Source organism: Acomys russatus, chromosome 15 (genome assembly GCF_903995435.1).
Source record: "Acomys russatus chromosome 15, mAcoRus1.1, whole genome shotgun sequence".
NCBI lineage: Eukaryota > Metazoa > Chordata > Mammalia > Rodentia > Muridae > Acomys > Acomys russatus.
The window spans coordinates 23,412,386-23,556,564 of NC_067151.1; the positions used below are offsets into that span (position 1 = coordinate 23,412,386).

General features: G+C 36.3%; 1 protein-coding gene across 3 annotated transcripts; it reads left to right on the plus strand.

Moving 5' to 3' along the window:
- The first annotated feature begins 54,215 nt into the window (after positions 1-54,215).
- Pcdh10 (protocadherin 10) lies at positions 54,216-111,180 on the plus strand. Of its 3 annotated transcripts, none has more exons than XM_051157108.1 (5): positions 54,216-57,592; positions 59,252-59,310; positions 59,836-59,942; positions 68,924-69,229; positions 110,743-111,180. In XM_051157108.1, the coding sequence occupies exons 1-5, from the start codon at positions 54,968-54,970 to the stop codon at positions 110,811-110,813; spliced, it is 3,168 nt and encodes a 1,055-aa protein (XP_051013065.1). In that variant the 5' UTR covers positions 54,216-54,967; the 3' UTR covers positions 110,814-111,180. The 3 variants fall into 3 exon arrangements, with proteins under 3 accessions (XP_051013065.1, XP_051013067.1, XP_051013066.1); XM_051157110.1 differs by lacking the exon at positions 110,743-111,180 and adding an exon at positions 94,542-96,371; XM_051157109.1 differs by lacking the exon at positions 110,743-111,180 and adding an exon at positions 75,797-76,152.
- The last annotated feature ends 32,999 nt before the right edge of the window (positions 111,181-144,179 follow it).

Genomic DNA, 144,179 nt, shown 5'->3' on the forward strand with positions numbered 1-144,179 from the left:
TTTCCTCATATAACTGTAGAATTATCCACTACCCTAAGTTTGCTGATTCTGGAGTAAATACATGTTGAATGTGTCTATATTGTTGTCTTCTATGAGCTAATGTAAATATTTGAACATTCTTCTTTAATATTGAGTGATGAAGTAACATTGATTTCTTTAAATAATTCCTTCTTGATTATGCCATAAAATTGTCTTTGTACATTGGCATACTTTCAGTGTTTTAAAAGCACAATCATGGATAATAATGGTTATGTTGTAAATATGTAGTGTGAAGCCCTACCATCAATATTTTCATTTATACTGAATAATTCATCATGTGTATTTCTAGCCCTTACAAATGATATTTTGGAAGCACACAATTGATCAAGCTTATGATCAGCTCAGGAGTATGCTCAATAGTTTTCTCCTTATTAACAAAATGAGTCGCACTTTCACTTCCCTGGCCTTTAAGTGAAAAGCTGAATGAAACATCATCTGCTAAAGGATTCAAAAGGTATAAGGAAGAAAAATATAGGAAGGAGTGCTTTCATGACAAGTGTTCAGGAATAAGAAAATACTACTTGAAAAATAAGAGCATGATGATAAAAAGATGTTTTAAATATCTTTATTTATCTAGGACCTCAGGGTTTCATTAAATATAAACATTTTTAAATAAAATTTAAAACAAATGGTTACCTATCTTTAATATTTGCGAATTTTAAAGTGTATGAAAATCCAGAATTTAATACTGAACAGACGCAGAAGGAATTTAATTTCATGACATTAAAATATAAACACCAAGTCAGTTTTTTCTTGTTACCAATATAAACTATTGGTTTAATACATTAGTGAAACTAGAAGTTAAAATGGCTGCACTATTTTTGGCCACCTGTCCCAAAAATAAGTGCTCTGTTTCTCTTTCTCTTGAGTGTAGGCTAGACCCACAACTTTCTTTGTCAACACAATACACAGATTTGTCATAGTCCAATGGCTGAATAAGGCTGTCCTGTGCAAAGAATGTTTGCAATTAGTATCTACAAGAATATTTAAAACCAAACAGAGAAGCCATCTTTGGATGCCTAAATTGCTTGAGTTGACAGTATCATCTATGAATCCAGTCAATAAAACAAGCCATTAACTAGTGGGCATATATATAGAGCTACTTTTGGTATCTCTGTCTAGTCAAAAGCCCTCCCAACTGAAGCCCCAGTTAGCACTACACAAGGAAGAATCTCAATCTAGTTTCATCTAGTCACTACTCTATACACATACATAAATTCATAAGAGGAAATATGTTGCTGTTTAGAACCCCTTAAGTTCAGGGCAGGTTAGCTATGTAGAGGAAAATGCAGAAATAGATGGGAAAAACTTTGATTTTTAAGTGGATAGTGACTCTGGACTTGTACTTCTTTTGATCCTTAGTCTGATAGTAGTTCCATGGCCTTTGTCAACAATTCACCCTTTGTTGAGTCTTGGTTTCTATAGAAATGCCTTCATGAGGTTGTTGTGGGAATTACCCAATGCTTGTTCTGCTCTTCCTTAGAGACTGGAGCTTAGCAAAAGTTTAATGAATGGAGCTGTTGTAGTGCTGGTGCTTTTGAGAAGATTGTTAAATTGCTTCTTAATTATATTACATAAAGCTTTAGTCTAAAAAAGGCTTGGAATGTTGGACAGTAAATAGAAATGAATAGAAAGCATAAGATCAGAGTTAGCTCAAGTACAGTGAATACGTTTTGAATGATAGTATTTGTGTAATAGCAATTTTGGGGGCAGTAAGTAGTTTTTAAATAAATAACATTTGGATCTATTTTTTACAAATTTTATACAAAATATTTTAACTTCTGCCTATTTTTCAGAAATATTCATATTATTACATTGATCATTATGTTCTTATGCAGCTAAAATATCTAAAGTTAGCTATGTATACTTGAAAATGATGGTGAAATTGATACTGCTTTTTGACTATTAAAAATTATTGATTAACCAAATTACCATAACACTGAAGTAGTCTCATCTAAGAAACACAACATAAATCACAGAAATCATATCTGTCTCTCAATCTTATTTCATTACATGCCTCATTTTGTTTTTCATTTCTCAACTTAGACATTTAGCTTCTGAAACGAACTCTCATTTTTACCAGACAGCCTTAAAGATCCTTCCCCACTTAATTATGTGTTACAAATTTCCTGATGGTGTTCTCAAGCTAGCTCTCAATTTGACTTCCTATTTTGAATGGCTTCTCTTTGCCCTTAAGGGAAAACTAATTCTGGATTGATAGTGGTAGTTAGTATCTATTTATGTTATCCTAACAATAAGTATTTTTATCTTTATGTTTGGCCAATTGCATATTCTAAACCACCAATTTTACTTGCCAGACATCAAACTTCTAATTTCTTCAGCAATTGACTCTTCCTAGCCCAGCAGGATATGTCTCCTCTCTCAAGCATCTACCACAGACTGACTTTATTTAATTGAGATTTGCAGTCATCCTGACGTATGGCCTGATGTCCGCTATTCCTGATACTGCTTCTTATTAATGTGTTTATCAAATCCAATGGGCAGTGCTCCTGATCTTATCTCTGTAGATGAGAGGTATCTTATGCTTGAGTAGTTTCTTTAGAATTTGTGACATCATCATAAGGCAAACCCGTTCCCAACACTTCATGGAAGAAAAGCAAAAGGAAATTGAATTAGGAAAAATTGCACACCTGATAAAAAATACACATGTTGAAATTATTTAGCTTTTCCTAGAGTTAATGTTTGACTCTTTGTAGATTTTTAAAAACCTGCTTAAGATACACTGGTCCAGTTTGTATGTTTTAATTGCTCAATCTTTGTGGAAATAATCAGAAATAATCTGAACAGACATGAATACTAACTTTATATTCTGATTTATTGTGTGAATAAACAGGGAAAAATGACAGTAAAATACCACAGAACTTGACCCAATAATTTTTCAATGGTCAAATAAAAATTTTTTGGCTTTTTTTGAAATTTTAATATATTTTATTAATTTATTCATATTACATCTCAATTGTTATCCCATCCCTTCTAGTCTCCCATTCCTCCCTTCCTCCCATTTTCTCCTTACTCCCCTCCCCTACGACTGTGACTGAGGCGGACCTCCCAAATTCTTGACAATATCAGAGCTATGGTAAACACCCACATAAACACCCTTATTGTTCAAAAAAGGATAAGATATTTGACCGATCTCCACTAGAAAATTGTGATGCAATTAGAAAATAAATGCATTTATAGTGACAGCTACCACTGGGACTTTTCAGAATCAAACAATTCTGGCTGCTCATCAGGAAAAAGTTTTTGATTACTCCCTTGCTATCCTTACCCCAGGAAATTTTCTAAAAACTATGTTTCCTAAGATAACTGTAATTTGTGTATATCATTAATAATAAAATGTCAAAGACACTGTCATCTATCTCTGTGCATAAAGTAAAATTTAATTTTTTTTAATTTTCAAGACATGAAAATGTTTTGCTTCACTAAGTCTGGGTCCAACTCATAAAACTTTTCCTAGGTCATTTCTTTGTAAAATTTAGTTTAGGAAGGACGTTATCTTCCTCTAAGACCTATATATGGTCACTTAGGTATCTAACCTGTTTATATATTCTCTTCTACCCTACAGTGATACCAAACAACTACTCCTTCTGACCCTCAGTGTTTTCTCGCTGTAATTCCCTATTCCTCCATTACTTACCTGTTGCTAAACTATGTAAGCTGACTAACATATAAAGAGGAAAGGATTTTTTTAGCCATTGTTAGAGGTCTGCCCCAAAACTAGGCTGGCTTTCAGGTGCTTTCAGTATCTGCCTGGGAATTAGACAGTGATAGCTTGAGTGTATGTTGAAGCAAACTTACCAGCTCATGAACTAGAAAAAAAATAACCAAAAGGGAAAGAGTCTGCTTTCAAAATCACATTTAGTTATATATCACAAAAGACCAACAACCCTCAACTATCTCCTACCACCTGTAGTTAGTAGTACCTCCCAACAGTGTCACTTTGGGACCAAAGAGTTTCGAACATGAACAATTGGGAATACTCAAATCAGCAGAGTTTCTTTTCCTTTTGCCATGATAAAATATCCCCTAAGAAGCAATGAGGGAAGAAAAGCTTTATTTTGGCTCACAATTCCAGATTACAGGGAAGTCACAGTGGTAACAACTTGAAGGACCTAGTCATGTCGCCTGCACAGTAAAATGTAGAGAAAAAGGAATTAATACATTCCTTCCCTTAACTAGATTTCTTATCTTTCTCTAGTCCAGGACTCTAAGAAACAAATCAGAATAGGACAAAACAAGCAGAGATACATAAATAAGCCAACAGAAATCCCATAAAAGCACAAAACTAGAAGTCACAATATATAAGGGGAAAAATAACCAAACTGTAAGGTTAAAAACAAAAACAAAAATGCCCAAAGTACTATGAGACAAACAAAACAAAATAAAACAAACAAACAAACCTTCACACATACCATTGAGTTGCTTTTGTGTTGGCCATCTACTGCTGGGCATGGGGCCTGCCCTTAAGTCTGATTTTCATAATCAATGAGACTTGGAGAAAACTAATGTTTCTTTTGTGAACAGGTATCTATTGCAGATAGCTTCCGAGTTAGGGACAGAAGCTCCTGTCTACTTCCCCTCTCAGTACTGAGACACCTCCTGCTCATTCCTCTGGAAGCTTGTGCATACTGGACATCTCTGTGGTTTATATGTGAATCAGATCTGTTGTAGGCAGAAAGCACTGTTTTCTTGGTGTCTTTCTGCTTCCTTTTCTGCACAGTTCCCTATGCCTTGAGGAGAGGGATTTGATAGAGACATCCCATTTAGGACTGCTTGTTCTCATTCTCTACATATTGTCTAGATGTGGGTCTCTGTGCTTGTTGCCACCTGCCGCATGCGGAAGCTTATCTGATGATGGCTGAGCAAATACCTAATCTATGTGTATATCAATCAGAATGATATTAGGAATCATTTACCACTATGTTCCTTTAACAGAACAATAGTATTTAGTTTTCCCTTAGGCCTCTGGCCTATCTAGTCTTAGGTTCTTGGCACTTCAGCAGTGTTGGATGGGCCTTTCATGTAATGGTGTTGGCCTTAATTCCAACTTGTAATAACATTTCAAGGGAGTATCATGCAGGCAAGTCACCATTGTAGATCATCCAATTTTTTTGGCTGGGTTAGTGTTTAACTTTCTCTTCTGGTAGCAATGCAAAGTTCCTCCCAGTAGTATGAATCTAGTCGGTAGGGGTGAAGGCACTGGGCAATCAGCAGTTCTACTTCTCCATAGTCTATGAAGTGTGACAGTGTTGTTTTACCATCAGTGTGCAGAGCAACCAATATCTTCAGTGATATCTGCATTGTTTAGGGATTTTCCTTTGGCCAACAACTGTCTGAGAAGAAGCTCATCCTTGGCACTTGATCGTTCATTTGGTGGCAAGAAGTGTCTACTTGTGACTTTGGTTTCTAGTTTCAAATTATTTGATGATTCCATTTAGAAAGCTTTCATGTATGTAAAGATTTTAGAAAGCTTCTCCTGTAGGAGGTTCCCACACAACCCCTCAAAAGAACCTGAGGTTTAATTGTGCCTCCTCATACTCCCCCCGTGCTCTCCTCTTCGCTTTGCCTATCCATTTGAACCTTTCATTCAAGTTTGAGGCCCTCCACACAAATATCCTGTCTCCATTCCATCCATAACTGTCTATTCTATTCACCCTTCCTAGAGAAATCTTTTCCTCCCCGCTACTCCTTATTCTTTACCAGTCCTTTAATAAGCAGATTGTAGCCTGCTTATCAAAGACTGAACAGCTAACATCCACATAGAAGTGAATAGATAGCACATTTGTCTTTAGGGATATGGTTTACCCTACTTGGGATAATTTTTTTCTAGTTCCACCCATTTACCTGTGAATTTCATACTTTTTTAAACAGTGCAGGAATAGTCCCTTATGTAAATGTGCCACAAAATGTTTTCTTTAAACATATGGACATTTTATGTACAGAGGTTTGGGAATAGATATTGAGGTGGGTTGACTAGGAATGCTCCCCACAGACTCATGTCTTTGAATCTTTAATGCATAAAATGTGGCACTATTAGGAGGCTTGACCTTGTTGGTTTAAGTGCTCCTTCCCAGAGGAACTATGCCACTGTAGGGGTGGGTTTTGAGTTCCCATATACTCAAGCTATGCCCAGTGTAACATACAGTCCCTTTCTGCTCCCTGAGGGTCAAGATGTATAACTCTCACCTCCTTCTCCAGGACTGTGTCTCCCTGCAGGCTGCCATCCTCCCTGCCAAGATCACAACGGGCTAAACTGTGATTCATCCTCAATTAACTGTTTTCTTTTATGAGAGTTGCCTTTGCTGTGGTGTTGCTTTACAACAATAAACCCTTACTAAGTCAGGTATATATTGTTGGGGTATATCTTACAGATAGTAACAGATTTCTATAAAATCCAATTCATGAAATATTTCCATGTCTTTAAAAATATACAATATGAAATTAATGGTATGTGCCTAGGAAATTTTTGTAGTGTTTTAAAGAATTACTACTCAGTATTTGATTATCTGAGAGTATACATTTTTAGGGGGCAAATAAATATTCTTCAAAACATAATTACAGTAGAAATACAATGGATATTAAATTTTAACTCAAGTTACTTTAACTGGTTTTAAATGAGAACAAGTTTACCTTTACTAATGTGGCAAAACTGTAAAACAATTAGCAGCCAATAAGATCCATTATAAATATGAATAACTGGAGGATAGAGAGGTGGCTCAGAGGTTTAGAGCACATACTGCTCTTCCAAAAGTCCTGAGTTCAATTCCCAGGAATCACATGGTGGCTCACTACCATCTATCTATAATATGATCTGATGCTCTCTCCTTGCCTGCAGGTGTACATGTAGGCAGAACACTGTGTACATAATAAATAAATGGATAAATATTTTTAAAATGCATAATTGAACAGCAGTAATACATTATAGTAAATCATATTTAGTAATTTATCAACTGTGAGTACTGCTTTTATTTATTCTTATCTGGTGGAAAAACAGAAATCCAATGAGGGTCAAGAGGGTCCATTTTTTTCATTTGGCCTTTTGTATTAATCCTATAAATGCATGGCTATGATGGTTTTTCCAGCTTCTGATGTCTCCTTCAATTTCTACCTTCAATGTCTTAAACTTTTTATTTTAAAAGTCTTTCACTGACTTGGTTAGAGTTCTTCCAAAACTGTTTTTTAGGCTATTGTGAAAAATATTATTTTCATGACTGAGGAAGTCTACTAATTTTCCTATGCTAATTTTGTATGCTGCTGCTTTACTGAATGTGTCTATCTTCCTTTCAAGGTTTTAGAGGAGTCTTTAGGGTCTTTTATCTAAAAAAATCATATAATCTTTAAATAAAGATACTTTGATTTATTCCTTTCCAATTATCGCTCCCTTGAATTCCTTCAGTTGTCTTATTGCTCTAGCTAAGATATAAAGTACTATATTGAATAATATGGAGTTTCTGTACTCATATTCTGAGTTCTTTTATAATAGCTTTTAACATTGTGATGACCAGCATTTCATCATTATCCTTAAATTAGAATACACTAGTGAACACATGGATGAAAACTCAAGGGAATTATTTAACATTTGAATTATTAAAAGTATGATAAGTACTCCAGAAAGCCTATGCAGAATCTGAATTATTCCTGTCCTTTCAGTGTGTGTGTGTGTGTGTGTGTGTGTGTGTTCAGAGCATTTGCTCTGAACAAGAACACTGCTCATCAATGAGTTACTTAAAAATTTTCCTGAAAGGAAGCAAGTAAGTGACAGGACTTGTGGTCACTAAAAATAGCAAAATAAAAGGATACAGATGGTCCTAGAAATCTACAAGTAGAACAATGTGATAGGCAGATTTGGGCCCAGGGGTCCTGCTCAAACTAAGGCACCAGCCAAGGACAATACAGGAGGTAAACTTTAAACCCCTTCCCAGATCTTGCCAATGGTCAGAATATTCTCCACAGTTGAGTGGAGAGTGTGATACGACTTTCTCACGGACTCTGGTGCCTCACATTTGACCATGTCCCCTGGAGGGGGAGACCTGTTGGCACTCAGAGGAAGGACAGCAAGTAGCCAAGAAGAGACTTGATACCCTATGAGAATATACAGGGGGATGTAATCCCCCTCAGGAACAGTTAGGGGAGGGGAATAATGGGAAAATGGGGGTGGGGGGAGGAATGGGAGGATACAAGGGATGGGATAAACATTGAGATGTAACAAGAATAAATTAATAAAAAAAATTAAAAAAAAAAAGAATTATGATAAAAAAAAAAGTTCCATAGAAATCAAGTGCTGCCAATAAACAAATTAGGTCAAAGTGATATTTAAATGCATGACTAATAATTAAGGATACCAAGAAGAGCCTAGCGTGGTGATGCACGTCTTTAATCTCAGCACTGGGGAGGCAGAGGCAGGTGGATCTCTGTGAGTTCAAAGCCAGCCTGGTCTACAAAGCGCATCCAGGTCAGCCACAATAACACAGAGAAACCCTGTCTCAAAAAACCAAAAAAAAAAAAAAAAAAAAAAAACAAAAAAAAACCAAGAAGACCATTTTTATTTAAAAGCCTCTATTCTATGTTGCTATAGACTAAAAGACTGTAGGTTAACATTACCAAGATTTTTTTTTTTTTACATTTTTGTTACTCGTCTTGAAAAAGAACAAATTAGTAATGCATTAATGGAGTACTTACAATCTGAATGGTTCAACAAAGTTAAATGTGAACATTCTCTTTCTCTTTATATCTACAAGCACATATTTAATCAAAATAATGTAGCTAGTGGATGTCCTCCACAGAAGTACCTAGAGTGATGAACCACATCCAAGTTTCTCTGAAAGAACACAATAAATGAAGAAACATGAGAGGGAGAAAGAGCTAGAGACAGAATCACATTATTTTAGGGAGACTAAGTCTTGGGGTTTTGTTTGTTTGTGCTTACAAGTTTGAGTATTGTTAAAAAATCAAACTTGTCTTAAATTGTTTGGTACACAAGAACAAAACCTAATGTCTTAGTCCTTCAAAGCCTCATAATATAACATACAGACTCTGCTGGATCTGAATTTAATTACTAATTTTATCCAATTCAGAATCTAAATTAAAACAAGCCCTGACTCTGATTAAATGCTGTTGCAAATTTATTTGCCACAATTATGAGAAAATATATGCTAATCCATAGGCACAGGCTGACATACTGAACATACTTCCTCAATAAATTTTAAACAAAATATCAATTAACATTTAATATTATGAGAAGAAGAATTTCTTTCATGCTTTCTCAAGTTTCAACAAAAATATCTATTAAAAAATCTAAAAAGGAGGAAAGACATCAAGTGAAATTTTTCTTTTAAAATAATAGCACTGCCACTATACTGTATGAGGAGTAATTATATTAATTATAATGCCTAAGCATATCTAACATTTAAAAATTCAGTTCAGAATATGGCTTCTGATTAATTTAAATTATTTTATATTTCCCTTCTTGAAGTTGGAAACCCAAGTTTATTTTTACTCTTGTAATTAACATATCCAGGGAAAGTGCAGGTTTGTAAGTAGAAACAAATAAAGCTATCCTATACTTGAAGAGGAATTAAGGTTCTGTACAACACATCAATATCTTCTTTCTACCAAAGTATAGCAAAATAGTTAAATGTAAATATGTTGGGAACAAAGCCCCAGTTAGGTAAAATAGGTCAATATTTTAATGAGCACTCCTCAAAGCCTTCTGAGTATAAAAGTTACGTACTGAAAATTTCTCACCAGTGGAATAATTTTCACTCAAATTGGCTCAGTGCTCTTTCTTCAAATAATAGTTAATACAGCTTTCATGTATTTATGTATGTCAGAAAATAGCCAGTTGACAACATTAATAGAGTAGAAAAATCATGATACAGAAGCTTCCCTGTCAAGAACCAAGGATGACAACATTCTTATTTGTTTCTCCATGTTGGCCAGTGATGCAAGTTAAGCATGACTATAGAAGTAGAGAGTTCTCAGGAATTTAGTAATATGCAACAGTGTACAAGTCTTAGTCCAGAAAGAATTCATATTAAGTAGAGGAGGTACAGGTGGTTACCATTGCTGTGGCCACCTAAGAATGAAAAGCATATTTATATCAAATTCATAGAAAAGAGAGTTCCTGCACATCTCTAAGTTAAGCACATGCACAAAATGCAAATAGAGATAATTAGCACCTGAAAATAATTGTTCTTATAAAGATGCCAAATAATTAGTTCAGGGAGAGTAAAGGAACGGAATTTGTAATTGGAAATTTTAACTTATTTACTAAACCGAAACTTTAATTCTCAATCTTGGATTAGAAAGTGAATAGTTCCACGAGACAATCCATGAGGGATATATTCAAAGAAGTTGAACTTTCTGTTCCTTTTTGCTGTATTATACTTAAGTGTGTCTTATTAAGTCTAGAGATGGAAACATGAAAGCAAATAAATAACTCTAGGGTAATGACACTAACCTAGTACCAATGGCATGCTCTATATGCTATTGTACAATATCAGTTAATGTTGAAGGCATTGCAGTTGGTTAAAATACATTAGTGTGCATATAATATACTTTGGATTACTTGTATTTTCAGTACTGGAAAATGAAACATTTTTGAACAATTCTATGTTGAAAGTATAGTTATTATTCCTCTCTGTGCCTTACTAAAGAACATGCATTGATATTCAGTGAACATACTTAGTTTATTAAAACTTGTTTAGTATATTAAAACCCTTAGAGAAAGCCATCAATATTTTATCCTTAGTCTTTAGTCCTTGGGGTCTATAATTCAAATAATAAAGAAAAGGAAAATTCATACTCTTTTTTTTTTTCAAAAAAGAATTAAGATACAGTAAGCGTAATTCTACTTAAAACACTTTAATCCTACCTCTTATCTTCCTAGATGAAACATTTATAGAGGTCTTACTATGCGATGGTCACTATTCTTGGTTCTAGAACCTTCTTTCATCAACGTTGTGCTATTTAGTATCGGGGAGGGGAGTGTATCGCTGTAGGTGTGCATTGGGCTGTTGAATGGGGTTCTGTAAACTCTGAGTACATGAAATTGTGAGAGAATGTATATGGTTCACATAGGCTTGCCATGCCAAGGACTCTAATGCTGCAGTCCTGAGCAAGTGGCAGAGTGTTATCTGTGTAAGGCTTAAGAGGAATAGAAAAGCTTTCCTCTAGAGTTCAAGTACGGATGCTTATTAATAATGATTGTTGCATACAAAGAATGCAGCTCTTCCTGGATGCTCACCTACAGACAGGCTCTAGCCAGACTAGCTAACCTGTCTTTGTGCTCTACATAATAAATATGGTGAGGCTTCATTTTGCCTGGATAGCCAAACCCACCTGATCCTAGCTTTACTCTCTCTCTCCTCTCCTGTCTGTCTGTCTGTCTGCCTATCTTCTCCTCTCTCCCTCTCTCTCTCTCTCTCTCTCTCTCTCTCTCTCTCTCTCTCTCTCTCTCTCTCTCTGTGTGTGTGTGTGTGTGTGTGTGTGTGTGTGTGTGTGACTGTCAGTCTGTCTATTCAGATTTCATTTCCTCTCCATACCTAGCTAGAGTTCCAATAACCAAGCCATGCAGGTTGAGGTAGGGTTAAAATACAAAACAAAATAAGTAAAACAAGTATACCCAGTGCACATATGACTGGATTTGTCACTACATTTCAGTGCTATGATTTCTCTTTCTCCCTCAGATCTCTACTTTCTGATGCCTTCCCAACAAGAGAGAAAGGATGCCCTACACTTAAAGAATACTCAGGATAGTCCTAATACCAGAAAGAAGTAAAAAAAAAATGCTTACCAGTAATTTAAATTTTGTAAATCCTACCTCAAAAAAAAAAATGACTTTTTGCAGGAAAACAACAGGAAATATGAGAAATCAGGGGCTATGTTTGGAATGTTCTTAAATCAGGTTTCTCTACATAGGTAGAAGCCTAAAACGATTAGCACAATGAGTGCCAGCAGAATGGCAAAGGCTTCCAAAACTGACTGTGGGCAGGTATCTCATCATGCCCAGTAGAGACCCCAACACCTCAAGGTTGTATAGGAGCAGGTGACCAATACCCAACAAGCACAGAGGCAGACACTAGAAATATCAGGAAGAACATCACCAGACATAAGCAGTCATCAGGAATCCATGCCCCATTCCCTGAGCAGCAAGCATTCTTCCACATTCTGGAAAGAACTCAGGCTTAGGGAGGAATGCCTAACAAGACAGAGATGTAGTTTCCTGTGAATTTGAATATCTAAAGTTGACAATAAAAATAACTTTTATTCAAAGAGAACAGAGTACTATTTTGTAAGCATCTTGGTTTTCCAGTCATAATTAATATCTGTTTGGCTGTGAAAAAAACAAAATTATGTGTGAAGTACATCAAAAGGAAAATAAGTGAGTGACTAATGTGTCATGTAGAAGGTGACATTTGAGTCAATGCTTAAAGATAAATAAAAGCAAACATGACAGCAGGAGTAACATTTTCAAAGCTGGAGGTAACACTAATTTAATTATTTGGCCTTGGTTTTATCAGTAATTCATATGTGTAGTGGATAACTATAAGTATTCACAAGCAATTGGAGACACAAAGCTGAGAAGTAGACACCAATGCATTGAAGGCTAAAGTCAGTGGTGCCCAAATACCCTAGTACCAAAAGAATTGTCAAAAATATTTCTAAGGATTTCCGGGTTATTTCAGAAAGACCATTAGATTAATGTGGTGTTTTTTGTTTGTTTCATAAGAATGTTTAGTTAGACTTTTTTAGTTTTTCTTTCATAAGAATGTCATAGGAAATTTCAAAGCTACATTATTCATAATATACATCAATCTGAATGCTTATATAGATATGTAAATACCTTTCTCTTGAGTAAGTTGCAAGACATTGACAAAAATGGAAGACATCATCAACAGGCTCACTTTTAAATTATAAAACTGATGTTACTTTTCACAATACAGTATTCATATGAACCTTCAATAAAAGCTATGTTGAAGTTGTTTTACTTCCTATTTTGTTAGATCCTGTAAGATAAGAGCTCTCGCGTTGTTCTATGTACAGTGTCTCCTGCCTTACAGAAGCTTCTCAGCCTCATGAGGTCCCATTTATTAATGGTTGACATTAAGGCCTGGGCCATTGGTGTTCTGTTCAGGAAGTTGTCTCCTGTGCCAATATGTTCCAGACTCTTCCCCACTTTTTCTTCTAAGTGACTTAGTGTCTCTGGTTTTATGTTGAGGTCTTTAATCCACTTGGATTTGAGTTTTGTGCAAGGTGACAAATATGGGTTACTCTGGTGCCTCACATTTGACCATGTCCCCTGGAGGGGGAGACCTGGTGGCACTCCAAGGAAGGACAGCAGGTTACCAAGAAGAGACTTGATACCCTATGAGCATATACAGAGGAGGTAATCCCTCTCAGGAACAGTCATAGGGGAGGGGAATAAGGGGAAAATGGGAGGGAGGGAAGAATGGGAGGATACAAGCGATGGGATAAACATTGAGATGTAACAAGAATAAATTAATAATAAAAAAGTGAAAATAAAAAGATAAGAGCTAATATACAGATGCATCTTCACGGATAATCTTAATAAGATTTGCTACTCTGAAGTATATCGAAAGCTAGAGGTTAAGCACTCACACTAGAGTTTAATAATGTCTAAATGTACAGGCTCCATAGTTTGTAATGCTTAAATAAGTGCCATGAAAAAATACAAAACATGGGCAATAAAATACAGCTAGTCTCATAGCTTATGAGAGTTAAAAAGAGCTTCATAGAAAGATGAAATAGATTTAAAATAAAGAGGCTGGGGATATAGGTTCTAGAATGCTTGGCTAGCATTTGTGAATCTCTGAGTTTGATTAGTCACCACTTAAAACTGCAGGTGGTACACACTTGTCATCCAATCTCTTGGGAGGTAGATATAGGAAGAACTGGTGCTCAAAGTCATGTGTGGCTGCCTATTGTGATGTAGGGCAGCCCACACTAGAGTTCTTATATCAATAAATAAAAACTAAATGTAAATATAAATATAAAATGGAGTCTGCATGGTATAAGTAATATTCTTTTTACGAACTATAAAGTAATAAAATGATTAGGAGCATTAGAAGTTTGTCACAGAATTATTATATTTTGTTTTACTTGCAGGAAGTTTGGTTTGGGCTCATTGCTAGTAGTTTTGTTGAATGAGAAGTGAAAATCTATACAAGTAGTACTTTATGTGTAAATGTTAGGATGAGTGTCATGAAGCATTCATATGAGCAAGAAAGCACTTAATATTTAGTGTCCACAAATACATATTTGTCTAGTCAAATCTAGATAAACATAAATAAATAATAAATAAATAAATAAATAAGCATAATTACCGTATTTCAAAGACTTGGGGAAATCCAATATAAATACAAATGATGTTTACATGTTTGATACCATTGCAACGTTCATATAAATGTTCAGTCAATTCACAATTTCACGAAATTTGAACATAATAATAACTGCTGATAATTTTTATTACATGGGAAATTGCTTACTTTTCTTCCAGATGTAACCAAATACCTATTCTGAAACAATTTAAGGAGCATGTACATCATGGATAATAAGGCATGGCAGTGGAGCAGTTCTTGGTGGGGGCAGCAAGAGCATGAGGCCGATTGTTCACATCTCTGCGGACAAAGAAGCAAAAATGTGGTTGTACGTGAGCCAGACTATAAGCCACGAGTCCCATAGTCAAGAGACTTGTGTCCTGCTAGGCCCCACCTGCTAAAGATTTTACAAATCTCCAAAATATCTACCTTCTTAAGACTAAATATTCAAACACATGAACGGAGCAGCAGGGATGACATTTTACATTCACACCATACAATGGCCCTAGCATACAGTTTCATGGTCATCTCTTAAAGCAAAACTCCCCACATCTTAAAGTGTCACATATATTAATGTACGAAATCTCTTCTGATACTTGTCAATACCTTACCTGTGATACTCTTCAAAATCAAAACAGCAAGCTTACATATAATGACATGAGGCATATATTCCCTTTCCTTAAAGGGATCAATGCAATGAGGCCATAAACAGTAAAAGCCAGATATGAATATATTTAATCCAGGAAGGATGAAGATCAAACCCTGAAACTGCATGTCCAGCATCAAGCCCTGCTGGTAATGTCTGGGTTCTAAAAGGATTCCGTGGTCCTACCTCCTTAATTCTGAGGCTTCACACACATTAGACCTCCCACTTGGATCAGTTCAATGTGCCATAGACAACACTGTCTTTTCAAGAAAGGAGGTTGACAAAACTTGACCTGCATGTGCATTAAAATCAAACTTGCTCTCTGTATTCACCATTTACAAAGTCGGCCCAAATACATTGAAGACTTAAATATAAGACCCAAAACTATGAAATCTGTAGCACACCTGTGATGGGCATTTCAAAAAGAGCTATATTAATATGAAATACCTTGATACCAGTAAGGTAAGAACAAAATGGCAAATTTATTACCAGTTTAACCTAACATTTTCCTATGCCAATTATTATCATTTTGACAGAGTTTCAATTAGAATGAATTTTACAACATATCACAGGGAGACTTTTTTTTAGCTGCTGTTCATAAAATACAAAGGATCATACAAAATATGGAGTTTCCCTTTTAAAGCTGATTTTAATTTCACCATGCTTCTTATTTGCTTTGTATTTATCTGTATTCTGTGACACACTTTTCTCGGTATAAGAAGTAAGTAATAATGTATTCCTAAAGTTCAATATCAGAAAACATAAAAGTTTGCAACAATAGCCTAACAATCTCTCAGCTCTTTTAATGTTCTTTTAATGTTTGTGAAGGATTTCTTGGTAGACAGGTGACAGTTTTGAGTATTAAAGAACCTTGTAGAGTCATCTCAGGAATAGAGACTCCCTGGAGATGAAAAACAGGTATAGACATGAAAGCCCAGAATACATACTCAATTTAAAGCAAATTAGGTATATGAAATATATTATACAGTGCAACGTGATATTACGTTTTTCTGAGGCACATTGGTGGTAGGAGTTTTGTTCTTTGTAACTGTGAATCACTACTTTTCTTATAAGTATATCATATCACAAACCTTGAATGACACAGAAAACTTAGAAATGCTACAAAATTGTGTTCTAAGGAGTTATTACATGTTTCTTTTTCTGACACTCATACTGACTTTAATCTGTGATTGACAGGCAGCAAAGCAAAGACTGTAAGTTATAAACTACAAATAAATTCCCTTTTCAGCCATAATAGAAGTGCCATTTATAGCAAACTCCACTCACAATGTAGACCCTCTTACCACTAGACAGAGAAATAGATAACTATTTAAATGTAGTGTACAGATAAATTATTTCAAGTGCTTCAATGCAAAAGATGTGTTTGTCAATCCAAACCTGTTTACTTTTCATGTGCATGGTCAATTTTCTATAGTCAGTATCAAAATCTAACCCAGCTCATCCTTACTTCAGTTTCTCTCAAAATAATTAGAGTTAATATGTATTTCCTTCAAAGTACCATGCAATAATTCTCTCCTCCCTCCCTTCCTCCTCTCTCTGCTCTCTGTCTCCTCTCCTCCGTTGCCTCTCTACTCTCCTCTGTCCCCTCTCTCCTCTCCTCTCTCCTCCTCCTCTCCTCCCCCTCCTCCTCCTCTTCTTCTTCTTCTTTTCTTTCTCTGTCTCTCTCTGTCTCTCTCTGTCTCTCTGTCTCTCTCTCTCTCTCTCTCCATATCTATCTACCTATGTAATTTTTAAATTTATGTTTATTCATATTACATCCTGATCTTAGGCCCTCCCTCCTCTCCTCCCCGTCCCAGTCCCACCTTCCCTTCCTCTTTTCTTTACTCACTGTACCATATTCCTCAGATAAGAGGAGAGCTACCAACCCACACTAGCACATCAAATACCATGAGGACTGAGCACATCTTCCCCTATGGCCTGAGGAAGCCACATCAGACAGAAGTGATTGAGAAAGCAGAAAGCAGAGCCAGCCCCCTTTTCTCTTTCTAGGGAATCCACATGGTGTCCAAGTTACCCATCAGCTAGGTATGTGAAAGGGGCATAGTTCAAGTTCATGCAGGACCTTGGTTGATGCATCAGTCTGTGCAGTTTTCTCTGGGCCCAGGTTAGTTGGCTCCATTGGTCTTCTTGTGGAGCTCCTGTCACCTCCAGCATCATTTTATTCTTCTTCCCACTCTTCCACAAGACTCTCTGTGCACCACCGAATGTTTGCCTGTGAGTTTCAGCATCTGTTTCAATCTGCTGCTGGCTCGAGACTCTCAGAGAAGAGCTTTGCTAGGTTCCCATCTGCAAGCATAGCAGATTATCATTAATATTGTCAGTGGTTGTCACTCTCCCATGGGATGATTGTCAGGTTGGGTCAGGTATTGGTTGGTCATTCCCTCAATTTTTGCTCTATCTTTATCCCTGTCCATCTTGCCATCTTGTAGGCAGGGTGAGTTTTGGGGGTAAGATTTTTGGATGGGTTGGTGTTTCCCACCCTCCACTAGGAGTTCTGTCTAGTTAGAGGGTGGCTTCTTTAGTCTCCATGATCCCTGCTACCTGGAGTCTCACTTAGAGTCACCCTCACATCCTCCCAGGAGCCTACCCTGTCATAGGTGTCCGGCTTGTCTCATAGATGCCCCTGCCCATGGTTTCTCTTCTCTGTACAATCCCTTTGTTCTCTTGCTCCTTTTTCCCATGTCTGATCTCCACTCTCTTCAACTGTGTCGGCTGTCCATTCTCTTCTCCCTCTGAGTGAGATTTAAGTGTCCTCCCTTGGGTCCTCCTTGTTACCTGTCTTCTTTGGCTCTATGGATTGTAGTATGGTTATCCTGTACTATATGGCTAAAATCTGCTTATAAGTGAGTACACACCAGATATATCTTTCTGAGTCTGGGTTACCTCACTCGGGATGATCTTTTCTAGTTCCATTTGCCTGCAAAATTCAAGATTTCCTTGTTTTCAGAAGCTGAGACATATTTCATTGTGTAAATGTACCACAATTTCTTTATCCACGTTTTGGTTAAGGGACATCTGGGTTATTTCCAGTTTCTTGCTTTTATAAATAAAGCTGTTATGAATATAGTTGAGCAAATGTCCTTGTTGTATGGTGGATCATCTTTTGTATATAGGACCCGGAGTAGTATAGCTGGGTCTTAAGGTAGAACTATTCTCAATTTCCTGAGGAAGCACCAGATTGATTTCCAAAGTGCTTGTACAAGTTTGCCTTCCCACCAGCAATGAAGGAATGCTCCCCTTTCTTGACATCCTGTCAGCACATGCTATCATTTGAGTTTTTGAACTTGGCTATTCTGAGGGGTGTAAGGTAGAATCTCAGAGTAATTTTGATTGGCTTTTTTCTGATAACTAAGGACTTTGAGCATTTCTTGAAGTGCTTCTGGACCATTTGAGGTTCCTCTGTTGATAATTCCCTTTTTGGCTTTGTACCCCATATTTTAGTTGGATTATTTGGCCTGTTGAGTAATTAACGAATCAACAGCTGGATTTGAAAACAAAAATTGTTCCTATAATATGAAGTCATACATGTCAATGAATTATAACCAAAATAGAAACTATAAGAAAACTTGATCACTATGTTAGCTAACAGTGTGCTAAACAGGGTTGTAACTTACCTCCAATCAATTTGCATAAAAATAACTAATTTTTCTCTAGTTTTCTCTATTCTTCTCTAACCTTTCCCTTGAATTGCAACATTAAATAATATTGACCTTCTGAATTTTCTGCTTAAGTCTTCCTCTAACCCCCTTTCTTAATGGCTGGCCAAGTTAGTAAGCATTCATATTTCTGTGGCAAAGTCATCAAGAAGAAAACAACCCCTTTATTTAATTAAGCAAATCATGACAATCTCAAATCCTGCTAATAGCTGAGGATACGAAGACAACCTTTAAGCACACATAAAATTGAATGGAGGATAAGCTGCTTTGGGGAACTTGTTTTGATTTTATCTTTAAAAAAAAAAAAAGAAAGAAAAGAAAAGAAAAAGAGGTAACCAATTTACAGGCATCAAACAATTATAGGCTGCTGAAAAAAATAAATATGGTAGACTTTTTAATTTAAAAATCATGTACAGCCAACTACAGTATAATGAGCAATACTTAATACAGTTTAAAAATCAAAATTCTTTGGCCACTAATTCATTCAGTTAACCTAGATTTATAGTAATAACTCACCATTATAACTCATAAAACCTCCCATAGTGAAGCTTGTTGGACTATGTGACAAAAATCAAAACAAAAAACACAAGAAAAAATAAGTGTAAAGTTCAAAGCTTATCTCACCTATGAGCAGAGGCACAAAACACATAGTAGGAAGGTGGCAAATCTGTTGATGAAAAAATTTTAAACGGTAAAAACTAATGACTACCTTAGATTAGTACCAGGAAATAAAAGCTGTTTTAACATTAGCCATTCAAACTTTACATTTTCGTCTAAAAATTGTAAGAGGGGAAATATCATATGGACATGATTATGCAGACAGGCAAAATATTTGTTAAAATTTAAAACTAATTATAGAAATGTGTGAAGATACTAACAAAATTTAATGATAAAAGGTCATTAGTATAATAAGAGTGTAGAAGGATCCAAAAGATGATAAGAACAGAAAAAAAAAAAAACTAAGATTTTTTTTCACTAAAATATTTGAATTTACAAAAATTTAACAATGTTTCAAGGCATAGGAAAGATAAAAATTAATTGAATTTAATATATTTGCAATAAGTCACCAAATTCATTAATATCACTGAAAATCCCATTGTATTTCCACTAACACATCACAAACTGTGACAAATTTTGCAGATTTTTATTGAGTGATATTACAAAACTACATACATGATATTATGGACTATAAAAACAAATACTGTAGCAATCAAAATTTCCTCTAATTTGTAAACTGATTTCATTCATTCATATTCCAAAATTTTAGTATTATGATAGCATTTGACCATTTAGCTCATGTATTTATATGGAAATTAATGGGTGAAAAAACTTAAAATAGTCATGCACATAGATATTAGAATATAAGACTTCAATATTTCCCCTATCCTTGTACTGAAACAAGGATAGACACTGTCCCCCAAGAATCCAAGAGCCTTGCATATGTGGATATTTTAAATGAAAATGTAAATGGAGATACATGTGGAAATAATTATGTGATGACCAAATTTCAAGAAGTAGAAAAAGTAGAAAAGCATAGAGTAGGTACATGAAAAATGAATCCTTATATAAGAATCTCACTATTTAAATAGGAACATTGTAAGATTATAGACTTACAAAGTAAAAACCATATAAAAATAAACCATATGAAAGTAACATACATCAAAATTTCCCTTGTACAATCAGTATGTATCCCAGACCAGACTCAAACTTGCAAAATTCCGGTTATTGCATTAACCTTCCTAAGGTCTGATTTTAGTTGTGGCATTAACTACCACACTTAGCTAGGAGAATATACTAGTACTTTCAGAAAAAGAAAAACACCATCTAAATGTAACACAGAAAAATTATTTAAAGGCAAATGAGCCTTCTGTTCTTTAATCATTATAGGTAGCACAAAGAAAATAAAACGTTATTACAGATATCGAAGATATAGAAGAAAGATACTGCCAACATGTCATTCTGGAAAGGAATTTAACACACAACACAGAAAAAGAAAAGGATAAAAATTTGACTAGGCATTTGATAAAAGATCAAATACAGTGCCTTAGAACACAGTATTTTGGGCTGGAGAGATGGTTCAGCCGTTAAAGGCTAGGCTCACAACCGAAGATATAAGAGAACACAGTATTGTGCAAGCTTACTGGCAAAGGAGGAACTCTGTAACAATATCACAGTGATAAGCTCCACACACTAGCATATCAGAAAATGGAAAGACTAGAAATATCAGCTAGTTCCATGTATGTTAGCCCCCACCGAGGTTCTCACTGCTGTGTGATGTGCACAGATCGTTAAAAGTCTCTGGAGGTATGTAGTTGACCCCCAATTCTATTGCTGTCCATAAACAATAGGAAAGTATCTGTGAGAGTAATCAAAAGAGGTGTGTGAAGATTACACTGTGGTATCACAGCCGCCATCCAACTATCCAGTTTCCCCAAACCAAGCAAATACATTAATTGTGATGCCATTATAAAAGGCAATAACATAAAGCATAGAAACGAAAACGAAAAACCCAAATTCATAAGTAATAGTGTGTTTCATTAGTATTCAGTTAAACCCCTAACACAGGAGACCACCCAAACCACAAGTTCTATAACAAAGTCTAAAGAGATCACATTGAACTGTTATTTTTAAAAATGCAAGAAAACTCTTACTGACAACTTCTAAATCTAAAGAGAATTCTGGTACTTGAAGATTCACAAGCAGAGCCAAGCAGGTGCCACTCATCATGGGTCCCATCTGAGTCTCAAGATCTCTAGTTCTTAGCACTGGAGCCAAAGTGCACTGTCTAGAGCTTGGAATCTCCATATATGAAGCACTTCCTTCCTTTTCTTCACACTGTCTGCCTCTGGGAAAGAGCACCTATCCCAGCACTGGGGGCTGGGGAACATGCAGATAGGCTTTGTTGGTTTTAAATCTCAAAGAAATTGCTATTTAAAAATAAAACAAAAGTTACTCTGGAAATCACCTTCGGGGCACTTCAAACCTTTCTTTCAACTGAGAAGAAAAACTATTCCCAAAGTAGATTTTTTTTCTTGTCTTGTCTCAATAAGATCTTAGAGAAAATAAATACAGAAAGAAAAAAAAAGTATTAAAAGCTATGTGTTTCTTTTTTTAGCTAAATAATAATAATAGTAATAATAATAATAATAATAATAATAATAATAATAATAATAATAATAATAATAATAAACATCTCTGGGGGCTCTCTCCTTTCTCTCTGCTCTCTGGTTTCTCCTGAAAAATATTCCTTTAAAAATGTCTTATAAAAATGGAAAGAAGCATATATTCTGTTTCTGATTATTTAAAAAAAAAAAAGAAATAACTACATTTTATGTGGCACTTTGACAATTACATAGCCTGTATGATTTCTTCAATGAATACATCGATACATCGTAATCCATACTCAGAGATGAGAAGATTATAATAGTGTAGAATTGGACTTAATTTTATTTTAGATACTCTTCCAGCAGATTAGTAACCAGGACTTTCACAAATCAGAGGAACACAGGCTTTGCTCCAAGAACAAAGCATAAATATGCTGTCTTGAAACATTTTATCTGTTGCTATTCAACACAGTTAGATGCTATGTGTGAACATCTAAGTTTTCTTATTTTTCCTATGTCTTCATTTGTTTCCTCGAAATCCCCACTCCCCTTTTTTCTTTTATTTCACACAAAAGTATCAGAAAAAGCAAATTCCAACAAAACATTGATTAAAGCAAGTATTTTTCTTTTTGTAAGTAACATTATTATTCTTTTGTAGAAAAATTGCTTTAATACACATAATTTTTGTCTTCTAACATAATCAAGGCCTTAGGCATGAAATTCGTGATAGGAGAGGTTGCTCTGAAATTCACCCTTAATTTTGACAGTATGTTAGTAAACTCTTTTAGTACAATTTTCCTTCTTTCCTTTATGCCCCGCCTAACCCTTGTGGTAATAAGATTGAACCCAGACCTCCCATGTGTTAGGCAAGCAATTTATCCCTGGCATAATCCCTAGCCCAGTTTTGTTTTTTTGTTTTTGCTTGGCCACTAATACTTGGCAAAAGACAGGCCACTAGGCTGAGAGCAGTGACTGCTGTCCACTGTGGGTAAGGAAATCCTTGAATGCTTTTGCTGAAAAAAGAAACACTGCTTTCCTTAATGAAATACTGTTTTACTAGGTGGGTACATTATCATTTGTTTTCATACATTTTTCCAGTACATATTGAGTAATGCATTATATTGTGTCTTCACCTATAAAAAATAGTTTACAGGCACTTTTGCTACCATTTAGCCATGAAGATTAAGCTAATTAAATACTGTTAATACCCAAAAGGGAAATAAAAACTTATTGGCAACCACAACATGTCGTAAGTACTGTGGAAATCAGTTAGTTCCAGAAGAAACATTGTGTGATATTCATGTGAAATGGGGGTTAGAGTGTGTCTATTACATTGACAGGATGTGTAACAGGACGTTCTATTATACCAATAAAAAATTGTCAAAAAATTATATAACATAGCATATAATTTTAAGTACATTTGAAATGACTGCAGTTGAAGTGTTCCACTTATGTTTTCAAAACTATTATACAAGGACGCACCTTCTGACTTTACTGTGGGGTGACAATACAGCAACTGTGAAACAGGTTTACCATTAAACTGTAACTCTTATATAATATGAACTTGTACATACAAAGAATAAGAGTATGAGTTCCTGTTGAAAGAGCTGAGTTTACGTCTTAAAACAGCTTTGGAAAATATATTAGGTAGGGTGTGGTGGTGCACGCCCGTAAGCCCAGCACTCTGGGAGGCAAAGGCAGGCAGATCTCTGTGAGTTTGAGCCTGGTCTACAGAGCGAGTCCAGGACAACAAGGGCTACACAGATAAATCCTGTGTTGAAGGAAAAAAAAGAAAGAGAGAAAGAAAATACTTTAGACTACCTTCCTTATAGAAACTTCTAAGGGTTTCCATAAAGGAACAAGGTTTTGGACTGTCCATGACTTTATGCCATCCAAGACATGCACAAAAGGTGTATGTCCATGTTTGCTGTGACATCCATACATATTGTGTGTTTTGCTACTAATGGTAAAAATGTTCAGTGTTTGGAAAGCAAAGTGAAAGTGCAAGTCTATATAGATGTGAGAATCTTCTCCCTGAATGAAAAGGGATTATCTAAAACACCACCAGCAACATTTCAAGAACGCCAAAAGAAGGAAATATTAAATGTATAAAAATCATAAAAGTGGTCAAGAATCCTCCACATCTATATCAGAAAAAAATTCTACAAAACATAGTAGCATCTAGGATTCAGAGTTGTAGCCACTGTGTTCCCATTATTTTACATCATTACCTAAAACAAGTAAAATACTGCATGTTTTATGATCCTCATCTTTCAAAGCAGGGTGTGGAGTGGACGATTTCTATGGCCATCTCTGTTCTCATAGTCTAGGCTTCTGATTGCATCCTGGAATGAAATAAAAAGTCTCGAGCAGTGGAAGAGCTGATGCTTCAAGATGTGTTCATTGTTTTTTTTTGTTGTTGTTGTTGTTTGTTTGTTTGTTTTGAAACAGGGTTTCTCTGTGTAGCCCTGGCTGTCTTGGACTCACTTTGTAGACCAGGCTGGCCTCGAACTCACAGCGATCCCCCTGCCTCTGCCTCCCGAGTGCTGGGATTAAAGGCATACGCCACCACGCCCCGGCCTGATGTACTCATTGTTAATGGTGTTCCCATAAGCCTGAGAAAGCCAGAGCTTTAAAGCACTGTGGTGAATGGCTTCTGCTGAGTAGCTCATTTCTCCTTTCACACAGGGCTCTTGCTAAAGCACGCCTCATCACAGTGCTCATGTCTAATCTCTCTGGTGAACTACTCACCCCAACATTTTCCATGAATTACCCACTTCTCTCTCCTCCTAAGAGCTCTTAGCCAACAGATATTTAATAAAACGTTTAGAAGATTGTGTAAGTTCTCCATCCTTATTGACATAGACTTCATGATGACAGCAACTTTGTTTTTCTTGGTTATACTTTTAACACAAGTGGTGGATGAAATAAAAACCTTCCTAACCTTTAAGGTGTGAATTGATATCTGTATGTTGAGTTATTGATATTTTCAACAAGTAAACCATTTAGACTAGATCAATGAGATAAAACCACACTTTGAAGAAGGAAGGTAAATATGAGTTAACTCGTTGGGGTCCTGACTGTAGAAGGGGTAACCTAACATTTCAGAGCATGACTGTCATACATAACCTTCTACAATGACAAAAATTCCTGTGCCAGCACTGTCCAATTGGGTGTTCCCGAGCCATATATGACTTTTGTGGACATGAAAATCTGTGCCACTGCCGAAGAGCCAGTTTTCTGTGTTTGCTTTTAAATACATTTCTATTGAAATCTAAATGGTTGCATTTGGCTTAGTAACCATTTTTTTTTTTCAAACTGTCCCAAAGGAATGTGAAATTTTTTCTAAGTGTAATGCGGGGGGATTTCATAGTATAAAATGTGATAACTTGAAAAATGATACTGAAATATGTCTTAAAACAAGCAGACCTAGAGAGAAATTATAAAACAAGGGGGAGCCAAGAATGTGCAAAGATCTTTATGCAATAACCAAAGGCCTGAATTCAGGCCAAGTTGGCTCGGGTGGTGGAAAGGACAGTAAGTGAGACACATTAAGAACCAAATTTAACAGAATTTACAAACGGTGATAAAATAAATATTTTCTACCTCAGTCTTGTAGAAAGCCACCTGGACAAGCAAACATATACAGGAGGGAATACATTTTTATTCTGAGTTCACTTTCAAACAGTGAGCCCCTATGTATTACAACACAGGGGACAGTTCTCTGACACTGGCAACTCTTTTTATGTGGTTGGCAGGTTTCAATGAGTCTGGGCATGAATAAAGCCCAGCTACACCACCAGATAAAAAGCTCATGAACTTCCGCTCTTAAAGATGAGGAAGAAAAATAACTGTCAGATGTAAAAATGCCAAAGGGTGATTTAATATTTAACCAACAAAGAAAGTTTGACCCTCCTTTTAAACTATTAAATTCTTAATACAAAAAAGTCATATAGCAGAAGTTAGAATGTAGAAGCAAATAAAATTCATTAGCAGAGTAAAACTTTATTTTTCCACTGGTACTTTGAGGAGAGAGGACATATATACTATGTTTAGGCTTTACAATAAACATATTAAAACCAAACACGCAGTTATAGATCTCAAAAGAGTGCTTGCAGAACCTATGCTTTGTATAACAGTCTCTATACTTTGAGCAGTTAAACTCTGTATAGAGATGTTATAATGATTACCAAAGAGACTTAAGACAAATTGCAAAGCATGTTTTTAAAATAAATGTATTATTTGGGAACTTTATTTGTACATTAATAATGCATTGTAGCTACCACCATTCCTTCCACTTCTCCCTTCCCTTCCTTCCATCAAAATAATCCTTCTCTTCCTCCCATCCAGTATCCATTGTACTTCAAGTCTTTTTTCATTTGTTTGCTTTATTTCTGTTTTTGCCTGGTTACCCACTGGGTTCGAACCTGGGAACTCTTGTAGTACACTGATTTACATGAGAATAGCCTCCATTAGGACATTGGGTCCCAGTTGGTGGTACTGTTTGGGGAAAACTAGTTGGTGTCTCCTTGCTAGAGGAGATTTATCACAGAGAGCAGCCATTCTCTGCTGGTTAGAATTCTCTGCTTCATGTTTAAGGTCCAAGATGTGAGCCCTTGGCTCCCTGTTTCTGTCACCGGGAATGTGACTTGCTGTTCCGTCTCCCAACCTTAGTGAACTCTTAACCTCTGGAATAAGCCCAACAGACTATTGCTTCCCAATACATTGCTTTTGGTCAAAGTGTTTTATCACAGCAACAGAAAAGTACCTAGTATATGTGGGCTTGAGTGTGAAGCTATACCCCAGATCATGAAAAACTCACGAGTGGCTACATCACTGGAGACAATGACTTTTGCGGCAGCACTCAACTGCTATTAGCTATCCAAGGCATGGCTTGGCAGGCTCCATAAGCCTGTCCCTCATCTACAGCTGAATGTTTCCTGTCTGGTCTTGCGCAGGCCCTAAGGGGATAACCATAGATGTTGTGGTTCTATGATTACAGTGGCCATGTCAACTTCAAAGCAAGCATGAAAAGCATGATTTTTTTTTAAAGGGACTTCCCACTACGCAATAGAGTGATACAGATTTATTTGGATTTCCATCTCTGTCAACTGAGAAATTATTTTAGGAAATACTTGTGGTCTATGATTTCAAATATAGGAATGACTAAAAAGTTCCTAAGTGGAAAATCATTTTAATAAAAGAAACAATAAGTCGAGGCTCATGTGAAAGGTGACATTACTTAATGGTTAATATTAGTCAAACAAGTCATCTTATTTTTAACAACAGAACTTTTAGGATTATATTCATTATGATATGGAATTAAAATTTATAAACAGATATTTAATGACTAACTTTTAAATTAGTTTTACTTTATAGAATCATGTTATTGTAATTTACTCATAAATAAAATTATTAAACAGGCAAATTAAGGTTGCCAAACAGACAGTGGCTTATTCCCAAACTCTATGAATCTTAGTGAACTTCTAAATAATCAGAATGGCCTTTCTGAAGGCATGGAGCTTTCTTTGGAGTTTCATAATTTTGTTGTCTATTACATCTTATGCACTTAGCCAACACAATCAAAGAATAAAATAAATGACAGAGTTGAAACCAGGAAAAAGACAATAATAACAAACAACAACAAAAAGAGCTTTGTATCCTCTCTCATGAGTCATTTGTTCTTTTTATTTTTTGTCCTTCTTCATAAAATAATATGACCTTTTCATGGTAATCTTTCTAACTGGCAGACTATACCCACACTTACACACACACACACACATTATGAGAGTAAGATCCTACAATATTATGAGAGAGAGAGAAATGTGGGTTTTATTTTGTTTTCTTTCTTTCTAAGTTTGGGTGAATTAATTTCCAACTCCACCCAAACATCAACTAAACAAATTATCTACAGACTTTCTTCTTTCTTACTTTTGGGTGTGTTTGTTTGACTGGTTGGCTGATTGGCTGGTAGGCTGGATGGTTTAGATTATGTGAGACAATGTCTCACTGTGTACTTCTGGCTGCCTGAAACTTGACTTGTACACCAGGCTGGCCTTTAACTCACAGAGATCTGTCCACCTCTACTTCCAGAATCCCTGAATTATAAGTGTGTGCTACCACTCCCTGTGCCTACACTAAAATCTAATAAGGATTAGAAAATCTCAGATATTGTGCATATTTATACAAGGTATTTGATTAATAGAGTGGATTGTTAAACATTTTTATATCAAATTTTGTACATTTTCTTTGAGATAAGTGTTTTTGTTTAGTTGGTTTACCTATTTGTTTGTTTGTACTTCCCACTGCAGAACCTCAGATATTCCTATGCATTCTGTCACTAATCTATGGTTAGCAGAAGGATCTAGAACACCAAGTCAGCTTTGAAATATTAGCTTCTGAGAGAGAAGGTTGTAACTTGTACAGCACTAACATATAAATTGATCTGCAGTGTTTTGAAGTAATAAAATTTGTGTGCTTTCAAACTGAATTAACCAGACATAAATATACACTAATAAATTTTCAGAAAAGGCAATGCTGGTAAATAACATTGAAAACAAATGGTAAGTAAAAGTTCCTAATTTAATCTTTATTCATGCTCGTGGTTTTCTCTGTCCACTCATAATATTTATGGTAAGAAACAAGCAAGGAAGGAATAAAATCTCTGAGACAAAGCTTTCAGTCCCAGTGACGAATGCCTGAGGTGATTCAGTCAAAGAGAGGAAGGCTTTATTTGGGCGCACAGTTTCAATTGTGTCAGCCCATGGTGAAAGGTCTCCATCACTTTGAGCCTATGTGGAAGTGGGGAATAAAGGTGGAGTATAAATTGTGAGCAGTACTGCCCATCTCACAAAGAGCAGGGAACAGGAAAGCAAGGGTCTCATGCCCTCTTGCCCCTTCCAAGGTACACTACCAGTAGCCTGGCTTCCTCTCAGGAACTTGTCTATGTCCAGCTATCTTCTGTTATCACACAGACTGTTAGACAAGGACATTTATGATACAAGCCATATCAGAAGTCCAGTTTCAGCAAGCTGTCTTCAAAACACTCTTTGTTCCCAATCCCCAAAGTCCTCAAAGTGGAGAAATGAAATATATTCAATTAATACCTAGAACAAGAAGGATGGCTGTGAGAGGTTTAAAAAGGTAAATAATTCTATTTGAATCTGGATTAGACAGAAAATGTTCACAGGGAGAAATCCAGATCTGGCTTAAATTAAAGCAAGGCTCTTTCATTTATTTTTAAAATGATGATATCATTTAAAATCAGTGAATCTGTCAGTCGAAAACTTGAAAATGCATTTAAAGGAACACATCAAAGAAAAGTGGGATGGAATGAGACTCGAGTTTATATTCTGGCTCCTACTTCCTAGCTTGTCCTTGAATATGTTATTTAAGGTCTTGTAGTCTCACAATCTTTATTAATACAATTGTCATGGTTTTATATACACATATGTATGTACATATGTATATATATGTATATATATATTCAATTGGACAATTTGTTGTTATCTAATGTGTTATATGTAAACATTTAATAAGTAATAAATTTTTCTTCAAAACCAGATATTTGAGCACTGTGATGCACACTGACCATCAGTGAAGTCAGCTAGGGAGATCTTTCACTTCAGAATCACTTGAATGCTAAGCTATTCTATCCATACTCACCTGTTAGACCAGGACCTTAACACAGAACAGGTGAGGAGATGGAAATAAGCAAAGCAATATCCTCAAACCAAACCAACCTAGAGATCGCACACAAGAATGCTGTGGCTTAAGTGAAAGACTTGTTCTCAATGAAGATGACTTGATCACAAACCATATACTATAGGGATAGGGATTCTTTTCCCAAAAGCAGATGCCAACCAATGAAATTTAAGCTAGTAAGTAGCCCATGTACAAGAGAAAGGTTAGAGAAAAAAAAAGCATCAGTAGAAGAGAAAGGGCAAAATATTGTAAAGCACTAAACATGATGGAAAAAAAGATTATTGTTAATCTTTTAAAACAAAAAGTGGTTTGAGTTCACTGAAGCACACTACAAAACTGGAGAGATGGCTTAGCTGTTGAGTACTTGCTGCACTTACAGAGGGCTAGGGTTTCTAGCATCCACACAGTGGCTCACAACTGTGTCCAATTCTTCTCCCAAAAGATCCAATGTCCCCTTCTTGCCTCCCTAGGACCAGTTATACATATGGTACACAGACATATATACAGGCAAGACACCCACAAACAAAAGCTAAATCAATCTAAGAGAGCAAAAACCATCACTATAGAAGAGGAAATGCCCTCCATATATACAATCAAGAATAGATCCCTAATCAGACAAACAGTAAAAGAAACAGCAAATTTAAAGCTGAAAATAATTAGTTGAACTGGAATTATATAAAAAGATAAGTATTATAAAATATAGAAATTATGTTCAAGGGATCTTTAGGGAAATAGCTCAATGGTAAAAAGAAGTTCTGAGGTCTTGTTTCTTTTCCCTAGAACTATGAATGGGAAAGGAAAGAAGAAAAATTAAAAAGGAAGATAATGACAAGAAAGGGAGAAAAAGGAAAGTAAAGGAAGGGGAGTGAAGGGGTGGGAAAGGTAAGGGAGGGAAGGGGAGGGGAGGGGAGAGGAGGGGAAGGTAAGGGAGGAGAGTAGAAGGCAGGGGAGGAGAGGGGAGGGGAGGGGAGGGGAGGGGATGGGAAAGAGCAGGGAGAGAGAAGAGAAAGTTAAAGAAACATAAAAAGAAGACGAAATGAAGGGAAAGGGAGGGAAAGAAAGATCATAGATTTAAATGATATTTAGTAAGATTTGAATGAAAATCACCAGAGTGTGTGAAGGCATATCTATGAAATCAGCAGGAAGCTGGAGTTTCAGCTGGGAGCATACCCAGTGAGCATGAGAGAGCAATGGGAATTCTCAGTTGTTGCTTAGAAAACTATTTCTTATTGTCTGCCAAGATTATACCACAAACAAAAGTTCATGATGATGGCAAGATAGCCACATAAGATCATTATGGCATCTGTGTGTGTTAGCCTCTAGCAGAATTTAATAGGAATAAACAACCAAAGTAAAATATGTAGCTAATTTGAGAACAAAATAAATTAATCAGAACTATCCTTTATGATACATATGATCCTTATCATGCTAGCTACAAAGGACCATAATTCAAAATAAAATTTAATGTAATATGTTTTGTTTACATAAATTTCAAAATGTAAAAGATCATACTTTTAAATTATATGAGTAATAAGTTTTAAGAGCTAGAAGGAAATTACTGTAATGCGCAGTAAAGGTAGAAGTCTGCAGAAGAAACTCTCTTTTCCTAGGCTTAGGCCTTGAGTCCAGTTGTTTGGCGTTTAGCCTAATATTAGCAGGATTAGATGAAATAAGGGTTGAGTTAGTCCTCATAAATTGGAGAAAAACAACAACAACAACAACAACAACATGGGGTTAAAGGCATCTAATTACTGGTAACAGGAATGGAATTTAAATCTGAGGTTTTTCTACATTGAGTTAAGTTTGATCAGAGACTGAAGCTACCTATGTCTAATTGAACACCTTGGTCAATACAGCCGCATCACCCAATTAGTACAAGGTTTATTTTTGTCCTTTGCAATTGCACTAGAAAGCATTAGTAGTATTGCACTGTGTGTTTATCTACTTGCTATCATTATTGTCTGAGTTTAAGATATTACTGATTGAGAAAAATATTGATATTATTGCCAATAGCATAAAATGTCCCACTTAAATAGATGGAAGTCATTAAGAATTCTTTTGTTGTTATTATTATTATTATTATTATTATTATTATTATTATTATTATTAATTTATTCTTGTTACATCTCAATGGTTATTCTACCCCTTGTATCCTCCCATTCTTCCCTCCCTCACTTTTTCCCCTTATTCCCCTCCCCTATGACTGTTCTTGAGGGGGATTACCTCCTCCTGTATATGCTCATAGGGTATCAAATCTTTTCTTGGTAACCTGCTGTCCTTCCTCTGAGTGCCACCAGGTCTCCCCTTCCAGGAGACATGATTCAAATGTGAGGCACCAGAGTACGTGAGAAAGTCATATCCCATTCTGCACTCAACTGTGGAGAATGTTCTGACCATTGGCTAGATCCTTTTATGTAACATTAAACATCTGTAATCCTTATGTATCAGAATATATTAGTGAAACGGAGAGATGTAGGTAGAAGGCGAGTTAAAATTATTTAGTAGTAGTACTCCTGACTGTAGTACAATTCAAATGAGAAAGAAACACTATAAAATAATGCAGCCTTAGTGAAAAATGTTACATTGCTGACTCTTGCCTGCTTTTGAGACTCTTTTCCTCCTGTTGGGTTGCCTTGTCCAGCCTCAATATAAGGACTTTTGCTCTATCTTATTGTATCATGTTTGGTCCTGTTTAGCTGTCATCTTTTGGAAGCCTGATCCTTTCTGAAAAGTAAATGGAAAGGGAATAAATTTAGGGGAAAGGAATGGTGGGGAGCTAGGAGAACTAGAGGAAGGGGAAATTGGAGTTAGGATGTAGTGTATGCAATTCAATTTAAAAAAAAGAAAAAAGTCAGTCTACATTGGTACTATTGTTTCATATATGGAATGTGGGAAGGAGAAGTTTAGGGAAGAATGAGTTGGATATGCTTTCTGACAAGATAAGCTGTAGGTTCATTTTCAGTATTAAATGCCAGTTTGTAAAACAGGACTAGAATTCATAAGGAATATCTGAGCCAAATCTATGTAAGCAAACAGATTATCTTAGCTATACTGAACAGAAAAATCCTCAGAGTGTTTAAACAAGACAGAAATCTGTGTCATGCTAATGACAAAAACCTGTAGGCAAGTAGGTTCATATAAGCTCTGCCACACCACTTGGGATCTGTTCAGAAGTCCTCTTTTTCATCATGGTATGTGGCACTCCTTTAACAAGGTCCCAAACCGTGTATGTAAAATGTGCCATAATAGTAGCTGTGGTTAGTAAAAAAAAAAAAAAAAAAAAAAAATGAGAGAAGAAGAAAGAAATCACATTCCTTAACTTTTAAAGAGAATTCTGCATCGTCTAATATAATCTGTTTACATCTCTTTGGGATGGATTTAGTTGTAGCCCATCAAGTGAAAAATTAGCCTTGGAAATGTATTTTTTTTTTCCATGTGGTAACACTCAAAGCTAAAAATCAGCTTTCTGTTCTTCACTCAAAAATAAGAAGATGGAAATAGAACATGTACCTGAGAGTTAGACGTTAAGTCACTGGCATGTAATTGAGTTTTAAAGTGTGGATACAAGTGATCCAGAACAGGTGTGATACATCCTTGGTTTTAAACTGGAATTTGAAGATGAGCGATATGTGCAGACAGAGAACCAAAAAGATGTAGCTATGACTCCTTCAAGGAGTTTGGATGAAAGATAAGAAAGTACAGGAGCTTTGCTGCTTCTAGTTGTGGAAGAGGAAAGTGAGCTCATAGAGTAGAAAAGATGGAGAGAGGCATATAACCAATTAATATTTATTCAGGCACCTTGGCGTTTCTGGTAGGAAAGGCCTATGCAAATGTGAAACCCCTAAGGGAAGCCAAGTGGAGCACAGGAAATCAAATGAGCTGCATCCCAGCATGGAATTACAGGTTATGCAGTTTGGCAAATTCAATGCTGTCTCTGGGAAATCTAAGTAATGACTAATCTTTGTTTCGTTTTCTATACAGTAACTATTTAAACTATTTCTCTTCCTCAGTGCCAATGTGATGTGACCAGGAAGCAGCGGGCCTCCTGAGCAGTGGTAGCCGCTGTCCATGAGTTTTCTCTCACAAAAGGGCTGCTCAACAATTGGCTTCACCACACTGCTGGTTATTTTCATTCTGCTTTCCTTCTATCCAAAAGTTCAGTCTAATTTAGAGGATTCGAAAGAGAAAGATTCATTCCTTTAAAAAGGTAATTTAAAAACAACAGGGTTTTTACTCACTGGTCTTTAAATGGAGATTTGAATTTCAGAAAAATACTTAGCTAAAGTAGGTAACACTCATTCTAGTAAGCACCACAGTTACGTGTCTGGGGTCTGTCTGAAACCAGCTTTGTCCCAGGCGGAAGGGCAATCTGACCCACTAGCAGCCTGCATTCTGAGTTCTTCGGTGGTGTCAATATGCTACATCCATAGTCTCAGTGAGACGTACTTTCATACAGAAAAACTTCTTATTGTAAACTACGTGCATTTGTTTTAATTTTATAACAAAACCAAAATTGACATGAACCCAGACTTGAATACAAACTTAACAGCTTCAAAAATATTAACTATGCATAAACATATAGAATTTTTTGGTTAGCCACTTTGGAGTTAAAAAAAAAAAACTCAACCAAAGAGAAATGCAAATGAGTAAGAGAAACCTTCTGATTAGATTAGCTGGAGGCCAGCTCCCTCACACTCCATACAACTAAGGATTCTTCTGAGGATACAAATAGGCTAATTAAATAGGTAACTCTGTGCTTCCTAATTACTTTTATTTCTCCTTCATAAAATACTATGTAAAATCTAATAACCTTTCTTCAAAAAATAAGACACATACTTCCAACTTTATACAATTAAATTAAGATAGACATGTAACACTTACAGGTAAATATGTCTATGATAATTTCAAATAGAGTGTGTAAATAGATATGAGGGAAATTTAATCATGATTCTTCAAATATTTTGAAAAAATAAAAGTCCATTCATTGTACTTTAATTCCATAAATAATAATTCCTTATTGTAAAACAAGATGCCTAAGTAGGAAAAAGCGCTTGCTGCTCAAAACTGATAACCTGAGTTCATTCCCTAGATCCCCTGGAAGAAGAGAAACAACTCCCATTCTATGATTTCCACATGTATACCATGGTATTTGAGCATGTGCCTACACACACACACACACACACACACTAATAATAATTTTAAAAGAAGCTAGGTGATAGCTTTCAAGGAGTATAGAGGGCTGCATCCCAGAAACAAGTCATCATATTGAAAAACAGATTTTCAGCAAATCAGATATGGCAAAGTTCTAAGTTTGATAGTACATGGATTTTTTTTCTTTCTAGAAAAAATTCATACAATATATTACGATCATGTTTCCCTCTCCTCCAGATCCTCCCACACCTTTCCCTTCTCTCCCCCTCCAATATTTATGGCATTTTATCACTATTCTTCTTCAAAAATTAAACAAACAAAAACATCAAGAAACATACCCACATACATAAACAAAAAATTGACAAAAATGGAAACCAAAACATATAAGCAAAAAAACTAACAAGACAATATACAATACAAAAACAAACAAACAAACAAAAATCTCCCATGTAAATCAAAATGAGTCAAAAAGTCTATAAAATTCCATTGAGTTAATTTTGTGTTGAATAATTACTTCTGGATGTGGGGCCTACCATAAAGTGTGGTTTTTAAAAAACACATCGAATACCAGTTGTCTATGAAGACATACAAGTGAGTAACATTATACAGATTCCAGATTGAGCAGGAAACACAAACACACACACACACACACACACACACACGAGAGAGAGAGAGAGAGAGAGAGAGAGAAACAGAGGCACATACACTTAATAGCAATTAATGAAAAGAAAGACCATGTATTTGCAAAAGAGCAAAGAAGAGTGTATAAAAGGGTTTAGATGAAGAAAGAGAAATTATGTAATTATATTATGATCTCAAAAACTAAAACAAAAAGGGATAATAGGTAATGATACATTTAGCATAATCACAGAAAATAGTATTTGAAGTAATCTTTCTTTACGTTGAAATCGCACAATAAGTAAGGACTTTTCAATGTGCTAAGTTAATTACCGTTAATGTATGTCCTTACTGTGTACACATAAAGGTGAGTGTTGAAATCATTCTGAAATATATAAAAGTGCTTTTATCCTATGCAAAGGCAGCAACCAACAAGGAGTATATTTCTCTCACATCAGTCTTACAGCACAATCATGACATCACCAGTGCAGCATAAAGAAGAACAATACCTATTTGTATTTCTTCCCAGGGCTTCACTGAGATCCCTCTTTCAGCTGTTAATTTTTATGCAACTGTAAACAAGGAATACCTATATGTTTTCTTAGATGTTTGTTGTTTGGTGACACTAGAACCATTTTATTTTTCCAAGGAGGGCCTTTCAATTTTCAAGACAGGATCATAGCATGAAACAGAAATTTGGAACGTGCTTGTTTAGCATATTCATTTATTTATTGAGAAAAGATTATATCTAAGCACTTAACAAATAACTTAGGTTATAGTGCTGATTTCATAATACATCCATGTGTACATGTGTATGTGTATGTGTGTGTTCAAATGCATAAGGTTAGTAAGCAAATAAGTTAAAGTGATAATGATGCTGATAAAATAATAACATTTCAGCAGAATAAAATTTTATAGTGCAGGGCAAGGAGGAGTGAGCTCTTTGTAATTACAGATTTTGCTTGCACAGTCCTTGGCTTCTTCTCAGGCCACTACTTCATTATTAGAGTAACTAAAATAAGAGAAATCTTAGCAGCACATACAGGAAGCACTCCTAACACAGGGCTCATTTGAGAAGCACCTATTATATTGGCATGGGGTATCTTTAAGTCTTTTCATTCCCAGTTGACTGGAAATCAGATTGTGGCAAAAGACAATCAGTAGCTTTTGGTGTGGGCATAATGACACAGCTCATGACAGAGTTCCCCACGAAATTCATTTGATCAAACAGTAACTAGATCCTTCTTTGCTTTGAGTATCTTTACTTTTATCTCACTGTCTAGCAACTCCTGATAGATATCAAGAGTTTTGATAATGTAAACAAGGAAGTCCTGAAAGATCCTTGCTGGGCACTCAACTCCCTAAATCAATGTTTTTAGTCCCCTGAAGCATTCTTAAAACCTACCTTATGTTTCTGCCAAAAATAAAAGCATACTCAAAAAAAAAAAAAAATGGAAGCCTATTCTATATACAGACAGTCCTATCTTTATTTTAAAAGCCTTCTTGTCCTTGGAGTGGCACAGTTATTTCCATTGCTCTCCAGCTAATTTTGTGGTGGTGGGAGGGGGACTGTCTGATGGGAAATCCTTAAATTTGGTGTTCTAATGAGAACTCAACCTCAAAGCAACTCATAGAGGAAACACTAAAAAGAACAGCATCATATCTGTCTGCCGGTGTATATGTTTCTCTTCTCAGTGAAAATCACTATCTATTTCTTTCTTTCTTTCATTTTTTTTTAATAATGAAAACTTTCAAATATATGTTGCCACAATCATCACCTGTATATAAAATATGGGTAACCTTAATTTTATAAATGCTTAAGTATCATTTCAAATAAAGGGAAATACCCATGATAAAAGCAGAAAAAGCTTGTTACACAGAATAGCTTTGAAAGTCACAATGTTGCTGAAAACAAGGGAAACACAGTTCCATTTTTGAGCACTAGGGAAGTGAAGGAGATGTGCAGAGATTTCACAAAGCTCAGCACATGCAGAAACACGAGGCACAGGCAGGCTTGTGGAGAGCCAGAGTATATTTTCATATCTATTGTGTTATATCATTATAAAATTGGGAATGTTATAAGCATTTAAAATATTCTAGCATACATAGTATTATCATTTAATTTTATTTATTTACCTTGGTATAAAGTTTCACGGAGCCCAAGCTGGCCTTGAAATCACTATGTAATGAAGATGACCTTGAACTCATGACTTTCTGCCTCCCAAGTGCTGGAATCTCAGGTATGTGACTCCATACTCAGGTGTATAGAAACTTGGTGGGGATTTAACTTGGAACTTAGGTCACTGTTCTACACCATCTTCAGTATAGGCCATTGGTAAAATAAGATGTGTAGAAAGATGTATGATCCTTACACTAAAATCAATGGGATTTCATTGCTTAGTAAAACGTTCTCATTTTCCATTACCTTTTTTCCTTGTTCACAGGCTCCTTTCTAGGAGCTATGATTTGGGCAACTGGAGACTTGCTTTGGTTTTTTAGCTTCTTGCTTATGATCATATGGTTCTTTCGACTGGAAGGAGCTGATAGGGTCTCTTTTTCCTGACAGAATTTTTCATTTATGACAGAAACTCACTCTCTTAAAAAAATACTTCTTTACTTTTAAGTAAATAAAATGTGAGCAAATCTCTAAACACCTGGACATCTATACAGACCACAGTGAAAACAAGTGCTTGCAAGATAGATTAGACTTCATATAGTTGCCAGGCAGTGACGTTTGCTACTATTTCTTATTGTCTATACCTCATCTCAGTATTGGTTGTGCTTGGAAATTTATAAGTCTTTATTTTTAAATATTTATGTCTGTGTTTTTGTGTGTGTGTGTGTGTGTGTGTGTGTGTGTAGTGTACAAACACATGTGTACTAGATTCACATGTGAATTAATGTGTGTAGAAGCCAGGAGAGGGTATCAAATGTCCTTCTCTTTCACTGTGTGGCTACTCCTTTAATGCAGATCTTTCTGTGAACCTGAGACTTGGATTTTATCAGGGGTGCTGGGAGACAGCAGTTCTCCTTCAGACTCCCTCAGAGTTGATATAGCTATGTGCAGGAGGTCTGGCTTGTTGTATGAGCACTAAGATCTAAACTCCAATCCTCACAATTGCTACTAAGTACTTCTTCATCTCTCTAGCATGTAGAAGTACTAAATTTTAAATTCACTCATGTCCTTTACCCAAGTTTTCCTTTCTTCACAACACAGCTTAACCTTTTAGAAATGTGTCTCATTTATTTAGTGAGCACACTTACTTCCCACCCCCAACAGATTATGCATGCACAGATGTACAAAGGAAAAGACGTTTTTATATAACAAGAACTATGACATATTGAACATATTCAATATCTATTTGAAGATAGAATGAATTCATTTAACAATCAAATGGCTTGCCATTATTTGTTTTAAATCGAATTATATAAGTCATTACCTTATTTTAAACAATACAGAAACCTGCATTTATAATTGTGAATGTCCTAATGTCTACATTACTGTTACACTTTCAGGCAGATACAACCAAATGAGATGATATTTTCCCAGGGTCATAACCACATATGCAAAATAAGTCAGCTGTACTTGTACGACAGTTTCCACATTTCTTTGAATACTTTGTTTTCCATTAAATCCTGAATGAGTAGAAGGAAAGACTGTTTACTTGGTCTAGTACTTATAAATGCATTTTTGGCTTGGCATGCAGTGAGAATGTGGTGACTTTGGGTCTTATATCAGTCTTCTATGCAAAGTCTTCCACTTTTACATGCTGCTTGATTCAGGGATGTCACCCAAAGACAGGGACAACAAAAGTCAGTGTAAGTCTCTAAAAGCTGTGACTACAAAATACAGTTCTTACCCAAATGGAGTAAGAGATGCCATCTTAAGTTAATATTACTGACTTAAAGAACATGGCTCGGGATGTCTCAAAGAACATGATCGAATGTGGAAATGGTTTATATAAGTTTTATACTTAACTAATCAAAACAAAATTATAAGTCAATGAGCTTTTCAAATATGTTGGGGGAATTTCAGGTGGAAGGTAGATCAGTCATAGCTAAGCATGAAAATCTCTGGCACACATTTCAAACCCCATGTTATGACATGCTTAGCCTTGGTGGTCGTGGTCTGGAGCTAAAAAGATTCAGATGATAATTACAAGTATGGTAGGTCAGTGGAGTGTTCAATGAATACTATTAAAGGAACTAAAGATAGCCTAATATAATTAGGTTCTGGATCTACAACATTTCATCTCTTCACACGTACAAAGTTCTAATCAGCAATGTAGGCTATTTAATATGGGTACAAGGGTGAGCTGTTGATGTTCTGGGAATTGCCGTTCACAAAGTCTATAAATGTAAAGACTAAAGCATGTCCAAGACCTCCACATGATGCAAAATTGTAACATGAAATTTAACAATAGATTTATTTTTAAAGTACTAGTGAAATACACACATTTTTGATGGTCTCTAATGGCTTTGAAACGAGCAGGGTATAACTAAAGAAAGAATTCCTATCTGGATGTTTTTACAATGAGCCTATTTTATATTAGAATTAATAAGGTTTATGTATTTGCCTGTGATAATAATCAAATAGGACAACTTGGAAGGCAGCATGCATGCAGCAGAATTCCAACAATGTGCTACATATTATTGAAAGCTAGAAGAGAGAATAATGGATCCATAGAAAAAGGTCAATTTATTGAGTAGCGTAATGTGTTTAATGCAATTTAAACATTAAAAAACATACAAAATACCTAACCTCACTAGATAGTTTCTAAATAGTTAAAAGTTTATTATTTTAGTTATCAACTAAAATGAATTTAATTAAAAAATAAAAGTCTGACTGGGAGATAGCTCAGTGGGTATGAATACTTGCTGTGCAAACATTAGAATCTCAAATAAGATGCCTAGCACTATGTAAAAATGGAAATGGTAGCTCTCCTGTAAGCCTAGCACTGGAAAGTGGCAACAGGTAGATCCCATAAACTTGCTGGCCAGCCAGGCTAGTGCATCAGCAAGCTGCAGGTTCAGAGGGAAAGGCTATGTATGGGGAATTATGTAGGTACTCACAGAGTAGGACAACCAGCATCCTCCTCTGGCCTCTACACATACACACATATACATACATACATACATACATACATACATACATACATAAATACATACATACACTCACACACTACATATGCAAACTACATGTACATATATATGTGCACAACTATTAACCCACTACATGCACACACATACATACACAAATGAAAAAGTAAAGGTATATTTATTTGAAAATCATAAGCTGAAGCTGAGCTGAAAGTTTACCCTACTGGTCAGGCAGAGTGCCACATGCCTGTGATCCCAGACTTGGGGAGGCAGAGGCAGGCAAATCTCTGTGAGTTCAAGGCCATCAGGGTCTACAAAGTAAATCTAGAATAGTCAATTCTTGTCTCAAAAAACCACACAAAAAATAATCTACTGAATGTTTCAAAATGGATAAACAAATTACAGAGGAAAAAAGACAAATCATAAAACCAAAAACAAAACAAAAAAAAAAAAAAAAAAAAAACAAACACATTCAAGAAAACACAAATAGAAACAAAGTAAATACTGGTTACTTTTCAGAGATAATAGTATGCAGTCCTGTGGATAGAGTTTTCCCATCCTCTAGTGTGCACAAGAAACTGGGAATAGGTGGAAAGACCTCAATGTAAAGGAGAAAGAAGCATAGAAAAGAAAGTACGGGCATTTTCAGGGCATATCTTTCAACTTATGTGTCTGTATCTCATCTACTGCTGCTTATGTTTTTGTCCATCTGCCTCCCGGTGGTTTTCATAAGACCTTTGCATATGTTCTGCAACCTGGAAGGACAGAGGCACTGTGCACTCTTCCAATGGCACAGCTGATTCTCTTGGGATGCCACCCTGCAGCTGTCAATCACCATATCAGAGTTTATTCTGTTTCTTTAAAAGTTATATAATTTTACTACCTCAAAGTTCTCAGTATGCGTGTAGGGGTAAGAGTGCAGAAAGCATGTTCCTAACTTTTCTAGAGGTATTAGAATTCAAGATAATAAGCCAGCAGGGATTGTGCTATTATAAATGACCAATCCAATCACATTTGGTCATAACTTTTAAGCAGGCAGTGACACAAACAGTGTAAGACTCTGTCACTGGTGATGTGTGACTACCTTAAATTCTCTCTTAGTACCATATTTGCTGCTGGTGAATATGCTTTTGCTGTTACATCTATATTCATGTTCAAAAGTATTAAAGGTTTCTAACAATGCTTTTACTTCAGAAAAAAATTATTTAAAATATATCTCAATAACACATACAGATATTGTTTGTGACCAACTTTTTTCTGTCCCTTTCTTTCTCTTATTCTTTTCTTTTTCCTTTATTTCTTATCTTTCTTTCTCTTTTTCTTTCTTTTGGTGTGTTAATCTTATAAGGCAATATCTACAATAATATTGAATGTACAGTTGTCAACCAGGGTTGAGATTGTAAATTAAAGGTGAAGTATATTGTTAGCTTGTAAGAAGCACTGGGCTAAAACCCAGATCCTATAGAAATAAATAAAAGTTAACCAATTAAAATATATTAATGCCCCCTGCCATGTGTACTGTCACCTATAACTCACTGAATCATAGCACCTCCTTAGCAGGTAGAAACAGTTTCACAAAGGCATCTGAACATATAAAAACTCCAAAGATACAGGGCAAACTGCAGTCATTTAAACTCTACCATGAAAATACTAAACAGATGTTAAACATGATAGCTTTACTCTTTATTGTCTATGTAAGTGACAAATGACAAACTGAAAACATTTTAAGACACTACACTCCTGGTTTGACATGTCAAAATTGTTCTCATATTTATGGACTAAATTTAAAAATGAAGACAATTGTCAAAGTGTTCTTACAGTTAGCAAGCTAAGAGTCAAAACAGAGCTTACACTTTTTAGCATTTTCTTACTCTTTGAGCATGAAAAATGTTACATTTGGTAGATCACTTACAATAACACGATACCTACTTTGCACCATCTTTTCTAGGCTTTGAGAAAGCTTGGAGTGAGCTTGCCTCACGCTGCCCCTGACACACACACCTGAGAACTCAATGCTTAGGGTCTACTAAAGGTTGTGGGAGAAAGAGGATTTTTTTTCCTGTAGGAAAAAAATAACTCTAGTTCTAACTCTAGTCTTCTTATATTAACATAGTTTGATTCTTCTCTGCTAATAAAAGTATTATGATATATTTTTGATCTCAGCCTCACAGAGTGTTATTGATAATGCTAATAATCATAAAGATTAACAGAGCTCCTTAAGTAATCAAGTCATATATTGTTGGTTAAACATTTTCCTCATGTGTGACATTTCTAACATAAATATAACTATATCTTACTCAACCATATACTTAATCAAATAAACAATAAGAACTAGATCACCATGGGTAAATCCAACTATATCTTACTCAACCATATACTTAATGAAATAAAGAATGAGAAGTAGATCACCATGGAAATTCCAGCATTGAGATTTTCAGCCAATAGACAAGTTGGTCACAGCTGGTCAGGCATGCCATAAATACCAACCACTGTTTGCCAGAATTTCACCTGGTTTAGGCTGAGACTCCACTTACTGTTCACATCATTTTAACTCTAGCCTTTTTGGGATCTCAGTACCCAACTATATACATACATACATATATACATACATACATATGTACGTACATACATAACAAAATGAGAAAGAGAAATTCTGTTGGAATTTTGTTAAAAGACCTCTCTGCATTGAGGTCAAAGGGGACTTACTTTCACGGTAGACTGTCCTAAATGGTGACATATCAGTACCATTTTCCTCATCTTCCTCTGTCTCCATGGTTCTCAGCTTCAGGTGAGAAGAGGGACTTAGGAGTGCTTCCCAAGACAGCATCTCTCTTTGTTGAGTGTCTCATATCAGAAATGCTCATCCTTTTTTCTTTGTGGATTTCACATATTTTGAGTGGTTTAGCTTGGCTTGCCTTGGGATCTCTTCCTGATTTGCACAGTAACTGTGAAAGGCATAGAGTTAATCTTGGATTTAAGAAGCATATCTGAGATTTTATAATATATAATATTATAAACATTTACTTGTTCCATAGTTATGTGTTTTAATTGGTGGTCAAACCCATCTGGAATTTATTTGCTCATGTTCTACAAAGTAAAACTAAGCCATTCTTTCCACAAATTCTGAAGTTCTCTGCTATAGTCAACAAAACTTGAACAAATGGGAATGTCTGAATTTGTGTGGTCTATGTTTCACAGGTCTGTTTATACTTTACAGTAAGAGTTACAGCTTATCTATGAGTCTTCTTTTTCAAAAGTACTTGAATATATTTTATTTTTGTTTCTCATTTAAATATTGCATTATTCTTTCTACTCTAGATTATGTTCCCAGATTTTTCAGGATAATCTTTTATCCTGAGATTATAAACAGTCACAACCAAATTAGAGAAATAAGAATCTCCAAGTTTCTGTTGTGCAGTGGTAGTACACACTTTAAATCCAGGCATTTGGGAGGCAGAGGCAGGGGTATCTCTGTGAGTTCTAGGCCAGCTTGATCTACAAAATGAATTTCAGGACAGCCAGCCCTACACAGAGAAACCCTGCCATAATAAATAAATAATTCTGTAATTTATTAAACAATAATATCCAAGTTTCATAATACCTAAATTATATACGACTCTAGTGGTCACAAAACAAAAATGTTGTCACTATTTGCTGTATCAATATGACTATAGTGTGTGTGTGTGTGTGTGTGTGTGTGTGTGTGTGTGTGTGTGTGCATACATTCCCCTTTGAACTAAAATTCTCCTCTATTAGGAAAATGAAGAACACAGAAGCTAGAAGCTAGCCTGTGTACTTTTGCCTTGCAGTTCCAGACATTCCTTTGAATAGACCAAACCATTTAAATTTTCTTTTTAAGTTAGCTTTGCCCCATGTTTAAAAATTACAATTCAAACATCTGCAACTCTAGTTCGAGGTGATCCAATACCCTCTTCTGGCCTCCATGGACACTGCAAGCAGGTTGTGAAGAGATAAAATTAAAATAATGTTTGGTTTTGTTTTTTAATAAGACAGAGATTATTTATTTTTAACACACTTGTATGATACTTTTTTTGTAAAGCTTAGATGAAGTTTATTTGAAATTAATAACTTATAAAACCCCTGACCGACTATGTATTATTTTTTAAAAGCAGTGCTAATGGAATTGACTATAACATTCAAAATTATCTTTCAATATGAAAAATAATATATGTTAAAAATTTAAGTATCCAGTAATTCAGTTCTTTTGTGCAAATGAATGCTACTTGGAGTCTTTAGGTTTAAACATTACTTCTCTCTTCTTCATACTTTCCAGCTTAATGCATGTGTGTCTTGTTAAATCCGATGCTTCTCTGGGCATTATGACAGAAGAGTAAAAGGATGTATTTTTGGAAAACCAGCAATTGTCCCTTTGCTATTAAATTAGCAAGAATAGCCAAATATCGCAAATATTCCTGCTCAAGAGAGCAGGAAGCAAGAATAGCCAAATATCGCAAATATACTCTTGAGCAGGAAGTAATCTCAGACATGTCAGAATCTTTTGTATTTCTCATGAAGTCCCTTTGTTGATATATGTAGGGGTGTTTGATTTTATTGGCAATGATACAGGTGAGTTATTTTCTTTCTCTGTGTTTCATCCCCTTCCATTTGCTTATTTATAATATTCTTTCTTTAATACTTTCTGCTGTTTTCTTCTTTTATTTTTATTTTTAATTTGTTCACTTAACATCCCGGTCGTAGCCCCCTCCCTCATCACCTCCCCATCCCACCCTGTCTGCCTTTTACCCTCTCCCACCCTCCCCTAGTCCTCAGAAAGGGGAACCTTCCTCCCCTATCATCTGATCTCAGCTTATCAAGTCTCATCTGGACTACCTGTATCCTCTTCCTCTGTGGCCTGGAAGGCTGCCCTGCCAGGGGGAAGTTATCAACATGTGGGCACCAGAGTCCATAACAGAAGTAGTTCCTACTCTCAATATTATGGCACCCACAGGAGACTGTGCTCCCTATCGACCACACCTGAGCAGAATCTTGAAACAGAGTGTTAGCTATTAATCCAGAGCTCCCCAAAAGCAGTAATCAGTGTCTGCTGAACAATGAGCTGCACTATGACCTTGGACATTAATTTGGTCAGACAGAAACTAGAAACTGGGGGACGGGGAGAATAAACCCAAAGGGGCACAGATGCAGTTAGCTGACATCAGAGACATTAGGGACTGGGTTCAAAGTCAGAATACTGTCTGAATTGAAGGACTGGCTCACTATGTTGATCTGTTCAGAAAAGCTTGCTGTCACCTGCCCTGCACTTTTACTTCCTATGGTGTAAATGGTGATAATTTGATTCTTTTTATTTTTTTTTCACCACTGTATGTCACTGCTTCCTTTGAAACCACAAAATATGCTCTTCTCAAGAAATGTCTTCTTGACTTATTGTATTCAATCTGTTCCACATATAGTATTCATAGAAATTATGATTTAATCTCTTCTTGTCATTATTGTTGCCCAACTACAAATATATATAATTTATAAATTACTAGACTGGTTTCAAGGTCCCTGAGGCATTTACCCATGACTAATATTGATTTCTGTTTTTCCAGAACTGAGCATTTTCATCACATTAGTTTCTGTGTATTTTGAGTTTTTGTTTTAGTTATAACATGCAGTTAAATTGAATACTGTTATGTTCAGTAACATGCAGAAAATGGTAACACAACAGCAGAAAAATAAATTCAAACGCATCTGAAATTTGAAGCAGATAAAATAGTCATTCTTTTAAACTTGTTGGATTTTACCAGATGCTTTTTCTGCCAATTTGTTTTTAAGTTTGAAAAGTTTAAATATTAGTCATCAAAGGAATTAGAATAAAAATAGATGAATATTAAATAAAAGTATAATACTGTAACACTAAAATGTCAATGAGTATGGGGATAATAAAATAATTTAGTTCAACAATGAAATATCTCCTATTCTAACTTAATGCTTTAATGTATTACACACTATCAGGTTTGATATTTGTTTATACATTTAGATTTAAAAGGAATTTAAATCTTTCCAGAGGAAAGCAATATAAATATAAAGTATGGCTATATGATGTTAGGAAAGTCTTCTAACTGAATTTAGTGGTTTGAGCTAATATTTAATTAGCATAGACTTTTATCATTTGCATGTAGCCTTCAAAATCATATTATAATTTCTTGTGAAATGTGCACAATATAAAACAGTTTTTGAGCCATTTAGTAAATAGCTTCTGTTGGATAGAGAAATAAATTCTTGTAGGTATTGATGTCCATTTTTCTCAGTAAATATCAGTGTATGGGTTCCTCAATTCAAAACACCTTTATGCGCTAATAACATACTGGCACTCTTTTGTGGACCTTTACAAGTAGTTTACATGTGTCTTTTCAGATTAAATCTCACAACGTGTTTTACATTTACATAAGCCTTTGGCAGAAAAAAAATAATAATTTTTAAAGTACTTCAAAGAAGTAATTTGGTGAAACTCAGACATTTGAAGTAGCAAGGGGCTGAGCCCAACTCCTTTCAATTCCAGAGGCTCTGGTCTTTGTCATGTGCCACATCATCTCCTGACAGAGTTGAAAGGGCATCAGAACCAAAAAGATGTCTTACTCAGTCCAGAAACAACACTGTTTACATTCTGAATTACTGAATATATTTTTAAAGGAATCATGATTCTTTTTCCTTTTAGTTCATATAAAGAAAATGACTAGAAATGTCACATGCTCTGACTATATCATTAAACAGTCTTCCTTTGGTTATGTTTTCTTTTTCAACTTTAAGGTTGATTCATTTTATTTTTATGAATCAAGTAAATTTGGAAATTTTCAAAAAATAAATTTAATTTTAATAATTCTGTGTAAAATTTTTCAAAGCATCATTGAAGAAAATACTATAAATTAAAGCATGAATGTCTCTTAACAAAATACATTTGCATTTTAAAATTAAAGACTACCTTACAAATATATGCAAAGTTAACATCAGTATTTGCACAGGTTAAAGTTGTGCTTTCTTTTTGTTTTAACCTCTGAGAGAACACAAAATACTTTTGATGCCATTGGTACTAGTAATTTCCAATTACAGATGAAACTGAAATGCCTTATTTTTGAACAACATATGCCTTATCAATTCCCATGTTTCTTCCTTAAAATCTATGATTTCCGTGGCAGACATATCTCACAAGAGAATCTGGTTGTTTATACTCTCTCTCTCTCTCTCCCTCCCTCCCTCTCCTTCTCTCAAGAAAATATTTTCACTTTTGATTCCATCATAAATCTTTAAAAAAGAAAAAGAATGAAAAACCTCCTTGGGTTCATCATATATAAATTTGGTGATATACTAGTTTTATTTATTATTATTATGATGATGATGATGATGATGATGATGATGATGATGATGATGACAATGATGATGTTCCAATTAGAACTGACATCAGTTCAATACAGGAATGTATGCATAACTAAATTCAACACATTTTAAAAATGTTCTTCATTAAGTTCACCCATCTAAAGAGGCTTTGGGAATACTGTGGGGGTGGGCTGGAGATGTTGGCACATGCCTTTAAAGCCAGGCCTCAGAAGTCAGAGACAGATAGAGTTTCAGTATAGCCTGGTCCTCTCATTAAGTTCCAGGCCAGTCACGGCAACATAGGGACAGAATGGCTTAAAAATCAAAATAAATTTCACAGATCACATGATAGTAAAATGAGCCTGGACATAAATATTAAAATACCTGGACTTGAAATGCAGTTTCATGAGTTGCTTAACATGTAATTGTCCTTTCTGGCCTTGTCCAAAATGCATGCATGATTATAGCCATAGAGTCTGGGAAGAGTAAATAAATCCATGTACTCCTTTAAACCCATTAGTTACAGTTACCTAAATATATGCAAAAAATGCAGTGATGCATAGCACTGTAGAATATAGTACATTACTAGCCCATTTAAATAGGATAGTTCCAAAAAAAGTATCTTTGTATGATGAGTTTCACTAACAAGCCAGTGAAACTGAAAGTGATACTTTTTATTAAAGTATTCATTTTACTTTGTGTTGTGATTTATTGTTGTAATTATAATTACTAATGTAATTTTGAAGCCACTTTCGATATTATTTCCATGGGGCTTGCTTGTCTCTATGATTCTCCTCAAATGTTCAGGACAGAGCTGCGTGGCTTGTCACCTCAATCACAATTTGAGTCATCTTATTCTGTATCTATACGATCAAGGGACTTCCCCTAAGAAAACAATTTATATGTCCTTAGCAAATGCTAAAACTTTGTCTGCTTTCCATCTGTGTCAAAGAAAAATTCATGACACAGGGGAAGGGAGGGGAGCTCTTTCTGAATTTCTCTCTTGCTCATATAAACTTAATCAAGACTTGCAATTAATTTTTGAAATTGTTCTATATCGACCCCAGTGTTTGAAGCTTAATTTTCTGCCTCTGGGTCCCATCAGTAAAATCCACACATCTCCCTGTTAGCGGAGCAGCTGGCTTTTAAAATCTGATGTCTTGTAGCTCTTATTTACAATCCTAATCACATCATTGATTTCAGTAATCTTTTAGTAGCAGTGGTTATTAATGTTGTCAAAGGCAGAACCTAGGATTCTAGTGGTTTTATTTTTCTTTTTAAGTTCCTTTTTCTTTTCTATTCTTCATTCCTCTCTTTTTAAAAATGATACTAGGTCATTAAGATGAAGCTTAGGAACGTGACTTTAGAGACCTCTGGGTGATTAGCAGTTTCCTTTGCTTAAGTCTGCAACCCAGCAAAGGCACCATCTTCATTTACAATGGTCTTCATGACCAGGAAATAACCAGACTGAAGTCAGAAATAGTTCACTAAAAATGCTACGAGTGATCATTGTTCATCACAACTCAGATGTGACTTTCAATTTTTAAAACTCAAAATACTATTACCATATAAAACTGTAATTTGAGGCATCTCAGAAGATGTGTTTCACTTACAAAGAGTCCCTCCAACACACACACACACACACACACACACACACACACACACACACACACTATTAAACTGCACAACCATTCCATTAGCTCACATAGCTCACATGTGTATTCAGTATATTAAAGAAAATGTTAACATAAAAACATACAAAAAAGAGAACATGGAGAGGCTAAGAGACATATTAAAGAAATGAGACTTTTCAATATGCAGTACCATAGAAGAAAAGGGTTAGAGGTAATGATGAATTTTGATTTTTTTTTTTTCAGAAAAAGGGACATAAGGCAATGAAAACTGCCATTCTAAGTCAGAGATGAGCTTTTGAAAAATGATGGAACAGCATAAATGTTCAAAAGGCTGTTCACTTCTACAACCAATGTGTAAGGATGTGGCAAAAACATTTGTCTGGTATTCATTACTCTCCCATTCCCACCCTGAGGGAACTTATACACCTTTGTATATTTGGCATCACTATCGAAAGCTACAGTGCTATAAAAATACCCCTGATCAATTTCTCTAACAGTAAAGAGGGTATAGTATCTGAACTGAAAAGGTATTATTAGAAAATGATATCTGGAGCATTAGGATGTATAATTCATGTTGCTTTCATTTGCTCAGAACATTGTAAAAATCCATAAATCATTTTCTTGCTTGTGTATTGCTTAAGTGCAATTTGTCATTTTGCATTAGAGGCCTGCTTCAGACCATCAGTGCTTTTAATTCACTGTTTAGAGTTTAACAAAATACTGGCCCTGTTGGATGAACGGAAAGACACTGCAATGTGAAGCCAGGCCAATACTTACTAGGTTAAACAAAATAGAGACATACTTTTATTTCTATTTTAAGTACCGAGACAGTAGAACTTAGTGCACTATCTGGAATTCTCCGCCCCAAGAATAAGGAGTGCCTGGTTTAGTCTCTGTTAGGTTCAGAGCCTTGACAGTTGCTAGTCACTTGAATACCTGTAGTAGCATAAATACAAATCATTTACAAATGCTCTAATCCATACTCGCCCTTTGCTATGAGAGAACAGAGCTATCTCTGTGTCTGTGAGCCTAGGTCCAAAGACTTGCTTGCCTTCCTCTTAAGTTGTGTTAAATCTCGTGTTTATGTACCAGTTCTCAGTTATCTGTAAATCATGCAACACTGGATCCTTCGCATCTACCCTATGACTTGCACTTAGGAGTGGCACATCCAGCTCGATCTCGATCCTATCTAATGTTTAAAATCTTCCTTATTGATGTATTTAAAAGTATTCCTTCTTAAAAATTCTTACAGAAATACCCAAACCTCGGGTTTGTTCTCTCAGAGTTCTGAGCACAGTGCAGTAATAAGAAGATTTAAAAAAAATATTGCTTTGGCGTGATATTAAGTCACAGCAAACTCTCGTTTATCCAATAGTTAACAAACCTGTCTCTCCTGCCCTCTGCAGCAAGAGGTGGTAAACAGGAAAGCAACCCTATTATTTAGTTTCCTTGCTTTTGAAGATCCTTGGTGCCCTCTTACTTCGCCCTCACTTAGAGACATAAAAGAAAAGATTATGCTTTACAACGTTCACATATAACGCAAGATTTTCGTAAAAACTGATTTTTAACATCTCTTTCCAAATGATTAAACGCGTCTTTCTCCCCAGTCGTTGCATGCAATTTGTTGTGGCGCAGGCAGCTGGCGCTCCTTGGCCTCAGAGGCTGTGCTGAAAGAAGATTGCAAGCACATGGCTGCTGCTTCTACAGCACAACAGAAATGCCCAGAGACAAAGTGCACTGCGCTTCAAAGAAGCCGCCTCCTTCCCCCAGACTCCTGCGTCTATGACTGTGACTTCCCTAAATACCAGGATTCAAAGTAGAGTGAAAAAGAAAAGATTATGAGAGATGCAAGAGAAAGATAACTGCTTAATTGCTGCGACAACAGAAAACATACACGTGAGGCTCAGAAGAAGGCATTTTTGAAAGAAAATTTTAAGTACTGTTTTTGAGTTCAGGATCACAGGATTGCTTTCTTTCAAATACTTTACTATGATGCCCACCTGCAAATATTGGATGCGAAGGAACTGCTCCTGTATTCATCCTTGGATAGAGCTTTCTCAGGGAGGGCAGAGGGCCTGGATCGCTTTTATTTGGCTAGGAAGGCTCTATTGTCACCCCTGTGGTCCAAGGGACGGCGCCTCAGAAACCAAAAAGTCAGTGAGGCCAGAGAAGTGAAGGAGCCTGGCTTTGTGTCGCTGTCATGAACACTGGCCTCTGCGACCCACAGAATCCAGCAGAGCCCCAACAGGCAAGCCTTATGAAAGGCGGGCTCCACAGCAAAATTATCTCACTTGTCCTATGCTGTTTCCGCCGCTAGGAGACGCCTGTAACCCACGTTTCTGAAGATGGTCCCCATTCAAACACAGCTGCCGCCACAAAAAAAAAAAAAAAAAAAAAAAAAAAAAAAAAAAGCTCAAGTGTTACAGTGGATGCACTGATTATTTACAGGGAAATCTGGCCATCTCTGCACGTTCTCATCTCCACATCGGCAAGCTCGCTGGCTTTCTGCAAACGCCCCAAACTTCAAGCTTCCCTTGGAGATATGAACCCTCTTCCCCAACACATCTGCTTCTGCACTGTCATTCCGCAGTTTGTCTCTCACACGTAAACATGCACATATATAATGTTCCGTTCGTACAAATAAACACATTAAAACATTAACGTCGTGTTTTAAATTTTTTTTTTAAACAAGGCTCCGGGTTTCTGATGAGTCAGCTTGGGGAGCTAGAAAAATTGCATTTTAATGTAGCTCTGAAGGAAGGGGGAGGGGCGGGAAGCACAGATGGCCACAGTGTATTAATATTCGGATTCACTATGAGCCCCTTTTCATTGATCCACAGGTCCTTTTCTGCCGCTCCATTCTCCGCCGCAGACGTGACGCTAAAATCATTTTAAACTGCAGCGGTTTCAGCTTGGTTTTGGAGGATGGTCAATTCATTGCAGCTGGAAAAGGCTTAGCCATGTTTGCTGGCTCCTTTTCCAGCTACCCGCTTAAAGGAGGAACCCATCTCTCCGCAAGAACCAAGTGCTAGGGATAGGAAAACAGGCAGTTAGACGCAGAATCTACGGAGTGGTCCGAGCATGCCTAGGTGTCAATCATGCGTGGGGACGCGAACTCCTAATTCCTTTCCTGAAGGCACTGTAACGTACCTTGGCGGCGCGCGGGGGAGAGGGGGTGGCGGACTCTTCCTTCCCTCAGGTTGCAGTGGCGTTACTCTAGGGTCATTCATTACCAAGAAGCCTCTAGGGAGTCATTCTAGTCTTTGGATTAAAGGACTGCACTAGAAAATAAACAACCCATTCCTTGAGAACAGCACGTTAATTAGCATCAAAACGTAGACTTCGATATCTATCCTTGAAGGATGGGCATTCAGCGCGCTCTTCCAGCACGGGAGAGTTCCTTCCCGCCGCCTAGTAACTTCAAGGAAACTGGGTATGTGGATGCACCTCAGTGGGTGCCCGCGGCTAGTCAAGCACAGGGCTCAGAATCGCAGGGCTGCTCCCCAGAGATTCGCACCGAGCTGAGCTTGAGGCCAGCTAGGACAAGGACCAACACAGGATTGTACAAACATGTCTGTGGATTCCCGCAGCGGTGCACACTCGATCCCCCTGTGCGAGTGCACCGCACGTCTCTCCGCCCCGCCCGCCCTCACGGCCAGCCCACGGTCATTCTCCAGAGAGCTGTCCCCAGGTGCGGCATGTACCTTCCCCACCCTCTAACATGGAGGTGGGGATGGATCGCCAACTGTAAAAGAAAAATAATTAATTAAAACAGAAATCAAGAAAAATAAAATAAAATAAAAGCCCGCGCTCCCCACTGCTGCCTGGCGCGGGGCCAGTCGAGGCGCATGGATATTGCAAGCGCCTAGCAGTGATGGGTGGTGCTGGCTCCAGTGCCCTAGAGTTGGGTTTGACGATGGCGGGCTCCTATGCAAAAACTACAAAGAAGCCCTCAGTCTTTAACTGATGTACTCACAATTCAAAGCAATGTCCCCAAATGAGTTAATCCACTAGGCAAGCATTTTGAGAGTAAACATTTGGTGGGTAAACATCCAACCATCTGCCCGTCTATTGGAGCTGTCACCCCATGTCCCTTAGCCTGAATCCCTCCGCTTTAGGAGGGGAAAGGGGGAATTCACCTCCGCACTCCCAATTCAGACTCTTGTATCCTCCCCACACATCCCCTCTCGATCCTCTTGCTCAGATTGAGACATGCCATTTTGTGCCCGCATTTAAATTGTCCGCGCGCATCTCAGCCACAGTCCCTTCTTTTGGTAACCCCGGCTGAATAACGACTCCAGGGTAACTTTCCCCCCTTTTTGGTGATTTCTTTCCTCGATCCGCAGCAGGGAAAACACCTTAAAGGAAAAAGAATGTTAGCGTCACTGGAAACCCCGCTCCTTGGAGAGGCTACCACAGCAGTTGCTATTATGTTTTCGTATTTGCTGATGCAAACAGGGGAACCTCTCTAATTCCCCTGCCCATTACCTGCGGCTGGGGACTGGGAACTTTCCGCGGCAGAGTCCCCTGCAAGCGCCTCGGGACCTGCGGGTTGTTCTCGCTCTCACACTCACACTCACTCAGGCAGCCAAGGCGAGAGTTCTGCCCCGCCTCGCCTGGCTGCCTTGTGACGTTTCTACTTGACGGTCACTTTAGCCAATGAGTAGTCACTCTGTAGGTGGTGCTCCTCGGCGATTGGTTGGCAGAATGAGGGCGCTGCGCAAAAACAGAGAAGCCGAGCGCTCCGAGCTCAGAAACTGCCAGGCAAGATCACAGGCTTCCGGGCTGAAGCAGGAGGCAGGATGGACTGAGAGGAAAAGAGGCAGGTTAGAGAGAGAGAAAGAGAGAAAGAGAGAGGCTTGGACAGGAAACAGGAAAAAAAGAAATTGCTCGTGTGTGCACAACAAATCAGGGGCCAGTGGAGTTGAAGACAGAGACAAGACTATGAAAGCCAAGAAATGCAAAGAGAGCCAGAGGGAAGAAAATGTCAAGAGGAACGTCCACCCGGAGAAATGAAGAGAATGAAAGTTTTATGCTGCAGAAAAGGCTCCGTGTTTTTCCGGCACAGAATTCTCTCGCTGTCTTTAAGCCCGCTCGCCTTTGCCAGCCGTTGACATCAAGAGGCATGTACAACGGTGCCGGCAGCATCTCCTTTTCCTTCTCTTCCTCTTCATCTTCCTCCTCCTCTTCTTCCTCCTCCACAGTCTCCTCCCATCAGCAAGAAGACAAACCTAGGACAGTCTTGAAATATCGAAATTTCCTCCTTGGGATTTGCCAGCGCCGCGTTGCGCCAACACTGTCGGAATAAAGGAGGCTGACTATTGTATTATCGTTATTTTATTAATTGGTCAGTGGGAAGAGTACAGCTGAGCATAGGGGACAACTGTCACCCTTTCTGCGCTAAGATTGAAAAATGAGGCTGGTTTTGAGGAAGCTTTAAGATGAAGCGAAAGGAATAAAAAATTTAAACAGCCACTGAAGGCCCCCACATATAGTACACTTTTATTTATATTTTTGAGATTATTGTTTTGGGGGGTGGGGGTGGTGATCGGGTGGCTGCCTGGCTAAGGGGGAGCGGCTTCCTTTCCTTTTGGAGATGATTGTGCTGTTATTCTTTGCTTTGCTCTGGATGGTGGACGGAGTCTTTTCACAGCTTCATTATACGGTGCAGGAAGAGCAGGAACATGGCACTTTCGTGGGGAATATCGCCGAAGACCTGGGCTTGGACATTACAAAACTTTCAGCTCGCAGGTTTCAGACCGTGGCCAACTCACGGACCCCGTACTTGGACCTCAATCTGGAGACCGGGGTCCTGTACGTTAACGAAAAGATCGACCGTGAGCAGATCTGCAAGCAGAGCCCCTCTTGTGTCCTGCATCTAGAGGTCTTCCTGGAGAACCCTCTGGAGCTGTTCCGAGTGGAGATCGAAGTGCTGGACATCAATGACAACCCTCCCTCCTTCCCGGAGCCGGACCTGACAGTGGAGATCTCAGAAAGCGCTACACCAGGCACCCGGTTTCCCTTGGAGAGCGCCTTTGATCCAGACGTTGGGACTAACTCATTGAGAGACTACGAGATAACTCCGAATAGCTACTTCTCACTAGACGTGCAGACACAGGGAGATGGCAACCGATTCGCTGAGCTGGTGCTGGAGAAGCCACTGGACCGAGAACAGCAAGCGGTGCACCGCTACGTGCTGACCGCGGTGGACGGGGGAGGAGGGGGAGGAGGAGGGGAAGGAGGGGGAGGCGGTGGTGGAGCTGGCCTGCCCCCCCAGCAGCAGCGCACTGGCACAGCCTTGCTCACCATCCGAGTGCTGGACTCCAACGACAATGTACCCGCCTTTGACCAACCTGTCTACACTGTTTCCCTACCAGAGAATTCGCCCCCTGGCACGTTAGTGATCCAGCTTAATGCCACCGACCCCGATGAAGGCCAGAATGGCGAAGTGGTGTATTCATTTAGCAGTCACATTTCTCCCAGAGCTCGGGAGCTCTTTGGACTGTCGCCGCGCACCGGCCGACTGGAGGTGAGCGGTGAGCTGGACTATGAAGAGAGCCCAGTGTACCAGGTGTATGTCCAAGCTAAAGACTTGGGTCCCAATGCTGTGCCTGCGCACTGCAAGGTGTTGGTGAAAGTGCTGGATGCCAACGACAACGCACCGGAGATCAGCTTCAGCACCGTGAAGGAGGCGGTGAGCGAGGGTGCGGCCCCTGGCACGGTGGTGGCTCTGTTCAGCGTGACGGATCGGGACTCAGAGGAAAATGGGCAGGTGCAATGCGAGCTACTGGGAGACGTGCCCTTCCGCCTCAAGTCTTCCTTCAAGAATTACTACACCATCGTGACCGAAGCCCCCTTGGACCGAGAGGCTGGAGACTCCTACACCCTGACTGTGGTGGCCCGCGACCGGGGCGAGCCTGCACTGTCCACCAGTAAGTCGATTCAGGTTCAAGTGTCTGATGTGAACGACAATGCTCCGCGCTTCAGCCAGCCAGTCTATGATGTGTATGTGACCGAAAACAACGTCCCCGGTGCCTACATTTACGCGGTGAGCGCCACGGACCGCGACGAAGGGGCCAATGCAAAATTAACCTACTCTATCCTAGAGTGCCAGATCCAGGGCATGAGCGTCTTCACCTACGTGTCCATCAACTCAGACAACGGCTACTTGTATGCCTTGAGATCCTTCGACTATGAGCAGATCAAGGACTTCAGCTTTCAAGTGGAAGCCAGGGATGCCGGCAGCCCCCAGGCACTGGCCGGCAACGCTACGGTCAACATCCTGATAGTGGATCAGAACGACAACGCCCCCGCCATCGTAGCACCCCTGCCGGGGCGCAACGGGACTCCAGCCCGCGAGGTGCTGCCGCGCTCTGCCGAGCCGGGCTACCTGCTCACTCGCGTGGCTGCAGTGGACGCGGACGACGGCGAGAACGCCAGGCTCACCTACAGCATAGTGCGGGGCAATGAAATGAACCTATTCCGGCTGGACTGGCGTACAGGAGAGCTTCGCACCGCTCGGCGGGTCCCAGCCAAGCGCGACCCCCAGCGGCCTTATGAGCTGGTGATAGAGGTGCGCGACCATGGGCAGCCGCCCCTGTCCTCCACAGCCACCCTAGTGGTTCAGTTGGTGGATGGAGCCGTAGAGACCCAGGGTGGGGGCGGGGGCGGAGGGTCAGGGGAACACCTGCGCCCTAGCCGCTCTGGTGGCGGGGAAACTTCATTGGACCTCACACTCATCCTCATCATCGCCCTGGGCTCCGTGTCCTTCATCTTCCTGCTGGCCATGATCGTACTTGCCGTGCGCTGTCAAAAGGAGAAAAAACTCAACATCTACACGTGTCTAGCGAGTGATTGCTGCCTCTGCTGTTGCTGCTGCGGCAGCGGGGGCTCGACCTGCTGTGGCCGCCAAGCCCGGGCGCGCAAAAAGAAACTCAGCAAGTCAGACATCATGTTGGTGCAGAGCGCCAATGTCCCTAGCAACCCGGCCCAGGTGCCAGTGGAGGAGTCCGGGGGCTTTGGTTCCCATCACCACAATCAGAACTACTGCTATCAGGTCTGCCTCACCCCGGAGTCTGCCAAGACCGACCTGATGTTTCTGAAGCCCTGCAGTCCTTCCCGGAGTACAGACGCTGAGCACAATCCCTGCGGAGCCATCGTCACCGGGTACAGCGACCAGCAACCAGACATCATTTCCAACGGAAGCATTTTGTCCAACGAGGTAAGGGTGAAGCGAAAGAACTACCATCTCTCATCTCCTCCATCAGAAAGCCTCCTGTAGCCCGGCCTTGCATCTCTTCTGGTGCACTGTGTATTTTAAGGTGTTAGCGTGTTTGTATGGATGTGGTAAGGGAGGATATGGGGGCCACCTTTTCTCACCTCTTGGTGTGTAATCTAACTTCTGTGTTGTTCCTGACTGCACTCCACTCCTTTGCTTTTAATTTCATCCTCCCTCCCAGCTCGCCTTTGCTTCTTTGCCACCTCAGAGCTTCCTTCCCTCTCCCCCTTATTTAAGGTCCTGCCTTCCTTGAAACCTGGGTGACACAAGGGAGAAAGCTTGGAGAGAGAGAGAGGAAAACGTGGGGGAGGGGCCTCCTATCACTGACAAAGGTCCTTTCCCCCTTGCATCTGTCCTAAGCTTTAATAAAGTTGGTTCAATTTTGGTTTGTTTTTCACTGCTTTCAGTCACCTGTACAAGTGAGCCATATATTGTTTAACTTTATATGGTTGCCTAAGTTGGATTGCATGTTTTAGTGATCAGTTCCTTCTCTGAAAAAGAAAGCAAGCAAGCAAGAAAGAAAGAAAGAAAGAAAGAAAGAAAGAAAGAAAGAAAGAAAGAAAGAAAGAAAAAACTTCAGTTCTGCTCTGGACAGCTTTAACACAAGCTCTGGAAGCCGAATGCCCACACAGTGTGAATTTGAATGAAGTTCCCTTGGCACAGAACCCTGTAAGAGTAAACTAACTGAAAGCTTCAACAATTGTCTTAAATATATCATTTCAGTAATAATTACCTCCTTGCCACTGTTTTTTGAGGAATCGCCTACTGTTGGCTTTCTTCATCAAAGAATTTGGCTTGTCAATTCCAATTTCTTTTTAAAAGGTAGAGACATAGTGGCAAAATTGGAGGGTGGGAAGTGGGGAGAACCATGTAAAACAAAGTTTGGACCGAGGTGTGTGGGCTGTGGGGAGCCTGCAAAGGGCCTCTGGAGGGAAGGTGGGGCCAGGATTATGACAGTCTTTCTTGGCATCTTATTTTGAGTCTCAGATAAAACTTATTCATGAATATTTGTACAGCTCATTTGTATCTTACGTATCTTTTGAAAATAAACAACAAAATAATTCGAGAAAATATTCAAATCTTTTCTTATTGAGCGTGATGTTTTTCTTGTGTCCATCAGTTATCCACTTAAACACTGTAGGCTATGGAAAGACAAGATGCAGAATCCAGTTAGGGTAATTCCATGGTAGACACAGGAGCTTATTAAACCTAGCTATAAGGTGTTTACATTCTCCTTTAGAGTAAGACATAAGTATTATGGGCCAGCATGTTTTCTGGTTCTGCTTTTGTTTTTGTTTGTTTGTTTGGTTTGGTTTTTTAACCTTTACAACTGAATTGAAGAAATCTAGAATCAAATGTCTCTACACACTTCCCCTGATCCTAGACAGCAATCACCAGGCTGTGGTCTTATGAAAGCCTGAACATGTGTTAAAAAAAAAAAAAAATATATATATATATATATATATATATATATATATATATATATATACATATATATATATAATAAACAAGTACCTACATCCAATATAATTCGTATTCTCAGAAGCAGAATGATCATTGCATGCTCTGAATTTTAGTGCTCTTGATTTATTTTTTTCCTAGAATAAACACCAGAGAGCAGAACTCAGCTATCTAGTTGACAGACCTCGCCGAGTTAACAGGTAGGAAATCTTTTCAATCCTTAGTTTTTGTATGTACAGTCTCAGTCTCCTACATAGTAAATAGGAAGTAGATGTGTTGTTTCATATTAAAAGACATAATGTCTAAGGCATTCAAGCTAGGACAGGGCATAAGTGCTGTATATAATTTAGGTACCTGTGTACTGTTGGCTATAAAATAAGTTTTTTTAAACAAAAATTATAAAATATTTTGCCAGTATCCATGACCTGTCCACATATGTGTTCATATATATCTTATGAATATGACATAGACATATACTTAGCTCCAATCATAGAATAATGTCCAAACTTCACATGTTTGATGTTCCCATTGACTCTATTTTTAGGGATTCATATTTAAGTGGTAGAAGCCAGCTTCATATGGAAATAGAGAATAAGTAAAAAATTCCATGAGTCTGCAGCACACATCTGTGACCATGTGGTGGCAGAAGAATGATTTTTTGTGTTTCTTCACCTTTTTTTTTTTTTTTTTTTTAAATTCTAACATTCTCCTTTTTGTGTCTCTAGTTCTGCATTCCAGGAAGCTGACATAGTAAGCTCTAAGGACAGTGGTCATGGAGACAGTGAACAGGGAGACAGTGATCATGACGTCACCAACCGTGGCCAGTCAGCTGGTAAGTATGATCAAACAGCAATCTAAATGCCCTTTATAATGCTGTTTATTTAAATATATCTCCAAAGGTTGATGGTAACAGTATATCTTCTATGGTCATTGTTTGCTCAAAAGAGTCTGTAAGAAGTGTTGCATCCCTTTGGAGTTGTGACTATGTAACGTTCCTTAATGGACTAAAATCACACAGAGGAAACCACATATCTCCCACCTGGTCCAATTCCTTATGTGCAAACAGGGTATTATTAGGCTTATATATGGAGGAGATAACCAAGATGAATTTAACTTACTGACTGTCACAGGGGCAAGAAGAGATAGATGTAAGACTGGGCCCTAGAATCTAAACTCCATGCCTTTCAGAGAAATAAATTTTAGATACCAGGTATCACTTGAGAGGGAGTGATGTTTAAAAGTCATAAATCTACTTTCCAATTCTGGGTCTCTGAGCTTCAGAACATTAGTAATAGATATTTGGTAATTAGTACTGTTGAAGAGTCTTTGACAACTATCAAAATTTGAACTCAAGCATCTGTCTATGTGGGCCAACTAATGGACATAGGTGGCAGTTGTAGTACAGTATAACTTTTAAATTGACCATTGTCAATTTAAATTGAATTAAATTACTTCAAATTTTAACTATGAACTTGATATTTAAGGATGCGTAATATCTAATACTAATTATGTATACTAAAATGTATAAAAATAAACTATGTATATTAAAGTGAAAATAATTTTATAAAATGCTTTCTTTTCTTTACTTCTATTTGGATTTCACCAGTGAAAGATGTTTGCTGAATTCGCTTTTTTTCCTAATTCTGTGTTTATTTGACACATGAGAACATGGAAAGCCTGGGAAATTCTTGAAATATCTGAAAAACGTCAATCACTGGGCTACCTCTGGGTGACACTCATTTCTCTTGAGACTTTGATTTTATTCCATAAAGTGACAGGGTTTCTTATTTTTAAAGTAATATTAGTCCTCGAGAGTACTCTTTCCTTGGCACACTTGGTAGCCTTGGGAACAGTACTGAGGCAGTGTGTCAGAGGGCAGCGCACACCCCGTAGGACCTGGCAGCAGAGGTGGCTACAAGCCTCTAAGTTGGCTAATGTATGCTCTGTCTGTGACTGCTTAGTCTTGGGAAACCCAGGCAGGAGAAAAGGGAAAAAAGGCTGCTCAAGGGTCTCTTTATATTGCTGCAAGTCATTAATATGCAGACCTAATGAGACTTGAGAACTGCCAAGAATCCCCGGAGGTCCCTGCCCCTTGCGGGCCTTCACGCTAAGTGAACAGAGCATCTATTTAGTGTCTGGGATCCTGACAACAAACCAGACCTTGCCAGCAGTTTATATGTGAGTACAAAGTCCCTTTCATTTTTGCCCTATATGTGGTATATGATTTATTGTTATCATTTAAAAACTGTACATTTAGAACTATTCATTTCTATTTCCCCAAGTTTCTAATTTAATCCCAGCCTTTTACAACAAAACATTTGACATGAGAAAACTGCTACATGTTTCTTTGCATGCATTTTTATTTCCTTCCCACCCGCTGCCTTTTCTTTCATTTTCTTTAAGTAGCACCCAGTCTCACTAAGCATTTTAGTTAGCCAAGTTACTTAGAAATACATAATGAGCCTAAAAAGCTATGCAAAGAGAGAGAAGAATGAACAAACTTTCTCAAGAACTGCTAAATTAGTTAGATAGGTGTTCCTGTTAGGGTGTCTTCATGAGAGATTTTATTTCACAGAACAGTGTTGCCTTTTTTGTTAATGATTCTTTCAAAGAATTTGGGGTTTCAGAGCCTTTTAAGGACCATTAAAATGCTGAAAAGTATACTACAGTACATTTTAAATAAGCAAGGCAGAGTTTTAGTTTTCATCATCAAAGTACTGAACTTTTTGCCCCCATATTAAAGTTGTTAGATCTATAAAAGTGATAGAGAATTACCACACCATTAATGCAGCTCAGTGGTAACAGGGTAGTCACAATACACTGGGCACAATAATTGCTGTTTTGCAGTTGTGAGAAAGCACTTGCAGTGAGAAGTATTTGTACCTTTGTGTTGAATTGATCATTTGCAATAAGTTTAATTTTATAGTAAAAAGTATTCTAAGTGTTTTTAAAGTAAAAATCTGAATACATAAATTTAAAATGTCTTTTACTAAGTGACATGTTGCAGCTCATAGTAATGTTTTGTATTATAAACCTCACAGCAAGTAGCAGGAATATTTCAGAAGTCATTTGTTCCAAAAAATGTGATTTTTTTTCATAAAAACAACTTATGTTGATCTCCCAAATTTGCAAAATTAGGTAATTAAACACATCTCACTAAGCATGTTAGAAGAAAATGTAAAACAAAGGAGTAAAAGTGGAAAGATTAAAAATTCTGAATTCTCTCTTTTAGCTTGTGTCTCTTGCCAGAGCACAATGTAGCCTACTGTTTCACCTGTGCAAATTTGCCCAACTTTTTTTTTTAACTTCTTCAATATTTTCAATGATAACCTTACTTTATGTTTATTTATGGGCACATGAAACCTATTCTTTCCTGAATTGCTTCCCTTTTTCAAACTTTATTTTTCTCCTTGCTTTTATGCTATCTAAGCCTTCGGCAGTCCCAAACATTCTTCACAAAAAGGCTGCTGCCATGGAGGCAGCTGCATAGTCACATGAGCCTTCTCAGTTGGCCACTGCACCTGGCTCCATGTGCAAAATTATTGGGCTTGACCACTGCTCTGTAGCACTTTGCTTTCTATAGCCTTGTCAAGGTGCTTTCCATTTTTGTTTTCAGTGCACTATCGATGTATCAGTTAGATATGGCAGAGGTCCAGGTAGATGTGGTGAAGGCCTGCAAAAGCTATCACCAGAGGGAAAACTGATTAACCACAGCCAAAGGGCTAAAAAGTAGTTTAAAGGAGAGCTATTTCCAAGGTTCCTTTAGTAAGTCAGTATGTTAGAAGATCTATTTTGCTATCTTAGAATAAGGATATAACACCTTAGTCATATGATTTTAAACATTGTTAACACCGTTGAGGTATAGTTACACAAATCTATGTAGTTGTAAGAAATTGGTCTCAAGTTTATTAAGTGTGATGATATGAAAATATTATGAGTTGTCAATTGATTTTAATGTCTTTCTCTTTCCAAAGATATGACAAAAGCTAGAATTTTAGGTAAGTTAGCCTCTATTTTACAGGGAAAATTATTGGCTACAAATTTAAAAATAAAATAACTAGAATTATTTGTATTTTTAAGATAATAAGTAAAATATATCGTGTACTATGTTACACCACTTGAAGGCAAGAACATCCGCAAGAAAATTCTTAGTGTTCACGAACTACAAATATCCTTTTCTTAATTCAGATGTCGGCAAATAAAGCTTTGACTTATAAATAAATGGAATTCACTCTAGTTGTTTACAAAAGTTTGTTCAAGTTTCTGATCAATCTGTGAATTTATCTGAGGAGGCATAAATTGAAAAAAATATGAAATATAACGTACTGAGAGAAAATGGAGAAAACTATAGGCATTTTTAAAGGTGATAGGAAGGGATAGAATTTTGATGTGCATTTTAAACTTATTAATGAGTTAGTTATAATGATATATCTGACCCTGACATGTTCTTAAAATTATACCTACCTTATAACTTTACTTAATTTCTATGAAGTATTTTGAGATACTTTATTATATTATTGGAAAAGAACACAAATTGGATACACTTTTAATTTTTTAATCATAGCAATTCTCAGTGGGGCCATATACTGCTACTGACTGAAATATAGATACATGTGTCTTAAATTTACTGCCTCTATCTTTGTAAAACAGGCCGTCTCTAATATCATCTGTCATAATCGCAAGAATAGCTTATTCCTGAGGACTGGAAAGAAACGCCTGGAAATAATGATTGCAGATAAAATAACATATTTTAAGATGCTTAGTAGATATCACCAAATTTCAAAAATTTGTGTTTTTCATATCTGTACATGTGAAATAGGTTTAGTCATAAGTGCATTTGAAAGAGAAAATAATAGGTTTAACTTATCAAATCTTGGGCCTTCAATTTGAGTCATAAGAGCTAGTCAGAAAAAAAAGCTGTGGATGCTCTGAATTGCATCACAGGTACTGGAATTGGCATCGGTATATGTGAGATGGTCACATTTTCACAAAAAGTTAAACAACGTTCTTTGTATTTGGTAATTAAAGCTACACAGCCAATGTGCCCAAGGATAAATGATAAGAGAACATTGTGAGTCATCTAACAGCTCCCGGTGTGAGGACCCTTAATGGGATACATTTATTTCATTCTCAAACTATTTATCTAAGTGACAAATGAAAAAAAAATGTCTAGTTTCTATTAATTTCTCTGCTCCTTATTTGAAGTTTATTGATTAGGCTGTGGTTTTCATTTTCATTTCTATATCTGATTTTTTTTTTTCTCATGAGAAATAGATCCACTCATTTTATTGATAGAACTGGTGAAATATTCATGCCCTATTATAGTCCTCACTTTCCAATCCATATCCATATATCATATATAGCATATATAACCATGTATAATATCACCAAGGAAAGTCCATTCGATAGTTTCATACATTTATTTAAAACATTGATTAACAGTTTTCTCTCTTGTTGAGTGACATTGTTTTTACCAACCTCTCAATGTTCTTTAATTTTGTCAATAACATGCTGTGTATACATTTTAATATATTCTCAGTCCATATAATAGTTTACATAATCTAAGGACATTTTAATCAATTTCTACTAATATGGAGATATAGAAAAGAATCACCCATTTGCAAGATAAAAACATGTAGATTTAATATATAATTACACATAAAAGTAATTTCTAGCAAATACCTTCTGGTATCATTAATAAATAGCTTATCACTGATATATTGGCTTATTAGTGTGGTGATAGTAATCTGAATGATAATAAATACTTGTATATGAATACTTAAAAATGAATGCCTGGCTTTTCATATGTTTGGATGTATTTATCCATTTAAAATGATGTGCATCAATCATATGCAGAATGTTATTAATTAGAACAATTTGCACTAGTGCTCATCTTTCTTTGATTCAGTAGAGCAATTCTATATTAACATTGTGAGCTTAAACATCCATCAATTCTTCAAATTATCATGCTTTTTTAAACTTTTACTCTTCTGTCTTACATTACATCCAGGCACAGTTTTCCCTCTCTCCGTCACTCCTTCCAGTTCCTCTCCCTACCTCCTTTCTCCTCTATCTATTCCTCCTGTTTCCCTTAAAAAAAAAAAACAAAAACAAAACAACAAAAAACAAAAACAAACAAACAAACAACAGGACTCCTAGGAATATCCACCCAATAGGGCCTAAGGAGATACAGTAAGACTGTGTGCAAAGTCTCATATTAAGGCAACCGAGTAGGTGGAAGGTGCAGGCAAAAACATCTGAGGTACAACCACTCCCACTGTCAGGAGTCCCATAAGGACACCAAGCTAACAACAATGACATATTTGCAGAGGACATAGCTCAGACCCATATAGGGCCCATGAGTTTCATGCTCTGTGAGCCCCTATGAGCCCCTTGATTCTTGTCAGGCATGTACAAAAGGCATCGGATTTATATTTAAAATAATTATACATAATTATTTTTCTCTTAAGGTGACGTCTGTGATACAGAAGAACCTTTTACTTGTACAAGTATATAAAATAGACAATATTTAACCATAAGTGGACCCAAATATAAACCTTGTGACTGGGATGCTGCTTGAGCACCAAATGAAAGTAAATCAGGGATATTCGCTTTTTCCTTTAACATGCATATCTTTTTGCAGAAATACAATGTGTATAGAGTGTAGTGAAACATCTCCAGGGTTTTCATTCTGTTTCCAGTCAAATTTTGTGATCCTGGTTTCAGTATTTAAACTCCTTAAAAGATTATCCAACAGTAATTCATGTTCAGGCTTTGGAATGACAATGTTATTATCAAACATGGACTTAGCATTACATGTTGATTTGTTTAAAGAGAAAAGTCATTATTTAGTGATAGTAATAGATGGTAATTAACTTGATGCCGTTTCCTAAAAAATGTAGTTAATACTTTTAATTCTAAAAGATTATAGAAATTCTACAGGTTTCATTTTTTGAAATATTTATTAACCTGTGTAAACATTTTCAAGTACACCTTCATGTAAATCAATGTGTAGCACAGTACATCCATTGAAACACTAAAACTTGCTTAGAGAGATGGAAGAATTCTAAATATTTCTGAAATTAAGAGTGAAGTGTACCCACTAAATAACTTTCTATGTCAGTTTTTAAATTCTCATTTTGCAATGCATTTGAAAGATTTTTTATAAATTAAGCATGCTTTAGTTATTTGAAATTAATCAAAATTATACTTGCCAGATGGCTCAGTGGGGAAAGGGCCTTGCAGAAAAACCTGATTTTCATCTCTACTGATCACATGGTGCAAGAAGTGAAACCACCCATGCAAGTTGTTCTCTGACCTGGCCTCCACACTGCCCTGGTAGGCAGAAACTCATGCACACATTCTCTCTCTCTCTCTCTCTCTCTCTCTCTCTCTCTCTCTCTCTCTCTCTCTCACACACACACACACACACACACACACACACACACACAGACACACACATGCATGTGCACAAATAAGAAAATGGATATAATTTTAAAACACTAGAAAATTTTATCCATATTTAAATATTCAATAAATGTACATGCATACTAAGAAATGCATTGGAATCATGCTCTTATTCACATTCTTTTCCACTTTGTGCTATCCACCAAATGAGTATCAGGCTGGACATAGTGGCAGCATACTGTAACCTCAGCAATTGGTAGACTGAGGCAGGGCAATTAAGAGCTCCAAGCTATCCTAGACTACTTAGCAAGTTCTAAGTCAGCCTGAGCTATATGGCAAATCCCTCTCCCAACAGTCAGAGCAAATGAAACAGATGAACATTAGATATTATTCCGCAGCTCTCAGAACTTCTTGGGCTAGTGTCAGGCAAGTGTTTGACTTTGACCTGAGGATTAGAGTTCAAGCTTCCAAGTTCAAATAGCTGGGTGTGGATGTGATGGTACCCACTGCAGTGTCAGAGCTAAGGAGGTGCAGACAAGCAGAACCCTAGGGATCACTGGCCTGTCAGCACAGCTGACTTGGCAAGGTCCAGGTCAGTGACAGACCCCATCTACACCGCCCCTCTCCGAAAATGCAAACCCAAATCAAACAGAAAATAGTGGGTGATGTCGGAGGAATTGCACCTTTTACTTCCACATGCATACACAGATAGTTACATGCAAATCTGCACACATATACATATCTGAAGACAAATGAACACACACACACACACACACACACACACACACACACACACACACACATACATACTCCACTAGATGGACTTTCTTGGCCATAATCAGGTAAAATTTAACAGTCTTCTGTGTCCAAGAGGGTGGTAAAGTCATGGGGACATTTTCCATCTTGCTACATAAGTCAACTTATTGTTGACTAGGACAACTATTTACGTAGAGATGAGCATTAAGGAAAATTGATATTATTTCTAACTGATTCCCACTGCATTTGGTTACCTCAGCTACACTAATTATAGTCATTTGTTTTGGATTTGTGCAAGGTGATAAATAATAAGGAATTTATAGGCATATAGATTGCCGGAGTTCCAATCACAGATATTTTTAGAAACTAATTTCCCAGGAAACTAAGAACCATACTTTTCCTACTCACAGAATGTTCAGAATTTTTGCCATTGGCTCTTTATCAACTTGAGATAAAAATTTTGTTGATGTTAACCTTCCATTTGAGACCTAAAGTCTGTAGTCTAACTGTTGTCAGTACTTGGCAGATCCTCTCTGTGTTTCTAGAGACAATACCCCACACATTGTTAAGGAGTGTGGATTAAGAACCCTCTGTGGCTGGGACCTCTCTATATTACCAGCCCCATGAAATATTTTTCAAATGTTATTTTTTTTATTAATTTACTTACTTATTCACTTTACATTGGGATCATGGACACCTCCCTCTCTCCCACCCTCCGTCCCTCTTCCTCTCTTCCTCCCTTCCCTCTCCCCTATTCCTCAGAAATGGGAGGCCCCCCAATACTCACCTATCCCAGCTCAATAAGTCATATCAGGACTGAGAGTGTCTTTTTCCTTTGTGGCCTGTCAAGTCAGTCCCATCAGGAGGAGGCGATCAAAAAGCTGGCAACAGAGTCCATGTCAGAGACAGCCTCGTTCCCAAGCCCTGCTCCCCTTACTAATGGAGTTCCATGAAGCCTGTGCTGCCCATCTGCTACATCTGTGTAGGGGTCCCAGGCCCAGCCCATGCATGGTACTTGGTTGGTGCTTCAGTCTTCACAAGCCACTCTGGGCCCTTGTTGGCTTTTTCAGTCTTCTTGAGGAACTCCTATCTCCTGCAGATCCTTCTATCCTTTCCCCGAGTTTTCCACAGTGTTCCATCCAATATTTGGCTGTGAGTCTCAGCATCTGTTTCTATCTGCTGCTGCTGGGTGAAGCCTCTCAGAGGACAGATATGCTAGGCGCCTGTCTGTGAACACAGCTGAATACTGTTAATAGCGTCAGGGGATTCATTTTCTATTCACTATTTCCTCAGCCTTTAAGAAGTTGATAGAGCAATGTTTTTTTTTTTTTTTTTTTTTTTTTTTTTTTTTTTTTTTCCCCATCAGTATTCAGAGTTAAGGAACTGTCTCTGAGATTTCTTTGCCACTGATTCTCATCTTTGTCACTCGCAGATCCATTATCCAGTTTTAAATCACAAGGGAAATATTATTAAGAGGCTTTTGGTTTCTATCAGATTAAGAAGAAATGTATTTGGTGAAATGTCTTCACTGATCACGACATTACCTGTAGGTTTTTCCCCAACTGTAAAACTGACCATGTTCACTACATGGTCACTACATGGTGTTTCTTGTCTTTTCCCTTTTCCTTTCAACCATTTTCATTCTTTCAGGTATGGATCTGTTCTCCAACTGTACCGAGGAATGTAAAGCGCTGGGCCACTCTGACAGATGCTGGATGCCTTCTTTTGTCCCTTCGGATGGACGCCAGGCTGCAGATTACCGCAGCAACCTTCATGTCCCTGGCATGGACTCTGTTCCAGATACCGAAGTCTTTGAACCTCCGGAAGCCCAGCCTGGCGCAGAACGGTCCTTCTCCACTTTCGGCAAAGAGAAGGCCCTGCATGGCACTCTGGAGAGGAAGGAGCTGGACGGATTGCTGTCTAATACACGAGCGCCTTACAAACCACCATATTTGAGTAAGTATCGTACAAAATCCTACATCAAATTATTTCCCTGTAGGAAGTGAAGTTCCACATTCTTACTGCTGAAGACAGTTTGAGTTCTTAGAATCTTTTATGAAAATTCGTTTTAGGGTAGGCAGTAATCTAGCATGGAAACCTGAAGTTAGCCTGAAGATGGGCTCTGTTGTTCGGGCTCTATTGACATAAAACACCTGGTTGGCTTTATACGGGAAATATCTTCAGATGTTCTTTATTTCCCTAGAGTGTGGCAGCCTTCCCCACTTGATTTCGGTGAGGTGCTAATCAAAGGTAGAGGATCCTGTGTCTTGAATTTATCAGTGGACTCCTTTTGGGAATGAGAGGGATTGTGGGGATCGAGGTTGGGGGGCTTCTGCATGCCAGGCAAGCACTGTACTCCTGAACTTTGTCTCTGGCCCTAGTCTCATGGTTTCTAATGACACTGCTTGGTATTTTTGTTGTAGTGATGTTACAAACATCAGACCAAATTTAGAAAGTAGTGTAGACCTCATGTTGAGTTTTCACTACAGATATCAGTGGTTTAACATTGGTCAGGACTCAAGTACATAATCCAAGCTAGAGGTACTATGTGGAAGAAGCATCAATGATCTTGTAGTATTGAGAGTACAGACAACATGGCCCTCAGTTAAACACTGACATTGTATTTTCTAAGTGGATTATCTTATACAGTCATTATGAACATGAAAAATGCTTGGAGGTTCTATGATAGGTTTCCTATGAGGATCTTGGTAATGAAATGATCCCATTTAATACCTGTGCCATGACATCATTTCCTTTTATTTAATGGATAAATACTATTTATAATTCAATCTTGGTTAAACCACATTAATAATAATTGATATAGATGAAACTCATGGCAGCCCAGTCAAAATCTTGAAAACTCTATTGCACTTTATATATTCTTTTATCTTCTGGTATCAAGAAAAAAATGTTCATTTTAACATAAGCTAGAAACAATGAATGAGAAATATTGAAGATGAATAATTTCTATTTGTGCTGGTAAAATGGGAAGGATTAAGAAAACACAAGCAAACTGAACACTGCATACACACACACACACATACACACACACACACATTTAAACCCTAAAACTAGGCAAAAACCACATAAATACATGAGGCCATGGCTTTTAATATCAGACAAAAAGAAAGAGCAATGTTCCACAAAGCCTCCCATCAGACTCCCAATGTTCACAGTAGTGAACATGTTGTGTTTTATGAAAGATTGGCTTCAGATTCTCAAGTTACATAGGAACACCACTTACTTCATGGGATAACTACTGTAGTATTTCAGACCCTGCTAATTATGCCTTTCATGATATTCAATAGTCTTCTTTTTATTTATGCTATACAAAGAGCATAAGTAATTATTGAGAGTATAAGATCCAAAGTTAAATATTCTCATGCTAGTTTATTCAAAGAGCAAAAACCAGATTGTATAAAGGAGGTTCCTAATGGAGTTCTTCTCAAGTGTAATTATAGATTTGAAACTTTATTTGTTCTTAAAAATAAAATTTGTCCAAAATATTAATAATGTTTCCACATTGTGAGGAAAAATCAAAGAACATATGATTCTAAGGAATCAAAGTTTATACTTTTGGGTGAAAAGTAATATTTCCTCTAAGGATATTTTGTCAGGTACTAACAGCACTGCCACAAATTAGTGCAAAATTTTTAATTTCATAAAAATCTATTATTCTCACTTAGAAGCCTTACTTCAGGGACCATTGATTTCTTTAGCATATATATTAACATAATCAAATAATAAATCTATTATTGTACCAGGTAAATGTATATTTGTTTGCTTATTTAGCATGTCTCTCGGATCAAATTAGTTATCGAATCACAGTCTATATTTTTCACTATCCATTTTAGCCTACTAACACTGTTCAAAATCCTTAGTGTTTTGATTGAAATGTAGTCCAAGTAGAGAATAAGCAAAAAAAAAAAAAAAAAAAAAAAAAAAAAAAAAAAAAAGCCAATTACATTTACAAGATACTTAATTCATTTTGAAATTTAAATCATGTATAAATTTCTCCATTTTAAAAATAATAGCATTTCAGTTACTTATGATGCATTAGACTCAGACAATTATCCCTAAAATTACATTTTGACCCTGACACAGTCAATTATACAGTTAGTTTATTAGTACCTCCTATACACCCGAGCTGTTCCTGACCACCCCCTGTCATACGGTGGGAGGTTTTAATACGGTGTCATTTATTGTCAGGAATGGAAATACTCTCATCTTTTAAATTAAAAACCACATCTCTCATGTGATTAAAAAAAGCTAAAAATTGACACTAGTTACTTGCTTTTAATCAGAATGTTTAGATAATTATTGAGGCTGTTGTTTTACTTTTGTTAACTATGCATTTAATTTTATAATGGTGTAATGTACATTTGATAAGCAGGAAAGTAGTTACATATTTAGTAATTTTTTTAATGTTTCAAAAAATGTCTAGTGAGGTAACCACTGTAATGTATATAATCATGACGAGAAAAGAGCAAGATGAGTAAAAGTATAAATTAGATCATTGTCTGCCAGTAACTTCTGAGTACACTATGACTGGTAGTTTTATAGTTTTTAAATCCTATATAAACTTTTGAAGGAAGACAAAGAAACATGGTACTTATATACAGTGAAAATGAAGTTCACTTTGAAGTGGCCATCTGAAAAAGTCACACATTCTTTCTTAACACATAGAAAAATATTGTCAAGTTCTGCATGATCTGTTTCCTCAAATGGAATAGGCACCAAGTTGATCACATCGACCAATGTTTCCTTAGTCACAAGCATTGCCTGACCTGTGTTTTACTACTTCCATAACAGAGCTACAGGCTCCATACCTGTAGCAAAACTGTATATTGTGAAAATACACATTTACCTAGATTTGCCTGAACCTTTTCACATTAGGTTAGCTTTACCTTGCATATCATTAGATAATAAAAATCTGAAAACAGAAAGTTAACCTTTAACTAAAATTAATAATTGCTTCCACCAATTTAAAAACCAATTTAAAATGAGATGAAACATTCTACAGAGATTAGAAATGACATTGAACTTTTATCATAAGGATTCTTAAGATATGTTTTTAATTATAGACATCTTATTTAAGGCAATTTCATCCTTGAAATGACACAATGCATTACTTGAAACAATCTGGCTTGTCTCAGAAAATGAGAAACAGAAATAATTTAACCACAGAGATGAGGAGATGGACTGGTGGGTAAAGTGATTGCCTTGCAAGCAGGACAGCCTGAGTACTGGTTCTCAGAGCCCAAATAAAAGCAGGCATGGACATAACCCTGACAAGGATGAGGCTGGGACAACTATGCCCCTGGGCTCACTGACCAGCCAATTTAGCTGAACTAGTGAGTTTCAGGGTCAAGGAGATAACCTGTACCAGAAAAGTTAATACGTAATAAAATAAAAGAAAGTAAAATGAGGAATAATCTTTAAAAAGGTATTTAAAGTGATTGAGGAAGATACAATGTCAGACTGCACTGCTCTGTATATGAACCTACACATGCACCCCACAAATTAAACCCTCAAGAGTGTGTTACTGTGTGCACATACACACACACACACTCACACACACACACAAGCACACAGAGTTAAAAAGGTAGCTTGAGGAATGCAATCGATAAATATGTTGCTTACATAATTAACAAAAACCCAAATAATTAGAACAATGCTAAGATATATTTGAAAGGACTCTTGCATATGTTTTAGAGCTATATTTTCCCTGAAGATTTTTGTCAGTGAATCAGTGTGATTCAACTTAGACAGCAGAAGCAAGGCATTAATAAATGAATAAGGATGCACAAGGAAATGCTTCTGATGATTTTATTGTTTTCTTTAAAATATGTTCTTTCCTTAATTTCTTTCCATAATTTGTGATATAGATATTTTTGACATATTCAACATATTGAATGAAGCAAGTAAACTTCACTGATGTAATTGTCTGAAAAACTCCTTAAACTCATAAAGATGCTTAGATATATCAGTTTAGATAGTAGGACCCTTCATTCAATACAATTCCTCATGTTGTGGTGAACCCCAAACATAAAATTTTTCTCTTTGCTAGTTTCTTATTGTTATGAATCATAATGAAAATATCTGTGTTTTCTGGTGATTTTAAGCAACCCTTGTGAAAGAGTCTGCTGACTCCAAAGGGCTGGTGACAAATAGGTTGATAACAATGTGTTTAGAAAGAACCACTTAGTGAAACCTATTGCAGTCCATAGGCCCCTCACTTTAGAAGCACCTAGACTAATGTTTTCACGGGGAAAAAAAAGTCACATATCCAACTCTGTTTTTATCAGTTTGTGAGTTCTTTTAAAAATTTTGGAGCTCACTCAGACCACAACAAAAAATAAAAATAAAATTTAAAGCATTGCATTTAGATTACGTTTACAGTTCACCTAGATCTCTTCTTAATAAAGTTGATTTTCATAAAAAGATCCTTTTGGCATCTCTTCCGGAGCACTTCAAGCCATGAGGTGATGGGAAGCGAGAAACGTGCTTTGTTTAGTAACGTCTTTCCCAATGTCTTCACTATCGCAGTGTGCCTTCTGTGAGTCTTCATAATTTGCTGAACCCAACAGTGTATTGAGAGCATATATAGAATTCAAAATAAGACGAATTTTCTTACTGGTATTATTGTATCCTCCTCCACCCTCAGGTGAGGTGTTACCTCTGGGCTGTCTTTGTTCCTCTAATGCCATAAGTATAGCAGTGCATCTGATGTTAAATCTATAAATTAACTATTCTATTAAAGGCTTTAAAAAGACATTTTTGTCATATAGTTACAACCCATCAGTAATTGAGTGAAAGCCTTTTATGATATTCTTTCCTGAAAAATACATTTTTGTATTTTCCATCAAACTCTGCTGCTTATTAGCCAAATGTTTCTGCGAGGGTTGTTATTGTTGATCTCTTGTTCTTGTTTCTTCACACCCAGATCCATGAGCCAAATTTACTTAAATTTTCAATTGATCCCTTTGTGACATATACCAGTTGTCAGCTCACCCTACTAGTGTCTTTTTTTTTTTCTACTAACTTCCCTGACTTAAACATTATGAAGACATCTGTAAACAAATAGCTATCTTGCTTTAACAGCAAACAGATTACTGGACACACTCAGGTGTAAATCTTATCTCTATCTCTCTGTGGCTACTGTTAAAATTTGACGTTCACTGACCTCTGTTATAGTCAGCATCTGTGGAACACATTAATCTATTCCATCATTAATGCACTTAGCTGAAGACAGCAGGTGCCTGGGGCCTCCCTATAACTCTAGGGACATGAGAAAACTGGTCACTACTCTGTTCTTTCGTTTCTTGCTTCCGGTGAATCTCAACTAAGAGGATTGAAAGTTATGAAAATCTTCTGAGCGGCAGCTGTGAAGCACAGTGTTTTATTTAATAAGTGCACATCTGTCACTGCTGGTAGTTTCTTACTCAGGCATCATGGTTCTCCATAGCCAACCTCATGTCATCAAATGTCTTTACATTTGCATGATGTCAAAGTAATATCTGTTGAAGAAAGCTCTAGCCCCTTTGCGAAAAATCTCTTATAGCTGCTTTAATCAACATACTTGCCTTCCTTATAACTCGGTATTATTTAAAATGTCATTAAATTATGGCTTTAAATTCAAGCAGTTTTATTTTGATAATATTATGAATGTTTTACCCAAACCATTTATTCTGAGAATGGTCTTACCAGCAATTACAAATGTTGCTAAAATTTGCTTCTTTTCTTTAATTTTTTCCCTTGGTGCAATTACTCTTTTGGCATATACATATCTGTTACCAAGCAATGAATGTCATTTATTAAACTACTTATGAACAGTAAAGAAGGGTTATGTTTTAAGCATGTGGATTTCATAGGATGCTATCATCCTTTACTCATTCACATATCTGGTCACAAACACAAGTTCTGCTCTTTGAGAACAAAATTAGTTTAATCCCTTATCTAGATTGTGTATGTAGGGATTTTAGAGGACATTAGAATTTGGACTTATTCTACTTAATTGCAGTACTTAAATTATGATGTATCTTTCCATACTCTCTGAGTTTTGATTTGTTCTCATAACATATTACACCCTGAGGATATGTAACAATGATTCATAACTCTTGACTCTTAGGGTTTTAATTATTCCAATTTCTTACCTTGTCTGTGAGGCTTCCCTCCAGCATCTTGTTTATGAGTACTTAATATGTTGTCCTCCATCTTTCATTTTTCTACAAAGCAAGTGATAAGACACATTCTTCTAGATTTAGTCTATTTCTTTACTTAACTTCGGTATGAGAGCTACTTATTCAAGCCATTTATAATCATGCTTTTGAGCATATGTACATGGTTAGATAAAATGTTGTCATTTAAGAATATACAGAGAAGGGAACAGATAAAGTTAGCCACTCTTTTACATAATATTTCACTTGCTGTGAGATTCTGTGTAACCAAGGGAAATTTATTTCCTACACACTTTCAATTTTAACATATTAACATTTTTGTATACCTCATTTTATATTACAGATCATTTCTACCCTCTTTCTTGTTTTGCACATTGGAAATAAACCCATTTAAGCCTTTGTCTGTCATAAGAGTCTAACAAAAGAAGATTATCAATTAAAACATAAATAGAATTATTCAATGAAAAGAAACGCCTACATATGGAATTATTTTTCCTGCTTCATCATACTGAGGATTTCTGAATCAACATATGAATACCTTAAGCTATAAATATCTTGTAGATAATCCTGGAATATGCAAATTGATTTTCCTATAAATATCATTAAACAATATTCAATACGCAGTGTCCTAGACTCTTCTTGCCTGAGTGTGTCTTTTAAACTCCCTTTTTGTGGAGTTAAAGCAAATTTGATAATGTAGCTTAAAACTGGTGTAAGATTGTTATATTGATTGTTTAAGATTAAATCATTTCATAAAACTGGGCATGACCTATAATCTACTAAATATCCTGAGGCAGGACATTCAGCAACAATCTAGGCTTTATAGAGAGTGTTCAGCCCCAGCCTGGGTGACTTGGAAAGACACTGTCTTGAAACAGAAATTAAAAGAGGGTGCAGTATAAAACTCAGTGGCCAAATAGTTACCTAAAATTTGCAAAACTATATGACAGGTGCAGTCTCCAGTGTAACAAAATAGTCGTATGGAAAAATAAATGCATAAATATTAATTAATTAAAAACTAAAGACAGCATGATATGAATCATGCTAGTGCTACATACAGAATAAAAAGCACTTGAAGTTTGAGGCACCCTACCACTCCCTGGTCACTGCAAAAGACAATCTAGGTCAATTCAGGTGGAGAGAACGTAGACAATTGAAAGCATTAACTCTCTGAATGTTATGGATGGAAAAAAACTGAGCAAGAAGAATTATAGCTAAATGTGGAGTTTTAGCTCTTATTCTAGAATTGACCCATTACAAAACATACCTATGTACATTACGTGTTACATAGTGGTGCATTTACCTTACGCTTTATTTCAGTAATACATTTTCAAACTCTGTGAAGAGATATTAATGGCAGGGATTTTGATGTTTTTTTGTGTCAAAAATGGAGTGCCATTCAAAATTAATAACTGTAACTTTAAGTCATTGACTTCGCAAATGATCATACATGTATGTCTTTGTTCAATCTTTACAATTAAGTTATATGGACAAATCCACATTTACACACTCACAGGGAAACACTGGACACACACATTGTACATTTACACACTCACAGGGAAACACTGGACACACACATTGTACATTCACACAGAAGAACTGTACTTTATTAAATTTCATTATAAATTACTTCCCTCAGTTGTCAAAGGTAGAGCTGACTGGACTCATGCTTGACAGAGGAATGCATTTGATCATCTCCTCTCATCTGCATCCACTAAGAAACAGAGGTGATGCGATCAGTTTTAGCCTGTCCATTTGTAATTTAAGTTGTCTTAAAAAAAAAAAAAACAGCAGTTCACAATGCTCAAGAATAACAACAGCAAATTAACTATGACAATGTAGGCAAACTGCATTACTATTTTCAGTGTTAATGTGTTGCAACAAGAATGTTAGTTTATCAGTGATAGAAAAAAATGTAGTTGGTGTAGCATTTTTCCCTTTTAATGCTGATATTTGCCCAATTAGTATATTAGATTGTCATCATACCTTTTGTGTTGTGTACTTAAATGTTACATGTTTTTTACATGCCAGAAAGTTTACTTTAGTGTACCAATGACTATTTTAAGTTTCACGTATATGTCAATGGCTGTATTTGGGATGAAAATAAGATACTATTCTATTCTACAACACCACATTTATGAGACAAAGTATTCCTTCATAGCTTAGTCTGGTGTCTAACTCACAGTTCTCCCATCTAAGTCACCTCATGTTCAAATGATAGGCATGTGTCATCAGGCCTTGATGCTAAAATAGAGTCTACAAAAATTGTGTTTGCTTGTTTTTTTACAAAGCTCCTTGAAGTATAGCTCAAGTAGGCCTTTAACTTAGAGACTCAAGTAAACTGTTTCTTGTACCACAACTCATTTTTATAGTTTTGTTACCGTTTTCAAATAAGTTTTGTAGTTTGGAGTGGGGAAAAAAATCTATGTACAGAAGTAATGTATAGTAAAGGAAATCAATTACAGATGTGTTTTCTATTTTAAACTTTAAATATTGGTGGATGAAGAAATAGAGGAACCTGATTCTTTTTCTCATCTCTAAACAGATTGAACGGGGTTGCTTTGTAAAGTACACACACAGGTCATAAGGTCACAAGTCAAATGTGACATTAGTAGGTTAAGTAGATATAACAAAGACATCTTGATGGTATAGGCTTGATAGACTTTTTATGCTGTCATTCAAAGGAAGGGTTGTGGGAGACAGTCCATAAATGTGAGAGTTAATGTGATAGTCTGTCAGCTGCTGTGCATCTTAAGCCTAGAAAATTTGGCTTAGAAATGTGGCCTGAAATGAATACGGAAGTCACAGTACACCTTTGAGATTTATTGCTTGTAAATTTATACATGTTATAACTTATACATGAAATAGTTATGTTCAAGATGAATGTAAGTATTTATCTATTTGTTATGATTTTTTTCAGTCTTTCCAGTAAAAATAGTGGTCATAAAATGTGATATTACAAAACAGCAATTGGCTCCTATTAAGGTATATTTTACATGTGTTTAATCATACGAAAGGGTAGAAGATAAGTCTGTCCGAATTTACCTCTTCCAAAATCCAATATAACATTTTACATTAAAAAAACTAAAGTAATTTCAGAGATCTTATATAATTTACATTTAATCATGAAATTATTAAAGAGATAGTTTTTTTTTCAAACAAAAACAAGACTAATAAATAAATGTGGACTGAAAATTAGATAGTACCTATTTTTATAACAGCAGATTTGTAAGGTTATTTTGTTTTTTGTTTTTGTTTTTGTTTGTTTTGGTTTTGGTTTTTTGATTGTTTGTTTTTGAGACAGGGTTTCTCTGTGTAGCCTTGATTGCCCTTGCCTTGTTTTGTGGACCAAGTTGGTCTGAAACTCACAGTGATCCACCTGCCTCTGCCTCCTTGAGTGCTGGGATTAAAGGCCTGTGCAACCACCCCTGGCTTATTAATGTTTTTAAATACACTATCCTATAAAATATTATTTATTGTTATTATTGATTTTGTAGTTATTCACCAAATTCCTATCAGTTCCATAAACATTATTTATTTATTTATTTTTAATTTTTTTTATTAATTTATTCCTGTTACATCTCAATGGTTATCCCATCCCATATGTCCTCCCATTCTTCCCTCCCTCCTCTTTTCCCCTTATTCCCCTCCCCTATGACTGTTCCTGAGGGGGATTACCTCCCCCTGTATATGCTCATAGGGTATCAAGTCTCTTCTTGGTAACCTGCTGTCCTTTCTCTGAGTGCCACCAGGTCTCCCCCTCCAGGGGGTATGGTCAAATGTGAGGCACCAGAGTACGTGAGAAAGTCATATCCCACTCTCCACTCGTAATTTGCTTAATTTTTGTTTAAATTTTTCTCAAGATGAGGATCTATATATAAAATCAGTGCCCCAAATATCTCTTTGTATTATGTCCAGGTTACAAGATATTGGAAGTATCCCAAGGTTTGCCCAATTCACTACAACTCTACACTTTGAAAGCTTTCACTCTCTACTGATGATTATTCTGCTTGTATTCTAAATCTTCTGCTATTGGAACAAATGAAATAAATGGACTATGAAATTATACTAAAATTTCTTAGCAAGTCATTGTTCTGATAACATAGGAAAACTCACCAGTAAACCTTATTATCTACTGAAGTACATAGAAAAGATGATGTAGTAAGGAGGTTGGTTTTTGTTTTTTTTTTTGTTTTTTTTGTTTTTTTTTGGTTTTTCGAGATAGGGTTTCTCTGTGTAGCCCTGGCTGTCCTGGATTCACTTTGTAGACCAGGCTGGCCTCGAGCTCACAGTGATCCACCTCCTCTGCCTCCCGAGTGCTGGGATTAAAACCTTAGGAGGTTTTTAAAAATATATATATAATATATTGCAGCTCTCTATAGGTTTAGTCTATCAAAAATTTAATCTTTGTATCTCCCTATTGACAAAACAGAATATACTGTTGATTTAGTATACGTTATAGAAACACAGAATTGAAAATGTCACCTTAAATGCAGACTATAATAAAAGAGAAATAAAATGAACTTTACATGTCTTTGAGACCCTATTAGAGAATTTTCACAAATTTTATTAATGTTTAAAGGAAACTTACAATTAAAAAATGGACATGATGAAAATCATCACATCTGAAGAGACTTTTAAAAAAATCAGCAAGTGGCAGATTGAAAAGAGGAGAAAGAAAACATTTTAAATGTTAAGTATTTAAAAATGTGCTAGAGAGAGAAGACAGTGACCAGTTCCTCTATCTTCCAGAGGACAGAGAAGAAAGCACCCCAGCTCTGTAGGAAATGCTCTGGCTGGATCACTAGTGTTTGCTCCTGAGGGAGGGAGAAGCAGTTCACATCCAAAGCTCTACAAACTCCAGACATATGCAGATGCCATCTGTGATTTTACTGAGTCTCACTTTCTAGGCCCTTGATGTTGCTTTTTTTTTCCTCACAAAACGCTATTATCTAGCTGAGTCTAGCAAGGAAGTAAAAAAGGTTTAGCTGTTCAGAGAAGCTTTGAGACCACCTTATTTTATTTCTCTCCTTTTTTTCTGTCGCTGTGGTTTACTTCTTAGATTTCTTTCTTTAGAATTTTAAAAAAGCAAACTTTGAGTTTCTTGAGGCCTCTTTCTTTTCCTTCACACCATGATTTGTGATAGATATAAGACGGCTAGAAAAAGAGCAAAAACATTATAATTTAAGGAAAAGCTTTAGGAAATTGTCTAGAATTTAAACAAGTATGTATGTATGGAATAAAGAGATTGAATATGTTAACGCTTCAGACCACTTATGATGGCATGTCTTAGCACATAAATTGAAAAACAAGTTATGTAGAAATTTAACATATCCTATTTTGGCATAGTCTCAGTATTCAGTTAATTTATTTTATTATTATAGTTGTTGCTGTTATTAATATTGTTATTACTTTGGTTTTTTGAGACACGGTTTCTCTGTGTAGCCCTGCTATCCTGGAACTCACTTTGTAGACCACGTTGGCTTTGAACTCAGATATCTGACTGTCTCTGCCTCCCAAGTGCTGGAACTAAAGGTGTGCACTACCAACACCTGTATTTTTTTTCTTTTAACATGAGAATTTTCCATGTTTGATGATATGTTATCCTCCACAGTGTTGAGTTTTTTTTAAAAGGAGGTCTGATTTGGTAGTGTGCGAAATAGACCACAATTAAATAAAAATAAAGATTTTTTGTTAATTTTTATGCCTAAGTTTCTCACATTATACCTTTAAACCTTGGAATTAGTGATCATGTTTTTGTTACTATGTTGAAAGCGAGTAGAGCACAAACATACCACTTATTCTAAATAAATCATTATATTTGGGGGCTTAATTTTAATGGATAAATTAAATGGTATCTTTAGTCTAATAACGCAGAAACTTTAAACAATAATGTGTCTAAGACGTATGAAGTGAAATACAAAATTATTAAGGGTCTACAGCTGTCAGTACTCAGCAGTCCAAGGTGCAGGATAAAGAAAGTGAAAGTCAGGTTGCAGTAAACAATTTTAGAATCAAATGTAGTGATATAGAAATTGTGTTTTGATTGCAAGTACTTAAACTATCTAATATGAAATATGATACTATCTTTAAATTAAAGCAAATCATATTTCTTTAGCCTTAAACTTAAGTAACTTTTTCACACAATATGTAGATATTTCAATTATTTTCTAATTTCAAAAGATTATCAGTGATACTATTATTTATTTACACTAATTATTATAATTTTATACTTATTATTAGATAGGCCCATGATAGATAAAAAACAAACAATAAAAGAGATAAAAGAAGGGGGAAGATTGAGGGAAGGCAAGGGAGATGGAGAGAGAGCCAGCTAACCAGCTCTTTAACTGAGTCTTTGCAAATTATTTGCAAAACAGCATAAAACTTTTTTTAAAAAAAATATAGTTGAATACTGCTATATTTTAGGTGTTTTATTATTTATTTCTGTTGGTGTAGCACCACATTACATGAATGTCCTCCAGCTTTGCCTGGTATACATGAAAATTGCATCTCAAGAAATTACCATAGATAAGTGAGTAAGTACAAAGATAAATAGCTTCTTTAAATAACATAGCTAATGGACTAAGAAAATAAATTGTAAAATTCATGAGAAATCTTCACAAGAAAATTAAAAACAGTACCAAGAGTCTGGCTGGAATCATATCAAGTCACAGGTGTACTTAAATGACTCATGATCCCCTATTTCACGTGGATGAGCTTTTCCTGCCCACCATGTCACCATTATCAGAAAGGTAGGTCTATGTCCCTGCTTCAGTCCTCCTACACAGTAGAATCATGGTATCATCCTCAAACTTGTTCATTGCAGGCCTCATGCAAACACCAGCCTTCCTATTAGAAATAAACCTTATAGCCAATGGTGCTTCAAGATGTCCATTTGTATACTTATATAAGCCCTGAGAAATACTATGTAATCTTCTCATTCACAGATAGAGTAAGTGTTCTGACCACATTTCATTAATTTTCTTGTTTTTGATTTTATTTTAACTTGGACCACTGTATCAGAATGTGTGATTTTTCATATTCTCCTCACAGGACTCATCTTTTATGTTATCTTTTCTCACGGCCTAGGATTATCTATCTATCTGTCTGTCTATCTGTCTATCTATCTTTCTGTCTGTCTGTCTGTCTGTCTGTCTATCTCTCAGGATTTTAGAGACAGGGTTTCTCTGTATGACATCCCTGCCTATCATAGACTCATTTTGTAGACCAGGCTGACCTTAAACTCACAGAGATTCACCTGCCTCTGCCTCACCAAGCCTGTTTCCTAGGATGGTTTCTCGAGGGTGTCTTGATGCATATCCTCATGTCCAAGATATCATCGTGAAGTGGTGACCTCTGGTTGTGCAGACACAAATTGGGATGACACAGGCAGTAACTACGTGATCTCTAAAACTTCTTTAGTTTTCCTGTAACTATTATCTGTAACACAGATTCTCGAGGGCTCATTGTGAAGATAAAATTATTTAGCATATTTAAAGCAGAGTGCCTGGTCCAAAGGATCATTAAGTGTTGAAGGCAACTATACATATTCAGTTAAAATAGGAACAATGACATCAGCCTAAGTATGGACGAAATTAAAATTCTGAGTTTAAATAGAACTAATTATGCCCTCTTTCACTCAGAGAGAAAAATCAGACACCAAATGTTCTTTTCACAATAAATCACTATTTTGCATCTGCAGTTAATGTGTCCTTTCACAGAGCACATGTGTTAAGAGTACAGTATTCCTATTTTCACCCTTTATCCATTAAGACATTACAGAACCAAATGTCTAATATGCAGCACAGATTAAGCTTCATTTGTCTTATGATGATGTTAGCTACAAGCCAGGATTACAACTTCTGAAATTTTATTCTTTGTTTTACTTAACTTGTATATTTATAATGAGGGAAGACACTTGATTATGTAAAACAGTGACACAGAATCACTTGAAAACAATGATTTTAATTTAGTCTATGGTGTAACATTTTAGGTTGAATGATTATAGAAAGAACTATATTTTCTGGACAAAAAATAAAAGGAAAAAAAAGAAGTAAACCACTCGATGTCTAATGCAATATACCTCCTCTATATGCTGACAATTGTGATTAATCATTAGTGACTTGTGGCTGTTGGCAGAATATTGTTACTCCAAATATCAGTGGTACCTTTCATGTGAGAGACACAGATGCTCTGAATCTTCTGGGAACACAAACAGCTGTTTTTCTGGAAACTCACACATTTCTGTGAGCTGTAAGAGAGATGTCTGTGTCTACTTAGGACAGGGTCTGAACACATAAAAGCCAACTGTTTTTGTCCAGCTATTCTGTCACTAAATTTACTGATGTACCTGATTCTCTCAGTCAGCCTGGTGTCTGAATTTTGGACTATAGTCTTTTTAAGTCAGACAATTATCAAAGAGTGGCAAAAGCCCATTTGAAATACAGACAAGAAACTGTGCAAAACTAACTTTCTGTAATAGATTTTTAATTGACCCTTCATGAAAATTCTCACTATTCTATGGTTCTGTATGTTTTCTGTCTTCTTCTTCAGTATTAGAGATGTATATGGATTCATTTTATAAATAGTTCAAACCCCCAGGAGAAAAAAAAACCCTCTCTGTCTCTGTCTGTCTGTCTGTCTATCTGTCTGTCTCTGTCTGTCTCTCTCTCTCTCCGTAAGTATTATTTTTCCTGAGTAAGAAAAGACTTAAAAGCCCAATTTGTTCTCCAGAATCATGATATTCCTACATCTACTTCATTTAATTTCTCATGTTCATATATAAGTTATAATCTTTATATTGTCCCAACATTTTGCATTTAATAATGCTGTTTCCAATGATAGAAGTGAAAAATGTTAAGACACTTTATAGTTTTGTATTTAAGTAGCTTGTGATTTTTATTGCTGCTGTAGTGAATGCATTTAAGCATTTTTTTCTTTTTACAAAATTCATAATTTTCCTCATTCTATGTTATCTTAATGTTATGAGCATACAAGCAAAAGAAAAGGCCATTGCCGTGTTAAAATAAACCTTATTTGGTGATCTTTGGGAATGATTCCTTAAAATTCAGTCAAGGGAAGGTGTCATCCACCCTAATGACCCTAATGTGTATTATTCGTGGGCATTTTCTGATAGAGACTAAGGGCATTCTAGATATCGGGAATTGTGTGAAGAAAAGTACAAAATTGGACAGCACATATCATATATATCAAAGTGTAAGTCATAGGATGTTAAATCTATAACCTAAATCTATAGGCATAGTGCAAGTTCGTTTTGGCTGAGTTACACAATGTTGTTGTTCGGAAAATTAAAGATGGTTCAAATAGTGCCAGGAGAAAGAGGTAACAACTTAAGAATCTATTATGATACTAGTACATTTTATGCATTTATCAGATGTGAATACATCTAAATTTTATTATCAATTGTGAATATTCTCACCGTCACCATATTAGGAATTATTTAAAAAGGGATCATTTCCTTTAGTTGCTCTCTTGAGGCAAAACGAGAGTCTCAGCTTATATCTGGGATCCTTTACTTGATGTCTGCAATTTATATTTGGATCCTAGGCATATGAAAGGACACAGCTTGGAAGTCTGATGCAGGCTGCTGTGTGCTTGTTTTGCTGCTGGGAGTATGACTGATGATTCTGTGTGCTGTGGCTCTTAAGGACTGAACGACAGTAGTTCCAGTGGAAGATGAACATGAGGAACATGCTAATCAAACTTTAACTGGAGAATGAAGGAGAGAGTGGATGAATGTAGCAACTGTAGAAAATGTTTACCAAAATAATTTCTCTGGTAGTGACACTGGATGGCTGGGACAATTGTATCATGATAAGCAACAATAACAAATAAGGTACTGATGAGGTCAATTAATAATGGTGATGAGAGGTGTGGAACAAAGGTAGAATGCTTGGCTAGCATGCCTAAATCATGGATTTAAGCCCAAGAACCAACAAGGAGAGAGGGAAAGAAAAAAAAAAAAAGGAAGGGAGGGAGGGAGGAAGAAAGAGAGCAAGGGAGGGAAGAAGGAAGGAGGAAAGAAACAAGGGCAGACAGAGACTGAAGAAGGAGATTTTTACTGTTTTAGGGGCACCACAGGAAAAAACATATTACTGAAAGGGTCAACTTATGTCTGAAGGCTTTGAGGTTGTAGTAGTTGTTGTGTGTTAATGTTAGTGTACTTTTTTTTTTTAAATGAAAAGATTTGGACGTCGAAAGAAACAGTTAGGGCAGACAATTTATAAAACTGAAGTGGACTGTGATATGTGGCTCTCATCACATAGGAGACATTTGATCAAAGGTTGCTGGCTTACCCGCCTAGCACAGTTAGATTAAGTCGTACAATCACAGTGGTCCTGCAAACTCCACTAATCCTGTGAATTACAGACTCAAACTTCACAGACCAAGATGAATTTATGTCTCTGTAAGAGAATAAGCCCAGAAGCAATACTTGTGAGGAAAAACTTCTGTCTCGGTTATAAAGTGAATTTAATATTAGTCTGTCATTATTATCTGCCTTATTTTCTCTTAAGTTAAAATTTATAGGGAAAATATACCCAGTTGTCTTGAGTGTATCCCTAGCTTCGTTGTAGCTGACATTACCTCAGGCTTGAGATGCTGAGATAGCAGAGCAGAATTTCACCCTGAGAATCTCACCTCACTCCTCAACTCCTTCCACAATTATCCTTAGAGGTGAGCAGGATGCATGACAGCTGGGCAGCCATTTTCAGTGCAGAATGTTCTATTGCTTTTCTCAAAAATTAGAGCAAGGTATGCTGTTTCCAAATATGTTAAGTATAATCCTAGGACTCTCTGCTGGGCTCTGAGACAATGGTAGACCCTTCAAACGAAAGCTTTCTGCCTGACTCCCTGGAATCAAGGAGCGGTTATCTAATTTTCCCTCTATCTCAGGTGTTTCAGGAGATGCTATGTTATGATGAGAATTGCATCCATGTCACCAGCTTTAGGTCATTTTATAGTTATGCCATGAAATGGTCTTCACCCTATTGATGCATCTTTTGTCTCGAGATATTGCATGCTCAGTCACTGTGTTCTACCCCTGGGACAAGTGCTTTCATGTATGCATTCTCCCCACTCCACAATGGTAGGGCCCCTTCCTGCCCATGAAGCAAGACACAACTCATATTTCCTATGAGTGTCAGATTTTCCAGAGAAACATACGTGCTTTTCCCATAATGCCTTTTAGATTCTTATGCACAAGACCATTGTATTGAAAACAATCTGTGAAATCATTTTGCCCAGTGTTCTACACATGTTTTAGAATATAATATCTGTGTCTATGTCCAGAGCTCCATTTTTAAGCAAGCAGACACCCACAAGGATTGTTGGAATTAATCTGTGATTCAACAGGTGAAGTATCTGGGATGGAAGAAGTTTCATGCGCTCTGGTATCTCCCTGATATCATTGAATAAAGTAATCATAGTTTATTCCCATGTTAAAGAGCAAACAAGCAAAAATTGCAAAATGCTCCACAATTTCTTCTTCAGAATATATTTCCTTGCATTTCAGTCTTTCAAATATCCAGTTTTCAGATTTACTCTGACTCTAGCTGCACTTGTTGTTCTCCGATGCTTTTCTTTTGAGACAATACTTTTCCTCCTTAAATTTCATGCTTCCCTGTGTCCAAGTGTCAATTTCACCAATATGATTATTTTTCATAATCACCAAAAATTTGATGCATCCACTCACTATTAAGGATGACATAAGGGTAAATATGAACAAAACGGGGGGCACTAGAAACTGAGGTTTAGAGGTGAAGAAGCAATTGATTAATTTTTTCAGGTATCCGAGATTCTAATATAATCTTTAAGACTCTAGAGTTTGTGTGTGTGTGTGTGTGTGTGTGTGTGTGTGTGTGTGTGTGTGTGTGTGTGTGCGTGTGGTGTATGTGCCGGTAGATGTGTATACATGTGACTTACAAGGTTTCTTCTTTTATTGTTCTACATTATATTATTATCATTTATTGTCGTTGAGAGAAAAATCTCTCAATGACCCTAGAGTCTCTCTGTTTGGCTAGGAAGGCTCAGCAATGAGCTTCAGATCTGCCTGTCTTGCTCACTGGGGTTACAGGTGTGTTCTGCTTTTTTCATATGCATATTAGGAATCAAATGTGGCTTCTAATGCTGGTGTCTCAAATATTTTGCTGACTGATCCATCTCTTTCAACTTCTGTAAAGAATTCTTACCAGAACTGCCTATTTCACAAGCTGTTTTTTTTCTTTCTGTTTTTGTTTTCATTTTTAGAATTTTTTAAAGGCATAATAGCAATGAGTGGATATCCTTTATTGGTTGCTAATATTGTTAAGTAGTTAATAATCAACCAACTTTCTGGAATACTGTTGAGTGCTACATTTGCTAATTTTGATTAAAAATAAAGGTATTTTGTATGTGAACATACACTATCAATACATTTAGCCAAAATCTATTTCTAGTACCAAGAATGGTTAATGATTGAAATGCTGAAGTTTTTCTTCAATTTTTTGTATCTTTCATTGACTCTAAGTGCACAGTACAACTTTTAATTTGTCATAAGTCTGATATTTGCAATAATTAAAATAAACCTGAATTAGATATACAGTTTAAATACATAGAAGAAGAATGGTGACTTAGGGTCTGAACTTGGTATCTATATTATAAGTAAAATTAACTTTAACTTTTAATAAGCATAATAGAACAGTATTTCAGCAATTGCTATTTTAAAACTTTAAAGCTGCTTGATTCACAGCATACCAGTTTTCAAGTGGCTTATTACTTAATGAGTGATTGAATCAAAGGGACATAAGGATATGACTTAGTGAATATAGGATATAACTGAAACTAAGGTTTATATTTTGGCTTACATTTCAGAAAGGGTAAGTAAAACGATGTTTCTTATTCAAACAAGAGAACATTTATTATCTATGCTACATCTCATAAGACCATACTCAAAGGCCCTGGCGGAAGTTTAAGCATAATAAATAATACATAAATAATTTTTGTGACAATATAATATATTTAAAGTAAATATACATTTATTTGTAATAATAATCAGTCATTAAATATTGATTTAAATTCTGGATGACAGAATTGTGTTTAATATATGTTGTTGTTACATAGAACTTCAATATTAATAAATTAGACCCATGAGTAAATTAAGTCACCCATTTTAAAAACTTTAAATACACATTTATTTTTGTACTGTATGATGCTGAATTCATGTTTGTTTTTCACATAAACATGAAATCATATCCTTCTTGGAGTTGACATGAATGTCATGTAGAAGTGATGTTTGACACACACAGCTCTCTGCAGGTGTCATATCCTTGTGTACACAGATATGACCAATCTTACTCCGAAATTTTCCTGCCTCCTTCTGTGAACAGGGATGCTAATTTAAGCCTTACAAAAAAGTAACTGATTTCCTTACACTGTTTTGAAGAAACCATATAAAGTATGACTGTTAAATGGCAGCAAATATCATGAGACTCATTTAAAAGAACCATTTATTATTTAAAAAACATGTGGGTGTTCTTTTTTAAATTCTAGCTGTCTTAAATTAGCAGCATTTGTCAAGCTGAATGAACTATTTATTACCTTGAACTTGTTTAAGGGAGGTGTACTGAGTAAATTATCTTTAGAAGTTGCAAAGGTGTATGTTTAAGTGTAAATAATGTTTTTAAATATCTCTGAGCAAAACTTTGCACATTTGATTGTATTGTGGTATGTTAGAAAAACTATACTGATTGTCAACAAGAGAAATACATATTTTTATTTGTCAAATATATACTGATCCATGGTCAATATGAGTAAGTCTCTACATTTAGCTTAAAGAAACCAATGAAACAATGATTTTTGGTTTTTTTCTTGGTTGGTTATTGGCTTTGTTTGGAGCCTAGCACAGTGTCCACCAAGTACCCAAGAGGCCCATAATCTGATTTCCCTCTTGCAAAATTTAGCTTCTAATGTATATTTTTGATGCATGCATATTTGTTTTACTATTTTTATTTAATACTTTATTTCACTAAACCCACTTTCACAGTATTTCTTGATAGAATACTCACAAGTGATTTGGGGTCTTGTTAAAAACTTTTTTAAGTTCAATTCAAGACATCATTAAAAGATATTAATGCTCCACCACTGGTTTTTGTTAAACACACTGTCTATTAGTATCATGAGTTTCGTAATATCACAGCTAGACAACACGGCTGCAGCAAGCCACACAGACAGCATTTCCACGTGAAACAAGTATATACTTGGTATTGACTGCCCATGGGTCCTCCATTTGGGGGAGGAACTCTGGTCTGAGAGGACCTATGGAATGGCAAGGTTCTTAGTTCTTCATGTAATGCTGTGTGACTTCATGTAAAGTTGGTGATGATACAACACTGTTTGGTAATGAAACACCTCTGCTCTTATAGGCGCTGTGCTGTTTTCATAGTGATAAAAATTTTAAATCCACACTAAGTAAATTGAATTGTGAATTCTCCAGGCAGTAAATTCAGGAGTTTTCATAGGCTGCAATTTTGCTTGAATCTGAAGCTATCTTATTGATTATAAAATAAATTCCTTCACTGCTCACACCTTGTCTTTAAATTATATGTGGTGCTTATAATGGCATATCTGGGAGCACATTGATAACAATGACTGATTCTAGTCAGAGTTCAGAAGACAGAGAGGCTACCACAATTTTTTTTTCTTAGAAATGACCTTTTATCCAGTTTATTATTGTACATGTCTGCTTCAGGAAACCATATTTTACAGTCTTCCTATCTTTTAAAGTATCATGGATTTAAATTTCAATTTAGTAAATATTAAATGTGAATGATGCTTTAAACATTATGCACATAAAGCAGTGAACTAAGAATAAACATGTCCTCACTATATATCTCTTACACTAATAGTATAGAAGAATGCCTTGTGGATTAATTTCAATGAATTTTCTTTCCAAAAGATGAGAACTTTACATATCTGTGATATTAACACTGCCTTCAAACACACTCCTGTTCCCTTATAGTGAATGCTCGTTTATTGTTGTCATGCTACACTAATGGTCACATGACTTGATAAAAGGATAACATGCAACTTGAAAGGAGATCAAGGCAACGTTGCAACTTAAATGTAGACTGAATGTTACGCTGAATAGAAAGATTGTCATTGGTCAGAAAAATAATACAGCATATTAAGAAAAGGCTTTTAAAAAAATAATAGACCTTAAGCCCAGGTAGTTGTCACTCCCCACACACAGCCACGTTACTTCAAAACAATTTGTATTCTGTGTGGTGATAGCAATATATAATATATGAAATATAAAATATGAATGTGTGCATATGGGAAATCACAAGAGAAATCAAGCAGTTACCCTTCATATCATTGAACACTACTGCCTCTCATTTTACAACATAGGGTTAAATACAGGGAGAAAAGTCTTTAGAAAAATTATAAAAGAGATTCTTCATATGTAGTTCAAAAAATAAGACAAGAAAGTAAAAGGAACTGATTATTCACCTGGGCAAATCTCTAATGAAAATTTACCTTTAAACTGCCTTTAAGTTTATGATATGATTTTACAGAGAGAACAGAGGGCAGGTGTCTGAGACTCCCACAGGGGTAATGGGCTCAGACTCTCACAGGTAGATTCCCTTTATGTGTGAAAATTGTCCTGACTGTGAGGCTTATTAAACATTTCAATGAGCTTCTAGTAGGTGACTGATCTCAACCCCTGGAAAATGTCCACTGCTGTGGCATCTCAATCATTAGAGATACTTGAAGGTTGCTCTTTTTTCCCCATTCAGAAACAGATTAGACTGTTTAATAAGTATAATGTATTTCTTAGAGTTCTTTGATTTGTACTGTGATAAGTCATGAGATTCATTTGTGTTTCTAGCAATACTAGTGTTGAAATATGAGTATTTGGCTTTATACACTATTGTTTTAATCCTTACTATAACATACTTAATTTCTGTTAGGCAACTATATGATACAAGTACTCTGTTGGTTATGATAATTCTACAATTATTTAATACCATGCAATATGGCAATCATTCCTCTTAAATCATTTCTTAATCATCTTATAAATACTCCAATTAACCTAAATGCTTTAAGTTTTTTCACAATGTACAATTATGCTTTGAAAACTATGAAGGACTATACAGTTTTAGAGAATTAAAAAATAGACTATTACACAATTCATTAAAAGCCATTCGCTTAATTCTAAATGTAGATATTTGAATATTTCTTCTCCAGAATACTTCTTCATCTCTACTTCAGATGTCAAGATAAGTGTGAAAAATGAAACATTTCTGTCTGTGACTCACTAAGAAATTTTTTTTTTAAATGCAGTTAAAAATAGAGTGTAAAAGAAGGACAAACAGTTCCTTAATTCTTTTGATCACAGTGAATAGAAAGCCTTTGTCTGATGTCAGACACCTGATTCAACGCATGTAGTGATGCACAGGTTTTAAAAGTACATTCAAGAAATGATAATCTAGAGGAGAAATTTTCCAAGGAAGCTTTGATCACTCTGTGTATGTACAGAGGGACATCAGGGAACATCAACATATGTGATGAATTCTTCCCTTTCTGAAATAGCACCTACAAAGAGAGTTTCAACACTGTTAGGTCTACTGTGCATAGCACTGACCATGGAATGCCATTGCTTTTCTTAAAGTGCCACCTGCTTAATACTTGTCTTAATCACTACCATCCAAGGTTATATTAGCCTCTTAAAGTGTAGATATAGATTGGGTGTAGCTATAACTTCGGGAACAGTTGAGCGAGTTTCTTTCTCGTCTTCCCATTCTCATAGTTCCTTGAAGATTTTTATGTTTCAGTCAATGAGTGGGTAAGAGCAGCTAAAACTATTAAAATGGAAAAATGCAAACAACAACTGAAGGAGGAGGATGGTTTCAAATATAAGGAATGTACATGCAACTCAATAAAGCTATTAAAATGCATATATTGAGCTTAGATTTTATTTATAATTTTAAAAATTATGTCTGCTAATTCCATAACTGTGAACCATATGAAAAATATATTTATTTTGCATTCTGAATATAAATTTCCAGTAACTTTTCTCACCAGTAGTATTGTAACCTAATAACAAATGATATTATTTTATTATTAAAATACTATTATTATTGAATTATTAAACATATTGTTATTATTAGATGAATCATTTACCCACGGGTTCATATCTATGCCAATGTAAGAAGCACTTTTTCCTCACAATGAATTAGATTGTATGTTGAGAATAACAGTACTACTGAGTTTTTTATATTTTTAAACTCCTGGGATAAAATTTCTTAAAGAACAAATGGAAGAAGGAAAGAAAGAAAGAAAGAAAGAAAGAAAGAAAGAAAGAAAAGAAAAGAGGGAAGGAAGGAAGGAAGGAGGACAATTATGGTGGAAACTGTCTTAATTTGAAAACCCTAATAACAGTTTTGAAGTAAGAATATTTTTCTAAGGTGAGAAAGTAAAAGACCTTGCCAAAGTTCTTGATAATTTTCTGGATCATGCACCATTATGTCAGGTTCAGACCGAGATTCAAGCCACTGTAGTGATTTGTTCAAATTCATTTTGTAAATTGAATTTCTCCAGCTGTACATATCTAACCTCCTAAATAATTTGCAGTTCTGATTGTTATAAACAAATGATATCATAATTAATTTAAATTACTATGTATCACAAAAATTTAAAGTCAAGAATAAAAATGGGATTTAAATCTATTAAAAGATCCAATTCTGTTTGTTTAGAGAACACTCTCTGTGACATTATGACTGCACGTGACAATAGCCAATTTGTGATCCAATGTTACACATGTGCTGTAGGATGAGACGCAAGGAATCACTGTATTAAAAAAGAAAATAACTTTTGTCAACTTCCAGCATTGTTACTATGCATATATCCTACTTTGGATCTAATTTCTGTCCACAGGAGTGCCTGATATTTACACTTCTAGCAAGGCGTGTGTGCTGATTGTAGAAAGGCACAAACCACCTCAATGATCAGAGACAATTTTTGAATGTGAATCAGGGCAAAGGAACTAAAAAATAGACCATCTACTTGAAAGCAGTAGAACTATCCGAGACGAACTAAGCTGGTCAATATATTACACTTAAAGCAAAGACATTTCACCACACTAAAATAATTCCATTTCATTAATTACTGTAATCCTTAGTTTCTAATACAATATACATTTGCTTGAATTTGTTCTCAGTTGAATTATTTAACATTTGGTGCATCTTTATATCTATGTTGGTTTTAGATTCAGTTCTTAATTAAGTGATGTAATCCTCTTCTGATTTTTCAAGGTCAAATATCCTGAAAGATATTTAGAAAGGAGAATAAATATCTTTCAACACTACTACTAAGTAAAATATATAACATCATAAATCTGTGTAACTAAATCTAGGCACTATTCTTTTTAACATATTTTATAGGGCTGGAAACATGAGATAATATATTTTCCCTCATTTTGCTATTAGAATTCTTATGAAAAGGCTGACTCTTATTACGGTCAAAGCTGCTTAAAAATTATACACCATGGAAAGAGTTTAGATAATTATGTCAATCCAGTTTTTATATAACATCAAAAATGAAAATAAAACTGCAAAATATGAGTCATCTTTGAGTTTTTGAATGCCATATTTTCTATAGTTTTAGATTAAAACATAATAATTGTAAAGTTTATTAAAGCAAATTATATATAAAAATTTTATAGATTTTTAAAAGACTTGTTCTAGCAATTTAATGTTCATACATTTTTCCAAACTCTGATTATATATACACAGACAGTGAAGCAGGAATCGTTTTATAGATAATTAAAAACTTAATCTTTGTATAATTTGTGATTTCTATGTTAAATATGTAGTTCCCATCCACAATGGATTTATTAATGTCGAAAGTGTAAATTTCAGAATGCCAAACAACTGAACTTAGGTGTTCTCAGCTATATGACACAACATGGTTCAAACAGAGGGCAACCCCAAGTTTCCTTTTGTATGATTTCACGTGCAGAAATGTGCATTTCTAAACTCCAAACATCAACCACTTTTTCTTAGAGTATTTTTCTTTCTTTTTCACAGCGCGGAAAAGGATATGCTAGTCAATTCTGCAGCTTACCCGAAGCAGTATGATTTGCACAGAGTCGACCAACAAAAGCATCAACTTTTCAACTTCATTATCTTGGCCATCCAGTTAGTTGTGTGTAGCTGAGTGTTAGATTTCCAGCGGAGTCATCGTGGCCACGTGTAGGACCTAATTGCTCTCAGCAGGCCTGAGAAATGAGTTGAAATGTGCAGACTGTAGAAACTCCATAGGCAACCGGCGTTGCCTCTCCGATCAGTGTGTGCCTGTTTACAGCACTATCTATCCTTCTCTCTCCAAATGTCACTGAGCCCTTCAGATGTTTATATTCACCATGAGAAGCCAGTCATCAAGATAAAAGAAATTTGCGCATTATAAATGCAATGTCACTGTTTTAAACTTGACTGTTTTATATTATTTTTGTGTGACCAAGTGTTCCCCAAACTATCCCAACTTTACAAGAGAGATGTGACTATGTTCTTTTCATTCGTGGGCTATTAAAAAAATGTTGTATTCTAAAGACCCACAAAATATCAAAGACATTCTGTAGTTTATACACCGTGTTGCAAAGTGTTTACTGTACTATTTCAAAGCTTCTAAATAAATATAAAATATATATTATATTATATAATTTTCCTAAGATGTGGTACAAATTAGTTGGTTTTTAAATGAATTCATACAGCCCTCATCATACAAAAACAAAAAACAAAAAAAAAAAAAAAAAACCAGAAGGCAATTCAGGGTCCCTAAGATTAACTGAGAAACATTATCAATAGTTTGTCCTAATTTTCATAACTTGCTCAACCCTGTATTTTTTTCTTTAAGAGAAAGTGAAGTTCTAAGCTGCAAAATTTTGTCAAGAACTCATTGTGAATTTTCAATGCCAAAGATGTAGCTGTTAATATTGTCAGGCGGAGCACAGAAGATGTAGTTTCAAAACATCGAGCAGTCTACATGATTCCGATTCTATTTCCACGGCTTTGAATTTAGGATCACTTAATGCTTTTATAAAGAACTATAAATTCATCTGTATTTGTTGTTAGGAAAAATCTGGGTGTCTGTACATTTTGTGGTGTAAAATATGTAACTGAAGATTACTATTTTAAGACGTTCTCATCATATAATTCATAGAATTTTATTTTACATAGTTTTACATAGTTTTGTGACTCTTAAGTAAACATACATACAAATCTATAACTCTATATATGAATATATAGAGGTATATAAATATAATTATTGGAGCTGGTACATATTAACAATAAAATATTTTTAAAATCTCTAAATTTAAAAAGTTCAAATAAATTTGGAGATAGAAACATGTTACATTACTGTTTCAATATTATATGTAAACATTTTATAGCTTAAACATAGTCAGTGTTTTATTAACAGTAATATTCTTCATTGGCTAGTCTTGAAAAATTAATTTTGTCTTTTACTTTCATGTCAACATGGTTAATTATTAAATTCAGAAAGATGTATTTTCCTTTAGTTCACATATTTTTTCTGCTGTTGTCTGTTGATTGTTGAAACAGGGAAGGGATAAGAATCAGAGAATGTGAGAGATTCATCCAAGCAAATCATGGAATAAATTTAACTGCCATCTAAAAAGATTCCAAAATGATATCATGATATTTTCCAAGCCCAAATTATAGGCTCATTTTAAAATGCTAATCTTTATTTTCATATATGCTTATATGCTCACTGGTATTTTGAGCTACATGATGATAAAGCATGGACTGAAATATAACACTGAACAAATGAGATCCATCTAATTTCATATGAGTTAAAATGAACTTATAATTAAGATTTATCATTAAAATTCATACATGCAGTCATTAATAACAACGGTATTAGTTTAGAGTTGTATCCAGCATCCTTCTTTTGACACTATGAAATTATATAATAATATATCACAATACCAATTAGCTCACAGCAATATAATGTGAACAGAAACCTGTCTCTTGGGAACCTATTGACAAAGAAACCAGTTGTTCATGTGTGATTCAAAAGCACATACACTTACTGGGTGCCATAGCAATCTTTTTTCAAATATATGGCATACTACATGATAGAGTGTTTTAGTACAATGTTATATATAATTTAACTGGAAAAATATTTTTTTTCTCATTGCTTTTCAATCAAGAAAATGGTTTTCTTGTTGTATCACTTAGCATTAATTAAAACCATTTTTGGTTCAATTTGCAATCATGGGTTAAGATCCACATTCATCTTTTCATGTTCACTTAATATACAATGGTGGTACTAATTCATTTGATTCTAAAAATTTTTTTAAATCTCTTATGTCATATGCAATATACTTTCTTCATCATTTCCTGACATAGTTGCATTAGCTATGTTTTATATATATATAATAGCAACCCTCTAGAGTAATTAGTATGACAGTTTTAAATTGTATCGTTATTTCTACCAAAACATACATAATTTGAGGAAGAAAATTATTTTGACACACTACTAAATTCTAGTGTCATTTATCAATTACTGCATGCAGGATAAATCAGAAGCTACAGTGGAGATACAATTTCACTAAATATTGTGTATCCATGACAAAGACTATAACAAAAGCAGTGAGACAATAAAGTAATGAAATACTACAGGAAGCTTCACCAAACACATCAGGATAGTTAAGTGTAGGCATTACACTTCATCTGATCATTTTAATATCCAGTCTGCTACTATCGTGTACATGTTCAAGGGAAACAATAGTTTTAGACAGTGTTTCATTCACAAAACACTTACAATAAAAAATGGAACTACTCCTTATTTAGTCAAATTAGTTTTAGAGCAGTAAAACTCAAAAATTTTCCTGTGGAAAGAGTGTTGTACGGTTTCAATGGTATGTCAAATGACAATTTTTTAGGAATATTTCATCCACATGTAGGATTATAATTTTAATCTGTGAGCATAATTTTGTAAAATCACCTTAAGTCAAGTATATAAATATTGCGTCATCATTAATTAAAAGATATAACAATGTCAACAATATAAATGTGTCCCCGTTTTTAGGAAATATGTATACTTAGTTTTAGGAAAATACTAAATGCAATGCCTTTATCAAAACCTGTGAATTAGAAATTATATAGATGATATAAATATTTTCATTATTCATTCTCTTTTGTTTCATGCTTGTGCTATAATTTGTCCTCAATTCTCTGAAATGTTGAAGTTCTCTTGCTTTTCCACGAAGTGGAAACCTCTCCCTGCAGATCGTGACATACAGGCTGCCAGAAGTAGGCACTGATATTAGGGTGGAATCTGGCTAAGTTGTGTATGGAGCGGGGTCGATCAAGTTGAATGTGGTGAATGTTTGCCAACATAAATAAGGCATTTATGGTATTGAAGATAATGACCTTTTTGTCGTTGTGTTTTACTTCCTCCCTCATATCTATGTGTGATATAAATACCTGTAGGACTAACAAAAACTTTAAGATTGGTATACTCTATAATTTTGCTGGAATCATATATTTTTGCATACTGCAACTTTTTTGTGTTCTCAATCTTTTCTCAAGTCTAATTTTGTAGTGGTAAAGGCTTTGCATTAACATCCTTTTTATGTTCTCTTTTTAAACAAGGAAAACCAGAAAATTACTACATTCAGTATTTTTTACATCCTGAAGTAGTAAAGTTATTTTGTATATCGTTAGTACTTCAAGAAATTTCCCTCTGAAAAGTCAGACAAAACCCTTATTCAGTAATCTGTAAAACTGTTTAGTAGAGACTTTTTTTCTGCAAACACTCGGCTTAGGTTTTAGATCGTAGCATTCTGTCGGAATGCTGGTAGCTGTATGCCGCCAGAGTATAGCAGGCAATAATATGACTTTGATTCTAATACTTTCAGTGTGCATGCATGTGTTTCTAATCAGTTATTTTTTTAAGTATTTGTAAAATTAGAAAAAAAATTATTTCTTGAAAACTCGTCAGATGCTTAGTTTGAAGTTTTTCTCTCCAGATGTTTTTGAGGAGTGTGAAAATACCGCATTCCAGATGTAGAAAACATTACATTCTCACATGCAACTTAAAAATTTCTGGAATATAGAACTCGCATTTCCCAAACATCCATATGTTCTTGAGCTGAACGTAAGCAGGGAGTGTCAGTTCTTCGGACACGTCTGAGACAATTATCTGTGAGTGAAACAGGGTATTATAACAGATGAGTTTCAGTCTTAATTACAGTGTTGTGACTGTGAATGCTATAACCATACATAAGTAATATGCGTGTAAATGTAATATATTATTTTATACTGCTGTATACATACAAAATAAATAAAACTAGGATACATATCACGCCATCTTTCCATGCATGGATCTTCCACTGACGTCATGGGAGCTTTGAATAAAACCATCTGCAAAATGTGACCCTACGTATAAAAATGACTGATGCTGACTTAGTAATTTCAGTCTTAATATCACAGGTCTAAAGGACAGTTATGTATCACTTGAAAGAGCGTATGATAGAATTTGAAGAGTTTTGCCATATTTACAGATTGAGTGCAGGCGTTTAATTCCACATAAACCTCAGCATTACCCCAACATCATTAAGGCAACATTTATTTTCTGATTAGTACTGGATTATTTTAATTTAAAGCTTTTGAAGAAATATCAAGGATTCACAAAGATTAACATATAGCTACATAAAATATGAGTGCCTTCAAGAAATTAAGGAAACATTTAATTTAAAGCGAAAGAAACCTATTACTTCATAGTCAAAGTTAATGGAAATGCAAGAAGAATATTCATATATGTATCATTTTCAGAGAAGAAAATTTGAATGACAGTAGAAGCACATCTTAAATAATGTTAGAATACTTAGAAACTTAGCTCTTGAGAAGCTAAAGGTGGAAAAAGTGTGCATCTTATTCTCACGTGTGATTTTTATAACTAAGTTTTATTAGTTTAATACTAATACACTCAAATAAAAGCTTCATTTTATCAGGCAGCAAGTTAAATGTTAGGACATGTTTTTCTTTGAACTTCTTTACTATAGAAAGAATAAATTGGGACGATAATTTTTCATGAAATGTTACCAGTAATAATTATGGCCTATGTTCCTTCTTTACTCTTTTGTCATTTTTCTCTGAAGACCATATCAACAATTTTTTCATTAAATAAAAAAATACATTCCAGAGGTAAAAATTCCTACTTACTGACCTAATCCTGAAGTCATAAGACTGTGTTACTACAGTTTACTTAATGAAAATTCTAGTTTGCTTAAGAAACCAAGCAAATTACAAGAAAACATATAATAGTGAAATGATAAAAATTAAGTGATCAAAATAATCAGTGGATTCTGAGATTATTTTATAATAAATATTAGCATAAATATATATATAAAGCTAAATAATTACAGCAAAAATATAGCTACAACAGTATCCAAGCACATCATTCTTTTAAAAGACAATTGCTCACTTTAAAATTTTTCAGATGTATGTGTGAACCAAGGTACACTGCAAAATAGCATTTTTGCAATGAATTATTCCCCCAAATGCTTGCAACACAATGAGCCATATCATCTCTACTTCAAATTTAAACTATTTCATGCAATAGAAAATGAGGGGCGAGATTCTGGAAAGGTCCTTCACTTCTGCTAGAATGTCTACTCTTTGTACAATATGGATAAGTATTATGAGTTATACAACTTCTGAGAATTAACTGAGCTCCTTTACAGGAAATTCACACAACAGTGCTAAATTTTAGATAGGTTGTTGTTATTAGCATCTGTTTTATTATTAAGTATTTATTATTATTATTATTATTATTATTATTATTATTATTATTATTATTAATTTTAATCACTTGATCACCATCATATTTTTAAACACTGTAGAACACAATCTGCAAATGGAAAACATCCCAGCCTACTAGAAACTTATAGCTAAGCAAGGATAATTTCAAAACCCGAAGGTGAGTCTACACTTCTTAGGGTTTCCACTCATTTGCTGTTTTGTCTTCATTTGCCTGAAGATCGCAGAGCAGGAAGCACAGTAACCCTTATCCGAGGTCCACTTCTCATTCAGGGTCCTCAAAAACTTAAAAATAATAATTTATGCCTACAAGGGATGGGATAATCATTGGGATGTAATAATTAATTTTTAAAAATTAATTTTAAAAAAGATGGAAAAAAAAGAATGAAACGGAAATCTGAATGTGTGAGGGCTACATGTTTGATACCAATGGCCTTTCTGAATATTTATGGGGAAATACTCAACATTTAACGGGATCTTTCTAGCACAGGATTATCATTTTTGCTTGTCTTCTATTCATTCTCACAATTACTTAAGGCAGTCTTCAGTATATTCTCAGATGAAATCGGACTGCTTAATACTTCTAATTGGAGGCCTCTGTCTGGTAAGAGCTTGCTTCCTTAGGCTTGCCCTTTGATGTTTAAAACATTGCTAGAATTCTTTATTCCTTTGAATTTAGTAAATTCCTTTATATGTTCCACTTAAAAGAATGCACTCCATACCAATCAGTAATCAAATTGATGCTCCCAAAGGCCCACTTTAATTTTACAAGGATTTCATAATTCATGAAGAAGTGTAAGTGAGACCATCATGTGGATGGTGATAATATGTGATATTTTGTCCCTTTATTTTCCTTTGATGGTTATTCTAAAATTCTTTAACCAGTCTCTCTGGAGACAAAGGACACTGTATTAGCACTGCAGTCACGTGATGTGAATGGGAGTCCCTAGTCTTTCCTTTCCCTTCCCTTTTTTTAAGCAACTTTTCTCAGTAGCAGCGGAGACAGGACAAAAACAGACAAAGGCGGTCATGTGGGGGATTATAGAGGGCAGAAAGTAAGCTTTATTCTTAAATTAGTGAAATCTCTCTCTTTTTTTCCAAGGTTAGTTTTTATTTTACTTATGTGTATGCATTTGTGTTTTGTGTGAATGTATGCCATGTATTTTTGGGTGCCGGAGAAGACCAGAAGAAGGTTCTGGTTCCCATGGAGCTGTCAGCTGTAATTTTTTTTCATGTGGCTGTAGTAAACAAATTTAAATATTAACCAATCTTAAGATCTGAGCCATTTTTATAGTCCCGGGAAATATTTCTTGTCCTTATTTTTATAATACAATTAATAATATAAAAAATAGTCAAATTTAAATTTCTCAATCATTCTGTTTCTTTTAAAAGTAAGTGTGATTTGAGATGGAGATATTTAGCAAGAACACTAAATTACCAAGTTATTCAATAGTTTTTCATTATCACTAATCTGTCTTAGGGTTTTTTTTTTTTTTAACACCATGAAATAACTCCAAGACTGATGACTTCTTTTGATATTATTTGAAAAGTATCATTTATAAAAGGATTTATAAGGACCATAAAAAGATACTATACACTGCAACATACCAAGTAACTTTAAATCAGAAAGAAGTGTGTTTGTGTATATATGTGTGTGAGAGAGAGATGAATCTAAGTGTAAAGTTAATAAAAATAAATATTAACTGGGTGGTTTTAGTTCAAAGCCTCAGTAAAACACTTACAAGTAGACTTACATTGTATTTTTTAATGTAATAATATTAAATTATCTCTTCAGAATATTTTCATAGATTTTCATCTTCTTAACCTTGTTTGACATGTATCTATAAACTCACAGAAGCATATATAGGGTTGGAAGTGCAGTGTAGTTGGAAAACCCTTGTCTACTCTGAGAGATACTCATAGACAAATTCCCAGCACCTCAATGAAAAAGCTTGCAGATATTAATCACTTCAAAGATGCCACATGGATTCTAAATTACAATATATACTTATAATTTTAACAGTCAGAATGATGGAAAACTGAGTGACACTAGCAGCTGACTGCACAGGTACATGAAACACTCTGTAGTACTTGATAAAGTCACTTGGTAGTGTCAAAACTTGTCTTGTTGACTCAAGGTATTGCCTCTATGTCAGAAGTGAACTTCCAAATATAAACAACGTTGTTGTGTCAAACAGGAACATTAAGAGGTTTTTAACCTTCAGGTCTTTGAAGAGTGATTGACCAAAATGTATAACCTTTAATTGTATGAAATAATTTTGGCACATTTGTATGTAGTATACATTTTTGTCCTCATGGTCTGTGCACATTCATGTATTAGAGCACATGTGTAGAAGCTTGAGGTCATCATAGGATGGTTTCCCTTGTACCTTATTTCTTTAAACAAGCTTCCTCACTGAATGTCAAGCTCCCTGTCAGTTATGCTGGCTGGCCAAGGAGCTTCAAGGAACTATCTGTCTCCCTTTAGTTCCTACTACCAGTGCTGCAGTTAAGGGCTGATCGGTTGTGTTGGCTTTTTCATGGATGCTGAGTTGGCCCAACTCCAGTTCTTATACTTGTGCTGCAAGTGCTGTACCCACTGATCCACTTTCTCATCCCATGGAAAGAAACAGTTTCCAACAATGCTCCTGGCTCCTGTAGAAAAGAGACTATCTCAGTATCACATACAGTAATAATGATGGAAGTGAACACTGACAAGAACTAATCATCACTCAAATTTGCTTTAATAAGATAACAACACTGGCCTTCATTAAGCCAATTGTGACCTTGTAACTTGTGCAATAACCAACAATGCAACATACTTTTCTTTTAGGCCAAACAGAGAAAAGGGAAAGAGTGTAAAGCCCTTTGAAAAATCCCAGGGCCTCACTGGTAGATGTACATCTGCCTGACAATGGATAGGACAGAATAAAAGATGTCGCTTTGTTTTTCTAATGTAAACCAGCTTCCTTTATCGGACATGCTGAAAAGAAAGTTCATCTACAGGAATGTAATCTTGTTTGTAAAAGTGATTTCCAGTCTTTCTTTTTCATTTAAATTTTACTGTGCCAACTACCCAAGAAGTTCAAAAAGGCAAAATATATGAACAATACAATATAATTTTATAGTTTTTTTCCTTGGGCGTAAATGTTAGTAGTTAGCCTACATTCTAATAATTCTTTGTATGATATTTTGTGGTTATTATTTAAATTTTTGTTCCAGTAAACTTTTTCATGAATCATATTTTCATGGAATGGATTTGCATATGCCATTTGTCAATTTTAAAGATTTTAAATTTCTTAATATTTGAACAAATTGTCTGGAGTATATAGAAGAAAGCATGCTTTTCTACTATAAAAGAAAAAGACAAAGTCACCCCCTATCATCTTTTGTGACATACACATAACACCACATAACTAATATAAAAAGTAAAAATAAAAGATATAACAGTTATGTAACTTATTTATATTTCCCTTTAATCTGAGTTCAAGTATTTTTATTAAATATTTCAAAGGCATAAATTTATATTTTAAGGATATCATATTTAAAGCTATCAATGCTTATTACACCTATGGTAGCATTTAGTAGAAACTGATAGCCTTTCTGTGTGTTTTCTTTCTAAGTGAATTCTTCCTATAAACAGTATTTAGCATAGAACAGAGCCTTGTTGCTCTCTATATCCTAATATTATGAATTAAAAGACAAGATAAACTCAACAAAGAATCTTCCCATAACTTTGACACCTAATTAACCCATTGTTTTCCCTCTGAATTTTCAACCTCTTCTAAGCTAGTTTTTCATTCTGTCTTTTACTCATTGAATCACCAACAGCAGCTATATTTGCTAACATACAAGTAAGTTAGAGAATCAACATGGACTTTACAGTTTTAATTTTCTATTTTGTTTCTGAACCACATGCTCATCTGTGTTTTATATTGGGTACATGGGGTTACATTAAAATGAAATGTTTTCATGCATATATTTTATTCCTTTTAATAGCATGTGTTATGGATATTGAATAAGTAAATCTAGAGTTAAATACATAAGAGTGCCTTTCCCCCCAAAATCATACTGAATAACTATACTTCACCGAGTATAAGTCTGAGAATTTGGCTTTAAAAAATCACTATTGTGCCTAATGCCCCCTGACAACTGAGAGTGTTGGGTGACAGTATGCCTGGGGAGACCTAAACAAATGTCAACTAATTTCAGATGGGGAATTTATAGGCAACGTTCAGATAACACTTAAGTCCCACTTAGTGAACAAATGAGTTTTACTGGGGTCATTTAAATGGCTGAGGAGTTACTTACAGGAGGAGAAATGACTCACAAACAGCTGGATCACCAAATCCCATTGCAAACAAGTTGGAAATCTGGAACACACTGCACATCCTGTAGGAAACTCAAAAAGTTGAAAAGTGTCCCCTTCAACAGACTTGGTCTTAATACCTACAATGCAGTTCTTTTGTTCTCTCTGTCTTCCAGGCATTTCTGGGGCTGGAGGGGGTGGATCTCAGCTTATTCCAAGAAGCTCAGTTTATCTGAGAATGACTCTCAGCAGTGTCTGCAACTTATGTAATCTTAGGAAAAGTGGTACCCTTTGAATTTGTTTATTAATTTAGGGAACTCCTGAAGCTATTCTGAGTTGTTTACTAGCTGAACCTAAGCTTCCTTGCAAGATGGCATTTCACTTTCCTTTAACAGTGGTTCTCAACCTTCCTAATGCTACAACCCTTTAGTACAGTTTCTCATGTTGTGGTAGCCGCCAAGCATAAAATTACTTGGTTGCTGCTGTGTAACTGTAATTTTGCTAGTTTTATGAATTGTAATATAAATATCTGCTATACAATCTCTGTGTAGGTCATGACCAACAGGTTGAGAACCAATGCCTGTTATTTTATTTTTTTTGTAAATATGCCATGTCTCAATAAGATCCTCTCCAAGATAGAAGGTTTTAATAATGGAGATAACCTCTCTGCAAGAGAAATTAGTATAGTTTAATTGATTTAGTGAAATGTGCAAAGAAAAATAAGAAGGAATGGAAAGATTTCTTGAAATTGCCTACCTTTCATACCATTAGTCGGTGAAGAAGTCTTACACTCAGATTACGGAGGCAAATAACACATATGCCCGATGTTGACTAGACTGACGAGAAAAACAGAAAAGTGTCAATCATATACTTTGAGAGTATGTGGGCAGACACAACATCACACAGTGCCACTGTGGTTGCAAGCATGAATGGAGCAACACAATCTTCCTGAAACTCAATGAGCAAGACCTTAGCTGTAAGTCCTATTTGTGAGCAAAAAGAAACAATTATGCCAGATAATTTCTGATAGAAACAAAACAAAACAAAGCCAAACAAATAAAACCTCTTTGGCTAAGTTCTAGTCATCAAGAGTAGGTAAACAATAGCACAGTACTGTTGGAAGCCCTCTTGACCACACTAGTTATGAGGGCTATTGATACGAACATTACCTTAAGATCTTTAAAGCCTTGACATGAACTTATAACTTGAATATGAGATGAAATTTCTAGAAAGAAACAATGTTTCACTAGGATGAAAAGGTGCATGCCAAGAGAAAGAAGACCACTTTGAGACACAGTTTTCAAAAATATGCATTTGACAGATGTTCTCTGGAACAACAACAAAGAAAACATAGACTTGTGTGTCATTGGTATAGGCAATAGAAACCACAGGAAATGTGGATTTATATCACCACAGAGCTCTAACAAAGGATTTACCTCATACTCGGAAAGTTGAATGTACATTCTCTAAGAACGTCCCCTGGATGGGGAGGCCTGGTGGCACTCAGAGGAAGGACAGCAGGCTACCAAGAAGAGACTTGATACCCTATGAGCATATACAGGGGGAGGAAGTCCCCTCAGTCACAGTCATAGGGGAGGGGAGTAAGGGGAAAATGGGAGGGAGGGAGGAATGGGAAGATACAAGGGATGGGATAACCATTGAGATGTAATAAGAATAAATTAATAAAAAAATAAAATTTAAAAAAGGAAAGTTCATCTCCTTTAAACAGTCTGTCTAGCATCTAGAGGGACATTAAAATTGATTGATTCTCTTTTCAAGAACTCAACATTGTTGAGTCAAAGGAGATGGCTCAGTCTATAAGTGCTTGCAACACACACATGAGGACCTACATTTGATCCCCAGCACTAAGACAAAGAGAGTTGGTACACAGCTATAATCCCAGTACTGTGGAAGAAAAGATAGAACATCCTTGGGGCTTACTGGACAGCCAGCCTACCTGAATTTAGAAGGTATAGGTATAGACTCAATCAGACACTTTGTCTCAATAAATAAGTTAGAAAGTAATAAAAGACATTTTATGTTGACTTAAAGTTTCTACATTCACACATGTGCGCTTAGACCTGCACATACCTGTTAGTGCACACATATGACTGAACATTGTATATTTTGGGAAATGAAGTAAACGTCATTGTCACTCTCAATGATATCTCAATCCATAAGTGATTGAAAAGTGTTTTCTTTAGCACATATAGTGATAACATTCTCTTATATTATTGAATTGTGGTTAAACCAAGACCAAGCTGTTCACTCTTTTATTCAATCAAGACATTTTGTTTGCTTGTTATGTTTTGTTTTTTGTTTTTGTTTTTTTTTTTTGTTTTTGTTTTTTTTTGTTTTTTTTTTTTTCCTTATTACAGGAATCAAGTCCAGCTTTTGGCTGCCTGACAGGCCAACTAATTTGACATACAAAGGACTAAGAAAAGGAAGAAAGACAACTTCATTTGAAAATATGACTGAATGGGCTGTGGGTGTAGGCCAGTCATACAATAAATGATAAGCATGCATAATACCAAGAGTTAAGTCACCAGTGTGTGCACAGATTCACCCCCTCACACACAGATTCAGTCATATATTAGGAAAATTTACTTGTTTGAAAAGTTAGAGGCCAGTTTTCCACAGTGCACCTTGCCTATAATGTTACTTAAAAGCAGTTTATTCAGACATACGGTTGACATTTATAGACATGTAGGGCTAGGCTATGAGTGACCTTGGATGTGGACTTCTGCTGTCTGATTGGTTCTCTTACAGTGGTAAATCGCTCTGATCTAAAGAAAATTTGGGGAGGAAAGGGTTGATGTGACATACCTTTGTAAGTCACAGTCCTTCACTGAGAAAGTCAGGGAAAGAAATCAAACTAGAACTAGAAGGCAAAAACATGGAGAGATGCTGTTTACTGGGTTTCACACTCGGCTTGGCTAGCTTACTTATATAGTCTAAGGAAGGTGCCTCCCAAAGTGGGCTTTACCATTTTATGTCAGTAACAATCAAGAGAATCCCCACAGACACACCCATAGTCCAATCTGATATAGGCAATAACTCGATTGAGATTCATTTTTCATGTAACTCTAGGCTGTGTCAAATTGACAGTTAATGGTAACGAGTATAAAATCCTTGGGATTCAGAAGAACCATTTGAATCCTATACTATAAGGACAGAGCCATTAAGCTGGCTTGAACCTGTAGACCTTGGGCTGTCTGAGAACCAGAGCTGCCTTTCAAAGTTAACTCTCCATTCTTAGATTGTTTGAGAAGGATCAAAAGGCTGTTTTCCGGAGTAGAATGTTTTCATAAGTCATGTCTTTCTGAAGGTCTTCTAACTTCCTTGTAAACATATGGAATGATCTCTTTATTATCAAGTCTGAAAGATCATACTAGCATATAATTTGATGTGTATCTATTTTACCTAATACTGAAGGCATTTGTTAAGTTCTTTGACCCATCAAGCAAACTTTCCCGATTTTGAAAAATTTCTTAAATTTTTACGTCATCATCTTTGCTTACTCTCCTTCATTACAGAAACTTTATTACTTAGAGATTGAACTTTCTCAACTAATTGCTGTTTTGTTTGTTTTTTAATATTTATTTATTTATTAGGAGGTATACAGTGCTCTGTCTTGCAAGTACACCTGCATGCCCGAGGAGAGAGTCAGATCTTGTTATAAATGGTTGTGAGACACCATGTGGTTGCTGGGAATTGAACTCAGAATCTCTGGAAGAGCAGTCAGTGCTCTTAACCTCTGAGCCATCTCTCCAGCCTGTTTAGTTTTTCTTAAACCTATTTTCAAAACCTACTTTCTCTGATCACGATGGCTTTGTTTATTACATGCTTATCTTCTAATTTTTATTGCTATTTTCATTTCCTAAGATGTTTATAGGCTAACTTTCCATTGGACTTAAAGGTTTATTGTTATGTTTATAATCCTAATTAAAGAAAATTTCCTTTGTGTTCCTTCATACACTTATTTGAACTCTTTCCCCATATTTAATATCTTTTCCCATTCACCTGAATGTCTGGATGAGAGACATCTTCATGAATATTGTCTCTTTCATGGAATTATGATGAATATGTTACATAAGTGGAGTTAACACAATGGTACAGATATTCCTCACACGCATAAGATTTTGGATATAATTTCAACAACAAAAATAGAAATGTATCACTTGACTATCTTTCCAATAGAATTTTATGGCAAACTGTTGGTGAGAAGTGCTTACTGAGTATGTAGGTATATTGTCATTTAGCTGAGTCATTTAATTAGAGAATTTGTGTTACTGTGCTTAGGTATATTTTCCTTCAGTAAGTTACATGTTCAAGACTTTTTTTTCAGATCTGCCTAAAGGCATAATCCTTGGTACTTGGACTCTGAAAGTTAATTGGGAAAAGAAACCTAGGCAACTAAAGATGCAGACTTTTCTTCTATCATAATCAGACATTAAACTCTGCCTGATGTCTTCCAATCTAGGCACTGTCTATGTTATCCTCCAAGAGGATAAACCTTTCTTCCAAATAGAGTGTACACTTGATCACGTACCTGTGCAGGTAGGTGAGGGCATCTGTGAGGTATAATGACTTCTTAATGGCATTTTTGAACCTGCTTATGGCTTAGTTTCACTCTCATTCCTTAGCCAATTTGCTGGATCAGTTTTTGAGCCTTTGGGATTTTCTGTGGAATTCATCTTGTATTTTTGTCCTACTCATTTTGTCACTAAGAATTAAATTATGTCAGGTACACTGATTATGCTTAACGTTCCCAAATGTACGAGATGCTTTCTCACATTTCTTTTATTACTTCTTGTGTGTTGACATATTTCCATTAGGAAAATTTTAAGAGGAAGAAAGGTTAGTACAAAAAAATTGCCTCTTCTCTTTCTTTAACCTGAGGCGTGAAAATGAACTTTCCACATAGCTCACTCTGGTGGCACTCATGGAGCAGCGTCAGCAGACAGTCAACGCCCTCATTTCTTCAAAACCTTAGAAGTCAAATTCCAGCTAACAAAGATTTATTATTTCTATGACTTCACTGAAAAGTGCTATTATGTCTGAGATGGAATCATATGTTGAATTAAAAATTCGAATGTAAAAGTAAACTATGTATTCCCTTTATTACATATCAGCATTTAAAATCATTGTAAACATAGTTCATTTACCTAAATGGCACTTTTAGAATAATGTATTTATACCTTTGCTTTTGCAAACACTTTACCCTTTGTCCAATATGTGTGCTGTACATTGTTATTTGTTGTCTTATTTCTAGCACCAGGGATTCTTTAGATTCAGTTTTTTAAAATAGTATAAAATAGAATAGGTTTTTTTATTATGTTACTTTATTTGCCATATTGTCCTGATTTGATTAGAACCTGAATTAGTGTCTAAATAGTAACAGGGAACTAGCAAGCTTCAGCACTGGAGGTCAATTTAATTACACTGTGCATGACAGAAACTAGGCCATGTGGGTATTGCCTTTGCCACCAGCAATTGACACCTGCGTGTTAATGAGGTGGTAATTAAGAATTGGCACGTTCAGACACAGTTTACTGTTTGGGACTAGGATAACCATATGCTGCTCAAGTTCTCTGCTAAGTACTCTGTTAGGTTTAGAATCCCACAGTTATGTTTGTGAGCTTTCCTAAATGCTAATGTTCCACTCTCAAAAGATTTTAAAAAATTAAAAAATTATGTCACCTTCTTATCATTTTAATTGTAAAATTTCTTTTCTGAATTCAAAACATTTAAATTGAAGAACACTATGTTTGAAAAAATACAGCTAAAGGGTATATATATATATATATATATATATATATATATATATATATATATATATATATATATGTTCCTTAAATTTAAAAATCTTTAGAGGACTTCCATCTTAAAAGATCATTCACACTTTTTTAGTGGATAACAATGGCTTTGGATGAACACACATGGAGGGAGACAGCCTCTGTTATTCAGTGCTTTCTTTTGAATGGAAGTGGAATATAACAGCCACCTCCAAGAGGTCCCTGTGGGAGGAGGCAGGGTTATCCCTGTGGCATCAGGGTAGAACAGCATCTACAGCTTTCCCTTTGAGAAGCTCCTTGTACACTGTTTCCTTGTTTCTTGTGCTGTTTGCAGAAATGCTCTGGATGCAGCTTCGTGGAGAGGCTCATTTGACTAAAGATGGAGGCAAGCAAACAACCGCGTAACTGGGCTTGGAAGCTTATTCTCCACTTGGGCTTTTGGATAAGCCAGCACCCCAGACAACAGCGTGACTACAAATCTGAGAGACTCCAGCAAGGGACTAACTGAGCTGCACTAATTCCAAACCACACAAACTGTGAGATAAATATGGGAGGATGCTGCTGCTCTCTTCTTGGGAGTCTTGTTTAGCAACAATAGATAGCTAATACAATAGATAACTGAGAAATTCTTTGTCCGTTATAGTTGTAAGATCATTGACTATTCTGATGTGATGTGGCTATTTTTCCAAACAACGTATGTATTATGCACTTGCTGTTTCTTTGCTTCGCTCTTCAATCTTCACTTCTACTTTACTTCTCATCTCTGAACGCACGCACACGCGCGTGCACACACACACACGCACACACAAACACCACACACACACATAGACACAATTTCCCCATCATTTTCTGTACTAATATATTGGCTTAAAAATAAAATGTTCTCATCAAATGAAATATGCATTAACTTTGGTGAGTTTCAGTTGTGGGAATTACTTCTAATTTTCTTCTTTGAAAGCGTTTGCTTTTGCATAAAACCCTCTGTAGGACATATAGCCTTTTATATGCAGATTGGTATAATTACACTTTGAAATATCTTTGAATTCCCTGTAGCTTAAACTGAGAACATGAAAGGCCAAATGTTATATCGAACTGAAGAATATAAAAGTGCGTGTACATCAATCCAAAATGAGATATAGAAATGAACAGCTCTACACAGCACTGCCCATTTCTGACAGATTATCGAAGAGTCTTTAACTGAAGAGACTGCCTTCCCTAGCAGGAGAATCCAGCCTGGGAATGGCCCCATCCATTCATATTTGTTATTCTTTTAGTACCAAAGTGTGAATGCCTGTGTAGTGAAAAAAGACTACCAGAAGCTTTACCTCCTTTCCAGAACAATCCATCATAAAACAGAGTGTTATAAAGTAAGGATTATCTACCCAACCTGTCAATGCAGAGATAAGAGACATCACATCTCATGAAGTCCTTAGAAAAACTCACATGCCAGCATGAACCTTTCCACATCCCAGCAACAAATAAGGGTTCTCTTCCACATGGAAGCATTTCTCAGGGCCAGAACACACACAATCAAGAGTATTGAAAAGTAGAGGGCTGGAGAGATGGCTTAGCAACTTAGAACACCAACTGCTACTGTAGGGAACCTCAATTCAGGTCTTAGTTGACACATGGAAGGTTATAACGTTCCACAATTCAAAGTCCAAGAGACCACATACCTGCTTCTAGCATCCCTAGTCACCAGGTACTCACACAGTCTACATATATATATTCAGGCAAAACACGCATACACAAAATTTTAAAGAAAAGAGCATTTTAAAGAAGACTATTTAAAGTACCTTCATTCTTTATTTCCAACAACAGGAAAGATGTTCGGTGTCTCTGTGAAAAGTCAAAAGTTGCTATCAACACTTAACTTATTAAGAACAGATTCCATAGAATTAGCTTCATTTTAAGAGTATGATCTCTTAACTTTTAATGTTATGTAATTATCCTGACTGCCGTCTGTTAAGTGGTTCTCATAATTAGTCATTTAAAATTAGCTATAGATAGGAATTTTTTTAAGTAAAGGGCATGCCTTCTCATAAAACTGTTTTATATAAATGAATGGAAAAAAACACCTAAACTGGTTAACAAAAGAAAAAATTTGAATTTAAGGCAAAAAGCCCAAAACTATGGTGTCTCCAGAATTCAAAGATACTGAATAGCTACAACGGAAATCAAATATAGAGGGTAAACATTTTTAATAAAAATACTTAGAATCCTCACAGACAACCAGGGAGGCAATTGACTGTGATAGTTATGTGTCAACCTAGGCTAGGGAGTTTTCCCATTTTTAGCATCTTAAAAAAACTGCCACTTAAGTTGGGTGTGGTGGCGCACGCCTTTAATCCCAGCACTTGGGAGGCAGAGGCAGGTGGATCACTCTGAGTTCAAGGCCAGCCTGGTCTACAAGTGAGTGCAGGACAGCCAAGGCTACACAGAGACCCTGTCTCGAAAAAAAGAAAATGAAATAAACAAAAACTGCCACTTATTAATCTTCAATATATGTATGGAAGGAAATGATGACAATTTGAGTTGTACTTGAGAAAAACATAAACATCAATTTGTTCTGAATCTGTCATTTTAAAAACACAGCATTCTAAAATGTCTTTTTTTTTAAGACAAATGACAAAATTTAAATATTCAAATATTTCAGACATGCACTAAGAACAAATGCATACAGAGTATTAGAACTTCCCTTCATATCTACCTGGCCTTAGGAAATAGACAACCTGGAAAGATGTGAAACGACCTGGATTCTCTGCTTGTACTGATTGAAAACCATTTGTCCTTTTTAAAGTTTTATGGTTAATACAGAGACTCAGATCAGTTCTGATATCTAAATTTTATCATATATAGAATTATTTGTGGGAGCAAATTCCCAAGAAGACAAATAAAGACAATAGATGGAGAATAAATTTATGTTTTACGAATAGAAGCTCCCATGCATTCATTTAAGATCCTGTTGAACAGACATTCTGGGTAAAAAATGATGACATGAAGCAAAACCAAAAACCAAAGAACAAACCAACCAACCAACCAACCAACCAAACAAACAAACAAAAAACACAAAAACCTACAAGCCTCCTAATAACCCAATAAAATGTTTACAGTTATTATCTGATGAAGAATCATCTGTTCTAATTCTTTAGATAAGTGTTATAAATGATAATGTTTTGTTAAAATATGATAAAAGCCCAAATCTATACTATTTTGTTTTTATGTGGCTCCACAGTATAGCATAAACCAAGTAACGTCTGTCAAAATGGTCTTTAAAACAAACTAAGAATAATTATGAACTTATTGAGAAAGCTAGTGCTGCCTGAGTGGTCCCTCTGGGACAAGCAGTGTGCTCTTTCTCACATCACCTACATGAAAGAGATCTCAATCACAATTTTATCAAAGGCAAGCTGGATATGTAAACTTATTTCTTAATGATAATACTGGTGAGCATTGGAATGTGGAGGTGACCTATAACCTGTGTGCACCTGTTGCTGTTTTCTCAGTTTAAAGATGAAGATAGAATGGAGCAGTTCACAAAGTAATTTTTCCCCATTGGAATGGTCTAAAATAAATATTCTGAATTTTAACACTGTTTCAGAGACATAAATTGTACACCATTATAGTAGAGGTGTGTGATTTATTCATATTTGTGGTACAACTAATATGAAGGATAGGAAGAGTTTAAGGGTTAAATTAAATTATAGCATTTATTATATCCAGCAAAGAAAGTCCTTCTTTATTGAGTAATTTTGTTTTTATAGTATAGAAATACTAACAAAAACTATGTAGCTATTTTTGTAGCTAATGTTATAGTCAATGTATAGCTATTTATTTTCTGAATTGACACAATCTTTCCTTGGAAAGGAAAGGGAGGCTCATAATGGTTCATGAAGTTCATGAAACTTGCAAGGATCAGAAAGCTAAGAAAATGACAAGATTAACAAGGTTATTGCTAAAGTTTATGAAAGCATCTAGAAAATGCTGGAGAAAGGAGACTTCCCAAAGTATATGCCTACAAACTGTGTAGGAAGCACCAGGGATACAACTTTCTTGTTAACCAGCTGTGATGGACATTTCTGTGATGCACAGCCTTAGAATAATCTATCCTATTTTAAGTAACTCCAATAAACACATTGGCTTACTAAACTATGCTCTAGAGTAGTCACCTCTTTGGCTAGTTTGCAGCACCCTATATGAAGTGAACAGATATTTATTCCTCCTCAGGAAAAAAAAAAGTCAATAGTAGAATATATATAGACCACATGAAAGTTGGAGATCTTGGATAAACCTCACAGCAGAGATTATTCAAGTTTCATTTCCACTAAGGTAGTATAGGAGAAAATAAAGATGATGAAATTTCATTTTCAAAAGGGCATTGTATGTTATATCAGTTTTTGAGAGATTTACAATTCTTTATCTTGCCAGCAGTCTCTTGGGAGTGTTTCAATAAAAACAATCTTGTTTAACAGTATTTTAGTCTCATATTCCAAACTACTGACCACAGACCCATTTTTGTACAAGATTAGCATCCCAAAATGAGAGTATAAAGTCGAAAGTTTGGGAAGTGTTGATTTATCACTCCACTTACTTTGGAGATAAAGAAAATTGGGCCCTGAGGAAAAGTGCTTAAACCTTTGTGACAAAATAGCAGTTAATATGCAAGAAGGCAACAAATTGCTAGTTTTATGCACTTCAGACCCAGGGTATAAAACATTTATATATGGCATAGGTTAAGGTTTTTTATTGAAAAAAAATCTTATAATGTATTTTGATTTTTCTCTTCCCCAATTCTCTCTCTAATTTCTCCCTACTTCTGTACACACTCAATTTTATTTTCTATTTGTCTAAGTCATGATAACTCTGTAATATAACACATTGTGGGGCTGCCCAGTTGGCTCAGTGGATAAAGTGCTTGTGCAATTTTGAAGATCAGAATTCTGATCATCAACATCCACATCAACAAACATTTGTTTGCTGGTTTGTTGGTTTGTTGGTTTGTTGGTTTGTTTTCTAGTGGCAGCCATTAGTAATCCTAGCCTCTGGAAGGCACACACAGAGGGTACTTAAAGTAATCTGGCTACTTAAAGCACCTAGATTTGGTAATTTCTGAGTTCAGTAAGAGACAGTGCTTCAACAAGTGATGTGTGGTGGCACATATTTTAATACCAACATTTGAAGTTAGAGGCAAGTGGGTTTCTCTGTAGACCAACCTGGTCTACTTAGTGAGTTCCAGATCAACCAGGTCTATATAGAGAGCCTGCTTCAATAACAACCAAACGAACAGAGTATCCAAGATTAATTTCAGGCCTCTATGTACTTGCTTACATGTGCTTGTGTATCTACTCATTCACACATGAACACACACACACACACACACACACACACACACACACACACATACACATCTGAAAGTAACTAATTGTGTTGTGACTTTTTATTTCTGCTCTTCCACTTCCTCCTTCTTTCTTCTTCTTCTTCTTCTTCTTCTTCTTCTTCTTCTTCTTCTTCTTCTTCTTCTTCTTCTTCTTCTTCTTCCTCTTTCTTTTCTTTTCTCTTCTTCTTCTTCTTCTTCTTCTTCTTCTTCTTCTTCTTCTTCTTCTTCTTCTTCTTCTTCTTCTTCTTCCTCTTTTTTTCTTTTTGTAATTTATGAGTAAAACTTGATTTTTCTTCACTGGATTATTCATTGACACAATTCATGGGTTACTACATATAAAATGTATACTGTATTTGACACATATATGGCAAATGATATACCTATTATTTTTCTGTAGTACATTAAGTATGCTTAGAAGAATTATACAAAGAGGTGAGATGAATCATCACAAAGGGTCATCAGTTTGTTCTTTATTTTTCCTAGGATTAGTAAATACTGCTTTACTGTGTTTTTTGTTGCTATCAAAGAAAGATTAATAATTTTTGAGGCATAAACTTAGAAAATGAAGACACCAGGTCAGTACAGAAGCCAGGCCGCCTCGGTTTTATGAGACATAGATTCAATGATGACATGGATTTAAAGTCTAATTGTGTGAGTTCAAATCATACACCAGCCACTATTATGGTTAGTTTCCAATGTCAACTTGCTTTAACCTTGAATCACCTTGAAAAAGAGTAACAATTGAGGAATTACTTGTCTATAACCAAGTGGTATGTGAGCATACCTATGCGAACGTCTTGAAGGTTCATTGTTCCAGTGCCATGTGGGCAGCACCAGTAAACTATGTAAAATGGGAGCAAGGTAGCTGAGAGAAGCAGCAGGTAACCCAGGTCATTTGTTTCCCTGTGCTCTTGATTGTGAGATTGTGATGTCATATGACTAGCTCCTTGAGTGTATGCCTTGAATTCTCTAGCTTGATGGAATGTAACCTAGAGGAATAAACCTTTTCCTTCCCTTGGTTGCTTTTTTTCCCAGGATATCTTATCACAGTAAATGAAATGAAACTAAGACACTGGCTCACAAGCATCAGTGTATCAACCACCACAGTTAATACACTACTGGAAGACGGTGAATGCCTCCTTCTACACTATAACTGAATAAGCAGTTATATACATTTTTTTTGTGTGTGTTTATGACCATACTCAGAAATTATTTGTGTCTGAGAATAAAATAACCTATAATTTTACACAATAATGATCCCTATGATTTCTGTTTTATTTCTTATTTGAATAGACTTTGTGCAATGGTAAGAAGATAAACAGGTGGACTGCTTTCTGAATGGGTTAGCAGCTTAATAGTAAGTGACTAAAAGAAGGGAATCTAAATTGGCTACATTGTAAGTATATAAAAGCACCTTAAAACCCTAATTTAAATATACAGTTGCATTTCTTTTTTTAAATATGCAGATGCTCTTTACCTATTAGAGTCCATGTTTATTTTTTTATTTATTAATTTTAATTTTAAAATACATTTTATTAATTTATTCATATTATATCTCAATTGTTATCCCATCCCATGTATCCTCCCATTCCTCCCTCCCTCCCATTTTCCCCTTATTCCCCTCCCCTATTACTGTGACTGAGAGGGACCTCCTCCCCCTGTATATGCTCACTCTGCTGTCCTATATTTGACCATGTTGCCTAGATGGGAGGCTTGATGGCACTGAGAGGAAGGATAGCAGACTACCAAGAAGAGTCCACATTTAGTACAACGTCTGAACGTTTTTCTATGAATGACTACAGTGCCTTTAGATTAACCAATACCCATATGTTTGAGGACCTGAAGTATTCATACTGATGTTTCTGTTTTTTTCAGCTACCAACAATAAGTCTTTGTTTAAAGAACAAATTAACATTATGTGGTGGTGAAAGAACTTGGGAATACATTTGTGACATTATGCCTACAGAAAAATAAACAATATACTTTAAAATTCCATCTTAGAAATTTAGAACTTACTTGTAAATTGATGACTGTCACAAATAATGATTTTAATAGTATTTTGTAAAGCTCCAATATAAAGAAAATTAAGGTTCCCTTAGACTCAACCCTGGAGGCTCATCCCTAGCATTGCAACAGAACACTAGTTCCTTTCCCTTCCTTTACCTGAGCCCACATTTCTTGGGGACCCCATAAACCACCACCACCTAATCTTTGTGCCCCATTCATCACTGTTTCCCAGCCTCCAACTCCATCAGGTACTTCTTGCCAAACTACAGGGCACAACTGTCAAAAAAATAAAGCCAGTGTGTTGCCACAGGCCTTCTCTTTTCCAAATCTTTCCTCAAATTTCATACAGAGCTCTGCAGAAGAATATCCTTGGATGCCCTCTTGCTCGTATAACTCCTGTGGATCCCACAGGTCTTCCCCTTGTAATCTTCACGCCCTCACATGTTGTATTGTCTCAGACCCCAAATCCAACAGGTATTCCCTGCTAACCCATGGTGCCAAACATGCCAGGGCAACAAGAGATTTAAGGCTGACCCATATATCTCCTACTGCACATGATATCCAATTTCCTAAATTTCATCCCCAGATCTGTAGCAGAAAAGCTGATGTTATCTCCCTTTCCTCTTTGAACTCATCTGCAATGGATCCCAAAGGTTTTCTTAACCAAACTTCTAACCCACAAGTCGTCTTACTATCCCAGCATCGAACAACAGCAAGCATTTCCTGTGAACACACCAGCTGAGTAGGCCAGGGAAATAGAGGAAACAGAAACCAAGGAAGAAAGTGCCAACTCAACAAAGACAAATTTCGAAATCAGCATCTATTCATTTAATCATCCCAATCTCAGATACGGAGATAACAGCATAAAAACACAACTAGCAAAAGCTAGGGCAATATGTCTCCACCAGAACTCACCCTTTCTACTACAACAAGCCCTGACTGTTCCAACATAGGTGAAACACAAGAAAAAGACCTTAAAACAGCCTTTATAAATATGACAGTGGTCCTTAAAGAGGAAATGAACAAATCCTATAAAATTTTTAAGGAAAACACAGTGTTCCGGTTAAGATTTCAAATTATAAATAATATCCATGAAGATAACCCAATCTGAGGCAATTCTGGATATTAAAATTTTAGGAAATTAAAAAGAAACTACAGAGGCAAGCTTTGTTAGTAGAATACATGAAATAGAAAAGAGAATCCCAGGCATTGAAGATATGATAAATAAATTGATACAACAATCAAAAATAATGTTAACCTAAAAACTCCTGGCACAAAGCATTCAGAAAATCTATGAAACTATAAAAAGGCCAAAAATAAGCATTAATTTGTATAAAGGAAGAAGGCTAGTTCAAATGCCCAGAAAAATGTTTTCAACAAAATCATAGAAGAAAATTTCTTATCCTAAAGAAGATGCCTATAAAGGTACAAGAAGCTTACAGATTAGACCAGAAAAGAACACACTCTCACCACATAATAATCAAAACATTAAACATACAGAACAAATAAAGTATAATAAAAGCTATAAGGGAAAAGACAAAGTAACATAGAGAGTCAGAGCTATTAGAATTATACTTGACTTCTCAATGGAAACTCTAAAAACTAGAAGAGCCTGCATAGATGTGCTGAAGACTCTAAGCAACAACAGATTTCAGCCCAGATAATTAACTCAGCAAAAGTTTCATTTACTATAGCTGTAGAAAATAAGACATTTTATGATAAAGTCAATTTTAAACATTATGTATCTACAATTGAACCCTACAGAAAGTGAAAGAAGAAAAACTCCAACCTATGGGTATTGTCTATACTCATGAAAATGCAGAGAATAAATAATCTCAGAGCAGCAAAATCAAAGAAGGAACCCCTCCAACACACACAAATACATGCATATATCCACAGCAACAACCACAACAAAATAACAGGAATCAATAATCATAGGTCATTGATATGATCTCAATATCAGAGGTCTCAGTGCCCTAATAAAAAGATACAGAGTAGCAGAATGAATGTAAAAACAAGATCCCTCCTTCCACTGTATATGTTAATTACATCTCAAAATCAAGGGTATATATTGTCTCAGGGTAAAGGGTTAGACAAAGATATACCAAACAAATGGACCTAAGAAGCAAGCTGATATAGCAACTTTAATATCTGATGAACCAGGCTTCAAATCAAAACAAATCAAAAGAGAAGGGGAAGGACAAAGCATATTCATCTAAAGAAAAAGTCTACCTAGATAACATTTCAGTACTTATATATTTTTTTAAAAAATTTTTATTAATTTATTCTTGTTACATCTCAATGGATATCCCATCCCTTGTATCCTCCCATTCTTTCCTCCCTCCCATTTTCCCCTTATTCCCCTCCCCTATGACTGCTCCTGGGGGGGATTTCCTCCCCCTGTATATGCTTATAGGGTATCAAGTCTCTTGGGACTCTAGATGAGAGAAGCATGGGAGAATAGCAAAGTAGAAGGATCCAGAGGGTCCTAGAAACCTACAAGTAGAACATTATGATAGGCAAATTAGGGTCCAGGGGTCCTGCTCAAACTAAGGCACCAGCCAAGGACAATACAGGCAGTAAACTTTAAACCCCTACCCAGATCTAGCCAATGGGCAGAACATTCTCCACAGTTGAGTGGAGAGTGGGATATGACTTTCACATGTACTCTGGTGCCTCATATTTGTCCATGTCCCCTGGAGGGGGAGAACTGGTGGCACTCAAAAGAAGGATAGCAGGTTACCAAGAAGAGACTTGATACCCTATGAGCATATTCAGTACTTATCTTTTATGCCCCAAAGACAAGTGCACCCAGTTTGTGAAAGAAACACTACTACAGCTTACATCACATATTGACTTGACCTTCACACACTAATAGTGTGAGACTTCAATATCCCACTCTCACAATAAGAGTGGTACCAAGAGGAAAGTTTATGCCACTAAGTGCCTACATGAAAGAAAGAAAAAAAAAACAAAGAAAAAAGAGAGAAAGAAAAAAGGAAGGAAAGAGAAAGAAAGAAGGAATGATATAGCAACTTTATAGCATATCTGAAAGCTTTAGAACTAAAAGATGTAGTCACACACAAGAGAAGTTCAAAGCAAGAATAAAACTCAGGGCCCAAGTCAATAGACTAGAAGCAAAGAAAATAATACAAAGAACCAATGAAATAAAGAGTTTGTTCTTTAAAGAAATCAACAAGATAGACAAACCCTTATCCAGCTATTTAAAAGGCCGAGAGTATCGAAATTGATAAAAGCAGAAAGGGAAAGAAGGGAATAATATAGACATGGAGGAAATCCAGAGAATCATCTCATGTATTTTATTTTGTTCTTGTTTCTTATCTCTAAGAAGCCTGTTGTTTTCTATTAGGAGACAGAAAGAGAGTGGGTCCAAAAGGGAGGAAAGGAGGAGGAAACTGGGAGAGCTAGAGAGAGGATAAACAATAATCAGCATACATTGTATGACAAACATTCTATTTTCAATAAAAAATAGATGCATACTGAAAAGAAAAGAACACAAAATTAAACATCTTTTACCTCCATATGCAGATAAATCACCTTTCATTCATTTGAATGTTATAGGAAAAGCTTTTAGTGCCTTAAATAAAGTATGATGAATAAAGGCATAAACTATGTTTCTACATGACAGTTCAGTATATTTTAATTCTACTGATATACAAAGAAATAAAAAAAGATTTCCAAGACATACAAATTTAATTTCAGAAAATGTGCAGCCTATTACTATTGTCCATATTGAGTGCACTGAGTTTTGTGTTTGTATATGTACTTATATATGATATAATCTCACATATAGATTACATTTATATATTTGTTATTGAATAGGAGTCCTACTCAATCATATAGATAAAGAATCAATGTTTTTAAAAAGCCACACAAAGAATATCTATTTTCCATCAGAGATATGTGTGAGAAATAATTCTTTATTTAAAAACAGATTATTAGTAATCAATTTGCATGCATGCAAGGCCAGTAAGAACTTTAGGACACTGATAAATTATATTCATTACTGACATTTGATTGAATGTAGATTCAAAAAAACTTTACAGAGGAAGCATATATATATATTCATTAGATAAAATGGTATATAATAATAAAGGGCATATAATAATGTTTTTAAATTTTAACACACAGAGAGTTATTACATGTCTTCCCAGTTCAAATAACAATTGATATACAGCCAACAGAAAACTCATGTTTAAAAATAAACATTTCAGGGAGAAATTGATATTTAAAAATTTCATAGACTTACTGATATTGTCCATTTAGTTAACTCTTACCTGATATAAAGAAACCTAAGCTTTGTTTTTCTAACTTTTCATTCTACAGTTACATACCACAGTAGAAAAGATTCTGTTCTCACACACATTTTTATGTTCCCTTAGTTTCTTTTTCTATTGTTGTGATAAAATGCTGCACGAAAAGCTACTTAAGGAAGAAAGGCCTTATTTCAGCTAAGGGTTTCAGGGTGTTTCCATCAGTCTGTGAATTTAAGGTGACTGAAAGCTGAAGCAGCTGTGGGGAAGGATCCATAGTTAACAAGTAGAGAGTCTCTTCTTGGTAGCCTGCTATCCTTCCTCTGAGTGCCAGTGGGCCTCCCCATCAAGGGGATGTGGTCAAATATGGGGGACCAGAGTTTCTGTGAAAGTCTGTCCCCACTCTCCACTTAACTGTGGAGAAAGTCCTGTCCATTGCTAGATCTGGGTAGGGGTTCAATGTTTACTGCATGTATTGTCTTTGGTTGGTGCCATAGTTTGAGCAGAACCCCTGGACTCAGATCTGCCCATCGTAATGTCCTTCTTATAGGTTTCTAGGACCATCTGGATCCTTCTATTTCCCCATTCTCCCATGCTTCTCTCACCTAGAGTCCTAAAAGGATGTGCTCACCTCTATCCCACTTTCCTGGTAAGTGAAGACTTCCATGGGCCCTGCCCCTTGGGCTATTGTCCAATTGTGAGTGAGTATATACCATTTGACTCTTTCTGCTTCCGAGTTAACTCACTCATTATGATCATTTCTAGTTCCATCCATTTGTCCACAAATTTCGGGAATTCCTTCTTTTTGATAGCTGAGTAGTATTCCATAGTGTAAATGAACCACAGTTTCTTTATCCATTCTTCTACTGAGGGACACTTAGGCTGTTTCCAGGTTCTGGCTATTATGAATAATTTTTGTTCTTTTCATCCCAGGAGTTTATGACCATGCTAGTGTTCAGGATGCTTTAGATTAGTGTGAATTCAAGGGATTTGTGAATGAATCTGCTCAATTCTGGTTGATGTTCTACATTAATCATAGAAGTATTGCAATCTTTTCATGCCATGTTGTAAGAGCAGAGACAAATTGACTTTGGAGAAAAACAGATATCTAGACAGTTTTCCAAGTCGTAGTAATTGTGTGTTCATAGTGTGACTTAATTATCTTTAATGAAATGATGTGAGTTCTTTAAACAACCAACAAATTCAGTAGGATTTCTTTAATTTTAATATTTAGAATGAACAAAACATCAAATATTTGTCTTTATTTCTATTGTGGGATCTACAATATAAATAAACAAAAATCCCTCCTCTGGTAGTTATCCATGCTTTAATAGAGTGTACTTTTGTAAACACAATTGTTTAAATTAGTCACAGAGATAAATTTAACCCCAAGCAGTACATGCTGAAAAAATTGACCATGTCCCCTGGAGGGGGAAACCTGGTGGCACTCAGAGGAAGGACAGCAGGTTGCCAAGAAGAGACTTGATACCCTATAAGCATATACAGGGGGAGGTAATCCCCCTCAGGAACAGTCATAGGGGAGGGGAATAATGGGAAAATGGGAGGGAGGGAAGAACGGGAGGATACGAGGGATGGGATAACTATTGAGATATAACAAGAATAAATTAATAAAAAAATTTTTTTAATTAATTATTATTATTTGTTTGAATGCAAAGGAGAAACTTTAATTAGCACAATACAAGTTGTGTTCAAAGGGTAAACGATTCCTATTTCCTCACCTGATGAACATGGTCTTTAGGCAGGTGTAAAGGCACAACTCTGGGAAGCCCTAGTGAAACAGCATTTATGCCTAGCATGTGCAAAATACTGCTCAGTCAGACAAAAAAAAAAAAAAAAAAAAAAAAAAAAGTAGAGGATTAAGCTAATGAAAATAAGTAAGTAAATAAATAAATAGACAGATAGATAGATACATAGATAGATAGATGGATAGATGTGTAAGGCTGAAACAGTGGCAATGAGAAAATATCCTGATTTTTAAGATTTTTATTTGTTTGTTTTAGATAAGCTTTGTTCATTGTTTAGCATGGTCACTTTCTTTGTAACTGCAATGAACCTTTGAGCATCAGTAACTCCTGGATAAGGTGAGTCTGTGATATTTTTCATTTATATATTTATTTATTTATTCTTTTCACAGGCTGATCCCAGCCCCCTTCCTCCTTTCCTCCCAGCCCCACCCTCACACCTGCTCTCTGCTCTCCCCTTCCCTTTTTCTTAGTGAAGGAAGGCTTCCAAGGGTACCACCACACCCTGACACTTGAAGTCTAAGCAGGAGCAAGCACATCATCTGCACAGGCCAGACAAGGTAGCCCAACTAGCAGAAAGGGCATCTGTGATATTTTAGATATTTTATCTCAAGCTTGTTCTGTGAGTCATCTTTAAAAATGGCAAAGTGACAGTCCAGGTGAGACTTCTGCTTCTGTGTTGGTCTCAACTGCATTTTACCAAAGGAGTCTGTGCGTTAGGACTGAGATGCTCAGTTCAGAATGAGAAACTTCTGCTCTAGAGATCTCATATCCCATCACTCTCAATTGGGGAGGCTTTCCCCTAATTTTGAAGAACTAGGACTGAGCTACCTTCATCTTTTACAAAACATTCATCTTCTTTCCTTAAGTCAGATGGAATAAAGCGATTTCCTGTTATTGTTTAGACCCAAACCTAGGAGAGTCATCACCCTTGAACACTTGTAAAGATAACTCACATTCCTTCCTAAGGTCACCAAGTGTACCCTGTGCTCTTCCTGAAGTCATAACTAAAGTTTGATAGTCCTGAAATTGTACATGAGGTAGAACTTCAGTACAAGATGAAATTAAAGTCAGTATAACAATGTTGAGTCAATAGCGCTTTACAACGAGGAGTGTTTGTAAAGGGAGTCTTGTATCTCACCATCCCCAGGGGGCTCATCTTCAGGTGCTTATATATAGCCCATGTTTGCAGATTTTTCAGTGATTATCTTTGTTGGAAAATGATTATTTCCAAGCCTTTTTATTAGATAATTTCCACAGTATTTTTACACTTACATTCTTATAATAAAACTCTAGGTCATGGTTCAGTAAGGAAGAAGGAAAGGAAGGAAGGAAGGAAGGAAGGAAGAAAGAGAGAAAGAAAGAAAGAAAGAAAGAAAGAAAGAAAGAAAGAAAGAAAGAAAATAAGAAAACTACAGAGGAACACCTTGCAGGCAAAAAGTGGCCCACATAGTCCTGAGATGAGAGATTTAGTTGAGAACTTTTCAAATGCATGCTGCAAGAACCACAGCTACCAGTTCAGTGATGAACAGGTACAAGCCTATTTTGTGTTATGATTTACATCTTAAATGTGCCTGAATTCTTACATTTTGAGGGTGTTAATCTCAGTTGGTAGTATGAATGGCAGGTGGTAGAACCTGATATGGAGTTGGAGTAAAAGCTGGAGATGTAGATCAGTGATAGAGCCTTTGCCTGTCAGTGGGAGGTTGGGCCCTAATCCCCAGTATCATCAAAAAAGGTTTTTTCGTTTTGTTTTGTTTTCATTTTTGGTTTTTTGTTTGTTTGTTTGTTTCATTTTTATTTACTTTTTCTCTCATATGTTATCCCTGACTGCAGTTGCCCTTTCCTTCTCCTCGTAGTCCCTTGCCTGGAGCCTAGAAGGATGAAGTCAGTCACTGGGAACATACTCTTGAGAACCACATATTTGTCTTTCTGTGCTCTCTGTGCTGTCTGTTGTGCAGTGAGTAGCTTTGTCCTACAGCCCAACTTATCACTCCATGATACTGCTCCTCACCACAAAACCAGAAGCAGCAGATTCAAGCAACCCTAGGCTGATGGTCCTGCGATCCTGAGCTAAAATTACTCTAAATTCTGTCTCCCGGGTATTTTGCCACAGTTGAGTAACTTTCCTACTACCACAAGAGAATAGACACTTCTAGGTACAGGAAATTAGCACTGAACTGACAATGAAAAAGTACTGTTATGTGAAACACAAGCAGTTTTTTAATTGCTATCTTCTGTGCAAACAGAATAGCACAGACTTGTAAGTTTGGGTTTGGTATATACATATGTCATCTATATGTATACAGATTCATCTAGAACCATCCTTCTTCATAGAAACATTCATCAGCCCATCCATTACTGTGTCGTAAATTCTATGGAGTGATACTACTTGAGCATATAGTTTGTTTTAGGATTAAAGTGAGTTCTATTGTAGACAAAATGCTTTTTAAGCTTATAATTGAGTTAAAATGAAGCAATTAACAATGTTTTGTTACATTTCTGTAGGGATAAACCCTCTTACCTTTTTTTTCTGTCAAAATTCATAACTTATCCAGGCAATTAAAATTTTTAAAGAAATTCAAATCACTGATTAATTTAATGATTAAGTACACATGAGGTTAAGACATGTTTAGCCAGCAAAGCTGTGTTTGATCTTTAAAACCCACACACTTCTACAAGGGAGGGATAATCACCATAGATTGTCCTCTCACCTCCACAAGTGCATGGAACAAGCTTATGATCCTCTGCAATAATGATTAATCAAGTTTGAAAGATGGGATTGAGTTTCTATTTGTAGATGACAGACATATAGGTATAAACACGTCAGAAAAATGTACAAATCTGAGATTCCTATACAAAAGAAAAGCTTAACTATTTACTAACAAATGCATTGTAGCTACGCATTTGTAGCTCATCATGTTAGACTACATACAGTTCAATGAGCAGTAAAACTGAATATATGCAAGTGTCTATAAACATATGTTTAATACCAGAAATCATATGTTGAGATGATAAAATCTGACACAACAGAGATTTCATTCTAAAATTATAAGTCCAGCACAGAACAGACAAAATAACACATAACATTAGGAATTGAAGATATAATCCTTCTTTAATAAATGGTATGTGAAGGAAGATGAGAGACTTGTCTGGTGACAGGTTAACTTATTGATCTGGGTACTGATTATAGAAAGGAAATTATCTGCTAAGTCTACTCTTAGGATACATACAATTTTATACATGTATTTTAAATTTCAGAGAAAGTTAAAGAATTGGTAAGTGGCAGAATTCTTTACAAGGAATATACAAATAAAATCTTTTGTTGCAATTCCCTATGAATTGAAGCACTCTTCCATAGAAGGCAGTGTAAAACTCACAAGGAAACAAAACTTGCAAGGAACAGAAAGCTCCTGAAATTTATACCATCCGAACACATTCTCCTGCAAAGTTATATAAGCAGCAACAGTTGCTAGAGGAGATGTCTAATTGGCTCTGCCTTTTGAAGTTGTTCCGTGTAACTCCGACCTGTGTTCATTTAAGCCATTCTAATAAATACACTGATTCACTAAGGCAAGGTTTGTTTGAATTATTTCTTTGGTCTGTTGTCAATGTTCTATCTTGGGTGAGCAGATTATTTGCTTATGTCTACCAAGAAAAAGGATTACAATACTTTTCTGAGAAGTGTTGGTTTCTTGTCATTGTTTGGTTAAAACTGCATATAATTCATGAAAAAAAGTAGCCAAGAGGATTCAGAAAAACCTGTAATGGGGCCAAATATCATTTGTGAATGAAGTATAAAATAAGCTAACAAAAAGTTCAGCTCTTTGTGTGTGTGTGTGTGTGTGTGTGTGTGTGTGTGTGTGTGTGTGTGTGTGTGTGCCTGTCTATCTGTGTATGGTGTGTGTGTGTGTGTGTGTGTGTGTGTGTGTGTGTGTGTGTGTGTGTGTGTGTGTAATTGGTGGTGTTGATTTGCCTCTGACTGGATTAGGAATCACCTGGGAGACGGACATCTGGGTGTGTGTATGGAAAGAGGAAAGCCACCATCAATGACTTTAGAACATACCAATAGGTGGCTCAGATGTGCCAGGTTTGAAGACCGAATGTCTAGTGCTGCTACAGTAATCCTCTGCTGTTACAAGACTCCAGTGTCTTTGGTTTCAAAGTCTACAAAAATGTGCACTCAATGATGTGAACTTTCCAGGGATCTTCAGGTTTTCAGCCCTGGGTTAGGAGTGTTGGGTCATTCTGTTTCAAAGACTAAATAGCTACCACATATTTTGCCATTCCAATTTGCAGACAGACACGATTGGAATATCCAGTGGTTATCACATAAGGCAATCTTACTCCCCTTTTATAATATATACATACAGATATACATACATACACCCATGTACACGCGTAAATTATGTTCCTTTAGTGCATTTCCTGTAGTACGCACATTATATTTTGTGTAACCATCCCATATGGAGTTGCTTCACTCAGTGTTGGGCTTGCAAATATTGGGAGACAACTGAATAACTTGAATATTCAGTAAGCAAAAAATACATTCAATAACTAAGGTTATCCTGCATCTAAGTTTTTTTTTCTTCAAGTTCTCACCCTTTTTTCATTGTGGCATGTCAATCCTGCCTCCTTACATGCAACATGGGCATATTTCTCTGCACATGGTTCAGTCAACACAATGCCAGTGTACTTATCCTAAAATCTCTGAGATTCAATATGTTAGGAGTTGCAGGGATTTCACAGCATATGCAAACTTCTCCGATGTTTCGGAAATATAATGGTTTAATTAAAGAAAATACTCAATACTTTCTTACCATCATTCGTCATCATGCAAGTATCAAATAAGTCTGTGTTTGAATTATATTTCATTAAAAAGAATAGGCTTTACAAGTTGTAGTTTGAATTGTTGACTTAAATTTCATTTAAAAAATCATTCAATATATGGTTGCTTGAAATTAGTACAATTTTTCTAACACTTTCTGACATGGCAATTGCCATAACACCAGTTTGTACTTGGTATCTATGTTCTCATCATTGACAGTTATGAAATCAAGATATTGATCAATTCTGCCAAACACAGATGATGCTCTGCCTCCTGAGAAATCGAAATTCACCCACAATTTAATTCTTTATGAAAAAGTAAGCAAGCATATCCATCTCATTAGTATGCAAAATTTCTCCCATCATTATTATATTTTAACAGTAATATTTACCAATGAGTCATTTTAAAATATTTTTACTGAAAATATGTTCCTTTCTCAGACAATATATCCCAACTACAGTTCCTCTCCCTCTATCCTCCCAGCTCCTGCCACCTCTCCTCTCCTCTCTCTCTCAAATTCACTCCTATTCCGTTTCTTCTTCAGAAAAGAACATCTCTCAAACAGATGACAGCCAAACAGGACAAAACAAGACACAATAAGACAAAGCAAAAGCCCTTATATCAAGACTAGACTAAGTAAACCAACTGAAAAACTTCTCACTGTCAAATATACATTTGTATACATGTTATATATAGATGTACTATAATTAAACTCATCTAAATTTTTTTTTGGTAAAGATGTTTAAAGAGTGTAACACTAAGAATTTGGGGTGTACTTGTAGATTTCTAGGACCCTCTGGATCCTTTTATTTTGCTGTTCTCCCATGCGTCTCTCATCGGGTCCCGCTCAAACTAAGGCACCAGCCAAGGACAATACAGGAGGTAAACTTTAAACCCCTTCCCAGATCTAGCCAATGGTCAGAATATTCTCCACAGTTGAGTGGAGAGTGTGATACGACTTTCTCAGGTGTTCTGGTGCCTCACATTTGACCATGTCCCCTGGAGGGGGAGACCTGGTAGCACTCAGAGGAAGGACAGCAAGTAGCCAAGAAGAGACTTGATACCCTATGAGAATATATAGGGGGACGTAATCCCCCTCAGGAACAGTCATAGGGGAGGGGAATAATGGGAAAATGGGGGGGGGGGGAGGAATGGGAGGATACAAGGGATGGGATAAACATTGAGATGTAACAAGAATAAATTAATAAAAAAATGGAAAAAATAAATAAAAAACATGTAAGCAACCAAACAAAGCCTGTCATACAGAAGAAAATATTTGCTAGCTATAGAGCTGATAGGATAAAGATCGCGAGTGTATAAATAACTAAATAACGAACTACCAAAGTGAACAACTCAATTAATGGGTTATTTTCAAAGCTGAAGTACTAACATTTATTGAGAATTGTCAATGACCACATGAAGAGTGTCCAATATCCTTAGTCATCAGGAAAATGCAAATCTAAAGTACATTAAAGTACATTGACACTCCATTTTTCTTTTTCTCATCACAGTCAGAATGTTTGTTATTAGGCAAACAACTAATAAAAAATGTTGACAAAAAAAAAAAAAAAAAAAAAAAAAGAAAGAATTTGGGGTGGCCAACCAGTGCCTGGTCCAACTTGAGACTCATTCCAGGAGAGGAATCCCACCCTTGACACTGCTTGGAGGGCCAGCACCCAGACACTGGATAGCCCAGAGACCTAAGTTAGAACCAAACACAACTGGAAAAACCCAAAATATTAATGAAACAATTCCTACAGATATTCTGCTATACACATAGACCGATGCCTAGCCCACTTGTCATCAGAGAAGTTTCACCCAGCAACTGAGGAAAACAGATGCAGAGATCCCCAATAAAACATTAGGAAGAAGGATAGGAAGGACTGTAGGAGCTAACGGGTCCTAGGCTTGACTCAACTAACCTGGGCTTGAAGAAGCTCACAGAAACTGAACCAACAACAAGGGAGCCTTCATGGAACTGACTTAGGCACATATGTTACAGTTGTGTTTCTTGGTCTTGTTGTAGGACTTCTAACAGTCAGAGCAGGTCTGTCTCTGGCTCTGCTGTCTGCTTTTAGGACTCTTCCCCTCTACGGAGTTACCATGTACAGCTTTAATGGGAGTGGAAGTGCTCAGTCTTACTGCAGTTTGACAATTTGATATGCCATGGCTAGTTGATATCCATGGGAAGCCTGTCATTTTCTGAAGAGAAGTAGAGTAGAGGTGGAGGATGAGGTGGTGGAGAAGGGAGGGCAACGTCAGGGGAAGAAACTGGGAGAAGAGAAGGAGGGAAAACTGAAATTAGGATGTAAACATAAATAAATAACCAAAACCAAAACCCAAAACCAAACCTACCAAACAACCAAATAAATAAAAATCCCAAAACACAATGGGAAGCATAGATAAAAAAGAATGTTAGTTACTAAAGCCCTCCATTATCCAATGTATTACACTGAGTGAGAATGACACCTGCTGAAAGAAGAGATGCTTCTCAGAGAATAATGAGAATCTTTGCTCTCTCCCCTCATCACTCAATAGCATCTAATAGCAGTATGTCAAATTTAAAAGAACTGAAAAATGTAACTTGAGAATGAACATGTGTTTGTGAAGGAATAATGTGACCTGAGTGTTATTTTGTATTTCTTTGCACTAGGAAAGCATATTAAATAATGTTCTTAAGTTTTGTATCCTAGCTATATTTTGCTCCAAATCATTTGAGTATCAGGAGGTATACATTTCCAGCTTTTCTAGTAATCTATAGACCCTTTCTCATTTTGGTCAAAGTAGTAACATACCCACTATTGGTTATTAAAGTGGATCATCCTTTGATGGCATTCTTTTGGATAAAAGAGGAAAATTATATATACAAATAGATATTAGTAGAAAAAGTCATATGTAGTATAAATGACATAATTCCCTAGCAATATGGCCGCTGCTAAACCTTGTAGGCAGTTGGGATTTGACCTCTAACATACAGCATCAGCATTTAAAATATTCTATTACCAAACACTTAACTTCTATTGCTGTCAATCTACTTCTGAAGAAAAGTTATTTTCTGATTTTCTTGAATCTATGGCTTTAGTCTCAGGAATGTCCCTGTGCTGGATAATTACATAAGTTGCAATCATCTGAGAGTAGGGAACCATAATTAAGAAAATGCTTCTTTAAGATCAGATTGGAAGCAAGCCTGTCATTCATTTCCGTAAGTGATGATTGGTCGGGGAGTGTTCATCACATTGTGGGTGGTGCCACCCATTAGCTGATGGTCCTGGGATCTATAAGAAAGCATGCTGAACAAACTTTAGTTCCTGCTTCCAGATTCTTGCCCTGTTTCAGTTCCTGTCCTGACCTCCTTCAATGATGAACAATGATATTGAAATATTCACTAAATAAATCACTTTTTTTCCAACTTGTTTTTGATCATGGTGTTTCACTGAGCCAATAGAAATAATAGCTAAGGCAAGTTGGGACCAGGAGTACAGCTGTCACAGAACTGACTACATTGTTGAGGGGAGCATTGTAGAAGTTCCTTGGAAGTTTGCTCAAAATAAGGCATTGAGTAATCAGTGCTCGGTGACCTGTTTTGCAGGATCTTGGAAAATAAGAATGCTGAGGGCAATGCAAAAGATGGAGGCTGCATGTTATGTTTCAGCAGGGAGTTTAAGGACTGTATTGGGGACATTTGTTATTTTTAATTAAGAGTCTGTGGTTCTGGTTAGCTGAGGCTGAAGAAGCAGCTGTGAGCAACTACATACTAAAACTACTGAGACTATGAAACCTTTGTAGCTGAGATACTAGATGCTGGTTGGATGAAGCTGACAAATCAGCAGTGATTAAAAAGAAACCAGCATTGTTGAAGCAAAATCTTCTGGAAGTGTTGCCACTTGTGATGACAGTCAAACTTGATAGTATAAGAGTCACCCAGATGGTACTGGTTTTGAAGGCATGAAGGGGTCCTGGAGAGCAATTGAGACTTGGCACGGTGAGAGGCCAGAAGAGTCCGTTGGTGAAGGTACAGTCATAGTGTCATTAAGGGACCAAGATTAAAGCTTCACGCAGAGAAGTCAGAGAAGTTGAGGCTTGGCACCATGAAGAGCATCTATGAGAGGATATTGGTAAAAGTGGAGCCAGTGGAAGCAGAAGACCCTGGCAGCTTTAGAGATGCCAGTACCATAGGATGACGACCAGGAACAGCATCAGAAGTGGAGTGAAGCCAGCTGGAGCCTCGAAGACCAGCTGTGTCTGTTGCAGAGGACAGACCCAGAGAATGACTCAGGCACCTCGGAGAAGCACAGAAGATTGTGAGTGAATTCTAGACATTGGACATTTAGTTATTTATAAGTGCTGGAGTTTAGTTTTGCTTTGGTTTGATTGACCATACCCTGTTTTTTCCCCTCTTGAAGTCAGAAAATATTCAATATATTTTTGATTTTACAGAGAATCACAGTTGAAAGGCTGAAAACTTTAAAAGAGATTGTCAATGTACCAGAGAAGGAACTTTTAACGTGCTTGAATTTGCAAAGACTGTGGGATTTTAAAAGTTATTTATATTTTTAATGTGAGATCTAGGGAATGAAGGAGAAATGAAAGATTGTAAGTTGGCTTTAATGTGTTTATCTTTCAAGGTGACAAGCAGTCAATTGTGCTAAATAGTTTTATGTCAACTTCATACAAGTCGGAGACATCTAGAGGAGGGAATCTCAATTAAGAAAATGCCTCCACAAGATCAGGTTGTAGGCAGGCCTGTAAAGCATTTTCTTAATTAGTGATTGATAGTGGATGGGCACAGTGAGGTGTGGGTGGGCCGTGTCTGATCTGATGGTCTGGGTTCTATAAGAAAGCTGACTGGTGGCTGGAGAGATGACTCAGCATTAAAGGCTAGACTCACAACCAAAAATATTAGAAAGCAGCCTAAGCAAGCCATTAGGAGCAAGTCAGTATGTAATACCCCTCATGGCCCTCTGCATGAGCTCCTGAGTCCAGGCTCCTGACCTAGTTGAATTCCTGTCCTGTCCATGATGATCAGTGATAGGGAAGACTGAACCAAATAAACCCCCTCTTCCCCAACTTGCTTTGCTTTTCAGTCATGATGTTTCATTGCGGCAATGGAATCCTTAACTAAGATAGCCACCTTTCCTCATCTTTATCAATTCAATACCAATTCTTCTGAAATATTTCAGTCTTGCTCTAGAAAAGGCCCCAATGTCCTTAACTGTACATTTTTCTTTATACCTTATATTCTATATATGATTTGTTATTACTTTTCTGTATGTATGTATGTTTGCATGTATTTACATATTCCAAGGGTGTCATAAGCCCCTGAGATATAAAAATTTGTGAACCACCTGTCACCACTACTGGAAGCAAGCTCATATCCCCTGGAAGAACAGCAGATGCTCATAACTGTTGAGTCATTTCTCTACCTGAATTTTACCTGATTTAAAATCTCTTAGTAGCTACTACCCAGAGATAATAATTATATACAAAACACCAAATTTTAATGGTAATCTTATAAACAACATGAATGAAGCAAATTTTGTCACATTAAAAGTGTACCAGCTTCTCTTCCACTTTCATGAAAGTATTCATTATGTTCTTAGTCAGTGAGATCTAGTTATACTTTTGTCTCCTGGATGTTTAACCTGGTTGAAGCTTCCTTCACTTTATTCAACATTCAATGCAATATTCTTCCAGCCACTGTTAAAAGCAAGGGGTGGTGGAATAAATACTATTCAACATCCATTGTTTATTTCTTGGGAAAGCAAAAGCTGTCCCAGAAGGACGCTTGGTAAATTTTTTACTTAACTTTTTAATCTTCACAAAAGGGAAACATATTTGTTCAAATGGCAAAGGAGTTGAATATGTGTATCTTGCTAATAATATATTGGCATTGTGGTAAAAATAATATCTCCCAAATAACGTTTTAAGAAAATAAGGCGGGAAAATATAGGCATATTGCCTGGCAACTTGTAGTGAATGTCCAAACCTGTAAGATGAGACTGTACATCATAGGAAGCATCTAGAAGAGACAGCTTCAAGTGCAAACACATGAAGGGGAACAGTCCATAAAGAGACCAAAGCATTGGTAGGCTCTGGGGGCATGGTAGGTCTGCGAGCTGCGGTTGATGGTGGCTCAGGACATAGACCCTGGATTACTACACGTAGCTCCTGCATAGAGTCCTTAATCCCTCAAAATGAGGAATCACATTGTATGCATATTATCTAATATCTTGTTAAGTGCTGCCAAGCTTTTAATACGTTTCTCCTTTTAGTGAATGATGCATAACTGTTTAACTGAGGAATTCCAAATGCTTTTTGAGCATATAAAGGGGGAGGAAGTCCCCCTCAGTCACAGTCATAGGGGAGGGGAGTAAGAGGAAAATGGGAGAGAGAGAGGAATGGGAGGATACAAGTGATAATCATTGAGAGGTAATAAGAATAAATTAATAAAATAAAATAAAAAAGAAAAAATAGTTTAAAAATAGTTAAAATAAAATATGGTAATAGGTTGGTGAATTTATTTCAATAATGAATTCTAACAAAAATTATTAACTTTCCAATATTACTTGGAGTGAGAAGGCTTAACTTCCTGTGGTGGTTTGGGAGTTTGTCTAGTGTTCTTGGGATCAAGTGCTGGTTTTGGCACATGCTAAGAGAATATTTGTCACTAAAATAAATTCTTACTTTTATTTTTGAGAAAATCACTTTTTAAACTATTCAGAGCAGCTTCAAATTTAAACATCTGCCTTTGTCTTCTTAGAAACTAGAACTGCAGGTTGCAACACTATTCCCATCTGTTCTGTTTATTTTCAATTTCTCCCATTCATCATCGCTTTTATATTTTTCAATTTTGTAAAATAAATCACATGAAGAATTGTTATATTGATCTTAATTGTGAAGTAAGTGAATAAATATGACATTTAATTTTCAAATGTTTTGTTATGATTATAATATGTATTTTATACAGCTATGATAAATCTTCAATTAATTTGATTCGTAAAACCTGTGAATTCTCATTTTTTTTAATTTAGCATTGAAATTTGGGTAGATAACCTGTTTTGTTGTTGTTGTTGTTGTTTGTTTATTTGTTTTTTCTTTTTTTTTTCTTTTTTTATTAATTTATTCTTGTTACATCTCAATGGTTATCCCATCCCTTGTATCCTCCCATTCCTCCCTCCACCCCCCCGCCATTTTCCCATTATTCCCCTCCCCTATGACTGTTCCTGAGGGGGATTACCTCCCCCTGTATATTCTCATAGGGTATCAAGTCTCTTCTTGGCTACCTGCTGTCCTTCCTCTGAGCGCCACCAGGTCTCCCCCTCCAGGGGACATGGTCAAATGTGAGGCACCAGAGTACGTGAGAAAGTCCTATCACACTCTCCACTCAACTGTGGAGAATATTCTGACCATTGGCTAGATCTGGGAAGGGGTTTAAAGTTTACCTCCTGTATTGTCCTTGGTTGGTGCCTTAGTTTGAGCGGGACCCCTGGGCCCAAATATGCCTATCATATTGTTCTACTTGTAGATTTCTAGGACCCTCTGTATCCTTTTATTTTGCTATTCTCCCATGCGTCTCTCATTTAGAGTCCCAATAGGATGCCCTCCCATCTGTCCCAGTTTCCTGGTAAGTGAAGGCTTTCGTGGGACATGCCCCTTGGGCTAGTATGCAGATATAAGTGAGTGTATACCATTTGATTCTTTCTGCTTCTGGGTTAACTCACTCATTATAATCATTTCTAGCTCAAACCATTTATCCACAAATTTCGGGAATTCCTTGTTTTTAATAGCTGAGTAGTATTCCATAGTGTATATGTACCACAGTTTCTTTATCCACTCTTCTACTGAGGGACACTTAGGCTGTTTCCATGTTCTGGCTATTATGAATAAGGCTGCTATGAACATGGTTGAGCAAATTTTCTTGTTGTGTGCTGGAGCATCTTCTGGGTATATTCCAAGGAGTGGAGTAGCTGACATAGTAAATAGTAAAAATGGCCATCCTACCAAAAGCAATCTAGATAGCCTGTTTAACCAAATTTTTATTGAGTCATTAGCCTTAATGTTGATGTCATGCAATTTCTATCACACTGAATGATGAAAAGATTAACTTTCTTACTTCCAAAAGAAAAGTTAAATATCTATAGCACTGAGCCACCTGGCAGGTAATATGGTATACTTTTCTTTCCAGTTGTTTTTTAAAGTTTCTTTCTCATATAATGTCCAAGAAAAAATATTAGCGACAATTTCCTCTATAGTTATAATGGAAAACTACTTTTAAAAAGTTTATAATACCATAATTGATTAAATTACAAAATTACCACATGTGAGAACACTCATTTTTATTTTTTTATTGAAAAATAAAATCATTCATATTACATCTCAATTACTGTCCCATCTGGTGCATCCTCCCTCTCTCCCACTTTCACCCCATTCCCCTTCCCTATGACTGTGACTGAGTGGGAACCCTCTCCCCTTGAATATGATGCTAGGGTATCAAATCTCTTCTTGATAGTCTGCTATCCTTCCTCTGAGTGCCATCGGGCCTCCCCATAAATCTGGCATGGCCAAATATCGGGTCAGTCTCCATACTCCACTTAACTGTGGAGAATGTCCTGTCCCTTGGCTAGATCTAGGTAGGGGTTTGATGATGACTGCACATATTGTCCTGGGTTGGTGCCATAGATTGAGCAGAACTCCTGGGCCCAGATCCGCTCATTATAGTGTCCTTCTTGTAGGTTTCTAGGACCCTCTGGATCCATCTATTTCCCTATCTCCTATATTTCTTTCACCTTAGGATATCCTCACCTCTATCCCACTTTCCTGGTAAGTGAAGACTTTCGAGAGACATGCCCTTTGGGCTACTGTCCAGATATAAGTGAGTATATACCATTTCAGTCTCTCTGCTTCTGAGTTAGCTCACTCATTATGATCATCTTTAGTTCAATTCATTTGTCCACAAATTTCAGAAATTCCTTGTTTTTAATAGCTGAGTAGTATTCCATAGTGTAAATGTACCACAGTTTCTTTATCCGTTCTTCTACGGAGGGACATTTAGGCTGTTTCCATGTTCTGGCTATTATGAATAAGGCTGCTATGAACATGGTTGAGCAAATTTTCTTGTTGTGTGCTGGAGCATCTTCTGGGTATATTCCAAGGAGTGGAATAGCTGGGTCTTGAGGAAGCCCTATTCCAAGTTTTCTGAGATAGCGCCAGATAGATTTCCTAAGTGGCTGCACTAGTCTGCATTCCCACCAGCAATGAAGGAGTGTTACTCTTTCTCCACATCTTTGCCAGCATGATCTTGGCCATTCTGATGGGAGTAAAATGGAATCTCTGAGCTGTTTTGATTTGCATTTCTCTGAGGACTAAAGACGTTGAGCATTTCTTTAAGTGTTTCTCAGCCATTTGATATTCCTCTTTTGAGAATTCTCTGTTTAATTCTGAGCCCCATTTCTCACTTGGATCATTTGGTTTGGTAGTTTTTAATTTCTTGAATTCTTTATATATTTTGGATATTAGACCTTTGTCAGATGTAGGGTTGGTGAAGATCTTTTCCCAGTGTGTAGGCTGTGGCTTTGTTCTTTTGACAGTGTCTCCTACCTTACAGAAGCTTCTCAGCCTCATGAGGTCCCACTTATTAATTGTTGACCATATGCCTGGGCTGTTGTTCTATTCAGGAAGTTGTCTCCTATGACAATGTATTCTAGGTTTTTCCCATTTTTTTTCTAACTGATTTAGTGTCTCTGGTTTTATGTTGAAACACTCAAGTTTTTAAAATTTACTGTTGTTAAGATTTGTTAAGTCTTTCTGCTTCTGGGTTAACTCACTCATTATGATCATTTCTAGCTCAATCCATTTATCCACAAATTTCGGAAATTCCTTGTTTTTAATAGCTGAGTGGTATTCCATAGTGTATATGTACCACAGTTTCTTTATCGACTCTTCTACTGAGGGACACTTAGGCTGTTTCCATGTTCTGGCTATTATGAATAAGGATGCTATGAACATGGTTGAGCAAATTTTCTTGTTGTGTGCTGGAGCATCTTCTGGGTATATTCCAAGGAGTGTATATACTCACTTATATCTGAATACTAGCCCAAGGGGCATGTCCCACGAAAGCCTTCACTTACCAGGAAACTGGGACAGATGGGAGGGCATCCTATTGGGACTCTAAATGAGAGACGCATGGGAGAATAGCAAAATAAAAGGATACAGAGGGTCCTAGAAATCTACAAGTAGAACAATATGATAGGCATATTTGGGCCCAGGGGTCCCGCTCAAACTAAGGCACCAGCCAAGGACAATACAGGAGGTAAACTTTAAACCCCTTCCCAGATCTAGCCAATGGTCAGAATATTCTCCACAGTTGAGTGGAGAGTGTGATAGGACTTTCTCACGTACTCTGGTGCCTCACATTTGACCATGTCCCCTGGAGGGGGAGACCTGGTGGCGCTCAGAGGAAGGACAGCAGGTAGCCAAGAAGAGACTTGATACCCTATGAGAATATACAGGGGGAGGTAATCCCCCTCAGGAACAGTCATAGGGGAGGGGAATAATGGGAAAATGGCGGGGGGGGGGTGGAGGGAGGAATGGGAGGATACAAGGGATGGGATAACCATTGAGATGTAACAAGAATAAATTAATAAAAAAAGAAAAAAAATTGTTAAGTCACTACATGTACAGAACAAAGAAAGAATACTATAAGCTGCCAAGGAAACAGGCAAAGTCACATATAAAAGCAAACCTATCAGAATTACATCTAACTTCTCAACAGAGACCATGAAAGCCAGAAAGAAGGCGTTGGGAAGATGTCATGCAGATGTTAATAGACCACAGATGTCAGCCCAGACTATTATATCCAGCAAAACTTCCAATCACCCTAGAGGGAGAAAACAGGTTACTTATGACAAAACTACATTTAAACACTACCTAGCCACAAATCTAGCCCTACAGAAGATACTAGAAGGAAAACTCCAACCCAAAGAGGCTAACTACATAGGAAAAAATAGGAAATAAATAACATCACATCCCAAAACCAAAAGAGAGGAAACACACACACACACACACACACACACACACACACACACACACACACACACACACGCACACACACACGCACACAAACACACCAACATCAACATAGCAGGAATTAACAACCAGAATGTAATATGGACTCTGATGTCAGATTTTTGAACATTTCCCCATTGTGGAACTGCTTTGCCAGGACACAGGGGTAGAGGACACACAGATCTGATGTGAGTTGATGAGCTGGGGTAAATGGGAAGTGGGATCCCTCCTTTTCTGAAGAATAGGAAAAGGGAGAAGGGGAGAGAGGAAGGGAGGGTTGGGCTGGGAGAAGAGGAGGGATGGTACTATGAGCAGGATGTAAAGTGCATAAAATAATAAGTAGTAAAAATATTTGTTAAATCTTTTTCATATGATGTTCCACCACATTGAGACAAAAACTATCTAGAGGATACATACAGAGACATCTACACAAATATTCACAAGAAAGATGAATGCATTGTGTATGAGTGCATTTATTCTATAATATATGTTTGTACAGTCATATAAACACATACTTTGGCTTTTTGGTTATTCCACTAATGGCAAATATATCTGTTAATCATTTGCAAGATAAATAATACATTTGTATGAAGCATGGAGTGAGCTTCTGAGGTCCATACACCTCACCTCTTACTGAGTGTTTTTGGATGCCCAGTCTTTGCTTCTACTTTTTCCTCTCTCCTTATATTATCATTCTATGATATGTTTCCAAAATAGTGTTGGAAACAGAATGCCAATGCTTTCTCTACTCAAATATATTTTCAAAGTAATGAAAACATTCCTATTTTTATTGAGTTAGCTGATAACACCTTTTCCCATTATTTTATTTTTAGCATGCTAAGTTGAAACTTGACTGTGTGACTTCTGAATTTCAAAGGAAAATAGTCAGACCATCCTGCTTCCCTTTGCCATTGGCCAAAGAATTAGCTAGTTTGACTAGAGTACATAACAATCAATATTGTCTAAATTTATATCCAAGAGATCATCCTTGAAGATATTGTTTTCCTTCTTGGGAACATAAAAATGTTAACCATAAATTTGGCTTGGAAAAGTGCCCTCAGTACACTCTAAGTATCTGTCACTCTTCTAGAGTCCATTTTTTATGGTAAGACATAAAACAATAAATCACAAACCATTAGTTATAAAAGGTCAGTGGTATTTTCCTAAAATACACTACTCCAGCACTCAAAAGCTAGGTTGATTTTATGTATAGCTAAGCAGACCAATTTTTGTCCTTCTTATACTAATAGAATCAATAGAAATTTATATTAGACCAGAGTTATCAAAATCATTTATATGGGCATCGTTTTCTTTGGTTACAAAATAGCACATTGGCATTTCGGTTATTTATAGATTTGAATATCATAATCTTCTGAAGTTTATAAATTATAATACTTAAGAAGCATGACATTACATATTCATGATTATGAGCCTTCATCTTCTTATTCAAGATGAAAAGTGATATTTAATTGTTCCACAACTTCCAAAATCACAAGCTTGCTTCTACTGATATAAGTGAAGGGAAATTAAAGTCCACTTACTTGGCATAATAATTTTATCTTTAGTTTCTATAAGTAATTTAGTCTGAAAACACAACCATATGCATTTTCCTTTTTAAACTAAATGCTGCACAAATACTTCATCCAAGATATTATTTATTCCAGTTATATAGGGAGACCTATCATAGAGCTAACACAAAGGATATAATTCCTCTCTAAGCTTGCCATCCTAAACAATCAGAAACACACATTTATATTCAACATTCTATAAATTCTTCTAGAGCATGACAGAGACTTTTCCAGTGAAACATGTTGGTCACAGCATCTTACCTTCTAAAGGATTCTTTCAAAAGAGACATTTTGCTAAAAGTCTTTCTAGAAAAAATGGCTGCCAACCCTCCTTATGCTGAAACTGTTTAATGCAGTTCCTCATGTTGAGATGACTCGCCATCCATAATTTTTTTAGTGCTACTTCATTACTGTAATTTTGCTACTGTCATAAATTGTAATGTACACAACCTGTGTTGAAGCCCACAGGTTGAGAGCTTCTTCTCTAGACTTGGCAAATTTTATTATTGCAATGCTTTCCATAGACTGAAGATCTCTGCTTTCCATAATCTCTTGCTGCCATGCTGAGTCTCTGAAACCACTCAACTGCCATCTCCTAAAGCCTGTCTCTTTATAAAATAATTTTTACATATATATATTTATATTTTACACAAATATAAAATAAACTACATAAGCAAGAAGAACCACAAAACAATCAGAAATTATATTAATGTTACATTCATAGTGCTTTGGTTATTTGTAATTGGCAGCCTTGAAGAAAACATCTTCCTGTCTTGGTGAGTCTAAAATTCTGAATGAAAATCATTCTCAATCACATCTTCCCATTATCAACTTAAAACATTTATGCTCCACCAAACAACAAGGACATTTGCTCACCTATGTTCAGAGCAGCTTTATTTGTAATAGCCAGAATCTGGAAACATCCTAGATGTCCCTCAACTGAAGAATGGATGAAGAAACTGTGGTTTGTTTACACAATGGAATACTACTTAACTATTAAAAACAAGGAAATCTTTAAATTTGCAGGCAAATGGATGGAACTAAAAATGATCATCCTAAGTGAAGTAGCCCAGACCCAGAAAGACACGCATGATATATACTCAAGTATATGTGATTATTAACCTAACATAGATGTCCTCTGAGAGACTCCACCCAGTGGTGGATCAAAGGAGTCAGATACTGGGACTTGAAGCTGGACTCTGAGCAGGGTACTGGGAGTGGTAGGTAAGAGTGGCGGGATGGAATGTCTGGGGGGAGCAAGAGCTCCACAGGGCCTGCAGATGTGTATACACATCAAGGCCTGCAGATCTGGACACAGGTGGACCTGCACAAGCTGATATACCAGTTAAGAACAATGCATGTTGAGAACCAATACCTCTGTTTGGATGCAGGCAGTGAACTGCTTATTCTTTGCGTGGGGGATGAAGGGGACTGCTGCTGAACCTGTGACATGCGCACAGGTGCCTATTTTTTGGTCACTGCCCCTTGGCAAGTCCTCTAGGAGGCACATGGTGGAAGGGGATGCAGGCTATCCTGATGAGATGTAATAGGCTTTTGCCAGAGGTCTCGGGGAAGGTAATAAGTAGAAGAGGGAGTGTTGGTGGCAATGGGAAGATATGAGAGAGGGGATAATAATCAGAAGGTGATGTGAATAAATTATAATAAATAAAATATATATTTAAAAAATCCAGGCAGAGGAGGGGGTTGTACAGAGCCTGATGCACCAACCAAGGACCACAGATGGTGAAGACCTAGATATTCTGCTCAGTTGTAGTACACAAGCAGTACCCATCTCTTTGTGGGTCCCTCAATATGTGGACTAGGGACTACTTCTGACATGGACTCTGGTCCCCCAATGTGTATCACTTCCCTGTGGTTGGACAGCCTTGCCAGACCACAGAGGAAGAGGATACACATAGTAAAGATGAGTCTTGACGAGCTGAGATCAGATAATAGGGGAGAATCCCCATTTCTGAGGATCAGAGGACGGATGTAGAGGGGATGAGGGAGGGGAATACAATGGTGATGTAAAGAATTAAAACTGCAGAAAAAGCAGGTAATTTATACTCCTAATCCCACTACATAGAAATAGCTCTGAGACTGGCTGAGACATGAACATCTATGCTTAGACAAGGCATCTTATTGGTTACAGAATCCATGTGATATAGGATTAGATACCATTCTTCATATGGCATGAATGAAGATTGACAGATGTCTTCCTTCTGCTCATGCAAAAAGCAGAGAATTGTCCTTAATTGTTACATGCACCTTGCACACCTCATAAACTTCTAATTTTAGAACTGTATAATGCTTGTGAGGAAATTATATGTTTTCAGAAAAAAAGAACCAGACTTTGAAGCTGGATCAGACCTGACAGGATTCATTCCTCTCAGCACACTGGACGCTGACATCCTGGATTCTTCATGTTTAAGCACGAAGGGCTTCAGTTGCTGTTCTCCATCAGAACAGAACAGCTCCCAAGACAGCTTAGAAGAACCATTCCCAGCTGGTCCAGCACCTCAGATTGTCAGGCACAGAACTTGTATTAAACTTGGAATTTCTCAACATTTAAAGTCTTTCTCTTGAAGTACATTGTTCGAAACTCTATGCAGCATCCTAGTAAAACTCTGAGCACAATTCTTCAGAGTGGAGGACAATGACTTCATGCGTTTCTTTCACTTAAATTAATTTCAGCACATTCCATATCAAGTTTTTTAATTGCAGTTGTACAATTTACTCTGATTTTTTTCCTCTCAGATCACACTTCTATGTTTTTAGGAGATGACACCCATTTCCATGTTTCTCTCCATGATTGTCACAAAAACTCGTCTCTCCTCATCTGTTTTTCCTTAGAGTCTGCCCAAGTTTTAGTACCTCTGTGCTAGAGTCA

Excerpts from the sequence above, each read along its gene's own strand:
- Pcdh10 (XM_051157108.1), top strand. The coding sequence starts at position 54,968 with ATGATTGTGCTGTTATTCTTTGCTTTGCTCTGGATGGTGGACGGAGTC. Across the intron at positions 59,311-59,835 it reads AGACCTCGCCGAGTTAACAG|TTCTGCATTCCAGGAAGCTG; the intron begins GTAGGAAATCTT and ends TTGTGTCTCTAG. Across the intron at positions 59,943-68,923 it reads CAACCGTGGCCAGTCAGCTG|GTATGGATCTGTTCTCCAAC; the intron begins GTAAGTATGATC and ends TCATTCTTTCAG.